The 144,179-nt window shown below is 39.0% G+C and overlaps 1 protein-coding gene across 8 annotated transcripts; it reads left to right on the top strand.

Moving 5' to 3' along the window:
* Positions 38,041 to 134,069, top strand: SMAD2 (SMAD family member 2). Of its 8 annotated transcripts, none has more exons than XM_021092635.1 (12): positions 38,067 to 38,387; positions 38,713 to 38,796; positions 65,154 to 65,442; positions 97,565 to 97,654; positions 98,698 to 98,891; positions 99,703 to 99,837; positions 101,847 to 101,921; positions 115,488 to 115,541; positions 116,787 to 116,999; positions 120,177 to 120,314; positions 120,510 to 120,654; positions 125,308 to 134,069. In XM_021092635.1, exons 3-12 carry the CDS (start codon positions 65,207 to 65,209, stop codon positions 125,429 to 125,431), a joined length of 1,404 nt encoding a protein of 467 aa, XP_020948294.1. In that variant the 5' UTR covers positions 38,067 to 38,387; positions 38,713 to 38,796; positions 65,154 to 65,206; the 3' UTR covers positions 125,432 to 134,069.

Below are 144,179 nucleotides of genomic sequence, written 5' to 3'. Positions count from 1 at the left end.
AAAAAAGACCAAAAAAAAAAAATATATATATATATATTTAGACCTATTGGCAGAATCATTCCTGGCAGCATCATTTGTTGCTTCACAAAACTGAAAGCAACTCAAACATCTATTCAATGGGATCAATGGAACAAAGTTAATGTACATTTATTAATTCAACAAAATGTTGCTCGTCTGCCATCTGATGAAGCTTGCATTCTTGGAGGAAGAACTACACAGCAAATAAGTAAACAGTCATACAAGGTTTGGGATAAATGCTTTGAAGGAAATAAACATGATGATGTTTATTAGCAAAATATGGTCCATGGACTAAATCTGTCCTACCTGGTTTTTTTGTATGCTTCTTTAGATGTTTGGGGGTAAAAAAAACAAAAGATGAATATTATTTCATGATGTGAAATTTATATGAAATTCAAATTTTCATTTGTCCATAAAGAAAGTCTTACTGGGAGTTCCTGTCGTGGCTCAGTGGTTAACGAACCCGACTGGTGACCATGGGGTTGCAGGTTCAATCCCTGGCCTCACTCAGTGGGTTAAGGATATGGCGTTGCTGTGAGCTGTGGTGTGGGTCCCAGACATGGCTCAGATCCCATGTTGCTGTGGCTGTGGTGTAGGCCGGCAGCTGCATCTCCAATTGGACACCTTGCCTGGGAACCTCCATATGTTGTGGGTGTGGCTCTAAAAAAAAAAAAAGAAAGAAAGAAAGAAAATCTTACTGGAACAACTTTAGAATGTTAATAGAATAGAATGAAGTCCTAGAATCTATTAAGTCTTGTCTTAATAGAGTAGCCATAACTGTTTGCATATTGTCTATGGCTGCTTTTTCCCAGCAGTGGCAGAGTTGAGTCATTTCTGTAAAGTTTGTCCCACCAAACCTACAATATTTACTATCTAGTCCTTTGCTGGAAAAGTTTTCTAGTCTTTGTTTTATTTATTTATTTATTTATTTATTTATTTATTTATTGGACCATGCCTGCAGCATGTGGAAGTTCCCAGGCCCAGGATCAAACCTTTGCCACAGCGGTGACAACACCAAGTCCTTAACCACTCGGCCATATGGAACTCCTTGCTAGCTCTTATTTTAGAAGAAAGTAATGGCGGACCCAAGAGAAATGAAAAACATATTCATACAAAGACTTGTACATGGGTTCTCATAACAGCATTATTCATAAGAGCCCCAAAGTTGAAATACCTTAAATACTCAACAACAAATGAAGGGATAAACATAGTGTGAGAGTTGCCTACCCAGGATCCACCTGATTTTATTTATGGACTTAACCCTAAGCAGCCCTGTGTCTGCCTCCAAAATACATTCCCAGCTCCCTCACAGCTAGAAATAAACACGTGACCATTTCTAGTACTAAGTGGAAGAGTGTTGGAGATTTCTGGGAAGGTCCCCCCACCGTCTAGATGACAGCCTTTCTGGTGGCTTCCTTCTTCTTATTCTGCTTGGACAGAGGACAGGAGGCAAGAGATCCAACAGCCATTGTGCAATTGTGGCTAACAAAGAAAATGAAAGCTACATGCTAACAGCTTGAGAGCAGGAAGAAGTTGCTTGGGAGATTGGGTATATTGTAGGGCCCCTGCATCAGTCCTGGACTGTTTACCTCTGCACTTGTTGTGATATAAGAAAAACAATCCTTATTTTCTTAGGATAGTCAGGTTACTTTTTTTTTTTTTTTTTTAATTTTTGTCATGCCCAAGGCATGAAGAAGTTCCAGGGTGAGGGATCAAACCCATGCCACAGCAGTGACCCAAGCCTGTACTGTGACAATGCTGGATCCTCAACCCACTGTGCATGAGAGAACTCTAAGTCAGGTTACTCTTATGTGAGGCAAATCGTCATTCTTAGCTGATACAGAGGGTTAGAAAACCAAGGAGAGAAAAGGAAAAGTCAGCTAAGAGGAGAAGCAGCAACATATAACATCTCAGAGGCCAAGGGAATAGAGTTTGCACCAGAGGGTCATTTGGAGATGGGGCCAGAAGGCAGAGAGGGCCTTCTAAGGACCAGTTCAGCAGAGCAGAGCCGTGAGACGGTGAAGCTACGGGCAGCTTTACAGGGTGGAGAAGAGGTCCATGGAGCTGAGAAAACAGAAGTCAACCCATTCATCAGGTTGTTGGCATGAATGTTGAAAGGTACTGGGATGATGGTGGGTTGGAGAGAAAGAATGAGAATCATGTGCCAAAGAGTCACCTAGGAGCTGAGGCAGGGCCCCATAGACGAGGAGAAGTGTTACCTTTAAAGGGAGGAATGGCCAGCTCCCAATAGGGTCTCACCACCGGTCTTGTCCTGGTGGTGTTATAGCAACTCAGTTTGTTCCCATTTATCCACAATGGGTCAGTTGCTCAGGAACAGACACCACTCTCGTGATTAACAAAGTTGGACCTAGAAAGCCATGTGCTACTGACTTAGTGGGAAATATGCCTTTTCTTGGATCAGCACTCAGAACTATGTCTGTGCTTCTTCGCCCTTTTTACCTGGTATCTAGGTAACCGAGGAATCAAATCCATAGTCAGAAGAGCCCAGCACCAGAATGAAAGCACTTCTGCTTAGATTAGTGTGCTTTTTTCCAGAGTAGGTGCAGAAGAATTCCCTTCTACCTCCCTTGGTCTGGCTGTGTGCACACCCCTCAGTTTGGGTCCCCAACTCTTTCTTCAGTCCCACAGAGCCCCCTCAAGCTGCCTAGGCTACAGCCTTCCTCATGCTGTGATCTGAGTCTAAGGATAATCACGGGTCACCCAGGCAGGTCTGATGTAAATGGGCCTTTTGTCTTCTCAGTAATTGTTTAGCTATAAATATAAAGAAATATATTATTTACTTTATATAATATTTATATATTTACAATGATATTTTAATTACATTATATATAAGTATGTTTATAAATAAATATAGAGCTAGGTGGAAGATTTCTAGAGTTGGTTATTCTCATCTGTCATGCATAGGTAATTATCATTTTCTTTTCTTTTCCTTTTTTTTCCCCCCTTTATTTTTCAGGGCCACACCTGCGGCATATGGAAGTTCCCAGGCTAGGGGTCAGATCGGAGCTATAGCAATGCTGGATCTGAGCCACGTCTATGACCTACCCCTCAGCTCACAGCAATACCAGATCCTTAACCCACTGAGCCAAGCCAGGGATCAAACCCGAGTCCTCATGGATACTAGTCAGGTTCTTTACTATTGAGCCACAATGGGAACTCCCTTAGTTAGTATCATTTTCACTTTCAGGGAATAATTGCTTTCCAGGCTTGTTCCCAAAAATCAGGGGATGTATTAGTGATACCCCTGTGAAACAAAGACAAACAGGGATAATCATCACTTTAGTTCTTCCCAAGTTAATATCATAAATTCATATTCTTCACAGAACAGCACAACTCCTAATGGTGGCTACACTTCTTCATAAACTTCCAAGAACCAGAGGGAACCCATGGATTGAGTATTGGCCACCCATGCTTGTGCCTGCTTCCTTCTGTGTAGTGGTCTTCTCTGAAGATCAGGTAAGCATTTGGCTGGTGGCTGATGCATATACTTTTTGACTTAGAAAATATGGCTACTTGGAGCTCCCCTTGTGACTCAGTGGATTAAGAACCCAACATAGTGTCTGAAGATGAGGGTTTGATCCCTGGCCTTATTTAGTGGGTTAAGGATCCAGAGTTGCTGTGAATTGTGGTGTAAGTTGTAGTCGAGGCTTGGATCCTGAGTTGCTGTGACTGTGGTGAAGGCCAGCAGCAGCCCTAAAAAGCAAAAAATCTATATATAAAAGAAAGAGAGAGAGGAAGAACGGAAGGAAGGCAGGAGGGAAGGAGGAAGGAAGGAAAGAAAGAAGATATGGCTACTAAACCTATGAGATAACACTCGTTTGGGGTATTTTCAAGAAAAGTAAGGAAATATTTGGAGAAGTTGAACAAGGTCACAAGCAATATCCTTTTGTCCTTAGGCAGGAAAAAATCTGTGATTGGCCAGGTCTCTGCTTTGTAGTCCTGCCTTGGTCCGAGTGCCTTACTTTCAGACAAATGGCAGCTGAAGAAGGGGTTGGGGACGTGACACATGGGTGGTCCTGGAGCAGTGGAAGACCCCAGAGAAGGGCAGTCTGAAGATAAGGCTTGAGGTGCCATGGCAGCAGCCGTGAGATTCCTGAAAAGACCACTAGGAAGTCAAGTTTTACCTTGATGTAAGAAAAGGTACTCTGGACATGGAAAGTCTTATTGGGGAGATGCTTGTGGAGCTCACCTCAAACAGAAGTTATGTGACACTGCCAGGAAGAATGGAAGGAATTCTTTCATTGGCAAAATATCAGACTAAGGACTTTTGAGGTCCCTTCCAACACTGAGGCACTGGATTCTATGGCTGGATACTATGGCAGTTGTATGCGGAGAGTAACCAACCATTACATATATGTGTGTTTATGTACATCCTGACCATTCATTGTTAAAATCGTCCCAATTGTAATCTTGAATAGAAAGAAAAGTTTTGGTTGAATGTAAACAAACACAAAATATCATAGCTTTGGGGGAAGATCTTTAAGCACCAGGTATATTTGGCATTGAAAATTCATGCATGGCTACTTGGTTTCCTATTGGAAAAATAGTCAAGAAAGATTAAGAGAAAACGAAGAAAGCAAGAGGCAACAGTGTAAGTATCATACCTCCATCCATTGTTTAAATCTCTCCCTCACACACACATACACACACTCATATATTCATGGAATAACTCTCTGAAGATACCCAAAATCCACCAACACTGTGTCTGGGCGGTTGTTACTTCTGTGCATTGTGCTTGTATTAGCTATCAAAATAATAAAAATGATAATGATGATGAAAATAATTATAGCAATAATAATAAACCTTAGCTGCTTTGAGAAACCCGTTAGTGGCAGATGCAGTGGGCTCTGGCAAGGGCAGCCTTGGGGTGTGAATGACTCATATATCAGTACAATTCATCATGGTACAACATTGAACATCAACTATACTTTAATAAAAAATAAAATAGGAGTTCCCGTCATGGCTCAGTGGAAATGAATCCAACTAGGAACCATGAGGTTGCGGGTTCAATCCCTGGCCTTTCTCAGTGGGTTGAGGATCTGGCATTGCTTTGAGCTGTGGTGTAGGTCACAGACGTGGCTCAGATCTGGCATTGCTGTGGCTGTGGCACAGGCCAGCAGCAGCAGCTCCAATTAGACCCCTAGCTTGGGAACCTCCATATGCCACAAGTGCAGCCCTAAAAGGACAAAAGACAGAAAAAAAGAAAGAAAGAAATTGAAAAATAAAATAAAATAAATAGGGAGTTCCTGTCGTGGCTCAGGGGTAACGACTAGTATTCACAAAGATGTGGGTTCAATCCCTGGCCCTGCTTACTGGGTTAAATATCTGGCATCGCCATGAGCTGTGGTGTAGTTCACAGACGTGGCCCGGATCCTGTGTTGCTGTGGCTTTGGGTGTAGGCTGGCAGCTACAGCTCTGATTTGACCCCTAGCCTGGGAACTTCCATATGCAGTGGGTGTGGCCCTAAAATAAAATAAAATACACAATCCATCCCTGCCCAAGTTTAGAAATCAGCCCAGGTGAGTTCTAGATAAAACCAGATTTGTTTGAATTTAAGCTTCCCTCACATGGATCGTAAAAATGAAAAGGGTTTCATGATTGTTGACAGGTCAACAAATGGTGTGACCTTGGGTTGTGACCATTTTCCTCTCATTCTCCTACTCCTGGGTGAGTAGTCATGACTGCTGGGTGGGATCCTCATTCGGCCACCAGCCAACGATGTGACCTTGGGCAAGGCATGCTGTTCCTCTGGGCCTCCTGGAGAAGTAACAAGCTCACAAATTCATTACCTAAATCATTCTGTCTGAAGCCAGGCGTGTGTGTGGAAAAACCACTGCAGAGCAATAAAAACCGAAGGCTGGTCTTGGGAAATCAGAGAGCATATCAAGGAAACCACAGCAGAGTTGGTCTAAGCCTCGAGAGAATTACCATATCCTGTTTTCTGTGAGCCTTGCAGCCTCTTTAATGGGTCCAATGAATCACCAGATCTGTGTCCCGGTTCCTCCAGACACAGCTCACTGCACAGATGGTGCTGGGAGCCAAGCGAACCTCGCTAGGTGGTAAATCTCTGCTCCAGTGCTAATCCCAGTAAGCATATGCTTAATTAGGCAGGGGTGTGCTGGACTTCCACATGCAAATGATTAAAATCTGTACAGGATATGGCTTGTTTTCATCTTAAAATTGAAAAAAAAATAACTTAAGATACACATATGTGTAAGGTGTGACAGAAGAAGGCCAATTTTGTTAACCTTTGCATTTCTTTTGGATACAGTCACCCTTGGTATCCCTGGGGGGATTGGCTCCAGGACCCCAGCAGATACCCAAATCTGCAACTGTTCAAGTTCCTTATATACAAAGTGTAGGACAGTCAGCCTTGCGAGTCTGTGGTTCTGCACCACTGGATTCAACCTACCGCAGGACGAAACGCACAGATACTGAGTATCTACTGTACTTAATTTTAGAGAAACTAATTTAAACTAAGACACCAGCCTGTGTTTTCTTCTGCTTAATTCTCTTAATTCTGTTAGAGTTCTCTTCATGTTTAAAATTAAAACATATCTTTAAAAATGTTTATTGAGGAGTTCCCATTGTGGCTCAGTGGAAACGAATCTGACTAGCATCCGTGAGGACACAGGTTCGATCCCTGGCCTTGCTCAGTGGGTTAAGGATCCAGCACTGTCATGAGCTGTGGTGTAGGTCACAGACATAGCTTGGATCCTGCGTTGCTATGGCTGTGGTGAAAGCCAGTGGCTACAGCTCTGATTCAACCCCTAGCCTGGTAATTTCCATATCCCCGGATGGGGCCCTAAAAAGACAAAAGAAAAAAGAAAAAAAAAAGGAAGAAAGATTATTGAGTATAATTCCCTATGCTGTACAGTAGGTCTTATACTCAATATCTTATAATAGTCTATAATGGAAAAGAATCTGAAAAAGAATATATATATATACATACATATATACATCTACACATATGTGTGACTGAATCACTTTGCTGTACACTTGAAATTAACACTTTGTAAACTGTATTTCAGTTTTAAAAGGGGGGGAGAAATGTTTATTTATTTATTTACATCAAAGATAATGCATGCTTTTATTTATTTATTTATGCTTTTTAGGACCGCACCCATGGCATATGGAGGTTCCCAGACTCAGGGTCAAATAGGAGCTACAGCTGAAGGCCTACACCACAGCTCACGGCAACACCAGATCCTTAACCCACTGAGCACAGCCAGGAATTAAACCCACATCCTCATGGATACCAGTCGGATTCATTTCTGCTGAGCCACAAGGGGAGCTCCCATGTAATGCATGCTTTTACAGAAAAAAAATCAGAAGATACAAAAGTATATAATAGAATAAAATAAAACCTGAGAGAGAAATAAAATGGTGCCATGGGGTGGGAGTTTACCCAAATAGCACTTCTCCGTGTTAAGAAGTTGTAGTTTCATTGTGCTTTGAAAATGCTCTGATACTCCTGGTGGAGCAGCTCACCCCTGGATGGTGGGAGTCCTAAGATTTACCAGGGAACACTATTCCCGAGTCCTCACGTTAAACATGTCTTTTCAATTTGCAAATTCAGATTTTTCACAAACCAGTTCCCCATAAGGCAGCAGCTGCTCAGGTATTGGAGTGATCTGCTACCTGAACCTGGTGCTGCTGGAGGACACCTGCCCTTACCTGGCCTCTGGGATATTTGCTCACATCCTTTGCTGGGGTCTTTGAATTTGCTTCTGCTATCCCTTGACCGTGTCAGCATTACTGCATTCCCAGGGCACGTGGCTACATGGATTCTCTGCTTTCTGCAGGCTGGCCGTGGAGAACCAGGAGCATCTGGTTTGTTTAACTGCCCCTCTTCTGCTCATCCTGCCTCAGCCTCTCTCTGCGTTTGAAGCATCCACAGGTAGGGTTTTTCCTAGGTGGCATCTGGGCAAGTGAACTGCTAGCCCCAGTGTCTTTGGGTTTCCCCATACTGATTTGGATGGTTTTAAGCGAAGAGGAAAAAAATCAGTCTTTCTCACATGTTCTTCCCACCTGACCAGGAAAGGTCTGTCTTTGTACTCCCTGCTGTCTCTGTGTTATAATCCTCTTTGTCCCTAAGTCAGCCCATCTCATAGTTTAGCCATCATGGGCAAATATGGAAGTTTCTTCTATGGTGGAAGGAACCGCATACTCTGAGCCCTACTGGATTGGTCCCTAATCTGGTTAAACAGGAGCTATAGGAATTTAGGAATCCTGTTTCTCTTGACAAAGTCTGTTTCTCAAGAATTTTCCCATGCCCTACAAGCCTATTTTAGATATCAAAAGCAAATTATTAACTCTTCCCTTTTCTTACAGTAAGAACTCTACCAGCTCCTCATGCCCAGTATCCTCCCAACTCCTCTCTGTCCCCTTAATCCAACACAGATGGATTTCATTGGCTGGTGGAAGTCAAATGCATAGAACCACAAAGCAAAAAACAAAAACACCCCACATTAGATACTTACAAATATTATTCTAGTTACAAAATTTTAATATGCAATTTTTTTGGTGACAGGTAAGAATAAATATTTAAAAAAATATACCTCATGTTTATATAAATTTAAAATATTTTCTACGAGTTCCCCTATGGTGCAGCAAGTTAAGGATCCTGTTTGTCACTGCAATGGATTGGGTTGCTGCTGTGGCTCAGGTTTGATCCCTGGCCCAGGGAATTTCACATAAATTGGAAAAAATAAAATGGCCAATAAATAAAATAAAATAAAATAAAATAAAATATGTTCTTATTGCTTTATAATAGCTCTATATATAATAAATGTACTCATTCTTTGCTTTATTTAATGCATAACTTTTCTATAAAATGTTATTTAGTCTTATGTTTTACGTAGGCAGATATATCATCCTTGCATTTATATTTCTTTTTTTTTTTTTTTTTTGTCTTTTTGCTATTTCTTTGGGCTGCTCCCGCAGCATATGGAGGTTCCCAGGCTAGGGGTCTAATCGGAGCTGTAGCCGCTGGCCTACGCCAGAGCCACAGCAACGCGGAATCTGAGCCACGTCTGCAACCTACACCACAGCTCACAGCAACGCCGGATCCTTAACCCACTGAGCAAGGGCAGGGACCGAACCCGCAACCTCATGGTTCCTAGTCGGATTCGTTAACCACTGCGCCATGACGGGAACTCCACATTTATATTTCTTTCATAATTTTATGCTTAGAAAGTTTGTCCCAAGACATTTTATTTCATTCATATTTTTAATTGCTGAAATTTGTATGATTTTATTTTTTTTCACTGTTATATCTTATTTTAGGATATAGCAGAAGATGAAGATCTAACTTGATTACCTGAGTTGTTAATTTTTCCAGAATCATTTGGTGAATATTCCAGAAACATAAATATTTATATTGCTGTATATGGTGCAGATGCATTAGTTTATGATTTTTGGTCACTTAACTTCTTTTAAAAGGGAAGCATATACAACCTCTTATATCCAAATGAGTGGTTCCTCTTCTGAGTAATCTCTTTAGAAGCTTACATAACTATTTTAAGGATGCTTCCATTACTGGAACGTTCTTTGCTGATTTCCTTTCGAAATTTTTTGGAAGCACCTTTTGAGCCACATAGAAAATCAGTTTTAAAACTTCATAGCACTTTTTTTAAACTTAAAATTGCACACTGTGGCTTGATTACCAACTTTATTTGCCAGATAACATGGCTCCAAATAACTCCTTCCTATTTCCAAAGAGACAATACACCTTGAAAGCAGGTTGAAGATGGGGAAAGGGATGGGCCTCAGCTCTTCTGTGTGTGTCTTAAAATTAGCTTTATGATTTTATAGTTGCATTTGATCAGATGCATGAATGCATATACACAAAATTCAGTCTTTCTGTTCTGCATATTGGCTATAACTATAAATTAAAGGCCAATCTGACAGGATAAGCATAACAAAGAGTCATGTGTACTTGGGGAAAAGATGGCCTTTTAAAGATACTGGCCTCTAAACAAACTCAGTGGTCCTCCTCTCTTCCACCAGGAAGAGTTCACTGGACCCTAATCCTCCTAGATTTGAATTCACCAATGAGGATTGCAAGTGATTCTTGGAACAGGATGAGTTCTATCCATCAGGATAAAGCCCATGGGGCCATGTAATTTTTTTCTAGGGCCCCTCCTCATGTCTAACACCACCACTGACTAAAGAAAAGAAACGCCAAAATTGATATCCCTCTGGATTTTATACATTTCCCAATTTTCTAATTGCTACAGCTACTGCCAGCAAAACACACTGAAAGAATGCCCCATGAGGAGAGGTCTCAGAACACACCACAGGATAGGATTGCAAATTTCAGTGATTACAAACAATTAAAGTGGGCAGCCAACATGTAATTTTCTTTTTAGGCATGGACATAGAATGAGAAACTACTTACTGGGTTGGAATAGATAGAAACAGAGCCGTTTCCCTTTGTGTAAAAATCATACTTGATCAAGTCGAGGTTAGAGCTAATGTGCCCTCCTGCATTAGCTTTGAAAATTGAGGGATGTGGAAATTAGTGAAATTAAATTCACAGCTGCATTAGTCACAAGTAACAAAAAAAAAAAATTCTATTTGGTCTGGCATAAGCAAAAAAGAGGAATGTTTTGGTTGTGGAAAAATAGAAGAAGTTGAACATCCAAACAATGAGAGAGACTGGGATGCAGTGGAACTTCCAGGAACAATTGGAATCATAGCCTCAAAATGACTAGAACCACCTCTCTCTGTTCTGCATTTGGCTTCTTTCCACCAGCTGACTTCATTCTGTCTCCCTGCAGACCAGCCTTCTCCATGTGTCAGACTGGATGTCTGTCCTTGGCTTCTGAATGTTATCATCTCTGCTACTGGAGAGACACTGCCTATCATTGTTTCTAGTTTGAAGTTCAAAGATCCTGCTGGAAGAAGTCACTTCACAAACTCAGGAGCACCATTCACACCATAAACATTGTAGATTTCAACAATTTCCTCACAGATGACCACAAAGTGTCCCGAGGAAGCAACGTCTTTTCTGATTTCCACAAAGGTGCCCTGCGGGGCTGGTGGTGGCTGGAAGAGTTCAACTGGCACAGATTAGGTCAGATACCCCTCACCCCTGGACCAATCAACTACGGCCATAGGACTGAGGTCATCTAAGAACATGGCAGCTGCTGAAGGATCCTTATAAGTGGAAGAGGAGCAGTTTGTAGAGAAGGGAGGTACAAGTTCCTCAAGAAAGGCAGGTGCTGGGCAGGCAAAATATGAATTGTCCACTATAGCACTGGAGCAGTTTTGTGAGACTGTTGTTCATTTTCTCTCTCCTTTGAAAAATTCTTGCTTCTTTTCTTCTTTACTAAATGTAAACTCTGATAGGGCAATGACTGAGGCTCCATATATTGCCAGAGCCAGGCAAATACTATCGTTAAAAGAATTCATTCAATTGATTTATTAGATGGTTAGATTGAGTATGGAACTTCTTCACTGACTTGATTACCTATTTTCTTAGAATCATGTAAAATTCTAACTAGATGGCTACCTTAAGATGGGTACGTAAACTCTCTATATCTCTGTCCATTCTTCCAGAAAAAAATAGGGAAAATTCTATGTGCCCAGATCTATTTCAGGAAGGTGTTATAAAGCCAAAAGAGCAAAATTAATAATATGAAAAGTATTGGTCACGTAGGAAATACAATAATCTGTGATAGAAATTTGAGATTTATCTTCAGGCGTTGTTTGGTAACATGATTTCCCTTGTCAGAAAATGGCAAGTTCTTCTTATTGATTTTACAATCCCAGTAAGATCTCTAATTACAGGTTTTTATATTTCTAACAGTTGGCTCTTAGAAAAGAACTGTAATGTGGCCATTGTTGTGGGAGAATTAAAAACAATGACTGCTTAAATTTGATAATCCTATGTCACCTCAAAAATGCTAGGAATTCCCGTCGCAGCTCAGTGGTTAATGAATCCAACTAGGAACCATGAAGTTGCAGGTTCAATCCCTGGCTTCCCTCAGTGGGTTAAGGATCCAGCGTTGCCTCGAGCTGTGGTGTAGGTTGCAGATGCAGCTCGGATCCCAAGTTGCTATGGCTCTGGCATAGGCCGGCAGCTACAGCTCCAATTAGACCCCTAGCTTGGGAACCTCCATATGCCACTGGCGCAGCCCTAGAAAAGACAAAAAAATTTAAAAAATAAAATAATTTTAAAAAATGCTAGCTTAAGAGGTGAGAAATACTTTTCTAGTACCAACTCATATTGTTCTTGTTGTCATTCTGGACTTGGGTACATTGAGGTACATTTTCTAACCAAATTCTCCAGTCTTTTCTTCAATTTCATTTATCTTAACTCTGCATCATTTTTCACTTTTTTAATCTTATTAATATTATTAATGGCAATAATTATTTACTGAATTTACTGAATCCTAGAGGTAATATTAGTAGGTACTTACTGAGTATTTTTGATATGATAAAAGTATGCTCTATGTAGGAATTCCTATTGTGGCTCAGTGAGTTTAGAACCCAGTGTAGGAGTTCCCATAGTGGCTCAGTGGGTTAAGGATCAGGCATTGCCAAGAGCTGTAGTGTAGGTCACAGAGGCAGCTTGAATCCCTCATTGCTTCGGCTTTTGTGTAGGCCAGCGGCTGCAGCTCCGATTCAGCCCCTAGCCTGGGAACCTCCATATGCCGCAGGTGTGGCCCTAAAAAGAAAAAAAAACAAAAAACAAAAAAACAAAACGCAGTGTAGTCTCTGTGAAGATGAGGGTTCAATCCCTGTCCTTGCTCAATGTGTTAGGGATCCGGCATTGCTGCATGCTGCAGTATAGGTCACAGTTGTGGCTCGGATCTGGTGTTGCCATGGCTGTGGTGTAGGCTGGCAGTTGCATCTCCATTTCAACCCCTAGACTGGGAGCCTCCATATGCCACATGTGGGGCTGTAAAAAAAAAAAAAAAAGAAAAACTATGCTATGTGTATTATATATGTATTGTGCCAATTATTTCTCCCAACAACACCTCTTGATAAGTACTATCATCTTGGTTTAAGAGAGTAGGAAAAAAAGCACATAGATAGAAAATTGCGGAGCTGGGTGTGTCTGATACCAAAGCATGCCTAAGTAATGAAGCAATAAGCCTGGCAAATTGTTACTGGATATCATTATCTTGCAACTTTAAAGTCAGATTCTATGTCTCTGTTGTTGTAATTTTTACAACTATCATCATGCTTGTACATAACAGGTGCTAAATATGTGCCAGGCACTTTGCCCTCTACTAAATTCCTGTCCTACAATGGGCTCTTCTTGGACCCTGACCCTGAATTCAGAATTTGCAAGGCCCAGGCACGCTGGTTGAGGATGCCCCTGTGTCCCAAAGAAAATCTGTGAGTTTTTGCTCTAATTTTCTCCCAAAGAGCCTGTTAACCAACCTCCCAATGAGCAGAGTTTTCTGAACAATCTATTAGATCATATTTTTTACTATTGTTATTCAGTTTTCTATATCCTTTCTAAATTTTTGTATGCTTCATTTAGCAATTTCTAAAAGAGAGAGGTTATTGTTCTATGTTGTGACCATAGATTTGTCAGTTTTTCCTTGTAATAGTATCAGTTTTTACTTTGTGTATTTAAAGGCTGTGTGGTTAGGTGAACATAAGTTCCCGAATATTATATATTCTCTTTAGGTTGTTGCTTTATTATGTGGTATACCCTTTATCCCTATGTGGACTTTATGCTGTAAATTTTTATTTTATTTTGTTTGATATCATTACTACTGTCCTCATTTTTTTTTGGATAGTATTTGCATGGTATATTTTTTTCACCCACCCTTTTACTAACTTTTCTATATAGTTTTATTTGGGTGTGTCTTATAACCAACATATAGATGAATTTTTAAATCCAATCTGATAATCTTGTCTTTTACTTTGTGAATTAAATCCTTTTCTATGTGTTAAAATTGTTAATATATTTGTTTCTACTACCTTAATTTGTGTTTTCCATTTGTCATATTTGACTTTGCTGCTTTGTCTCCATTCCAGACTTCTGTACATAGATGAAATTTTCTGTATTCCTATTTTTTTTTTTTTTTTTTTGTCTTTTTGCCTGTTCTAAGGCTGCTCCCACGGCATATGGAGGTTCCCAGGCTAGGGGTCGAATCGGAGCTGTAGCTGCCATCCTACGCCAGAGCCACAGCAATGTGGGATCCGAGCCGCGTCTGCGACCTACAGCACAGCTCACGGCAACGCCGGATCCTTAACCCACTGAGCAAAGGTAGGGATTGAACCCGCAACCTCATGGTTCCTAGTCAGATTCGTTAACCACTGCACCACTAGGGGAACTCCTGTATTCCTATTTTTAAATCACCTTTTTGAGAAGCTATAGAAACTATTTTTATTCTTTAAAGAGGTCACTCCAAATGTTTAGTTTGTATATATTTAACAATATATTCAATATTTCTATCCTTCTTTAAAAATGATAACATGAACACACTTTATTGTATGCTGTTCTTCAATCTTCTGACGGTTTAGAATATTAATTTACTTTCTCTTTGTAAACATGTATCATGTTATTTTTATTTTTGTTACAGTCAATATTAATTATATTTATGGAAATATATATTCTCATTCTGTGCTTGTACAGGCATAGTTCATTTTATTGTACTTTGCAGATATTGCATTTTCTACAAATTAAAGATCTATGGCAACCCTGTATAGAGTAATTCTATTGGCACCATTTTTCCAACAGCATTTTCTCATTTCGCGTCTGTGTCACATTTTGGTAATTCTCACAATATTTCAAACATTATTACATTTGAGTACTACTACCACTCAGATGATGTGGCTCGGATGATAGCAATAATTTTTTTAGCAATAAAGAATGTTTAAATTAAGGTATGTATATGTTATTTTTAAATATAACATTTATAATATAATAAATATAATGTAATATTATGTTATTAAAGTATTTACATACATTTTAATAAAATATAATTTATTTAATAAAACATTTATTAAAATATCATTTATTATGTATTAAAATATTATGTAAATATACAAGTATATGAAATATATTTATTAAAATATTTATATTTTAAATGTATTTAAAATATATTGCAAATATGATATATAAAATATAATATTTCAAAAATATAATGCTATTGCACACATAATAGATTATATTATACTATAAACATAACTCATACACACTGGAAAAACCAAAAAATGTATGTGACTCATTTAATTGTGATCTTTCCTTTATTGCAGTGATTTAAAACTGAACCCATAACATCTCCAAAATATGCCTGTATTCCATGCCTTGGCTTCTCTTTCTTCAATTTTTTTCTTTCTTATTTCTTTTTCTTCTTCATTTCTTCTCTATATTAAAAAGTTTAAATATTGTCTTTCAGTGAGGATTTATGGATAGTAAACGCTCCCAGATGATGTGTGTGTCTATATTTTGCTGCATCTTGAATGGTATTTTAGCTAGTTATAAAATTCTAACTCACTAAATATAGTTTCTTGCATTTTGAGGACATTATTCCATTGTCTGTTGGCCTGTATTGTTGCCAATAAGAAGCCTGCTATTAGTGTAATTGTCATTTATTTTTAGGTGGTCTACCTCTATCTCTAACAATTCTTAAAATTTTTTCATTTATTTTGATATTCTACAGTTTTACAGTAAAGTATCTGAGGATTTAATTTTATTTTTCTTACTTGGTATTCCATACTTTTAAATCAAGAACATGTACCCTACCTTAATTCTGGTAAATATTCAGCTAACACTTCTTCAATTATTTCTTCTCCTCCATTCCCTCTATTCTTCTCTTAAAGAATTTTACTAGATGTATTGTGTAGTTTCAAATTATTCTACACGTTTCTTAACTATTCTTAAAACTTTTCATGTGTTCTGTGCTGTGTTCCAAGAGAACCGTGTCATACTCTCATTAAACTCACTAATTTACAAAGTAATCTTAGTTTGTAAACTCATTTTGGAGTTTGGATACTTTGGAGTAAAGTGGATGCTTCAGAATTTGCTACCTCTGCTAGAAGCTTTAACTCTATCATTTTGTGATAGATAGAGGAAGGGATATCCTCCAGAATAAATACTAGGGTGTGTATTTCCACTTTATTCCATACATAATATAAGGAATTTTTACATGACACATATAAAATAGTAACATTTAAATAAAGTTTAAGGAAAATATACATGAGAATATAAGACTAAGATTAGGAAGAAAATATAAAATTCACATATGCAGATTATAAGGCCCTACATGTCCAAGCTCCCAGGATAGTCAAAGTAAATAGACACAGTTGATTACTCAGTTCTCTTTTGCAATGGAAAAAAAAAACCTTTGCCAATTCTTTGAGAGAGGTAAAGTTTTTTATGGCAACAAATTGTAAAATAGATTTCTCCTTTGTGCATCATCTCCTGTGTTAGTTGAGCTAGATGACACGGTCAATGACATTACTCCAACCTAAGTTAGCAAGACTGATTCTTAGAGAGTCTCCCAGTGAAACCCCAAGGCATGTTGCTTGCCCAGCTAGCAAATGACAGAGTTCAGACAAACCCAGGTGCAAATCTTAGCCAGATGTCCTTCAAATCTCACCATAGTTCCTCCTCTCTGGGTCCTTTCTGAAAAATCTCCGTGTATGAACCTTGAGTTAGAACCTCCTGGCCAGCAAGGCAAGAGACACATTACCTTATATTTTATTCTTGTTATTCTTGTTGCAAATGATAGAAACTCTACTCAAACCAGCTTGAGCAAAACAAAATGAAAGTTTTCACAAAAGTTTTATGGAAACTAAACAATAATTGTAAAGGGGTCAGGGTAGATCTGGTTGGAGAGACAACTGACTCTTGGGACTCAGACTGCCAGGATTGTCTCTCCAAGTCTCTCTGCTTCTGTCTTTGTGTTGCTCTAACTCCTTCTTTCTCTCTATTGGACAATATGGGTAGCTATAGGCAGCTGCAACCTTCCAGCCCCACAACCAAAAGGAAAGAGAAAACTTCCTCAATGGATTGCATTGTAACAATTCTTGGGAAGGACTGACCCAGTGTGGTTTGGATCATGCTCATCTGTGTACCTCTACTAACATTTATTAAGCACTTGCTATGAGCCAGGCCCTATACTTACATCTTGGGGTAAATTATATTATTTACTCTTCGGAATAACTATGGGAGAGGCAGAAGGCAAATAAAGAAATAATCATTCTTGGAGTTCCTGATGTGGGTCAGTGGGTTAAGAACCTCACTAGTTATCCAGGAGGATGCAGGTTTGATCCCTGGCCTCATGCAGTGGGTTAAGGATCTGGCGTTGCCATGTGCTGTGGTGTAGGTCACAGATGTGGCTTGGATCTGGTGTTGCTGTGGCTGTGGCGTGGGCGGCTATGGCTCTGATTTGACCCCTAGCCTGGTAATTTCCATATGCCACAGGTCTGGCCCTACAAAAAGACAAAAAAAAAAAAAATCATTCTTGTATATGTGATTTTACCTAGTCTTTGACTTCTCAGTTCCTTGATTCTTCACCTGCAGTGAACTTACCCTCCACCCCACCAGGTCATATCCTCATGGTCGTACCTTAAACTCTGTCTTCACCAATAACTTCATAATCTCAACTTCAAGTATCTTTCTCTTTAATCACTATGTGTGGTACCCTGACTCCAACATTCTTTGACCTCATAGGGTCCTCAGATCCATTGATCTTATCCCCTGTCACTGTCTATCAACACTTCCTTTCCCCCATCCCCACCATCATTACCTGGCTTTCAAAACATTATTCTGGTTTGGTTTCCTCAGAAGTTGGCCTTGAGTTAAGGATTCAAGTGCAAGTAGTATATTTGGGAAGTGATCCCAAGAAGCATAGGTAGAGGTATAGGAAAATCAGACATAGAGGGGAAAGAATTGAATAAAGAAAATTAAAAAAAATTTTTTAATTAATCTTTTTTAGGGCTGCACCCACATTATATGGAGGTTCCCAGGCTAGGTGTCAAATCAAAGCTGTAGCCGCTGGCCTACAGCACAGCCACAGCAATGCCAGACTGTAGGTCTGCAACTTACACCACAGCTCACAGCAACGCTGGATCCTTAGCCCACCGAACAAGGCCAAGGATTGAACTAGAGTCCTCATGGATACTAGTTGGGTTCATTAACCCATGAGCTGCGACAGGAACTCCAATAAAGGGCATTTTTTAAAGCAAGTATGCAAAGCACTCATTGGGTTATTTCCCCCACTCCACCCCACCCAGGGGCAAGGGAACTTGGGCATCCCATCCATTATTGGCTGAAGATTTCTTTTGGGGGCACTGACTTCCCAGCACTTCTGGCCTGCCTGGAACACAGGCCAACAAGTAGCTCTCAGATGGAGAGTTGCAGGTGCCTGGTATAAAATCCAGTAACATCCACTGTTGTGGGGACCATTGGTGGGGCACTAAGGACTGTTACAATCACACTTTTGGATGTGCCCCTGACCAACCTCTAACTAAACAGAGTGGCTAAACTTGGTTTGGAGAATAGCATAGAAGTGAGCCAAGGGGGCTCACGTTAAAATGTCTGCCGACATCAAATGAATCCTTAGTTTCCTCCCCTCACCTCCCAAACGTCAATTTTAAACTTTTTCATCTCTTGTCAAACCAGCAAACCTCCCTTTTATCATCTCATTTTATTCTTTTTGCTCCTTGTTTTCAAAAAGAAAATAAATGTTATCAGGAGTTCCTGTGGTGGCTCAGTGGGTTAAGAACCCGGCTACCATCCATGAGGATGCAGGTTCAATGCCTGACCTCGCTCAGTGGATTAAGGATCTGGCAATGCCAGGAGCTGCAGCATAGTTCACAGATGCAGATCGGATCTGGTGTTGCTGTGGTTGTAGCATAAGTCTGCAGTGGCAGCTCCTATTGGGCCCCTAGCCCAGGAACTTCCATATGCTGCAGTTGTGGCACTAAAAATAATAAATAAATAAATAAATAAATAAATAAATATTATCAGAAGAAAGTGTCCACATTTCCAACCCCTGCATCTAAACACCTTCTGTCTATTCATATGCTTTGCCTTTTCTTCTGTTATGATAGACGAGTATTTCTCAATTTTTTTCATTACCACTCTTACAGAAACTTTTTTGATATATTTTCCCTAACTGTGCCCCCCATGAAATACTAATGCCACAGATACCATATATATCTATGTATGTACTGTACGTATTTCTGAGCTTTATAAATAAAAAGAGTAAGAAGGAGTTCCCTTCGTGGCTCAGGGGTTAACGAATCCGACTAGGAACCATGAGGTTTCGGCTTCGATCCCTGGCCTCGCTCAGTGGGTTAAGGATCCGGCGTTGCCATGAGCTGTGGTGTAGGTAGCAGACGAAGCTCGGATCCCACGTTGCTATGGCTCTGCCGTAGGCCAGTGGCTACAGCTCCGATTAGACCCCTAACCTTGGAACCTCCATGTGCCGCAGGTGTGGCCCTAAAAAAAAGAACAACAACAACAAAAGAAAGTAAGAACCAACATTTGTCCCCATTGACAATGTATGCATCAGTGGACCATCTGTGATGCCATCTTAGGCTAACCCCTCCACTGTGTACCAGGTCCCATCCACCAACTCATGGACATCATTTCCACCACTACCCTCTCTGGCCTCACTACCATCAGCCCCCTTTTCTACTAGATCATTTGCTTCAGTCCATAAAAATCTTATATGTTCAATTGCATTAAAATCCTCCCTTAAACCTGCATCTCCTTTCGCTAGTCTGTCCCATTTTTCTGTTACTCTCTACAAAATGATTCAAAAGACATGTCTTTACTGTTCTTACTTTCTCTCCCCCATTCTGTTTTTTAAATTAAAAAGGCTTAATTGATGTATAATTGATTTACAACATCATGTTAGTTTCAGACATACAGCACAGTATTTAAATCACACACGCACACATTCTTTTTCAGAATCTTTTCCCTTATAGGTTTTTACAAAATATTGAGTGCTATACAGTAGGTCCTTGTTGGCTATCTGTTTTATAGATAGTAGTATGTATATGTTAATCCCAATCTCCTAACATATCTCTCTCCCCACCCCTCTTTTGCATATAGTAACCATAAGTTTATTTCCTATGCCCATGAGTCTCTTTCTGTTTTGGAATAAATTCATGTGTGCGTGTGTGTGTGTGCGCTCGCGCACGCTTGCGCGCATATTCCACATATAGATGATATTATGTAATATTTGTCTTTTTCTGTCTGGCTTACTGCACTTAGCAAAGTAATCTCTAGGTCCATGCATGTTGCTGCAAATGGCACTACTTCATTTTTTTTTATGGCTGAGTAGTGTTCCATTATCCATTCTTCTGTCAATGGACATTTATGTTGCTTCTATGTCTTGGCTACTGTAAAAAGGGCTGCTATGAATACTGGGGTGCAGATATCTTGCATTTTTTTGCTTTTTAAATTTTACTGAAGAATAGTTGATTTACAATATTGTGTTAATTTCTGCTATACAGAAAGTGATTCAGTTATATATATATACACGTATCTATTCCCACATAGGTTATCACTGAAAACTGAGTAGAGTTCCTTGTGCTATACAGCAGGTCCTAGTTGACCATCCATTCCATATACAATAGTGTGCATGTGTCAGTCTCAGTTTCCCAATCCATCCTCTCCCACCTTCCTCCTTTGGTAACCATAAGTGCATGTATCTTTTCAAATTATGGTTTTCTTTGGATACATGCCCAGGAGTGGAATTATAGGATCATATGGTAGCTCTATATTTAGTTTCTTAAGGAACCTCCATACTGTTCTCCATAGCGGCTGCACCAATTTACATTCCCACCAACAGTGTAGGAGGACTCCCCCATTCTGTCTTTAACCCATGCTTTTTTTCCCTTTTTCTTTCTTTTTTTTTTTTTTTTTTTTTTTTTTTGCCTTTTGGGAAGTTCCCAGGCTAGAGGTCGAATTGCAGAGCTGCAGCCGCCGGCCTATACCACAGCCACAGCAATGCCAGATCCAAGCTGAATCCATGAGCTGCACTGCAGCTCACAGCAACCAAATACTTAACCCACTGAGTGAGGCCACGGATCGAACCTGTGTCCTCATGGATACTAGTCTAGTTTGCTACCACTGAGCCATGACGGGAACTTCCTGTCCTGTACCTTAAACGTGATTCTACTATGCTCCTTTCTCATCAAGAGATGGGGCCTACACCCCCTCTCCTTGAGTCTGGGCTCTGTGCCACCTTGACCAGTAGCAATCTTGACCAGTGGTGGAAGTGACATTGTGCCAGTTGCCAAGCCCAGGCCTTAAGACACGGGCAGCCTCCACTTTGTCTCAGGACACTCACCTTGAGAACCTTGAGCTGCTACTTAGGCTGCTGAGGCCTCTGGGCTGTGAGGAATCTGGGTTGCATGAATAGACCATGGGTAGGTGTGCTGGCCAAAAGCCAGCATCACCCATCAGACATGAGAGTTACAATGCATCCAGATGATGCCAGCATGAGCGGGCAGCATGAGAGGGTCAGCCCGCCCTCTAAACTTCAGGTTTCCCGGCTGAGACCCCAGACGTCATAGACTAGAGAATAGTCATCCCCACTGTGTTCTGTCCCAATTCCTGACACACAGAATCTGTGGTTGTTTTATGCTGTTGCATTTTGAGGTGGCTGGTCACACAACAAAGATAAATGGGATCATTCTTCATTGTAGTAACTCCTCAATTCCTTTGCTCATCTCTCAATTTTTATTTATTTATTTATTTATTTTTGTCTTTTGTCTTTTTAGGGCCGCACCTGCAGCATATGGAGGTTCCCAGGCTAGAGGTCTAATCGGAGCTACAGCTGCCGGCCTTCGCCAGAGCCACAGCCACGTGGGATCCGAGCCGTGTCTGCGACCTACACCACAGCTCACGGCAACACTGGATCCTTAACCCACTAAGTGAGGCCAGGGATCGAACCTGAAACCTCATGGTTCCTAGTCGGATTCGTTTCCACTGTGCCACGAAGGGAACTCCTCAATTTTTTATTTTCATGTGGCAAAAACGCAACCCCTTATTCCACACCTGCAGCCTCAGAGCTGAATATGCCAGATTTCTCATTTTACTGGGATTAAGAGGCACAATCCCTAAAAATGGCGCCTACCTACCCCCACCTTTCCCCACACTCTCCCTTGTTCTCTCCACCCCTCCTCGCTGTGCCTTCACTGGCCTGCCTGGTGTGTTCTTGCCTCAGGGCCCTTGCACTCACTCTCCCCACTGCCTGAGAGCCTCCTTCCCAGAGCTCTGCAGAGCTGGCTCTTTTACTGATGCAAGTCTCAGCTCCTATGTTATCTTCTCAGAATGGATTTTTTTAACCAACCTACCGAAAACTGCAAACAGCCCTCCAGCCCTACTCCAGTATGTCCTATTTTCTTTTTCTTTCTTTCTTTCTTTCTTTCTTTCTTTCTTTCTTTCTTTCTTTCTTTCTTTCTTTCTTTCTTTCTTTCTTTCTCTTTCTCTCTTTCTTCCTTTCTCTCTTCCTTTCTCTCTCCCTTCCTTCCTTCTTTCTTTCATTCTTCCTTCATTGTTTCCTTGCTTCCTTTCTTTTTGTTCTCATTCTTGGCCACTCCTTGGCATAAGGAGTTCCCAGGTGAGAGATCAGATCTGAGCCACAGTTGTGACCTAGGGCACAGCTGCAGATCCTTTAATCCACTGTGCTGGGCTGGGGATTGAATCTACATCCTGCCACTGTAGAGATGGTACCGATCCCATTGTGCCACAGTGGGATCTCCTGTTTTTTATATCCAGTTTTCCTTCTCTGCTTTCTCTCTCTCCTCCAAACCTAGCTCCCCTGATATTTACTATCCATTTTTCTTTTTTTCTATCCCCTCCTCCCATGTTACAATGCAAGCCCTGAGGAGATAGAAATGTTTGCTTCATTTAATGCTATTGGCAATTTTCTGGAATAGTGCCTGACACAGAGTACATGCTTAATAGATATTTTAGAACCAGACACCCTCCATTCTAGGGATGTGCTTCTCCATTCTGGGCAAGGCCCTGCCCAAACACTGTAGCAGAAATCCCCCTGCATCATTAAGCCTGGTTGTCTCACAGTCTTTGGTGACTCCTTCTTGGGGACACGTCCATATCTAGTCCCTCTGAGATGCAGCTTCCTGGCCACATTGGCCTCTGCCTTTTCTGGAGCCGCTGAGCTACATTGCTTCTCTACCCAGGCAAAAGCACTCAGCTCCCAGTTGCAACTCTTGTCCTCCCTCTGCTCCCTGCCCCCACTCCCTGAGTTCCCTGCACCCCAGGCTACAGCCCCATCCCAAGCGTCCAAGCAGGCTTAGGCAGGGTGTGTGCAGGGGGACTCAGGCCTGGGCAGCAGCATGCCTGCCCCATGCTCTCCCACCCTACCCCCCACCCCCAGGCCCAGTGGTACAACAAAGACCCTGCGGAAATACACCCGCATTCCCTGGTGGCTGCCCATGTCCAAACCCCAGGTTCTGGAAGCTCTTTTTATCGCCTTCCCCGGAACAAAGAGCAGATATGCAAACAGGACCCATGAAGGTCAGTTAGGAGAGAACCCAGCCTCATCTGTGCTCAGCTGAACTAAGAGGCTGCCCATGTGTCTGCACTTGGTATGTGTTTCCTGGAGTTTGCCTCAATTGGAAACGTCCACAGTAGCTTATTGATCTTAGGCAAGGTGTTTAACCTCTATGGGGACTTTGTTGTTTATAAGAAAAATTCCTTGTTTCTGGGGTTATTTGGAAATTAAGTGAGATAAGGTAGGCTTTAGGAGCCTTACACAATGATAGGATGAGCAATAACGGTTTGCTCTCTTCCTTTCCTTTGTTCTCAGGTGAAGTAGAATCTCAGTGAGAGAAGAAGCCCCTCATACCATCTTTATGTCCTTCATGTTCCCCATAGCTCAAAGGATAGTGCTTTGCCTGAAATGTTTAGTAGATGTGTTTATTATACTCCCAGGGTTCCACCCTGAATTGTACCAGAGTATACAAAGGTTTCCAAAGCAAGAATATTTCAAAGACTCTTAGTTGAAGGCCCCTTGGTCTAGGGCTCTTTAAACAATTATATTAATTACAATTGTGCTAAGGAGAGAGATTAGTGCTGAGACTCTTTGAATTATTTTGTCGTGCCTATTCTTCTAAATAAGTAATTCATTAAATATATATAATAGATAAAATAGCTCTGTGGGTTTTTTCCTTTCTTCAGGTCTTACTTGATTTACCATTTAATGCCTGGAAGTGAGGAACCAAGAATCAGGAAACAGTTTATAGCCTCAGAGATGAGAGTAATAATTTCTAATAGATAGGAGGGTCTAAATCCATATTTATTCAATGAAAAAATAATTTAAAATATTACTAGGATTGCAAGTGGTGCCAAATTTGAATATTTTGATTAAAAAGAAATGTATTTGCTTCCACTAAGAGGACTGAACAGTAACAAACCATGAGTTCCCTTTCATAGTGTACATTTTTCAACAAGTTCTTCTGCTTGTTTGTTTTAGAGGGTCAAACACTCAGTGACTGTTTCATTCTGCTGAACTTTGAACCCTTCCCCTTCAAGCCGTGATCATTTCTTTTTTTCTTTTTCTTTTCTTTTTTTTTTTTTTTTGTCTTTTTGCCATTTCTTGGGTGGCTCCCGCGGCATATGGGAGGTTCCCAGACTAGGGGTTGAATCAGAGCTGTAGCTGCCAGCCTACACCAGAGCCACAGCAACGCTGGATCCAAGCCGCGTCTGCAACCTACACCACAGCTCACGGCAATGCCGGATCAAGTTAACCCACTGAGAAAGGGCAGGGATCGAACCTGAAACCTCATCGTTCCTAGTCGGATTCGTTAACCACTGCGCCACCACGGGAACTCCCTGTGATCATTTCTTTACTTGTCATTCTTGTGCAGTTTCATCTCTTTCCCCATCGCCTGGTGCGCACTCTCTCTCTTTTCCTCCCTCCCTCCCACCCAGATATATACCTCTCACATCCAGGCCTCCACACATCAGCCTTCCTTTGTTTCTGCTCTTTGCCTGGCTAACTCCTGGGAGCATCATTTCAGCTATAGTTGCTTCTTCTTCTGGGAAGCCCACCCGGACCACACCTGGAGAATGGCCTCCTCTAACAGAATAAAGGCCTGGGTCCTGTTCCTTCCCTTCCCAGCTCAGTGCACAGTTTCTAATGCAGGGCACATTCTCTAGGAACACATAGCTCTGCTGAATGAATGGAAGGCCTGGCTCCTTGGCACCTTCGAACAGAAGTCACAAAATGTCATTGGAAAGATGATTGTTTCATGAGTTCAGTGAAATATTTTATATATTGGCAGCCAACTCCCATAGCAGCAAGGCTGTACATGTGCCAAGCTTTCAATATCCATGAATAATCCTTTATAAAAAGTCTGGCAGAATCTTGTAGACGGAGGGGCAGCATACTTAGAGCTGATCAGAAGGCAAGAGGAAATTTGAGAATGAAGTTATGATCTAGAAAGTAGTAGAAAAATTTATATAAGAAAGTTCACAGCAGCATTATTCATTACAGCCAAAATTTTGGAAACAAATCAAATGTGCATCAACTAATGAATGGACAAAGTGTGGCATACTCATACAATGGAATATTATTTGGCCATGAAAAGGAATGGAGTTCTGAGGGATGCTACCACACAGATGAACCTTGGAAACATTAGGCTCAGGGAAAGAAGTCAGTCACAAAGGGTCATATACTGTATGATTTAATTTACATGAGATATACACAATAGGCAAATCTATAAAGGCAAAAAACTAGATTAGTGGGCTAGGGCTGGAGTAAGGGAAGGGAGGAGGGGGAGTAAATGGCATGAGGTTTCTTTTGGGGGATAATGAAATGTTCTACCCTTAGATTGTGATGATCACTGCATAACTCTATGGATATACCCCAAACCATTGAATTGTACGGTTTCAATCAGCAAATTGCATGGTACATGATTATCTCCCAATAAAACTGTTTTTGAAAAATAGTAGAGAACACTTGTTGCAAAGTTATACCTCAGTGAACTGTGAAAAAATAATTTTTTAAATAACCTTTACTTGTAAGAGTTCTACTTGGTGCTTCTTGGTAGGTAAAAAACCAAACCTCTAAAATCTGGGCCTTTTGCATAGCCCAGGAAGTCCCACTCACTGCTGACCTGCCAAGAGTTGAGGAGTTACAATGCCAAGACACTAAAACTGCCGGCCAGGCTGCTACAGTGTGATGAATGGAAGGGAGAAAGCTGTAAATGAGGTGAGCAGATAGACTCAAAGGACACAGCAAAATTACGTTTATAGCCCAAAATGTAAACACGTACCTGGAAACTGACAGCTCGTAAAAGCATGACTATTTTTGTGTAGACCTCTCCTGGTTGGCTGTCTGATTTGGGGAGATTTCATTTCAGGCACCAACTGGACTGGAAGCAGTGCTGATCTGGACTTAGGACACTGGCATTCTGGTCCTGGCTCTGTCCTTTATTCACTGTTCAATAGTTATTATAAGCCTCCTACATGCCAGGCGCCGCATCTAGACCTATAGACTCAAATTTCCTACTTCAAGGATCTCATTTTCCAGAGAAAGGTGATTTTTTAAAAGTATAAGTACTGTTCCAGAGAGGAGGGGACCTATTTCCTCTTGAGGAATACAGAAAGAAGAGGGAGGAGTTTCTGTTGTTGGCTCAGTGGGTTAAGAACACCCACTAGAAGTTCCCGTTGTGGTGCAGTGGTTAATGAATCTGACTAGGAACCATGAGGTTGCGGGTTTCATCCCTGGCCTTGCTCAATGGATTAAGGATCCAGTGTTGCCTTGAGTTGTGGTGTAGGTTGCAGATGGCTCGGATCCTGAGTTGCTGTGGCTGTGGTGTAGGCCGGCGGCAACAGCTCTGATTAGACCCCGAGCCTGGGAACCTTCATATGCTGCGGGTGCGGCCCTAGAAAAGACAAAAAGAAAAAAAAAGAAAACTGTTTATCAACTAATCTCAGGGAGTTCCCGTCTGTGGCTCAGCAGTAACGAGCTGACCAATATCCATGAGGATGCAGGTTCAATCCCTGGCCTCTCTCAGTGTGTTAAGGATCTAGCATTGCTGTGAGCTATGGTGTAGGCTGCAGACCTGGCTTGGATCTGGCATTGCTGTGGCTGGCAGCTGTAGCTCGGATTAAACCTCTCGCCTGGGAACTTCCATATGCCGAGGGTGCAGCCCTGAAAATACAAAAAGAAAAAAAAAAAAGAACTCCCACTAGTATCCATAGGATGCAGGATAGATCCCTGGCCTTGCTCAGTAGGTTAAAAGATCTGGAGTTGCCAAGAGCTGAGGTCAAAGACGCAGCTTGGATCCAGTGTTGCTGTGGCTGTAGTGAAGGTTGGCGGCTGCAGCTATGATTCAAACCCTAGCCTGGGAACTTCCATATACCATAAGCGCAGCCCAAAAAAATTAAAAAAAAAAAAAAGACAAGAAAGAAGAGGGGTGAGGAAGAGGCCTACAGTTAGTTGAAGCTGTGTTATTTCCTGCTTTTTTGCTGCCCCACAAGTATGTCAGCTCCTTAAGGAAAGAGAGCCTTTCCTATGTTATTAGTTAAAAAAACAAACAAACAGCTTTATTGAAACATAGCTCACATACCACAAAATTCACTCATTTAATATATACGATTCAATAGTTTTTAGTATATTCACAGGTTTGTACAATCGATACCACAATCTACTTTTAGAACATTTTTGGAGTTCCCTGGTGGCCTAGCAGCTATGGATTCAGCATTGTAACTGTGGCTTGGGTTACTGCTGTGGCTCAGGTTATGTCCTTGGACTGGGAATTTCCGCAGGCTGTAGGCATGGCCATAATAATAATAATAATTAACTTTTTTTTTTTAACTCCAGCAAGAAACTCTGTACCCACTAGCATTTTCTCCCTATCCCACCCCCCTCGGCTCTCAGACCTAGCCAACCACTAATCTACTCTCTGTCCATACAGATTTGCCTATGCTGTTTCATATAAATGGAATCATACAGTATGTGACCTGTTGTGACTGATTTCTTTCCCTTAGCATTATGTTTTCAAGATCCATCTATGTAGCAGCATGCCTCAAAACTCCATTCCTTTTCATGGCTGAATAGTATTTCATCAAATGGGTATGCCACACTTTGTCCATTCATCAGTTAATGGGCATTTGATTCATTTTTTGGCTCTTATGAATAATACCATCATGAACATTCATGTATAAGTTCTTGAGTGGGCATATGTTGCCACTTCTCTTGTGTGGACACATCTAGAGGTAGAATTGCTAGGTCATGTGGTTATTCTATTTAATCTTCTGAGGAATGGACAGGCTGGTTTCCATGTGGTTATTCTATTTAATCTTCTGAGGAACGGGCAGGCTGGTTTCCAAAATCCACCATTTTACATTCCTCCCATCATTTTTTCTACATCCTTGCCAACACTTGTTGTTTTCTGCCTTTTGACCATACATTCCAGTGGGTGTAGGAATTTTTGTGTATGCCTCAAAGAGAACCCGGCATAGGCAGATGTTGATTTATTGGTTGAGTGAATCTGAGAACATAGTGGACATATGTCATTTGGGATTCCCCCAGATCTAACCCCCTTCCCTTTTGGGGGGCAATCTAATGGTTACTGGAGAGATGAAGATCCCAAAAAATCTCAGCTCCTTAACTTTCTCAGACCTGCTTGCAACTAAAGCAAGGAATATGTGTCGAGGTTGGGAAACCTAAAGGATTTGCCATAGGCTTCAAAGCGGGTGCTCTGGAAATGCAAAGTAGGCTTGATGGAGAATACATTCTGGTGGCAAGAGCAGGCACAGCAGTGACATCTGGTTTCCAGGAGCAAGAGTGCTGGTAATGCCAGTGCTGAGTGGATGCAGGGCCAATGAACTAGAAGTGTAAGCTGAGGTATCCTGTTTTGAATGGTGGTGGTCACCTCCTTCACTCTGTTGTGCTGTGATATTGGTTGGATCCTAGCTGCTGCCCAGACTTCTTTGCGCTTGCTCATTCTCTGAGCCTATTTCTGCAGACTTCTCAACAATTTTGTCAGCTACCCATTATCCTTTCACGAATTCCCTTTCTCCTTAAGTCAGCCATGTCAGTTTCTTCTGCTGCTTGCAACTATGAAACCTGACTGTTACAATGAATACTGGATGGGTGAGCAGGAGGGGTTGATCAATGGATGAATTGGGCTTCATGGAAACAGTGTTTTGAAGTATGAGTAGAAGTTTGTCAGGCCCAAATGCATTCCAGGAAAATCAAAAAAGCACAGCATGGGCACTGAGGAATGGGAGAGCATGGCGTACTGGGGAAAACACCAGGAACTCAATCTGGGTGGGGTATAATGGCAAGGTGGGGAGTGGTGGGGTATAAAGCTAAAAAGACTAGCCTAGGACAGATCAGATCATGAAGGATCTTTTAGGTTGTGATCCTAGCTGCTGCCCAGACTAAAGAGTTTTTTTTTTTTTTTTTTGCTTTTGCTTTTGCTTTTTAGGGCTTGCACCCATGGCATATGGAAGTTCCCAGGCTAGGGGTCCGATCAGAGTTGTAGTGGCCGGCCTATGCCACAGCCACAGCCACAGCTATGCTGTGGGATCCAAGCTGCATCTGTGACCTATACCACAGTTCACGGCAACGCTGGATCCTTAACCCACTGAGCTCGGCCAGGGATTGAATCCACATCCTCATGGATACTAGTCGGGTTCGTTTTCACCAAGCCATGACAGGAACTCCAAGAGTCTTGATCCTATCCTTTAAAAAAAAAAGTACCAATTTAATACAGATAGTGACATTACCAGATTTGCATTTAGAAAATACGCCATAAAAAAAGGAAAATTCTGGGAGTTCCTGTTGTGGCACAGTGGTTAACAAATCCCACTAGGAACCATGAGGTTTCAGGTTCGATCCCTGGCCTTGCTCAAAGTATTAGGATCTGGCGTTGCCGTGAGCTGTGGTGTAGGTTGCAGACATAGCTCGGATCCCGCGTTGCTGTGGCTCTGGCGTAGGCCAGCGGTAACAGCTCCAATTCGACCCCTAGCCTGGGAACCTCCATATGCCACGAGAGCAGCCCAAGAAATGGCAAAAAGATTAAAAAAAAAAAAAAAAGAAAGAAAGAAAGAAAGAAAGAAAGAAAAATTCTGGCAGCAGGAAGGAGAATGAGTTGGAGAGCAAGACTAGAGATGGGAAGACCAGTTAATGAGCTATAGCAATAATTCCAAAGAAAGATTTTTTTTTTTAGACTTTACAGTCATCCAGATTTATTTAAAATATATGTCAGGAATGATACGTATAGTTATATTAAAAAACATATTAAGGAGTTCTTTTGTGGCACAGCAGGCTAAGGATCCCGTGTTGTTACTGCAGCGGCTTGGGTCTCTGCTGTGGCACAGCTCTGATCCCTGGCCTGGGAATTTTCACATGCCTTGGGCGCAGCCAAAAAAACCCCAAACACAATAAAGAAAAGAAATCCACCACTGATTCATGATCACAATTCCTTACACAGTAAACTCACCACTATGTGTGTGAGAGCAGATCCTCACGTGTGTGACTGCATACATTCCTTAAGACCCGTACCCAAGTTAGAGAAAACTTTTGTATGGACTCAAATTATTCATGCAGAGGCTGTATGTAGAAAAGTATTAAAAATGTTTTAAAAACCTGGGCCTGGGAGTTCTTTTGTGACACAGCAGGTTAAGCGCCGGGCGTTGTCACTGCCATGGCTTGGGTCACTACTGTGGCACAGGTTCAAACGCTGACCCAGGAACTTCCTCATGCTGCAGCCACACAAACAAACAAAAAACAGAAACTAAAACCTGGGCCTTACAACAAATCTGAATACGCTGTCTGGAATGACTAAGAATGTATAGCACCAAATGAGATGAGAACATACAAGCATACACAAAACTTATACAGAAGTTCATTACCACCATGAGGATTGGTAAATGAGATCCAAATAACTACTTCCATGATGGCAAACAGCCCCATGACAGAGAACCCAAGAAAGACTCACAAATTATTTCCCTGTGTCTTTGTTCCTCTTTGTCTCTTTAATGTAAACATTATGGTCATTATCAATGTTGTGAGCTTATGAAGAAATGTTTCCCATATCAGTTTTTCCTTATGAGTCCGCTTATGAATGCATTTGTTTGTTATTAAAGCACCCTGGGTTGGTATCTGGAACACTGAACACAATATTTTAGAAACAAAGTTTTAATCTAAACTGTGCTGATGTCCAGAAATGACCAGTCAGAAGAGGGCCACAAATAAAACTGTTGGGTGAAAACGCATACATCCTGCAGTGTAATAAATACAAAAGTCATGATTTTAAAAAGCAATACCGAAGGTTTGATCAAGTCAAAGGGAAATCCAAAGACCAGAACCCAGATCACTAAGCATAAAAGAAGAGAACCCAACGCTTGGGTGTCTTCGGTTTACTAAGCCGTGAGAGAAAGCACGGTTGTACGTACAAGTTGAAAACATCCTGGAAAATCTGAAAACTTCTTGATGGAAGCATTGGGCATAATTGTTAATCTACAATCTCTTGTGGGTAGGAAAGTACATTTTCACATATTTAGAATCTCATATTGTGTTTAATAACTGGGCCTGAGAGCTTAATATATGTACTTGAAAGATGTCGAATATCTGAATTCAGGCAGTGAGCTTGGACAACAGGCAGTAGGTCTGAGATATACTAAGGAGGTAGAGGAATTTTTGTCCTCATTTTGAAATAATAGGAATTAAGAAGGAAATTACAGATGACTCCAGGGTCTTGGCTTAAATAAGTCAGAGAGAGTGATGCTATTTGTGCACGCATACATTCCTTCAACAAATATTGAATTAGCACTTATTGAGGGAGGTGCTAGTATAATGCAGTGAATAAAACAGACCTACCTTTGCTGCAGTCACAATTACTCTGTATTACGCCCCTTTTACTTGTCTTCTCAGATTTCCTGGGCCTCTTGTTCTGTCTGGGCTGCTGTCATTAGTGACTTAGTTAAGTCCCCTGTGGTTTGATGGCCTAAGACAGACCAGCTACATACCAACGGTTTCTTCCCACCACTTTTGGACTCCAGGGCAGGGGCCTGGCTTTCTAAGTGGCTATCAAAGAATGTGGATAACACAACAGGGAAGTACAGGAAAGCTAGCTCCCTGTGGGAGAGGCTTTGACAAACAGGAGACAGGAGTCATAAAGGTAAAAATTCCTTTCTTCCTCGGATTGTTCCAAGGCATCATTCCTCCATATTGTCTGTCTAGCCAAGTGGTTGCCTCTGTCAAGAGACTGGCTGTAGCCTGAGCCTTGTCCTGAACCAGCGTTTAGCACAGAAATGCATCTCTGTTCATTGCTCTCCGTTCTTCCTTGCCTTGGCCTGGTCCCTGCCCTGGGAGAGTATCTCCTAAAGAAAGCCTCAGAATCCTTGCACCAGGCTCTGTTTTCTAGGGAACTGGGCTAAAACACACCCGGAGAGGAAAACAGAAGATGATAAATTCAGTTTTCACATGCTTTGAGTAAAAATGATCCATCTGTTCAAAAATTTGCATTGGGTACCTCCAGGTATGCTGGGGATTAGGGATACTATGGTGAACAAAATAGACATGCTTGAGTCGGGGTACTCTGGGGAAAAAAACAGACATGCTCCCTGCTCTTATAGAGCTTACATTCAGTAGGCAGAAGTGAGAAATGATAAATCAGTATGGAAATAAGAGAGCAAGATAATTCCAGATGATGACAAGAATTCTGAAGAAAAAAATTGTTTTTCTTTTTACCGCCACACCTGAAGCATATGGAAGTTCCTGGGATAGGGGTCGAACTGGAGCTACAGCTGGGGCCTATAGGCCACAGCCACAGCCACAGCCACATGGGATCTGAGCCACAGCTTGCGGCAACACTGGATCCTTAACCCATTGAGCTCGGCCAGGGATCAAATCCACATCCTCACAGACGCTATGTCCAATACTTAACCTGCTCAGCCACCATGGGAACTCCCTGAAGAAAAAATTTTGAAAGGTGATATGATTGGTGCGTGTGTGTGTATTTAGGATGGTAGTTCTAATTTAGACCGTGTGGTCAAGGGAACAGAGAATAGGTAGAAACATCTTCTCCAGGAGGAGTAGGTTTTCCATAGGAAATGGCTAGCAGAATAGATTTGGAGTCAGATATATTTGTTTTTGTTTTGTTTTGTTTGTTTTGTCTTTTTGCCATTTCTTGGGTGGCTCCTGTGGCATATGGAGGTTCCCAGGCTAGGGGTTGAGTCAGAGCTGTAGCCACTGGCCTACGCCAGAGCCATAGCAACGCGGGATCCGAGCCTCGTCTTCAACCTGCACCACAGCTCACAGCAACACCGGATCGTTAACCCACTGAGCAAGGGCAGGGACTGAACCCGCAAGCTCATGGTTCCTAGTCGGATTCGTTAACCACTGCGCCACGACGGGAACTCCTGGAGTCAGATATATTTGTTTAAGTGTTGGGGTTTGGCTGTGGAGAGGAAACTTGCCCCTATTTTCACTGTGAAATAGTTGGTCAGGACATATGCAGAGAAGGTAAGAGGGAGACTGAAGAGAGTAGCAAAGGCACGGGCGAGGGGATAGCCTAGGGACAGGTCAAAGAGTCAGTGCACAGTGTCAGAGCAGGACAAGTAGACATCATGTGAACCCCTGGCACCTAGGACTTTGGAAAAGCCTGCGCCTTGTTTCCCTTAGCTGCAAAATAAGAGCATTGACCAGGCTTCATTATTGTATGAAGGTGAGGAGAAAGTGATAGGAAATTTCTATGGAGCTATGTAATTTACCCGTTGAAATCCACCAGGGAAGTCTTTAGGACCCAAAAGCAATGGACTCTCCCATCATTAACTACATTTTGGCCACTCATCACCTAACACAATTGTCAAACTCTTTCAGCAAAATGTCTTTTTCATCGCTGAGGACTGTTTACAGTAAGGACAAACAATTGGGGCTCATTAATTCAATCATTAGGACACTGATTATGCATCTATTGTCTACTCTAGTCAGTTATGTTAAATAAGCTCTTCAGTCTTCATCACAGCAATTATGCTAATCTGCTTGAAATTTTCTAAGAGTATTATACCTTCATGCACTTATCCTGCCTAGCAGCAGCCTGGCTCAGTCAATATTGTCACACACAGACAGTTATAATCAGGGCATAAGGCCCTATTGTTGACATATGACTACCAAATTATCCCTCTAACAATAGAACTTTAAATAATTTGCCCATTGTTCTTCCAGGGTTTAGATATAGCCCCTGTTTAGTTTTTTCCAAAGTATGTAGATCTCAGATAACATTCAAATGCCTCTTTGGGAATGCTCATTGTACTGGAATTATAATTTTCCAAGTTACAGTTGAACAATCCTGGGATGAGTTATCCAATGATTCTATATGCTTTTAAATGTACAGATAAGAAATATAATATTGTCAGATGCCTGGAGAATGATGAAAAGTATAACTTGTTTTCTCCAAATGTTTTTCTATCAACCAGAGCCAACTTCTCTGCCAATCTCATTCTCTTCAAATCTGAAAAAAAAAAAAAAAACCAAAAAACCTTACTTGCATGTTTTGTTTTCTTGAGTGACTCTGGCCATGGAATGAGAATGTTCCATGAACAACAACTGCTTTTATGATAGGCACATAACAGATACCTGATAAATACTTGCTGAAATTGTTTTTTTCTTGTATATGCTTTATTCTTGTCTTTAGCATTTCCCATTAAATATTAAATGTTTTCATTTTTACTAAAAATTAGCATGTGAATGAAGACTGTGTGTGTTTGTAGAGGCAGGTGCACACAACTTCAACATAAGTTCATTTTAAACATGAAATTTCACTGTGATGAGATAAAAATCCAGCTGGTGTTGGGTTTCTTCATTATCATTTACAACAAAAGTAACCCTACACATTCATTCTTTATCATTTTTACTTAGGTTATCTCATTTAATCAGTGTCTTTTCAGTTGCTGGATTTTTAAGATCCAGTAATGCTCACTGCAACTTAGTTCCACGAGGATGAGTAAATATAGAGATCAGATGTTGACAAGATACTCAATAGCTGTACTGAGGGCAACTACAAGGATGGGGCCAAGCTGTGTAGAATGCCTGCAGACCTTTGCCACACATACAGCCTTCTTGTACTACACAAATGTATTTCACATTTCTTCAATTATGGTATTTTTTAATCTTCGGCTACGGGGAAACAACTGGGAACAAGATGCTTGCTGTCCTTGTCCTTCAGGAATTTACAATCTAAATGGCGAGACAAAACACATACAAGAGAAGTTAAAAAAACTGTTGAAGACTAAACTAGCAGATCAAGACATTAATCCAAGCAAAGTCATGGTATGTAAATCATTATGACCATGAGAGAAAAGTCATAGGTGAGTGATATCCTTTGGGCTAGAGTAACCAGGAAGGACTTTACAGATTGGGCAAAGAGAAGATAGCCTATGCATTACAGCTTTTGAAAAATCCATACATGGAGATTTTATACACACACACACACATATGTACATACATAAACACACATATATATATTTTTAAAACTCAAACTATAGATTAATGATAAAATTTAAGTTTTCCATTCATGACTTCAAGGTTCTTTTTCTAGAAGCAAGCATCATTACTATTTTTCTTATGTCTTTCCATACATTTTACTACTTTTAAAAGGATTATGCATTGATTTTGATTTGATTTTTTAGTATCATGCATATAAAGGGTTAAACTTGGTGTCCATCCATTCTCAACATAATTTATACAACTGGAACCTACTGAAGGTCTTGAGGTAACCTAGTGGATTTCCAAGTTGATTGTTGCCACGGCAATCCCTGCTCCATCTGCCTTCAGTTTCTGTCTTGACCCACTTTGGCTGAGATGCATTTCTAGCTGAGGGGACAGTAGGCATGCTCCTTTTCTAAGCCTTTTGGGGACTGCATTGGTAGCCAGATTGCTCCTCTTCCCCTTTTCTCAATCCTACAAATCCTGGAAGCCTTCCTAAACTGAAGAATTAGGGACCCAAAGTGTGAAACTTTGGAGATGGTCGAACTGAGACTTCAAGCATGTTATCAACTGGTGTCCCTCAAAGTACTTAACTCTCATACTGGGAGCAGATGCTTCTGGAATTCAGCCAGATCTGCTTCTGTTTCTACTTCTATTCATCTGCATTGGATGCTCAAATGCACACCCTGGTTACATAGGAGAGCATACTTAGTGACCCAGGGTAGCTTTTTATAGGCCATTTTATATAAAAACTATTGGCTTGTGTTAGCAGGAAAAAGGACCAAAAACCGTAAACAGGCTTCCTACTTCTAAATCGAACAGCCTTTGCCCTAGAACATCCTCCCCAGTGGCTCTGGGAAGTGAAAAGAGGAGTCTTAGGAGGAGGAACAGCTCCACCAATTGGCTTCAGAAGTCTCCTTCACAAGCTATTTTTTAAAAAAGGGTGAGTAGAGATGCCAGTAAACTGACAACACCCTGAAGGTAAACTTTTGAAGGTAGAATTTCTGCTGAGTGGGTCCATCTTAGCATATGTGCTTACAGGCCACGGAAGGGAAGAAAGGATAATGAATATTGGTTTTCTTTTAACTTCAAAGCCTTATGCTATTCACTTTCACATTTGTTATTTAATCACCACGCAGCTATATTTAAGTAGCTATCATTGTAGGTTGAGTCTCACATGCCAAAGGTTACAAATTTGGAGCACAGCTGCATTCAGAACTAAAATTTGCCTACAATTTGGTTCATTGTCTTCATTACAAACTTTTGAAAAGTACTTCTATATTTGAAGTGTGAGATGGTGGAAATTAGGACATTTTTAAGGATATGTGGAAAAACAGCAAGACTCAGAGGATGACCAAATAGCTCCCCAGGTCCAACTGAAGGTACCCTCCTCAGGGCAGCCTTTACCGCTGAAAAGAAAATATATTTCAAGAATTCTTACTGTTTGAAATGGGTCATTTAATACTATCTGTTTATTGATTTGTATTGCTAGTGCCACTTTATCTCAGTTAAATCGAAGGAATAAGAGAATGAGAATGAGTGCAAAACAGGGAACCAAGAAAACCGTGTTGTAATCTTTTCCCTGACACCAACTACCAGAGTGAGACTTGTTTCAACTTTAGATCTACGGTGCTCCCTGTCTCACATACTAGGTACTTACTATATGGTTGATGTGATTAGCTGGCTTTAATATTTCAGCATAGGCTTGAGTATCCATAAGATAAAAGCGACAAAGTTACCCGAACGTGGTTAAAACTCCACCAGCTTTGGGCAGCCAGCAGCTTAGAGGCTCGTGGTAGGGACGTGCGAGGCTGGGCCTAAAAACAGTGCCTGAACAGGGCAGACATGAAGGAAGATAACTTGGCAATTGAGGGGCATCGCTCCAGGCACTTGCTTTCTAGATTTCACAAGGACCATTAAGAGCATGCATTAGTAGCACCATTTTAAACGAAGACAGAACCAAGGTTGAGATAAAAGAGAAATACCTGGCATTCCCTTCCCTGGTCGGATGGCCCAGGAAAGATCTCGGCCCTGGGCTTATTTACATCTCGGACCCCGCCCCCGTTACCACGAGGGCCCCGCCCACTCGTTCGCGTACGGACACGCCCAGTGTGGGTCCGGTACCCGGGCTTCTGCAGAACCATCTCGTTCCGCAGGCTAGTCCCGTCCTCTGGGCGCCCCCCTAGGGATGAGCATGTATCCACACCTGGGTTGACTACGGTGGGTTGGCCAGGCGTTGGCCCCCGGACAGGCCCCACCCAATGGCGCTGGCCGGGGAGCTGGGCCGAGGCAATGACGGACGAGTGGGCGCCAGCGCAGCGCAGCAGGTTATGAGCCTTCCCTTCTCCTCCCCAGAGCCTCTCGGGGAAGCGCGCCGGGGACGAAGCCAACCGAAACAGCGAGCGTCCCACCCCGCCTCGTCCGCCGCCGCCCGGCAGCCCGCCCGGCCGCGCCTCGCCTCACGCTCTACGGGGGAGGCGGGACCAATCAGCGAGCGACGTCTCCCTTCCGATTCGAGGCCCCCGACGCGCGGCTCACACCCCGATCACCCCGCGCGCTGATTGGCTGCGTGCACCGCCGGTCCGGCCGGGAGGGCGGGGCGCCCAAGGGGAAAGGAGGTGGGGAGGTAGTGGCCCGCGACTCTCCAAGCCCTGCTCGCGCCCTGGCCCTTCCCGGGCGCTCGGCCTCCTTCTTTCCCTCCTCCGCTCGCCTAGTCTTCCGTGCGCGCCGAGCGCTGCGCTCGGCCGGCGTGCCTCGCGTCCTAACGGGCGGCCAGGGGCGCCAATCAGCGGGCGGCAGGGTGCCAGCCCTGGGGCTGTGCCGGCGAATCGGCGGGGCTCGCGGCCGGGGGTGGGAGGCGGGTCTACCGCGCGGCCGCGGCGGCGGAGGAGCAGCTCCCAGCCAGCAGCCAGCGAGCACCGAGCGAGCCGCCCGGAGGTGGGTGCGCCGCGCCGCAGGGGCCGGCGGTGGAGGGCGCAGGGCGGAAGCGGAGGTGGGCTGGCGGGCGCGGCGGGGGAGGGCTCGGCTGTCCGGGCCGCCCGGGTGGGGGCGAGGCGGGCGCGCGCCCGAGGGGAGGAGGGGCGGTGGCGGGACGCGCGTCCCCACCCCCTCCTTCCAGCGGGCGGTGGCCGGGCCCGCGCCCCCTCCCCGCGCGCCGGGGCTGCAGGCCGGGCTCCGGCTGGGGGGCGGGGCGGGAGGCCGGGCGGCCGCGAGAGTGTTTTCAGTTCCGCCTCCAATCGCCCATTCCCCTTTCCCCTCCCAGACCCTCATCCCATTCGGAAGAGGAAGGAACAAAAGGTCCCGGACCCCCGGCTCTGACGGGGCGGGACCCGGAGCCTCGGTCCAGGTAACACCGCGGCGCCCGGCAGGCCCTCGGGGCTGGGGTGCGTCGGTGTGGGGCTCGGGTCGGAGAGCCTGGCCGCGTCACATGGCTTCGGGGGCCAGGGGCTGGGGTGTGGCGAAGTCAGGGCCGTGGGGCGCTGGGCCCTCGGGGTGCGGAGCGTGGGGCGGGGCAGCCGGAGGGACCGGGTCGGCGCCCGGAGCTGCCCTCCCGCCCACCCGCGCGCGCGGCCTGGGGCGGGGGCTGGCTGTGGCCGGTCTCCTCTGCCGCGAGCACGCTCGGTAGTTTGTGGTTCTGATTTTCAAACCCCGGAGGGACAGCGCTCTGGTTTCGGGAGTTGTTGGGAGGCCGAGTTAGGAGCGTGCGATACTTTGCTTCCACTTTTTTTTTGTAGGTGGGGGTGCTGTAACCTTTGTGAACCATTCTGATCTCGGGGTTGAGAGTCGCTTGTGTATATTCACGCAAACCCGCACACGGCTGATACTCTGTCCAGATCCTTCTGTACTTTAGTGAAAGTTGCTCTGTGAGCGGCGCCTATTAGTTTTTATCACACGCCTTTAGAGAGCACGCTAATTGATTGCACGTATTTCAAACTTGGTTTTCAAATCTGTAACTTTAATTGTTTTGTTCTCTCTGGGGGGAGGCGTACTACCCTTGGGTGGGTACTTTGGTCTTTTACTTACTTAACCCTTTTGTGGTTATGGTGTTCTTTTGATCCTAAACAAAAGGAAAATACTTAGGTTGGTTTTGTTATTCCTTCCTCTTGACCCCTGAAAAGCTAAATATACCGGTTTGTTGTCAACTAAACTTTAGTTTAAAAAAAAAATTCCAGGCAAAACAGATTTGAATGTAGTATTTTCCATGTAAGTCATTTCTTCTTTATTACAGTTTGAAGTATCTTAAATTTTGGTGTTATAAAACTTTTTAAAAGAAAAACAACGTGTAATTGTAAATAAATAAGTGATCATGCAAACTTACTTGGAGTAATTTCATCTTTTCAAAAATGGTTCCTGGAATTTGAATTAATTTCTAGAATTCTGAATGATTTTATACTTTAGTTCCTTTTCATGTTCTCTCTTCTGATTTCATACGAGTTGAACCTTCACCGCTGATATGAGGCTAATAAGATAATACATTTTCTATTATCCGAAACTTCATTAGCTATTGTTCTAGCATGGGCCCTCTTTAAAAAAAAAGTCTTTCTTAACTTGATGTGTAAAGGCAAATGTTAAATTTGAGAAGTTTTGATATGAATAAATAAGTGACATAAGTATACCCAGAGATGGGAGAAATAATGTAAAATGAATTTCATAAATGTTTCATAGTTTGAGGATTTTTTTCATTTGCCTTAAAAAAAAAACCATACAGGATATTGATAGAATATTCCCTCACCAAAAGATCATTTAGCGTACATTTGTATTAAAATCAGAAAAGTAGCACTGCTTTTTATTTTTAAAGGTCCTTAGTATTTTTGCCATAAAATTTGTTGTGGTAGTAAATCAGAATAGTTCACAAGTCTGTGGGCATTTCTAGCTAAGGTGATTGGGCACTTATACTCTTAATGTTAAAATTGAGTTGAAAGTAGTTCATTGGCCTGTTTTAATTAATGTAATGTGATTGGAAACATCCATTTCTGAGCTTCTTTTAGCAAGACATTGCTGTTAGAACTTGGTTTTTATACTTTGTAGCTATGCCTTTTAAAGTGACTTCACATTGTAGGTGTTCAACAAGTTTTCAAAGTTCTAGCATACTTGGACCTAGTCCTAAGTGGTCAAATCTCTACACAATCTGTAAGGTTCATGAAATAATAGTGTTGTAAGAAACTGTGCAGAGTAATTTCCTGTTGTTTGTGGCTTGTCAGGCTTGGTATGTGTTTTAACTCTTAAGTAGGAATTTGGGGATAGTTTTGTATATTTCAGCAGAAATTCTTTTTAGTAGGAACAAAGGTTATTTCTACTTCTAGATAGCAAAAGATTCCCTTTTCATTTTCATATTGTAAATATTACAAACATGTTGCTAAAATTCTATTACTTGTTAGGGCAAAATACATGAGTGAAAAACAGCTTAGCTGCATAACCTGCTGATCAAAGACGTATTGAATTTTTACATGTTGCAAGTATTTTCAGCTTTGGCTTTTATAGAGGTCTGAAAGCACTCCTTATTCTTGTTTGGTTTTGATTCTGTTGGTTTTGTACTTAGGACTTCTAAGGCCTCATTTTTGTAGCAGCTTTTTTATACAGGTGTTTTTGTAATGCATATAAAAGCTGTATTTAGTACAGTCTGGCAGATGGAAGCTTATTCATATTCTTGGGACAAGAGTCATTTTTAGAGGATGGAGAGGGGCATGTCTTTTGATGGGACTAGAGGAGCCATTTTTAAGCTCGTAGTCTCTGAGAGGAAAGATGTTTTCCCCTAAATATTGCAAAGGTATGTCAGAAGATGAGAAATAGAAAGATTTCAAAACCAGTTCAGGAGAGGTTATGCATTTATTCAACAAATAGCTTTTATTTATGGAACAAGTAACATTTATTCATTTATTCAACGGTAAAATAGCTTTTTGCTGTGGGTCAGAGTCGGGCGCTGGACTAGGCAATAAAGTATCTAACAGGGAACAAGTATACCCCTGTTCCTTAATGGGATTAGAAAAGCGGAAAGTCTTCATATCTTCCTGCCCTGTCCTCCAGTGTTTATAGAGGAAGAAAATCATGTTAATGTGCGATTAAAGGAGATTGTAGTACATTGCTGAGCCAGTTCCCGAAGTATGCTTGCATTCCTACTTTTGAACATAGAGGACAGCGCTAGGGAAGATGTCAAACTGAAATTGACACTGGGAAGAGTGTATTTGGGGGGGGGCGACTTTTACCATTTTTGCACAGTCTCTACAAATTGAAGATACGACCAATGTCTAATGTGGCCTTTAGTTTGATTATCCATAGCCTTTTAGTTATAGAAACTGGTTAGAAAGCAAACCTGAATCAGTCAGGTTCCAATAAAAGAGTCAGAATAAAGTATAAAAACAGCTCTCCCAGCTAGCTCAGTCTGTAGAGCATGAGACTCTTAAAAATAATTAGCTAAACCAAGAAAATGTATTGGGCCGCAGTAGTTTTGGAGTCAGAGAGACATAGGCTTACAGTGGGTTTTTCAGTTACGGAATTGGGCACATTATTTAACTCCTGAGCCCTGGTTTTCTGACTGAAAATGGAGGTGATAAAACCCACCTCTTAAGGTTGTTACAAAAATTAAATGATTGTGATGAAGGTACATGAAACAGTGCCTCAGGCAGAAGGATCTTCTCAGATAATCTCTTTTGTTCTCCTCTGGTAGTTGCTTTCAGGTTTTGTTTTGTTGTTTTGTTTTTTTAATCCAGATGGTTTTGCTACACTCTCCTTGACCTATGATAAAATGCATTTGAGAAACAGATACTAAGCCGAAAGGCCTAGGGTAACCAAATTGCCCAAGTCCATATACACTGCAGCTCTAGTCATTGGATAGCCTTTGGGACTTTTAATTAGACCCTGTTGGCATTTATTTCAAATGTTTCTAACAAGCAAAGTTATCTGGCTTCTAAACCCACAGTAGATTAGAAACAAGTAGATTGTTGGTAATGTGGGAGGTTCGGGGGAGTCTAGTGGGGGTAGGGTGGGATAGGAGGATGGGGAACTGTTAGCCTACTGTCTATTGTAAGAAAAAACAGATAACAGCCTGGTGAGGATAATGGAGATAATCTCAAGACACAAAAACAAATACTCAGAGCCTAACCAGCATGTCTGGGACCATTCAGTGCAGGACCAGACCTGAAAGCATAGTAATGAATGTTCATCAATTAGTTTAAATCATATTTGGGGAAAGAGCACAGTAATCTACATAATATCCTTTACATTGTCTTTCAGAATGATTAACGAATGTTCCTAAAGAGGTAGAACGTGGTTCTAAGTTCCTGAAAGATCCACAGTACCTACTCTCACCAAGGTGTTTTTTGTTTGTTTTGCCATTCAGAGGGCTGTGATTCTAGACTGAAAAGCCTATCATGCTGGGCCAGTAGTAAAGAAAGGTGATCTAAATGGTGTAGCACTCCCTGCCACACCTTTTCTTCAGAGTAAGTCATTGTTTTGTCAGTTTGCAGGGGTGTCACGTAAAACTTCACGTGTGGTAGGGATTTGTAGAACTGAACAAGTGCGGGCAGTTGCTAGGCTGTCTTTTGAGGGCTTTGTGCCTCTTATATGTGACTTTCATCCAGTATTAGCCGTGATAGTTTTTTTTGGGGGGGTCCTCCTTTCTATCTCAAGGTTACTTTCTACCATCTACCCCATCACATACTAATTAATTGATCACCTTGTAATTTATAGCCTTAGCTATTTAAAAATTTTTTTAAAAATAGGATGTGTTCTAAAACCAGCAGTACAAAAGTAGTGCAGCCTTTTCTTGTTTAAAAAATGCACAGTTTGGGCTTACTGCTTATCTCTGATTAATTTTGATCATTTCTCCAAATTGATGTAATTGTGATGTGGGCAGTTAGGACATATTTCAATGCTAATTATAGGTTGACATCTCAAGGATAGCCCTGAGCTTCAGTTTCAGTAATTTCATGTGGGGAGAATGTAATTTTTCAAGCCAGATGAGTTTAGACACTGCCTCTGGTTTGGCTAGTTAGCCAAAAGTATTAGGTTAGTTCTGGCTTGAATGTACGTGTAAGATAATTGTAGGTTACATACTTGCCTTACCATCTAGAGTGTATGGATTCCTCTTAGGTATAAGTGAGCCACACTTGATAGGACAGCTGCCTGGTACTGTAAATCTGTCTTCAGTTTTGTACTTTTAAAACAACAGAAATCCTCAAGTGATTCATTCTCATTAAAATCGATGTGTTTATTTTGAGTGTCATGATTCTTCCAGGTGATTCTGTAATTTTTCAAAATCTTGGAATTACTTTGGCCTCAAGACTAGAACAATGGAAAGTGAGTGTAGATTTTAGTTTTGATCTGTTAGTACACAGGTCCAGTTTGCCTCTGAAAACTTGTATTTCCTTAAATATAGTGCCCTACCACAACCTCCCTTCTCTTTCTGAGGGAGGGCATAGTTTCAGATTTAATGCATTCAGCTAGTAATGCCACTGGGTTCATCAGATTCATTACCTTGAGTCTTTCAATTCAAAAACTCGATCTGAGGAAGTAGCATAGTAAATCTGTGATTTTATAATTTGCCTGTTTCAGATAAAGTATATTTGCATATCCTCCTTCAGCTTTCTCCAAAAAATTCTATAAAGAGAAAATGATTAAGGACTTGTAAATATTAAGGAATTGCTGCCTTCATCACATCCTTCATTACAGAATGTAGGGTGGTGAGTCTGATTTTCAAAGGTCACAGAGTAAACTCCTGATAAATGGTGCAGCGGAAGCTGGGCCCATGGGCTTTCTCCCTGGGTTTGAATGAACTATGGGAGCTTTTTTGTTGATTAGAGAGGCTGTGTCTGTGGCAGTGAATGCAAATTTTCCATGTTTAGACCAACCTTTTACTTTATAGACAGATGGTTAAGCTGTAGTTCATGTAAGCTGGCCAATTAAACTTTTCTTTATAAACTGTTTTGAAGTCTCAGGAGGGTTCGTTCCTCTTTGGCCTGAAGTTTGTGCATCAGCCATTTATCCTCTAAGCCAGTTTTCAAACCTGATGCACACACACATACCTACGCATATTTCAGCACCCAGGAAGAAGGTTGTTAACAACAGCAGCAACATTATGCAGACTCTCAAAACATAAGGAAAGTGGCAGTCGCCGAAGCCCTGCCTACTCAGTTTTCCTCTCTTTTACCCCCAGGAAACCTTTGAAGCTCTTTTGAGGAATAATAGATCATAGAGAAGAATCTTTGCTTTATACCCACACTGTTCAAAATAGTAGCACCAGCCACATGTGGCTCTTGAGCACTTGAAATGTGGTTGACTGTGACTGGGGAAGTGAATGTTGAGTTTAATTTTAATCACTTTTAATTTAACAAAGTTCTTTTGGGCAACACTACTGTAGACTTTGCTTTAATTGCGCTTTCACACCCTGAGGACTGTCTTTAGTTGATAGGAGTAAGTTACTGCTTTAGCCGAATGTCAGTACAGACTCTGGGAATTTGAAGAGAAATCACAGTACTGGTTATTTGTGCTAATTTGAGGCTAGGCTTATGGAGTCTTTTAATAGTTGGACGCTTTTTTACAATCTGGGGATGATAAACTATGAAAATTTATGTTTACAAGCTGAATATAGACCTATGGATTCCACACCACTTATTAAAGGTGAAAGGAATGTAACTCAAGTAAAGAGACTCTCTTTGCACAGCAGTCTCCATATAATGTGCACTTTCACTGAACTAATGACCTGCTTTTAGGGTTAAATTCAAGCTCTAACATTAGGTTTTAACAGTCTGTAAAATTGAACACATGAATGAATGTTTTCTGTTTGCTTTTGTTTAAAAGGCACATTACCCATCACTCTCCATGGGGCCAACTTAGGTTTCTATTTGGCAGTGTCTTTCCTTACTAGTGTACAACTTTGGGAAAAAAGCAAAGTTACAGTGAGAATTCAGTTTTTTTTTTTTAAACTGGTTTTTATGTGTTTTGTTTGTTTTTAACTTTTTAATTAATTAATTTTTATTTTTATTTATTTATTTATTTAATTTTTTTTTGCTTTTTTAGGGCTGCACCCAAGGCACATGGAAGTTCCCAGACTAGGGGGTCGAATCAGAGCTACAGCTGCCGGCCTGCACCACAGCTCACGACAACGCCGGATTCCCGACCCACTGATTGAGAGCAGGGGTTGCACCTGCATCTTCATGGCTACTAGTTGGGTTGTTTCTGCTGTGCCACAATGGGAACTCCCTTTTGTTTGTTTTTTAAATGGTTTCTGTTGTCCTGGTTTCTTTGCCTAAAACAGTTGTAAAAAATCCAGGTCATTAGTTACCTTGCCTTTTTTTCCCCTGCCTTGTGTGATAACATGTTTGAATGTGGAGTCCCAAAAATCTAATGGTGATTTTCACTAGGTGTTCTTTATGGGGCAGCATCATCACATTTCAGGTATTTTATGTTGAATTTTCTCTTGAAATAAGTATTTATATAGGTATTTGGGGAATATTTTGTATTTACAATTTGAAGATATTTGAAATCTACATTTATTTTTTATTTTTTTAGGGCTGCACCTGCGGTATATGGAAGTTGCCAGGCTAGGGGTTGAATCAGAAGTACAGCTGCTGGCCTATGCCATGGCCACAGCCACACAGGATCTGAGCTTCGTTGTCTGTGTCCTACACCACAGCTCACAGTAATGTTGGATCCTTAGCCCAGTGAGCGAGGCCAGGGATCAAGCCTGCCTCATGGATCCTAGTTGGGTTCATTTCCACTGAGCCCACAAGGGGATCTCCTGCTTTCTTTTTTTTTTTTTTGTCTTTTTGCTATTTCTTGGGCCGCTCCTGTGGCATATGGAGGTTCCCAGGCTAGGGGTCCAATCGGAGCTGTAGCCACCGGCCTACACCAGAGCCACAGCAACTCGGGATCCGAGCCGCGTCTGCAACCTACACCACAGCTCATGGCAATGCCGGATCGTTAACCCACTGAGCAAGGGCAGGGACCGAACCCGCAACCTCCTGGTTCCTAGTCGGATTCGTTAACCACTGCGCCACGACGGGAACTCCCTGCTTTCTATATTTAATGACTTCCTTTGTTCTAGACATGAACTTTATGCAGTGTCTTTGGCCACTCTTTTTCATGTTCCCCCTCTTGCTGCCCTTTCAGAAGTTGTCACTGAATTCTCAACTGCCAAGTTTAGCAGTCTTTTCTCAATTTTCATACTGCTTTTTTCAGTGTTTGCCATCACTGACTATACTCTTCATCTAGATTTCTTAAAATCACACAGAGACACAGATGAGGCCCATTCTTCCTGCTACAAATGATGGATAAAATGTAAGACTTTTTACATATAGCGTATCTAGAGAGGGTGACAGGAGAAGGAGAGATAGGGAGAGAAAAGTCCCCAGATACCAGAAACTTAGAAAATCAGTTTGTGTCAAGGAAAAGCTGGCCTTGAGGAATTTATTAGATAAAGAATTCGGTAACTATGGATGGGTTGTAATGCCATTTGGGGAAAGGAGATAAAATTCTGGGAACGTTATGCCAAATGTGTGTGTGTGTGTGTTTGTGTGTGTGTGTGTGTGTGTGTGTACACCCATCTCTGCGGAAAAACAAGGCTCAAGCTTCTCTTGAAGGAACTAGAAGAACACTAGTCTTTTTAGATGAACTTAAATAGCACATAAAGGCCAAGCAGGGTAAATAAAAGCAGGCACTAGCTAGATGTAGATTGGAGTTTTTAAATAGGCAATGCATTATTGCATTCCAATTCAAAATTTGAAATTCAGAGATACAAAAAGATGGTGAAAAGTCTCTTTGCCGGCCCGTCCGTTGCTGCCCAGTTGCCTTTCAAAAGACAAGTAGCATTACTAGGTTTTCCTGTATTGTTCCAGAGATTTTATGCATGTATGGGCAACTTTGTGCGTGTATTACCTTTTAGTACAAATGGTCCTGTATTTGCTTAATAATGCGTTTTGTAGATTGTTCCATGTCAGTATATAAATGAGTACCTTTTTATTTTTGGTTGCACAGTATTGTTTTGTATAGGTGTCTGTATTTTCTCTCTTGGTGGACATTTAAATTATTTCTAGTCTTGTATTAAAAACAGTGCTGCAGCAAGTAACTTTGTTTATGTATCATTATACACATACAGAGGATAGGTTTCTAGAAGTGGGCCAGAGGATATCTACATTTGTGCATTTATTTTAGGGAATGTGTTTTATTCATTTTTTGAATAGGTAATAAGTACACATGGTGCAAAATTCAAAAGGAACGAAGTAGTAAATGATGAAAAGTAACTCTCCCTCAGATCTCTTATGTTTTTCTACCCAGTTCCACTTTCCAGAAATGTAAGCACTGTTACTATTTTTTGTGTATTTTTCTAGGGAGGTTGTGTTCCATAGCCACTAGCCTCACGTAGCTCTTGAACCCTTGAAATATAGCTAGTCCAGGAGTTCCCATTGTGGCACAGGGGTTAACGAATCTGACGAGAAACCATGAGGTTGTGGGTTTGGTCCCTGGCCTTGCTCAGTGGGTTAAGGATCCAGCGTTGCAGTGAGCTGTGGTGCAGGTCACAGACGCGGCTCCAGTCCCTCGTTCCTGTGGCCCTGGCGTAGGCTGGTGGCTACAGCTCTGATTGGACCCCTAGCCTGGGAATCTCCATATGCCAAGGGAGCGGCCCTAGAAAGGCAAAAAAGACAAAAAATAAATTAATTAATAAATAAATTAAAAAAAATGTAGCTAGTCCAAATTGAGATGGGCTGCAAGTATAAAGTACACACTAGAGCTATAACACTTAGTTTAAAAAAATAGAGTAAAATATCTCCATTTTTAATGCTGTGATTACACATTGAAGTGATATTTTAGATATAGTGGGGTAAATTAATAAAATTATTAAATTATTGAACACTTAAACTGTTTTTACTTTGTTGATGTAGCCTATAGAGAATTTACAGTTACACATGTGGTTTGCATCCTATTTCTGTTGGAAAGCACTGGCCTACAGGAATTCCATACATGTATAAACATGCCTGAATATATGAGAATTTATCTTATCAGGCAGGTTTTTTCCTTTGCGTTATAATCTGTAGGATCAGAAATCTCAACATTAGTTAAAAGGTACCATGTGGCTCTTCACTGTCATACTCACTCATTTTACCCTGAACCTTGTGGGTTTCATCAGTGCAAGTCAGCTTCCATTTGCAAAACATGTTTCCTTTGCAAATCTTGCTGCTCTTGCTTCAGGGTTTTCTTGTTTCTCTGGGTATGGTTATGATTTTGACAATGTTTTCTTTCTCTGTATGGCCTCAAACTTCCTGAAGTTGCATTTTTCATTTTTTTTTCCCCCGCATTTTTCCTCAGATAATCTAAGTAATCCTTGATTAAGACAGCAGGGATCTAAAAAGCTTATTGGAAACTAAAGCATGGAGTTCCCTTCATGGCTCAGTGGTTAAGGAACCTGACTAGGAACCTGACTAGTATCCATAAGGACTTGGGTTTGATCCCTGACCTTGCTCAGTGGGTTAAGCATCTGGCGTTGCTGTGAGCTGTGATGTAGGTGGAAGACATGGCTCAGATCCCACGTTGCTGTGGCTGTGGTGTAGGCTGGCAGCTATAGCTCTGATCCGACCTCTAGCCTGGGAACTCCATGTGCTGCGGGTGCCACCCTGAAAAAACAAAAGCCAGAAAAAAGAAAAAGAAAGAAACTAAGTATGTGGATGAGGCTTGTCTCCTTTCAATTTCACTGTAGAGTGATTTGAGTGGGCTATTTGTTGGTAAACTTTCAATATTAGTATCTGTGTGTTTTTTCTCCTGGGTTAGTTGGGTACCCCAGAAAGGAGTCTTGATCTGACTAAATGGGTAAAGATCTGGCTGCTAGTATTTTGGAAGCCTGAACTCATTGGAGGAAGCATTTGGGGAGTGTCTGTTTTTAGCATGTTCATGTTCATTTATTCCTTCTCTTCTCATAATGGTACCCTGGCCATCTCATAGTCCAGGTAGACTGTGTGACTCTGCCAAGAGTAAACATTCAGCCTTCTGTAGGAGAGGAGCAGTTAGCCAGTAACTTAGAGTGGGGAGCTGATCTGAGTATCTCGTTGCTTCTCACATCTCTCACACCCAAGTCCTTCCTATTTTATCTCCTTCCTTCTGACTGGTGAGGTCTGCAGAATTGTGCTGTGTAAATCAGGAGGTTTCTCCATAGGGAGCCTAGAGTTAGTAGTAGTCTTTGATCTGTTCACTGTTCTTATTCATCTATTTTCCAGTTGTCAAAATTTTGCTTGTTTTCTCCTTACTCTTCTCCTTGTCCTCATGAGGTTGTCTTTGCTTTTTTTCATTTTAGGTTCTTTATTGTGTGTTGGGGGAGTGTTGTTTTGGGGTTTTTGTTGTTGTTGTTGTTTTTGTGTTCACCTGCAACACATTAATTAAAATTTTCCATTAAAATTTTTTTCTTAAGGATAGCCCTCCAAAAGAATTGGAATGGAATGTATAACTTCAAACAAATCAGTGTGGATGATGGGGTGGAAATGAAGAATATTTGATCATCCCAGTAGACGGCAGGGAAAGGAGAAAAAAGAAACAAAGAAATTGCATAGGAGTTAGAAAACACAAAATAAGATATTAGAAAATAAGCTTAAATATCTCCATAAACCCAATACATAATTTCAGATTAAACTTGCTGGTTAAAGGAGAATGAAGTCTTTAAAAACAAAACAAAGCAGCTAACTGAATGCTTTTCATTAGTAGATACATCTGAAACTATGATGGCATAGTTTTAAAGTAAAGGAATACAAAAAGATATTCTAGGCATAATTTATGTCTTAGTCCATTTGAGCTGCTGTAACAGAAATCCATAGACGGGTGCCTTATAAACAATAGAAATTTATTTCTCACAATTCTGGAGGCTGGGAATTTCATGTCAGCAGGTGCCAGCAGATTTGGTGTCTGGTAGAGGCTCATTTCCTACTTCACAGTCTTTTTGCTGGAATCTCATATGGCAGAAGAGGGCACGGGAATTCCCTGGGGTCTCTTTTATAAGGGCATTATTCCCATTCAGGAGGGCTCCATTCTTGTGACCATATATCACTTTGCAGAGGCCCCACCTCCAAATACCATCACATTGGAAATTAGGTTTTAACATCTGAATTTGAGTGCAGGGCAGGGAGGGACAGTCTATAGCAATCTATATGGTAATAATGTTGTTGGAATTACAAGGATGAATCAACAAATGTATAATACTGTAGAAGATTTTAATATACCTCAGTAATTTTTTAAGAAAAGATAATGTAAGATTATACAGGATTGGAAATGTACAGTTAGCAAGCACACAGCAATTACAGAAGATGTATTTTTGTGTACCCATGGAATTTTACAAAATTGGTTATGTACTAGACCTCAAAGCAAGTGTTGACAAATTCCTAAGAATTTGTGCCTTAACAAATCATGTCCTTGGACCCTAGTGCAATTAAGTTAGAAACATAACAGGAGGCTAACAGCAGCAGCTCCCAAATCCATAATTGTATGTGAAGAACATTTCCAAATTTATGGGATAAAGAACAGCTCATAAAAATTAGAAAATGTCTGGAATAGGATGATAAAAGTACTACTTATCAAAACTGTGACACAACAAAAATTCATTTGCCAGTCTGGGGCACTTAGATCTTTAAATGTTTATTAAAGAATTAAGAATGTTTATTTAGTAAAAAGCTAAAAATGAGTTAACTATACATATAATGAGTTAGAAAAAGGAAGGAAATAAAATTGAGAAATGTTAATGGGGGGAAAGGAGAGATAATTGAAACAACTAAACCTAGGGTGCTGAATTGAAGACTAAGTTTGCCAAGATTGATAGAGGAGAAGAAGAAGAAGGTATTAGAAATGAAAAAGAGATAGAACTCTGGATAAATTGAGACTTTAAAACTAAGAATATTGTCAATAGCTTTTTGCCTTTAGATCGGAAAGCAGAATGGAAACTTAAAGTAAAATAAGTTACCAAAATTGGTTTAAGAATAATAAACTTGATTAGATTTTAATTTTATAATTTACATTCATAGTTAGAAATTACCTACACCAAAATGAAATTAAATAAAAATCCAAAAACAAAAAAAACCCAAACCCAAAGTGAAAAATCCCAGATGGGCAAAGTTTTACATGAAGACCCAGTAATACCTAAACGTTACAGAACATGTCATAGAAAATAAGAAAAATAACAGAAAAAATCATTTTGTGAGGCTGCCGTAATCTGATTACCAGCCCCCCCTTCCCGAGGGACAAATGGAGTATCAGAGGGAAACAGGCCTCATCTCACTAATGATCATGTCAGTACAATTTTAGGTAAAATGTTAGTGTTTGCTTAGAACAAAAAAACACTGTGACTAATTAGGGTTTGTCTCAGGAATGTAGAAATGATTAGACATTAGAAAACCCATAAATGAGATTCATCACATTGACACATCAAAAGAAAAACCCTATGATAATCTAAATGAGTAACGGAAAAAAGGCATATGATAAAATGCAGTACTTGACAAAAATTCTTCGAAAACTAGGAATATAAGAGAACTTGCTTAATTGGATTAAAGGGTGTTGATTAAAAGAAAAGACACAGAAGTGTACGTATGGCATGGTTGCAGTTATGAATTTCTAGAACAGGTAAAATTGCTTTGATAGAAGTTAGGGCTGTGAAGGGTAGATTGACTCAAGCGATACAAGGTAACTTTCTGAGATGATGGAAATGTTCTATATCCTGACTGGGATGGTGATTACCATGGAGGTGTGTGTTTATCAGGACTCACTGAATTATGTATTTAACATCTGAGCATTTTCTGTGTGAGCTATACCTCAGTAAAGTTGCCTTTAAAATGTCAATACATTTGACCCTTGAACAACAGTTCACAGTTTGGACTGTGCTGGTCTACTTATCTGTGGATTTTTGTTTTCAATAAATACATACTCCACCTTCTATGGTTGGTTGAATCTTCACATGCAGGCCATCTGTGATATGAAGAGCCACCTGTAAAATTATATGTGAATTTTCAGCTGCTTCGGGTGGGGGTTGCTCAGCATCTCTAACCACCTCATTGTTCAAGGATCACCTGTATATAAAAAGCAATTCATTGGAGTTCCCCTTATGGCTCATCGGTAACAAACCTGACTAGTATCCATGAGGACATGGGTTCGATTCTTGGCCCTGCTCAGTGGGTTAAGGATCCCACACTGCTGTGGACTGCGGTGTAGGTTGCAGACACAACTTGGGTTCCCCGTTGCTGTGGCGTAGCCAGCAGTTGCGACTCCAGTTCAACTCCTAGCCTGGGAACTTCCATATGCCATGGGTGCTGCCCTAAAAAGTCAATAAATAAATAAGTCAATTAAGTAAATAAAGTAAAATGCCTCAAACTCATCAATCTCCTTAAAAAAAAAAATGCATTACCATATGCCAGCAACAACCAAAATCTACATTAAAAAAAAGGCCACCCTTTAAAATGGCAACATACACAAACTAAAAAATACCCAGGAAAAAATTAAAATGTGTGAGACTTTAGTGGAGAAAATTATAAGACCCATATAATCAAGTTATAAGAAGATAACTTGTGTTTAGGAATAGAAGACACAGTATCATAAGTGTCAATTTTACTCCACTTATTTATAAATTCAATGTCATTCCAGTTAAAATCCCAGGAAGTGAAAGAGAAGTCACTTTATCAGATACTAAGACATTTTCTGTAGCTTTAGTGGTTAGGATATGATGGTATTTGTCTCAGAGACAGACTAATGGAAAGAAAAAAAAAAAAAAACCTCCTAGAAACACAAAGTGGCATTTGTAATCACTGGGGAAAAGATTCAGTATAGGGTGCTGGTGTACTTGATTACTTCTGTTAGGGAGGGGAAGATACCTGCTTCACACTGCACACAAATAAATTACAGGTGTGAAAAGCAAAACTTTACACTTTGATTTTTAAAAGATGACAACATATGGAAGGATCTTTAAGAAGATACAAATGTATACATTTGATTTAAAATCAGGATAAATTTGAGCGCATTCAAGTGAAATCCTTAAGCATAAAAAAGGCCATCAGGGAGTTCCCATTGTGGCTCACTCAGTGGTTAATGAATCCAACTAGGAACCATGAGGTTGCAGGTTCGATCCCTGGCCTTGCTCACTGGGTTAAGGATTGGGCATTGCCGTGAGCTGTGGTGTAGGTTGCTGACTCAGCTCCAGTCCTGCGTTGTTGTGGCTCTGGCTTAGGCCAGTGGCTACAGCTCCGATTAGACCCCTAGCTTGGGAACCTCCATGTGCCACCGTAGCGGCCCTCACAAGGCAAAAAGACAAAAAAAAAAAAAAAAAAAAAAGGCAAAAGAAAAAGATGGTAAATGTGAACAAATGGTTCAAAGGAACAGAATCCTGAGAAGTCAATAAACATGAAAATATTCTCAAACTCCTTTAGTAGTTGGGGAGGTGCTAAACATTGGCAGCCCTCTGTGTTGTACCCATCCTGCCTCGAGTTTGAGGGACCAAATGATGTGTTGGTGATACTGAGTACACTAGGAACTCATTTTCCTGGTGGGAATGACAGTTGGTATAACCATTTAGGTGGTATTTGGAAAAGTTATATATGTGCCTATCCTACCATGCAGCATTTCTACTCCTTGGTATATGTCCTAAGCAGTGGCTTTCATATATTTTTTTACAAACCCATAGTAGGAAATATATTTTACATGAGACAACAGACTGAATTAAAATTTTTGAAATAATTGAGTGTTTTCTATTTTCTACCGTATTGTTTGATTTTCTTCCATTTTCTTTTTCCTATTCTTTTGAAAAGATAATTCTCAGGATCAACTAAGTGAATTTTGTGTTCACTAATGGTTCATAACCGTCAATTTAGAGAAATAACAGAGGGTAACTGTTTTAATTGTGTGTGTGTGTGTGTGTGTGTGTGAGGTTGCATGTAAAATGTATTTCTCATGGTGCAGTTTCTTTTTTGATCAAGAAGTCCAAAAGTTTCTGCCCTCGAAGAACTCATACACGTACGAGAAGATATATGCCAGACTACTCATGCAAAGTTGGGCCTAGTCATCAAAAGGAGAATAGACAGTGAACTGTGATAATGAATGCACTGGAGTTGAGGACTCTGTAGGTATCAGCATGGATAGTTACAGGAGTGAGTCAAAAGGGAAGTGACATGAACAGTGTTAAAGTTTCACATAGATTTATAAAAGGGGCAGACTTTTCTGTGTGGATGCAATAGGTATCAAAACTGTTAAATCACCATTGGGGAAAGTCAAGATAGTGATTTTCTGAGAACCTAGGTGGAGGAGAGTGTTCTTAAGGGACTTTTGCTGTATCCATTAATCTTGTCTTATTTCTTATATCTGATCAAACACTGCTAAGTGCTTAAGGTTGACAGTGCTGGAGGGGAGGCCCAGACGTTTCAGTGTATTTTTGTATATGACTGAAATAGTTAACTTTAAAATAAACGCCCCATTCACAATAAAACCGAAGATACCTTGAGGAATAAGTAAATGTAATGAGGTGTGTAAAACCTTTGTGCAGAAAATGAGACAACTTATTGATAGGTATCAGTCTAAAATAAATGGAAATACCATTTTCATAAATAGGAATGAGATCCTATTATTGGTTCTCCACAAATCAATGTTCATTGCACATCCAAATGCAAAGGGCTGCAGGGTTTTGGTGGAATTTGACAAGCTCACATTAAAATAATGTAAATTTGGAAAAGGAAAGAGAGCTCATCCTACAGATAACCAAATTTTGCTTGAAAGTGGTCGCAGTGGCGTAGGTATGAATAAACACATGAGTGAACAGAATATAAAGGCCACAATCAGACATTTATATATAGGAATTTGACATGTGACAGGAGTAGCATTTTGCATTATTAAAGAAAAAATAAACCAATAAATCATGCTAGTGAAATGGGCTATCCTTTCAGGAGATGTTTAGATCGCTCTCACCCCTTAAAAACAAATTCTCGATAAATTAGAAACCTAAATGGGAGAAGCAAAACTGAAATATTGACAAGAATATTGCATGGGGGAGGGACAGTGCCTTTATAACATCAGGGTATCTCTTCATGTCTCATGTTCCTCATTTGTAGATAATAATACCCACAGCACTAGATTCTTGTGAGAATTACCTGACTCTTAGACTAATGTGTCACTGAGTAAAAGCACTGAGTAAAAGCAGTCTAAGGATTTGGAGACTTTTATACATAATCAGTGATAAAGGTTTTATCAGAATAAAAACAGTAAGCAAAGAACACAATTGAGACTCTGCAAAGAAATGGAGTTTTATTGATGACCATAGTTTAATAAGATGAACCATAGTTTAAGAAGACATATAGAGAATGCTGTTTGCAGAACTATCATACAGGTATTAGTAACATAAAGGCGTTATTTGCTAGTTCAGTATAATCAGACCTCTTAACTGAAACTTTCCAGTGAGTAATCTTGGAATCCCAGTTTTACTAAGGCATCACTTGATAAGCTTTCTCATTTAGCTGTAAAGATAGCCTTCCTTTTCTTTTGAAACCTGCGTTTTGTAAGTATCACCTGTTTCTGGAATTAGGCACAGAGTTAGTATCTGAACTTATTTTTCAATTCTTGCAAATATTTGGAAAAAAATTCTAACTTCAGTGCAGAGCTTGCTGCTACACTCTTTAAGGAAATCTGTATAGTATGTAAATGACTCACATTTCAAAGATAACTTGATCATAAACCGAATTTACTTATTTTCTCATTCCACTTTGTCTTCAACTTGGAATACGCGGAAATCAGTACCTTGTAAAAAACCTAAATTCAGTCTGTTTACATTTCAAAATTATTGCCTAAATATGACACCTTAGCTTTTTTTAAATGCTCAGCTAATTAAAATGTATTAGCATTACTGAAAAATATTGCATAATTGAAAAGTTTACCAGAGATAATTAGCCAGGAGTCAGCCAGCCGTGGTTAGTAAGACATGACAAGTTAAGGCTGGTAACTTTAAGTGATCGTGTGTTCCAGTGTGGCCAAAACTGCTCTTTGAAGACATGGGACACTGAAATCACGTGGCAGTGGTCATGAGGTCATTCAGTTGACTCAGGATAGGCTTAAACTTTTCATATTTTCATTTCCTTAAGAAAAATAAAAGTTTTATGGAAAACTTTCAGATCCCCAAGATTATCATCTTAACTCACAGGAAACATTTCTCCTAACAGAAGTGTATCAGAGAACCCATTTATTCAGATTCTTCCTAATACTGGGAATCTCTTTCATTTTTGTTGATTATATAAAAATTTAATTTTTGTCAACTTTCCTAGGCTGAATTCTCATGGATGGATTAATTGAACTAAAGGTATAGTTCACTTCTAGATAGAGTCTTGTTATATTTCCTTGTTCTATCAGTTTTTCATAAGGAACTAGTTTCTCATATAACTCAGGGGGAGTTTTGTTCTAAGGATAAAAGTTGGTGTGGGGCTGAAACAGTGCCTAGAGAGAGTCCTAGGAATCCAAGCCCGGAGACCTGCTCAGTTGGACGTGGCGCCTCTTATTGGTGCCCTGACTACCCTCTCTCCTGGGCCACATTTCTTTTTTCCGCCGTCATGTGATAGACATGATTACCTGCAGTAAGCCATGTATTATCACTGACCCTCTAACCTCAGCCTTTGGATTTGCTTCTCTTTCTGTGTTCCGAGTAGTGGTTAGTGCACCATTCCACACTGCTCTCTGTTATACTGGTTAGCAGCCGTTATCTTGAAGTCCTCCTTTTCCCTGAGCTGTCCACATCCAACTAGCCAATAACATGTGAATTGTTTTCTGAAATCACTGAAGTGATAATACTCCTATCATTAGCACTAACTTCTGTCTTCAGTGTTTTATAACTGGACAGGCCTCACTCTTCTACCACATTGCTTCTTTGTACTCTGTGATGCCATAGCTACATTTTTTAAGTAACTCCTAACATTTTCTGTCTCTAGAAAACCTGCTGAACTTTTGGTTTTGGTGTTTCTCTCTTTTTTAAAAAGACTTCTGCTGTGGTGTCCCTCTTGTGGCTAAGACTGTTGCATGGCATCGAGGTTTATGTAGCTGGCTCCATTAGAGCATCCTTTGTGACAGTAGGAATTCAGCAGAGGTCAGAGGTGGCTAAGTACATATTTTGTCGCCTGGTGGTTCCAAATGTCTGCTTTGGTGAATATATATATGTGTGCGTTGAAGTTTTGTTTGTTTGCTTTATTTTATCAACTTGTAGTTTTATGTACTACAGGTCTTTTGTTTAATCACGGTATTTAGTATATTGTAATGTAAACATTTTTACATATACTTATTTGTGTGTATTATTATAGTTTCCCACTATAGACTTGAGTTAAACGGTGCTACCTACTGTCAGGTTCTTACGTTCTTTACTTACCTTACAGTTCTCTACCTAGGCACACTTCACTTTCTCACCATTTCTAAAGAAAGTCATAATCCTGCTTTTTGGCTCCTTTGAAATATTTACCATCTAAACCACAGTTGGGCTCTTGGGTGCCAGGGCAGTATTGTTAAGTAGAATTCCAGAGATGTCCCTATAAAAGGGTCCCCCTGGCCAAATAAATGTGTGAAAAGTGGTATATATATTCTATTGCCTCTTGTGAGAGATCCTTCGGACCGTCTCCTGAATTGAGGTTTGGGACTTTAGTTAATTGTTTTTCCCTTTTGAGTGGTAATGAATATGATTATTAATTAGGTTGTGGCCATTATTTTCTAGCAAACTGTAGCAAAGCTCAAGTATCTTCGGTTAGAAGACCGTTTGGTGGCCTTCTTTGAGAATTATACTTACTGGATGTTTTGTTTTGGTTTTTTTGTTTGTTTTTTTAAATAAATATATACCTCTGTTACAGCAACCTTGCCACCACTGCCCCCAAATAAGTTTGTGATTGGATGTCATTTGGGCTCTCAAGATTTGTTCCCTAACACAAACCTAGATGTGCTTGCAGACGCTTACCTCCAAGTTGTGGGCATACATCTATGGGCCATCTCTTGCCTTCTGAAATTTTTAGAATGCATTGGCATATTGAACTTTTGGTAAGGCCTTAAATAAGAAATCCATTTAACTTTCCCTAGGAACTTCTTAATTTATTTGTCCAAAAACTTTAATTTTTTTGAATTATAATTTGCATGCGTTTAATGCCCAAATACTAAATACTCAGTTCTGCAAGTTTTGATAATTGTGTACTCACATGTAATTACTTCTCAAAATAAGATAGAAAACGGTTTTATCACTCCAAAAGGGTATTTGTGCCTCTGACACCAAGCATTTCTCTGTTTCCCTTTCCTGAGACAGTTATTTTGACTTCTGCCACTTATTAGTTTCCCCAGTTGCTAGAAGTCATAAGTGGAATCAGTATATATTTTGCGTGTCTTTTTCCAGGCATATTTTTGAGATTTATCAATGTTGTGAAGTGTTTATATAGCTTCACTCTTTTTTGTTTCTGAACAGTATTCCATTGTATGAATATAATAACATGGTTGCTTGTTTAATTTTTTTCAGTTTTCTTGCTGTTAGGGCTGTTTCCAGTTTGGGGCTGTTGTGAGTGTGACTACTGTGAACATTCTTATACAAGTCTCTTTCTGTGAACATAAGTTTTCATTTTTCTTGAATATATATGTAGAAGTGGAATTGTTGTGAGCAGATGTATGTTTAACTTTTTAGGAACTTGCCAGTTTTCCAAAGACACTGCTGTTTTATACCTGCATCAGTAATGTAAGTGTTCCAGTTATTACATGTGGTAGGCTGAATAAAGGTCCCCAAAGACATCTAGGTCCTAATTCCCAGAACCAGCCACTATTACTTTACATAGCAAAAGGGACTTTCCAGGTGTGGCTAAGGATCTTGGGATGGGGAGATTATTGTGGAATATCCGGGCAAGCCCTGAATGTAATCACAAGTGTCCTTGTAAGAGCGGGAGTAGGAGATTTGACTGCAGGAGAAGGCAGTATGACAATGGAAGCAGAGATTGGAGTGATGTGCTCTGAAGATGGAGGAATGGGGCATAAGCTAAGGAATACAGGAGGCCACTAAAAGCTGAAGAAGGCAAGGAAACAAATTCTCCCCTTAGACTTTCCAGAGGAACAAGTCATGTAGTCATATACTTTGACTTTAATTTTATTGAAGCTTATTTTAGCAAATCTGTGTTGTTTTAAGGCATTAAGTTTGTGATAATTTGTTATAGCAGCAATAGCAAACTAATATATTCTATATCCTCACCAACATTTGGTGGTGTCAGAACATCTTTAAATGATGTGAAATGTGGTTTTAATTGTGTTTTCATGACTCTTAATGTACTTATTCGCCATTCCTGTATCCTCTTTCATGAGATATCTGTAAGTTGTCCTTCGCCTCTTTTAAAAAAAAAAACTGAGGAGTTCCCGTCCTGGCGCAGTGGTTAACAAATCCGACTAGGAACCTTGAGGTTGCGGGTTTGGTCCCTGCCCTTGCTCAGTGGGCTAAGGATCCGGCGTTGCCGTGAGCTGTGGTGTAGGTTGCAGACGCGGCTCAGATCCAGCGTTGCTGTGGCTCTGGCTAGGCCGGTGGCTGCAGCTCCGATTGGACCCCTAGCCTGGGAACCTCCATATGCCGCGGGAGCGGCCCAAGAAATGGCAAAAAGACCAAAAAAAAAAAAAAGAAAAAAAAAAGTTCTTTTTTTTTTGACTTGCAGCTCTTTATGTATTCTATATAGTAGTCTTTTGTCATATAGACATAGTAAATACTTTTTCTCTAGTTTGTGACTTTTACCTACTCATTTTTTTAATGATGTCCTTTGATAAGCGGGCATTTTAAATTTTGATGAGGTTTGCATTAATTATATTTCTTTTGTGATTAGTGTTTTTTTATGTCTTAAGGACATAAAAGTATTTGTGTTTTCCTCTGAGTTTCAGATTTTGCTTTACCACTGAGGATGATAGAAGATAGTGATTGAGGCATACTGTATTCCGTATTGTTGAAAAGTTGTTGAAGAAATGTGGAAACTAGATTGACTTGGTGCCCTGGTAGAAAATGAGTTGACTGTATATGTATGTGTCTATTTCTGGACTCTTCTATTTCACCATCTCTTTTCCTTACGTCCACTCTAAACTCTGGATTACTAAGGCTTTTTAAGTAAGTCTTGAAATAAGGTGGTGTAATCCTCCAAAATCCTTTTTCGTCTTTCAAGATTGGCTTGTTTATTCTCTATCTTTTTTGTTTCCATAGGGATTTTAGCATCAGCATATCAGTTTCTTTAAAAAAAAAATCTTCTGGGATTTCAACAGGGATATATTTTTATACCAAACTGGGAAGAATGGACATTTAAATAATTTGAGTCTTCCAGTCTACAAACACAATCTCTCTTCACTTCAGTCTTTCATTTACCTTAGCAATGTTTTTGTAATTCTTTGTGTAGAGGTCTTGAGTGTCTTCCTTGAGATTGTCTTGTAGGGTGGTTTTTGTTGTTTTTGTTGTAATTATAACTAGTATTTCTTCATATTTCAGTTGTTCTTTACTTGTATGTAGAGGTATGATTAGTTTGTGTATGTTGAACTTCTATCATGAAACTTTACTAAATTCACTTAACTAATTTTACTAGTGTTTTTTGTAGTTTCCAAGCATATCACCACAAAATATACTTCTTTCTTTTTCAAGTTTTATGCCTTTTATTTCTCTTGCCTTATTGTTCTGGTTGGACCATCCATTGCATTATTGAATAGAAGTGGTAACAGTGGACATCCTTGTCTTATCCCCACTCAAAAGGAAAGGGATTTATTGTTTCATCATTAGATAAGTTGCTAACTTTAAGTTTTTCAAAGATGTCCTTTTTCAGAATGAAGAACTTCTTCCCCTTTTCTTTTTCTGGTTTGCTGAGTTTTTCGTCGTGGATAGATATTAAAGTAACATTGCCAATTTTTTTCCCCTGCATCAATTAAGAGAATCATAGTGTTTTTTCCTGTATACTGTAAATGAGGTGCTTGATTTTTTAAAAAATGTTAAGCAAGTTTTGCTCCTTGGGATAAGCCCCACTTAGTGATAGGTATTACCTTTTCTGTATATATCACTGGGTGTGATTTGCTAATATTTTGATAAGGATTTCTCCTAGTAGTAGCAGACCGTTGCTTTGTTTTAGTGCATAACCTTAGGCTAAAGACAGTTTCTTGGCCGGTTGTCAGAAGTGCTCTGCCTTCCTCTAGTAGACTGTGGTCATTGTTACATAGTAAAAGGCGTGTGTATATGTGGGAGGTGGGCAAGTAGGTTCTACTCCCCTGATCCTCCCAAATATTACATAGCTTTTGTTCCACTCTTCCTTTGAGGCAGGGCATCTTTCCTTGGGCTCTGGGTGTGGGAGGCTTTCCTGCATTTCCCCTCCTGGTTGAAGGTTTTTACTTTGTAAGAGATGCCACTTAAAGGGGAGGAGCTTTTTTCATCTCTTGCCCCATGCCATTCTTTTTCAAGAGAACTCAGTTGAGGTCCTTGGAGAAGAGCTTGTGTGTGAGTGCAAATTTCCCTCTTGTCTGAGTTTTCCAGGGATTCTTAATTATCATCCTGGCTGACACTCAGTTTTGTCTTTACTTTTATCTTTAATATTCAGCAGATTGGCTGTTACATCCATGGGTTGATATCTGCCATCATTTTTGAAATGTTCTTGGCCATCATCTCTTCTTAATGCTTTTTCTGCCCCGTTCTCTTTTTCATCCCTTTCTGGGACTCCAGTTAAATTCCACTTAAACCCCAATTGATGTTGGATGTTTGTCAACTCTTGGATGTTCTGGCATTTTTTTCCACATACTTTTTTTCTTTTTTTTCCTCTTTGTGTTTCAGTCTGGCCACTTTAATTTGGTCTGTTTTCAGGTTCACTGCTCATTTCTGTTTATTATTAAATCCATCTGAAGAAATCTTTAATTACTGATACTGTTTTTCATTTCTAACATTTCCTTGTGATCTTTTTTTATAGTTTCAATGTATGTGATGAAATTCTCCATTTCATTATTCATGTTGTCCGTCTGTTCCATCGGTTTTCATCATAGTTATTTTGAAGTCTGTGTCTTGGAGTTCCTGTCGTGGCGCAGTGGAAACGAACCCGACTAGGAACCATGAGGTTGCAGGTTTGATCCCTGGCCTCACTCAGTGGATTAAGGATCGGGCATTGCCATGAGCTGTGGTGTAGGTTGCAGATGCAGCTGGGATCTGATGTTGCTGTGGCTGTGGTGTAGGCTGGCATCTACAGCTCTGATTTGACCCCTGGCCTGGGAACTTCCATGTGCCATGGGTGAGGCCCTTAGACCAAAAAAAAAGAAAAAAGTCTGTCTGATAATCCCAAAATATAGACCCTCTTTGATGTGATTATATTAGTACTTCATCTTTGACTGTGGTTTGCTACTCTCTCTGTCTTGTAATTTTTGACTGGATGCTGAACATTTTTGTAAAACCAGAAAATGGACCATCATTTCTCCTGGGGCTGTGTCAGTAAGATGTGTGTGTAGTTAAGCTGGTTCTAGGCTTCTTTGCAACTTCAGTTGGATTAATTCAAGTGTTTTGAGAGTGGGATTAAGATTCCTTCTTCAAGCTTTGTTGTTTTAGTGTGATTTCAGTTACTTCCTTATGCTTTATCTCTGAGCCATCAGCTCTTTGAACTGTGGGTGGTTTCTCAGCTTTACAGCCCAGCTGCTGGTCCCTTGGCATTCTGGAGCCTCCTCCTCCCCCATCCTCCTGCTCTTTTCTTTCTTTTTTGCCACACCCACGGCATAAAAAAGGTCCTGGGTTTGAGATGAACCCAAGCCACAGCAGTGACAACACTGGGTCCTTAACCCACTGAGCCACCAGGGAACTCTACTCTGGAGTTCCTTTTGCTCTCTAGTCCTGCCCCGGGATTTTGTGCCTATGAGATAGATACCTTCCAGAGTTTCTCTCAGCAGTCCTTTCCTACCCCAGCCTTGGTAGTCAATTTCCAGAGTGTCTGCTCTAAGGTTTTGTCTCAGCTCTTCTGCACCACCTCAGCCCTTGGCAGCTGCATGTCTATAGTCTCTTGGATTGATTTCTTTTACCTCCCCTCACTCCCTTCCCTGGTCAGAGGACAGATTCCTTGCGTTTGAGGAAGACCCCAAGCTTCTTAGGGTATCTCCCATCTTTTCAGCCCTGTCCATCAACCTTTGGAATATTTTGGCCAGCACTTGGTGAGGGCCTGTGGGGTTGAGTAGTTGAGGTCATAGCCTTGCTCTGGGGAACCCTTTGAATTCTAATATATCATGTCAGCCTACATGTTGCTATTAAATGTCTTAAAAGTTTAGGCTGATTTCTCCTTACCCTCATCATGGTGGGATCATTCCTTCTTGGTTGCTCCACTAGGAAAGAGACCATCTGTGGGCCCCTCTCCTATCAAAATTCAACACTTTCTGGAATTTAGTTACATTTAGCTTATTACTTTGCATCTTTAACTTTTAGACGGGTTCAGAAAAACCATGATTTTATAGTTTATCTGTCTTGTTTTGTTTGTTAGGGTGAAAGTGATGGTCTCTTGTGATTTGCTACATCCTGTTTAGAAGTGGAACTCCTTCATGGAATACTTTCTGATATATAGTCTGGCAAATACCTGATAAAATTTATCTGACCTCACTCAGTTTGATTTTCTACAGTATTTCTCAGAGCTGCATTTCTAAATCTTTTCCATTCTTCTCAAATCTAAACTCTCTAGTTCTGCCCTCAGTGGTAAATGTTCTTATCTCTTACTTTGAGATTAAAGCTGTTGACATTAAATTTTAATTGAGGGACTTGGTAGAGAGAGTAGGAAGAATTTATGGTAGGTGCTTAGAAAACTAGGCAGATGAAAAACTGACATAATTAGCTCTGGAGAAAAAGAAAGAGATGTACAAAAAAGGAAACAGGATTATATAGTAGTTTACTACTAATCTCTTCAGGTATAAAACTACAGTTGGAAGATAATTATTTTCAGGGCTGGAGGAAAAGCAAGTGATTGTGGTGTAAATCTTCATTTTCAATAGGTATATTTAACTTGATACTTCAAGGGGGACCATTGCTTAGGTATAAATAGCAAGAGTAAAGGTTCAAAGATTTTAAAGAGTTGTACCTTGGTGTGGGGAGAAGAGCTTTATTTGACTTTATCCACTATGTGGGTTGTTACTTAGATAGAGAAAAAAATATTTTTAAAATGAAGCTTAATTAAAAGTCTTCTCAAAGTGAACCACATCTCTTCCTCACAGTCTCTCGTTACCTTTACTTCTGGTTGTTTACTTCACACTTGATGCCTTTCTCCTTTCCCCTTGTTATGACCTTAGACTTTACTTTATGATAGTTATGAAAGTTTAAAACTTCGGGGAGATTGGCCCTGTAAATTAAAAAAATGTATTTTTGTTAAGTGTCTTGAGAATAGACTGAAATTCTAAAAACATAAGGAAAACTTTGTTTTAGTGAAAATATTTTATTGCTACTATTAAAAGGTAAAAATATAGTAGTATGGGTAGTGATTAATGGTCCAGTGTTGATAAAGATAAAAAAATTTTCTGTCTTGCAAAATTGTTCTCTTGGCCCACTTATCATTGTCTTGTTTTTAGAAGGATTTGTTTCCACAGTTCATTTAAATTCGTGAAGACTTGTCATGGGTGAAAAAGATAACTTCTGAAAGTCTGTTCTGAAAGTAATAATTTGAATTTCTTATCTCATTTTGTAATTTGCTTTTGCTCCTGTGTTGAAAGCAGTAGTTGATGGTAAAGTTAGCCTCTCAACTGTCCTTTCCATATCTTTTCTAGGTTAGATTAAGGAGGATATTTTCTTAGTGTGGACCGCTGCCTTTGGTAAGAACATGTCGTCCATCTTGCCATTCACTCCGCCAGTTGTGAAGAGACTGCTGGGATGGAAGAAGTCAGCTGGTGGATCTGGAGGAGCAGGTGGAGGAGAGCAGAATGGACAGGAAGAGAAGTGGTGTGAGAAAGCAGTTAAAAGTTTGGTGAAGAAGCTAAAGAAAACAGGACGATTAGATGAGCTTGAGAAAGCCATCACCACTCAAAATTGTAATACTAAATGTGTTACCATACCAAGGTAAGTGTGGTTAGGTCAGAAACTTGATGGCCATCCTGTTGAAAATTGCTTAAAGGAATCTGCAGGAAAGTTACTGAAATTTTGTTACATGCAATTCACCTGTCAATAGTGATTATTAAAATATGAAATCTATTTCTAACCTGTCATATTAATTTTGTTGGACACGATAAGACTTGTTTATTTTATAAATCCTTTTCTTGAACAGCGAGAAAGTTTAATCAAGCAAAATAAAATACTTAGATTTTACTAAGGTTTATCTTCACTGTCTTCATTTGCCTTCATTGCCTAAATGCTTCATTGTATGTTATCCTAATTTTTGTGATTGAGTGACATTTGAATAAAGATTCAAAGATTTTTGTATCACTAGTGCAGTAGTGACTGACAGTTTCCTGCTCCTCTGGTCAAAACTTCAGTAAGGAGTTAACAGAGGCTGCTAACATTGTGACGAGTTATGGCTTTTGTTTGAGTTGCAGCATTATTTCTAAGAAAGAACAGTATATGAGGCAGCTTCTTAGGTGCCATAGTCAGATCCTGTCTTGAAGACCTGCCTCGTATAAGAGAAGGACCTGTTACCTAAGAGGTTGAAGTTTTATTAGTATAAATTTAATCATTTACAGATCATTACCACTGTCAGAAATTCTGGTTTTTCAAATAGCATAACGAGTAGTTTTTAAGTGTTGTAGTGTACACTACTGTAGTTGTGCACATTGCAGGGTTATGGGGAGTGTGAGTTTATAGCATTTTCTAAAATGATTGTTTGCAGTGCCATACACATAGGCTAGCATATGGCACATGAAACCATTCTACTTGACATGTTTCTAATGAGTTTTGGGAAATAACTCTGGATGCTTGTGATAATAGCTCCCAGTGACACCAGCCTTTCTTTCTTGCAGATACTAACTAGAATGTTTCCTGCCTTGTTTTGTTTGGTAATAAAACAAAATTACCGATTACTTTCCATTTCTTTTACCTTGTTTCATGTATTTCTTTTTTTTTTTTAACTTTTATTTTTATTTTTTTGCTTTTTAGGGCCACACCCATGGCATATAGAGGTTCCCAGGCTAGGGATCGAATTGAAGCTGTAGCCACTGGCCTGTGTCACAGCCACAGCAACGCCGGATCTGAGCCGCATCTGCAACCTACACCACAGCTCACAGCAATGCTGGATCCTTAACCCACTGAGCGAGGTCAGGGATCAAAACTATATCCTCATGGATGCTAGTCAGATTCGTTTCCACTGAGCCACAATGGGAACTCCTTGTTTCAGGTATTTCTTAAGTAAGGGTCACTTTTCTTGGTTTATTCTTTTGTTTTAGAAATGCTTATGGATGCCTTCCGTGTGAAAGGCACTGGTTTTAGGCATATGGGACACAGCATGGATGAAATGCGGAGTTCCTGCCCTCCTGAGGGACAGATACACACTGTAAACAAGTGGACAAATTAATGTAATTTGAGATGGTAATGAGGACAAAAGACAGTGACTGAAGGATTAAAAAGCTGCTTTGGATTGGATTGTGACACTTAAGCTAAACTTGGAGAAGTAGCAGGTAGCTGAAGGAAGTCTTCTAGGCAGAGGAAGGGGCAAGCATACAGACGCCAGGGTGGGACATAGCTTGTCGTATTGGAGACTTAATGGATCGAAGTAGAGATGCAGTAACACCAAATGAGCACAAGGCTTGGGAGGAGTCAGATTAGATGGGGCATCAGGAGGCGGTTTGGATTTTAGTCCCAGTACAATAGGAAGCAAATGAAGATTTTTAAAGTGGATTTTTAAATTTAAGTAAATTTTAGAAGAAATTTTTATCTTTATATCTTAGATCACTCTGGCTGCTGGAGACAAGAGGGTGTGGATAGTGGAGTGTGTGGGCATGTGTGTTATAGACTGGTGTGGTATAGTGGTGTGGACGCAGAGGAATGAGGCGACTGTTAAAGTAATCCAGAATGGAGATGCCAGAGGCTAGGCTGGGCTGGCGAGGTGGTGGTAACTCGGGAAGTGGATGAATCTGGTTGGAAGCTGAACTGACAGGATTTGCTAATGAATTGGCTAGGAATAAGTCAGGCCATATTTGTTGATTTTTCATTGTATAGTGTCTGATGTTTCAGTTCAGTAAACATTTAGAAACATAAAAGTCTTTGCTCTTGAGTTGCTTACTTTCTAGAAAGGAAGATAAACTTTAAAAAAGAAGAAAGATAATTTCATAACATCCAGGGGTTGTTCTGAAAGATGTATGCTTAGGGACCTATGTCCAAAGAGGGGGAGCCTTCCCTACTCCATGCTGTGTGGAAAGTTTCCTGCTGGAGAAAGATTGATGCCTGGGTTGAGTGGATGTCAAGGAGGACTTTTCAGGAGAAGCTGAATCCCTCCAGAGAGGCTCTGTGGTATTGAGGGTGGCAGTTGGCCAGAACTGGTGAAGGGTGTCCTGGGAGTTGGAGGTGGCATATGGCAGGAGCGAGAGGCTGTGTGGGTGTGAGGAGCCCCCACATCCTGCACTTAGGGGTTCACCCTGAACCCCAGCGTGGTTGGGTGAGAGTGGAGTCCTCGGTGTTAGGTAAAGAAGACTCCTGAGTTGGGTTAGTTTACATACAGCATCTGACTGCAGTGAGGAAATGGTTGTGAGCCTGTCAAGAGTAGAGGCAGGGAGACTGGTTAGTATGTGGTCTCCCTCCTCAAAGGGTGTCATGTGATTCCTGGGGGACATGGAGCCGTGTTTTTGCACAGCTTCATCTAAGACTCCAGCTGCCAGTGCAGTGAGGTCATTGAAGGAACAGGGCTGAGGGTATAACCATGCAGTCCTGTCTTTTAAGAAGATGCAGTAGGCAGCCACCTCATGACGTGGATATTTGTGGATGTGGATATTTAAACTGTGGAAGTCACCTTAGTCAAAATTCTTTTCCTTATTTTTCCATTATTCATTTTACAGTCTATTTTTTAGAGGTTTTTTTTTAAATATTCTAATGCTTTTTCATCATTTAAAATTTATTTTCCTACACTTTTTCATTCTTTAAAGATTTTTTTTCCTGCACTTTTACCTGAGTAATGAAAGTGAATTGGTTATCAACCATTATCTTCTTCATTCTTCAAAGTTCCTTGAAGCTTAGAAACTTGTTTGTCTCATGTGGTGGTCTTTTTTATATTGCAAGAAATAAAGATTTGTTCATTTAGGTTGTTGTCTCTAAAAAAATTTAAGTTTCTTACACTGTAGTTTGGAGCCATATATATATGTTTGCTTTTAATAGTAGAACAGTTATATCAGATTATTAGTCATTCCTTAACTATTAAATGTCCTTAAACATTCAGTCATCTCTTAAGCATGGGGGATGGTTGGGGAAAGGGTCCATTAGTGGAGGAATACAAACTACAGCTTAAGCAAAATTATTTAAGATATAATACAAACTGGATTTACTATAAGCTTATTAACTTAAAATTGCAAGTAAGTTGTTAATAAAATACCTTATGGTTTTACAAACCTAAAAACACCAAAAAATTCAGTTGATGAACGTAAAATGTAAATTACTTAATTTTTAAAATGGCAAATATTTTCTGTTAAAATAGCTGTTTCATTGACTTTTAACAGAATTTTCTTCTTTCCACTTGCTATTTTCTAATGTTAGAGTGGGGCTAAATTGAGGATAGAAACATAGCCCTGGAGTTCCCGTCATGGCTCAGTAGAAATTAATCTGATTAGCATCCATGAGGACTTGGGTTCAATCCCTGGCATTGCTCAGTGGGTTAAGGATCCGGCAATGCGGTGAGTTGTGGTTTAGGCCAGTGGCTACAGCTCCAACTTGATCCGTAACCTGGGAACCTCCAAAAAGAAAGAAAGAAACAAATAAACAAACATAGTCCTGACTTTGTCCCTCCCATCCCCCTCCTGTAATTACTCTCCCATCATAGCTTTGTCTCTGCGGGTATAGAAGCTATGGCTATACATATATGTCACTGCTTCTTTCCTACTGTAGTGCATGGTGATGTAAAGTGATTCATGGGTAGAACTTAACCTTTTAAGCTACAGTGAACTGAATAGTATAAAGTTTCATGAAGCTTTTCCATCTCAAGACGTATTTGAGACAAGGAATGGAGGACAACTGAGTCATAAAATCACAATGGCAGTTGATACTTAGGTAATGAATCAGTCAGAAGAAAAAATGGCTTTCAATGCATGATCTGATTTAAATTGCAGTGGGGATGGAGAGTTTGTAAAATTAAAAACAAGTGGCTGGGAGGTCTAAAATGGCAATTTGATAATATCCTTTATACATAAATGGGTAGGAACACAGAATTTGTTTTCATAAACGTAAATAATAAGGGCTTTTCTAAGGTACATTTTTGATCTTTCATCTAAGGAAACAATCAGAAATACAGTCAGAGATTTGTGCTGTTCATTTCAGTACTGTTTATAATAGCAAAGAACTATAAAAACCCTATCCCAACCCAGTTTCCTTAGCTTTAATAATAAAGGAAACTTAACCCAACTCATTTTATACCAGAATTGAACATAAATAGTAAAAGTTTATACCAGTCTTAACTCATACAAATAGGTGCAAAAATTATAAATATCAGAAACCAGAATTACGGAAACAAAACCACAAAATCATGACTAGGTAAGGTTTATTGTGGGAAAGCAAGTGTGATTCAACTACAGGAGATCCATTAATGTGATGTATTCCATATTCATATTTAAGAACAGTCTGATCGTCTAGATGGATCTTGAAAGAGGTTTCTATAAAATTCAGTATTCATGTTAACAAATTTAAAAAGTATGTTGTACTTTTATAGTCAGTATAATTAAATGTTTAAGTAGGACTTTTGGGCAATACTAAGACTACTGTTGTCTTTACTTTTTTTGCTAGGGGCGGGGGATGCCCATGGCATGTGGCAGTTCTCAGGCAAGGGATTGAAACCACGCCGTAGCAGCAGCTCAAGCCGCTGCAGTGACTGCACGGGATCCTTAACCTGGTGTGCCACAAAAGGACTCTATCTTTATTTCTTTTATTACCCTTTAAGTCAGTGTTTCTGTTAAAGGGCGATTATATTTTCATTTTCTTGACATTCTTACATGGATTTATATCTATTTTTCCTTCAAAAAGAGTATTATTCCAGAGTTCCCGTTGTGGCTCAGTGGTTAATGAATCCTACCAGGAACCATGAGGTTGTGGGTTTGATCCCTGGCCTTGCTCATTGGGTTAGGGATCTGGCGTTGCCCTGAGCTGTGGTGTAGGTCACAGATGCGGCTCACATCTGGCATTGCTGTGGCTATGGTGTAGGCCAGCGGCTACGGCTCCGATTAGACCCCTAGCCTGGAAACCTCCATATGCTGCAGGTGCGGCCCCAGAAAAAGACCAAAAAAAAAAAAGAAAAAAAAAAAGTGTTGTTCCTTAAAAAACATAAAGTAGTATGTGTACATAATTCCAAATTTAAAGACAGATTGGACAGCGGAAAAATGCTTCCCTCCCATTCCTTTTGTCACCGTCTCCTCACTTTATTGTGTTACTAGTACTAGTATCTTATGTGTCCTTCCAGGATGATGTGTTTCTTTTTAATGTTTCATCTGGATTTTGTTTTTCATATTCTGCATTTTTAAACATTACTATAATTGAAGTAAACTTTATGCATATTGTCAACTTTTAATTTTATATTCCTTTCCCTTTACTTCTCTGGATAATCCAGGAAGAATTAAAGAGAAGTCTTTTAAAACCCAACCTATGGTATCCTTCAGTTCTTAAACTAGTGCTTTTTAGTTATTTCAGAATAATTCTCTCTCCCTCATACATAAATATATATAGGCTGTGCGTATGTGTGTGTGTGAGAGAGAGATATGTATGGAGTAGTGTTTTGATGGAAGGAACTCTGAAGACCAATGACTTGTTTTTGAGTCAGCTTCTTTAGTATTGATCAGTGTGGATCCTGAGACATATGACTATATATACATATTTTAACTATTTCTTTATCTGTGAAAGGGGAAGGTACTTGGTACTTTCCCAGTACTATTTTGGGGTCCTTTGAAATAATGTAAGTTTGGTTGGTAAGCTATAAAGCACTATGAACATGATTTATTTGAAATGATCACAGATATTCCATGTCTTCATTTTTGTTCTAAGAGAACTCACATTAAATCATAGGCAGGGAGTTCTCTTTTGGCACAGCAGTTTAAGGAATCTGCATAGTCACTGCAGCGGCGTGGACATGCCCAAATAAATAAAGCAATACGTAAATGTATTGTAAATAAATTGTAGGCATTAAATTGTATTGATTATTTTTGCTTAGTCAGCATTTTTCCAGACAGCTATCATAATTTAGTATAGCATTTATTTATGAAAGTAGATTAGTTAAAACAATGAAACATTTTTAAAGTGCAAACTAAACCTTTGAGATTATCAGCATCCAGCTTGTCATTTTCTTTCCTATATTCTGTGTATCAGTTGTGAATGCACTTCTGATGAAACTTTACTAGGGTCCTGTGAAATAGTTTGAAAGATGCTTTGCTAGACCCTTAACCTTTATCTGCTACCTACATTTAGAGTTAGATTTTTATCATCTGCCTTGTCAAGGGACTCATCCATCTGCCCGAGGATCTAGATTCCTTTATAAAATTACTGAATTATAACCAGATTAATTAATCTCTGTAATTTTTTAAAATTAATTTATTTATTTTTAGGCATTTACTGGCCATTTATATATTTTTTTGGAGTGTCTATTCAAATAGTTTGCCCGTTTTTAGATACAGTTGTCTTTTGGTATGTTTTTTTCATATTTCTTTACATATTCTGGATATGAGTCTTATGAGAAAGATGATTTGCATATATTTCTCCTATTTTGTGGGTTGTCTTTTTGTTTTCTTTTTTGTCTTTTTGCCTTTTCTAGGGCTGCTCCCATGGCATATGGAGGTTCCCAGGCTAGGGGTCCAATCAGAGCTGCAGCCGCTGGCCTACACCACAGGCACAGCAACACGGGATCTGAGCCGAGTCTGCAGCCTACACCACAGCTCACCGCAATACCAGATTCTTAACCCACTGAGCAAGGCCAGGGATCAGACCCGCAACCTCATGGTTCCTAGTCGGATTTGTTAACCACTGAGCCACGACAGGAACTCCTAATCTCTGTAATTTTAAATTTAACACCTGATGCAATAAGCATCATTGCCACTTTTCATGTCCCATTCATGTCCCATTCATGCTGTGTATTGGTAGTCTTATTTGGAACAATTCTAGCTTGCCTAGACCATTCCTCTGTGACTAACCACATCCTGAGAAGATTATAATTACTGGGGACAACATTTAATTATATCACTCCTTCTCCTGCCTGTCTTGTCATAGAGTATTTGCAGGTCTGTGTGGTCTCCACTGGTGATACAAGTAAATGTACCACTGCCACCTAAGGGACATGAAGTTGACAGTACCACACATGGATTATGGAGATGCAGAGTAGTAGTGAAGTACCAATTTAGGATATTCTGCAGTCTTGCTTTAAATTTTATCTGGTATTTGGGCTAGAATGATCAGATCCCACATGTCTCTTATACTTTGTTCTTTCCTCTGTCAGTTTGGATATTTTCTTACCTAACTTTGAGTTTAGCGCTCCTTTTTTTTTTTTTTTTTTTTTTTAGGGCCACACCTGTGGCATATGGAAGTTCCTAGGCTAGGGGTCAAATCAGAGCTGCAGCTGCCGGCCTATGCCGCAGGCACAGCAACACAAGATCCTAGCCCTGTCTATAGTCTACACTACAGCTCATGGCAACACCACATCCTTTAACCCTCTGAGCAGTGCCAGGGATGAAATCCTCATGGATACTCACTGGGTTTATTATTGCTGAGCTACAGTGGGAATTCCTTCTGTTCCTGTATTGTTATGTTAAGTCTGCTATTAAACATATTCAGTAAATTCTTAATTTCAAATATTGTATTTTTCTTGTTAAAAAAATTAGAGTTGATTTACAAACTCATGCCAATCCAGTTTCTTCTGTATAGTGATGTAGCCATACATATAAATATTTTCATTTTTGGTATGTTCCTTTGATATTATAGATTCTGAACCTCTTGAAATTCTTCACCTGGTTTTTTTTTTTTTTCCTGTTTTCTTTAATTATAATAGTTATTTTGTAGTCCCTGTGATTTCTAACATCTGGATCATCTTTTGGCCTGCTTCTGTTATTGTCTGTCCCTTCTTTTGCTTTTCTTCACATTTTCCTGCCTCTTCGTATGCTGTGTAATTTTGATTGTATGCCCCATATGGCATACAAGAGAATTAAAGATGCTAACAAATGATGCTTTCCCTGCAGAGTAATTGACCTTCCTTAGGGATAGAGAGGCTGATCACCTTAATCTTCTGGGGGGATTGGGGGGGAGGCTTGGTTGTCATTTTAGTTTGACTGAGTTTACCATCGGCACATACTTTTTCTACAAATAAGATTCTACTGGAATTTTGACTGAAAGCATGGCAGACCTCTGTCATCTACTCCCTCAAAAAATGCTGTGAGAGATTGACTTCTCTTCTTCCACAGTTTGAGATTGGCCCTTTAGCCTCCTGAGGCTTGCATTTTTAAAACTAAGCAGACATCTTTAAGGGAGGAGAATCTGATTGTCAAAAGTTAGTCTTCATTAGTTTCTTTGCCCAGACCCAGCCTGATGCTCAGCCTCTGCCTAGAATCTGCAGGTGGCCCCAGGGCAGGAAATGGCAGACAGTTGTCATTTCACTAGAAAATGTTCTTTCTTCTCACAGTTTTTATTCATTTGGATCTCATTACTTTAATAGCTCTCCATTGTCTTTGAATAAGTATTATTTTGTTATCCACCCCCAGTTTTTGCAGTATTAGCCTGTGCTGTGACCTCCGTATCTTAACTTGGAAGTGAAATTGTAACAATATGTTAAAGTAGAAGCTCTTCTGATATTTATTTAAAGACCCCAAAGCTGAGAACAACTGATTGCAGGTAGCCTACCCTCGGAATCAAGGTGCTATACCATTCATGAAAGACTTGCAGAAAGGATTCCCTAAGGCAGATGTTGCTACCATTAACCCATCACTCACCTCTGAGCTGTATAAATAAAATATAATAGTTCGAGAGAGACACCCCATTGGAGAACTTGGGAGAAAGTAGGATATGCTGTGGCATTTCCTGTTTACTTCATCCAAATCGAGGGTCTTCAGTGGGAACTTCTCAGTTTGATGTGAAGTTTGGGAGACAGACTGGTACCTGACTGACACCTGTAAAGGGGTAAAAAAGTGAGAGAGCAGCTCAAGCTGCTTCTGTATCTGTAGAAGGAAGGACGGGCACTGTGGGAATGGCCTGCATTGAAAATGCAGGAATTTTGCCATGAGCCAGATGAACTTCACTGAGGTAGTTGAGGTTGATTTGTTTTAAAAAGACCAAGGGCTCCACTTGGAGAGTTGGTGGCCCAGGCTGACCAGCCAGAGAAGTTCCTGCTACAGGAACTAACTCCAGAGAGTAAGGAGGCAGCATTTGGGCTTCTGACATTCACCAAGTCACCCTACCACCTCATTACTGTCACATTAGATTTCAGCCAAATCATCCCTATAAGGTTGTTCCCTTTTCCTCTAAGACCCCCCTCTTCTTGCTGTTCCAGAACCTCCAGGACCCTTAAAAATAGCAGCTGGAGAGTCCTAGAAGAGGTGGAGTTATTAGCAGAATTGAATGAGAGAATAAAGTTTTGATTTATTTAGATCAGAGTAAATTTTTAGTTTCTGCAAAGAGATGTATTGTTAATATATATTTGGGTGTGACTAGAATAGCCACAGGATGTTTTTGAGATTTTTTATGCAGAAAGGAGGAGCTTTGTGTGAAAGTAATGATATTGGAGCCCTCAGCAAATCCAGCTTTTTGGGGGTTTGTTTGCTTATTGCTTTTTAGGGCCACACCATTGGCATATGGAAGTTCCCAGGCTAGGGGTCCAATTGAAGCTGTAGCTGACAGCGTACACCACAGCCACAGCAACACAGGATCCGAGCCACGTCTGTGACAGCCACAACTCACAGCAATGCCGGATCTTTAACCCACTGAGCGAGGCCAGGGATTGAACCTTTGTCCTCATGTATCCTAGTCAGGTTTGTTACTGCTGAGCGGAGACAGGAACTCCCAAATCCAGCTTTTTGAATAAGCTGTCTATATGCTCTGAAAACTTGGGAATCCAGCTTCAGTGGGTGGGGGATGGGTAGAGTATATGAGAAGAATAGTTATTTTACATACATTTACATTAAGTATGTAGCATTTTAACAGAAGTTTTTTTTTTTTTTTCTAAACAGAAAATATCTGACCATATGCCTGTTAAATTATCCAATGATTCCTTATTTCCAAAGGGACTGTTTTATTATAACTAAGAGTTTTCTTTTTATTACCATCACATTTTTTCCCTAGAACTGTTAGATTAATCTCTGTTGTCAAAATCCAACATTACTTAACTTCGCTTTTGGGTTGTTACAGGAAGTACTGTGAAATGGTTGTCTTGAGACTCTTACTAAACTGTGATCATGAAGAATGCTTAAATTAGAACTGAAATATAGAAGATTTTTTATTAACTAACTCCCTCATCCCTGACTTTGTTCTTTTATGAACTTTGCTTGTCTTTATGGCTTTATATACACATAAGAGAATATAATTTTTCCCTGGCTTGCTAGGCCAGTTGGGGAGAGGAGGTTAAGGGAGTTCAGAGTCAGATACTCAAAAATTTATAATGAAAAACAATTTAAGTAACTTAAAAGAATTCCTCCCTCATACTTCTCATGTCATGGCTTATATAATTTGCATTAACAGTATAAAACAGTAGTCAATATACCTTACCTAAACATTTTAACCTCCACATGTAAAAACACATTGTTTGCTTCAAAGTGCTATACAAATGCAAGTTAATTTTTATTTTGTAGGGTGCTAATGTTAAAATTGTCAAATTAAAAAAATTTTCTTTACAACCAAATACAAGATTATAAAAATGTATAACTTAAAAAGTTGAATTTTTACAGAACTCTGTTCCATAGTGCAATCCTTGTTTTATGTTTTATGCATTTAATTTAAGAAATTGGAATGATTGTGTACTTATATTTTCTATTAGGATTTCTGTTGTTATTTAGGGTACTGTTTTTTTTTATTTGTTAGAAACATTCAATATATATTAAAATTAATATAAGGCAGTCCATCAGCTGTATTATTTTTTGAATTACTCAGTGAATTTTATTGCATTTATATTTGGACAACCATCATCACAACCCAGTCTTATAGCATTTCCATCCCAAACCCCCAGCACATCCCCTTACCCCCCAACCTGTCTCCTTTGGAAACCATAAGTTTTTTAGAGTCTGTGAGTCAGTGTCTGTTCTGCAAAGAAGTTCATTGTGTCCTTTTTTTCAGATTCCAGATGTAAGTAATAGCATATGATGTTGGTGTCTCTCTCTCTGACTGACTTCACTTAGCATGATAATTTCTAGGTCCATCCATGTTGCTGCAAATGCTGTTACTGCTTTCTCTTTAATGGCTGAGTAATACTCTGTTGCGTATATGTACAACATCTTCTTTATTCACTCCTCTGTCGGTGGATATTTAGGTTGTTTCCATGTCTTGGCTATTGTATATAGTGCTGCAGTGAGCATTGGAGTACATGTATCTTTTCCAGTCATGGTTTTCTTTCATCAACAATTATATTATTAAAATAAATGTCCATGAGCCTATTTTAGTGTTAGCTTTTTTTTTTTAAGTAAAAAGTTTGTTTTTTGGAGGGACTCAAAATACTTTGAGCAACTATTTTTAGAATTTATATTTAGAATTTTTCAGTGATAGGGACTATTTTATTCATGTTGAAGATTTTTTTATATATATTTTCCAGTGGCGGTAGAAACTTCTAGTAAGATCTCAGAGTAGTAGTTTTCAGCATAACATTTAAAGGGAAATGTGAAAATTTTTTTTCAGTTGTTAACCTGGTCCTTTCTTCTGCTTCTAAGAAGAGCCATTCTGGAGTTCCTGTCATGGTGCAGTGGAAACGAATCCAATAGGAACCATGAGGTTGCAGGTTCAATCCCTGGCCTCAGTGGGTTAAGGATCTTGCATTGCGGTGATCTGTGGCGTGGGTCGTAGGTCGCAGACTCGGCTCGGATCTGGCGTGGCTGTGGTGTAGGCTGGGGGCAACAGCTCCGATTAGACCCCTAGCCTGGGAACCTCCATATGCCACGGGTGCAGCCCTGAAAAAAAGGACAAAAAAGAAGAGCTATTCCAAACCAAAGAAGAATAAGAGTATCAGTTTCACCTTACAGGACTCTGACTATGGAAATTCTGTTGTCTCCCCCATCTTAATTTGGGAGTGTCTCTGCTCTAGTAATTTCTTTATCCAAAGAACCTTTTTTTTTTTTTCCCTGAGAAAATTAACTCTTATAGTGAAATCTCTCATTTTTATAATTAAGTGCATTTCTATAAATATTTGGGATACCATACCTAAGCTATGGTTTTAATTTTGTCTTGCTCTGTCTTTATTTTCAGTAACTACTAACTGTATGACCTTAGACATGTTGCTTTATCTCAGTGCTTCCATTATCTCCTTTGTCAAATAGGTTAACAATGCCTGATTTGCAGGCTGTTGGAGGATTAAGTGATTTTGATAGATGTAAGGGCTTTGTGCTATGCCTAATAAATAGTAAGTGCTTAATCAGTATGAACTATATGTGGAATGGATTCATACCACCACCACCACCCCCAAATTTGATTTTGATGTGAGACTGATATAGCCAAACGTGTATTGAAAGGGCATTAAAAAGATTATTGCTCTTATAGTGAGGCTTTCTGGGGAAGGCAGGGCAGGCTCCCAGGCTGGTCCAGAAATTATTTGAGAAACCAGTGTGATAGGAGATGTAGGGCTGGGGTGACAGTTCCTGTGCTCCTGTGTGTGCCCATGCTTGCCTGGTTTTAAAATTCCCACCCGCCCCAAGGGAGGGAACATCTGGGCTCTCTTATTGCTCAGATTTGAGACAGAGGGGACAAGGACATCGTGGAACTTGAAACTATCAGCAGTCATGTCAAAAGTGAAGTCGGATTCCTCATTATACTCAAAAAAGATAAATGAAAAGTAAACCACACCTAGGTGCATCATAGTCAAACACAAGAAGAGAAAATCTTGAAAGCAACCAGTGAAAAATGACATGTTACATACTGGGGGACAATGATAGGAAGGACAGGTGACCTTTTGCAGAAGCAAGAGGGCCAAAAGATTGTAAAATGACATCTCTGAGAAGCCATAATCATAAATGTGTATCTGCTTAGTAAAAAGAACAAAGAAAAAAAAAAGCTTTAAAATACATGAGTAAAAATTGGTAGAATTAATGGGTCAGAATCACAAATTTGCAGGTATAGTTGGAGATTTCAGTTAGACTAACAAGAAGTGAGTAAAGACAGAGAAGATCTGAATTATACTATTAACCGACTACTTGAATATATGGGTCTAAAATCACTATAATACAGTCTTTTCAAATGCTCATGGTGACCTCACCAGGAAAGAGTATATGCAGGACACAAGTCTCAATAAATTTAAAAAAATTGAAGTCAATAGAGTATGTTCTCTGCCAGCAATAGAATAAAATTAAAAGGCAGAACCAGTAAGATATGTTTTAAAAAATGACTTATCATAATTTGACCCATGAGTTATTCAGAAGAAAACCATGAGAGAAATTAGAATATATTTCATACTAAATGATAATCAGCTTACACCACATAAAATAAGTGGTATGCAGCTAAAACAGTGCTTACAGGTAAATTTATAGCTTTAAATAATTATACTAGAAAAGAAAAACTAAGCTGTCATCACCTAGGAAACCAAAAAGATGATCGCCTTACTTGGTCAGAAGCATTTGAGAAAAATTCATCATTCATGACAAACACTCTCAGCAAATGAGAAATATAAAGAGATTTCTGTGGTCTGATAAAGGACATTCAAGAAAAACTGATGGTTTAGGAATATATTTACTCATAAAATGTTTTCCTTGAGATCAAAAGTAGAACAAGGATGTCCGTTCTTGTGTCTTCTTCAATTTGTTATTTTAGTAGAGGACCTAGCCAGTAGTGAGGAAGTAAAGTAAGATGAAAGAGGTTTAAGTATCTGAAAGTGTCAAAACACTTGCTTTTTGTAGATGACATGATTATATAAGAAACCTTAAAGTATCTGCAAAAACAGCCATTAAAGAAAATGAGCAAATTTAGCAAGGCTGTGTTTTACAGGATCAGTTGTAGTCTCATAAATATTAGCAGTGAACAAATGAAAGTAATACTAAGAAAATTCTAGTGGTAGCATAAACAAAATTAAAATATTTAGGATTACATTTTTTTTTTAAGACATGAGATCTGTACACTGACGTTTTGGTTAGAATGAGAGAAATCAAACAAATAGGGGGAGCATTCTTCTCATTTGGCCAGATTCGCTTTTATCAGATACACACTCCCTCGGCTAACAATTAGGAACTCTGCACAAAATAAAAAGATAAAAACATATGGCACTGAGAGTAAACAAACAAAATAGACATGTCTTGAAGGGATTTGACCCTGGAAGAAGAAAATGGCATAAGGTGAATTTTCTTTCAGCTTTTATTCACACAGAATGTATGGGGTAGCTAAAATTTCAGTATGAAACCTACCTTTGCTGTCCTGAAGAACCAGAGGTTAGAGTTTAGGACAATCACAGAGAGAGGGAGAATTGTGGCATGGAGAGAGCTACAGAGGGGGAGCACAGATTCTGCTTAAAAACTTTGCTGAAGACACTACTAGGCTGACTAAACTTACATTTGTTAGGGGTGGAGTTAGTGCAGTCTGGCTGAAGGAAAAAACTAATTTGAATTGTTCAAAGAGTTTGCCCTTGGAGTGCAAACAAGTTGCTTGCTGAAACAAAAATATTTCACACTTATTGGAGGAATGTAACAGAATTTAGTATCTCCATCTTGTGATGTTCAGTGTCCAGTATACAGTCTTGAATTTCTAAACATTTGAAGAACAAAGAAAATGAGACCCTTCTCAGAAGGGAACCAATGGAGACCAACTCTGAGACAACCTTCATGTTGGAACCATTATGCAGTAAATTGACAGACATACCGTGTTTGTGAATTGGAACACTCGATAGTATTAAATTAGTTCTCTCCCAGTTTAATCTGAATCAAATCAATCTCCATCAAACCTTAAAATATTTTTGTTTTTCATAGAATATACAAACATATCCTAAAATTCACATGGAAATATATAGGACCTAGAATATCCAAAGCAATCTTGGAAAAGAACAAAGAGGACTTTATCTGACTTCAAGACTTTCTGTGAAGCCATAGTAATCATATATTGTGATTCTGGCATAAAAACAAACAATTAGGTAAATGGGAAAAAAAAGAGACCCCACAAATAGATTCTTACATGGTTATCTGATTTTTGACAAATAGGCTAAAGCAATCCAGTAGGGACAGGAAAGTCTTTTTAACAAATAATACTAGAACTGGGTTATCCATATGTAAGAATGAACCTTGGTGCCCCATGTAACACAATTCAAAAAATTAATTCTGAATGGGTCATAGTTCTCATTTAAAAGCTGGAACTATCAAGCTTGTTGAGAATACATTTATGACTTGGAGGCAGGCAAAGGGCTTTTTTCTTAAAATGAGAGGGAAAGCAGTAAGGAAGTTAAACTTTATAGATATTAAAAAACATTTCGTCAAAAAACATTGAGAAATCAGTAAACAAGTCACGGAGTAAAAAAAAATATTTGCGAAACATTTCTGACAAAAGGATTGATAGTACCCACATTTTATATAAAGAATTTATGTAACTCAATGGTGAGAAGAGGAATAGCCTGGTTTTCAACTTTTTTTTTTTTTTTTTTTTTCTTTTCCCATTTCTAGGACTGCACCCTCGGCACATGGAGGTTCCCAGGCTAGGGGTTGAATTGGGACTGTAGCTGCCGGCCTACCCCAGAGCCACAGCAACGCCAGATCCGAGCTGCTTCTGTGACCAACACCACAGCTCAAGGCAATGCCAGATCCTTAATACACTGAGGGAGAGTGAGCAGAGAGAAAGTGTGTTGTGTTAGTCATCAGGAAAACGCAAATTGTGAAACCACAATGAAATACCACTGCACAACCACCAGGATGACCCACAGTAGTGGGTAAAAAAACAAACCAGTGATTGCCTTTGAGAATGGGGGAGGGGATGGCAGGGATTGGCTGAGAAAGGGGTAGGAGGGACTTCTTGGCAGGATTGAGGGTTACCCATCTGGTAAACCCCCAAACTGGTAACATTCAGATTTGTTTCACACTGTGTGACTTTCACCTCAAAAAAAGAGTGAACAGTGAACTCTAGTTAACAATATACACATACTTAAGTGTCTAGATTTGAAGTATCTGTAGTTTAATTTTGAATGCATCAAAAACCAAGATGAGTTCCCGTCGTGGCCCAGTGGTTAACGAACCCTACTAGCATCCATGAGGATGCGGGTTCGATCCCTGGCCCCTCTCAGTGGGTTAAGGATCTGTCGTTGCTGGGAGCTGTGGTGTAGGTTGCAGACACCACTCGCATCCCTGTGTTGCTGTGGCTGTGGTGTAGGCTGGAGGCTACAGCTCCCATTGGACCCCTAGCCTGGGAGCCTCCATATGCTGCGGGTGCGGCTCTAGAAAGACCAGAAAAAGAAAACAAGATGAATTTTTTGGACAAGGACGGCAGGACTCAGAGCCTTCATTGTAGTTTTCCAGAGGAGGAATGACAGTGTTAGGTAGATAATGCTGAATTAAGTTTAACATGAGGTAGTAACAGTCTCTGGGCTGTAGGTTCCTAGCTGTCCAATACCTAACCCTTGGGCAGTTTAGGGCAGGAAGAATATTGGCTTAGTGTGTGTTTGATTAAATACAGGTGTGGTTCAGAGGTGGGTTCTCATGGGAATCGCTTGTCATTGGAGGGTGGGGGGAAACAGTCTCTCCAGGATCAAGTCCTCAAATGCCAGAATATCAAGGATACTGAAAATGAGAAAAATACAGTTAATACATGTTCCTATAAAAGTTTGAAACTCTACCATCATTCTGCAGAAGTATACCGTGAAAAATTTAGGCTTTTTGGGAGTTTCCATCTTGGCACAGCAGAAACGAATCTGACTAGGAACCATGAGGTTGCATGTTCAATCCCTGGCCTCGCTCAGTGGGTTAAGGATCCGGCATTGCTGTGAGCTGTGGTATAGGTCACAGAGGGGGCTCAGATCTGTTGTAGGCCAGCAGCAACAGCTCTGATTGGACCCCTAGCCTGGGAACCTCCATATGCCTCGGGTGTGGCCCTAAAAAGACCAAAAAAAATAAATAAAATAAATGAATAAATTTAGGCTTTTAAGCCAGCCAGAAGTGGATATAAATCCCAGCTGTATCCCAATAGCTTTGTGACCTTTTGGGTTATTTAACTGCTCGCATTTATTTCTTTATTCGAAAATAATGATCCATGTTAATTCACTTTATAGGGTTGTTATGAGTAGAAATCAGGTAGTACATAGAAAGCACTTTGAGTAGTGCCAGATACATGGCAAATATTTAGAATGAGTGTTGGCTTTTTTTTTCTTTCTTAAGTTTCTGTAGCCAATGAAAATTTCTTAATTATTCACTTGTGTCCTTTGCTAATGTTAAGGACTAGATTTTTCCTAAAGCGCCTTTCTTGATGATGGAGGGAAGGTAAAAAACTATGCATTTTCTTGTTTTCCATTCCTTGTCCCTTAGCTGAATAGAGGTGATGAAGTGAACTGTACAGGCAGATGTAGTATGTATAATTAGACTTGACTTTTATATTACAGTGATCAGTTCTTCATTCCCGAGCTAACATAAACTTTCAGTGTTGCTAGTCATATATAAAATGGAGGAACTAATCTATTGTAAGTAGAAATAATTATGGCTGGGTGGTTATAAATTACTCCATAGAAGTCCATATTTCATGAGTGTATCAGAATCGAGCTGGAGCCTCAGGTGAAATTTCTTTTATTGATGCCATGCTGCTAAATTTATTAACCCCTTAATTTTACCTGGTGTCTAGCATTGCTTATATGGGTTTCTCCGTTGTCAGGCTAGATTCTTATTCCCTTTAATTTGATACTCTGTAGGCAATAAAGTTACAAAAAATAAATTACTAAAATACAGTGGTGTATTACTTTTGACACTGGTGGTTTAACTGCTGCAGTAAATTCTGCAGCTACTGTAGGGACAGTACAACTTACTTAAATAGTTTATATGGTTCTATGGTATAAGCCTTCAAAGTTGTGTTATTTCCTTGAGCTTATTTCTTCTATCTCCTGATAACAATATGCAAATAAATATATGTCCTTAACTCAAAAAATATATTAATCAACATGATGTCTGTTTGAACCAAAGTGCAAGATATTATTGTAGTTGTATGTACAAAATACCTATGCATATATATAGTTGGCAAATCATACACTAGATTTGAAATTTTAACTTCAGTTCTTTTTAAGGTTTATTCTTAGATGAAGAAAAGCGTTAATTGATTTTGCTGATACTTAATTGTAAAAGCGATAAGTAGGGCATTGTATAAGGATATCTTCCAGGTTTACTACCAAGTCATCTGATGATCATTAGCCCAGTGATCAGCTAATATATTCCATAGAGACTTTTTTGGCAGTTTAGTGTCCTGATGATTTTAATAGGTGTTCCAGCCTCTCTTCCCCAGATTTTAAAAGTTCAGTCCATGTAAGCAGGAAAGTTTCGCAGTTGACATTCTGCCTTTAAGAAATTGTTCTCTACACAAAGGACTGCAGGACTTTGCATGAGATCCTAACATGGATATGCTTGCTCACCTGTGTATTGACGCAGGGTTAGCATTGTAGAGGACTTAGGATTTGCTACATCTTATTTCATCATCTATTTGTAATAGTCTATGTTAATTGTATTTGTTAAACAGCATTAAATTTTCATCAGACAGAATTCATCTGAGACCAATTTTTTAACCAATTAGCATGTTTTTTTTAGTACTTAGGAGGTTTTAGACTGTGAAGTCAGTTAAATTCAGGAAATGTTGAGCTAATGTGTTTAGGATAGTGCTAACACTGTAGCTAACTTTATAATTAATGATAAGATATATATTTTCTTTGGGATATATTGACTTCACCTAGCAAGTATTTTTATAAGTTTAATGTTTTCAGGCTCATCCTTCTCTTCCTTCCTTCTTGTCAACAGCATGATGTTGTGCAGGTTGATACTTTTCATGTTGGAGTAATGCGTAGACATTTCTTGTGGACTTCCCCTTAATGATGTTTAAATGCATAGAAACTTAATGTAGTGTAACTAATGCTCATCAAAAGGCTAATTTATCCTGAGTTCTATAACCAAGAAAATTCTAACATCATGTTAATGAATTATGCCATTTTTGTTAATACTGATTTTCCATTCCCATTGTGATTGTGGTGCTGAATGACAAGGGTTCTTCTGATGTCAGCTACTACCATGTATCCTATGTTGCTAAATTTTTTACCTCTTTTATCTAAGACTGATATAAAATGGAATTTATTTAGCACATCCTGATATCTTTTGGCTTTTTGAGTGTGATCTCATTATTTGCATGTTAAGTCAGTCTCTCTACTTACAACAGAAGTGACTGTCAAACCCAGATTCAAACCCAGAGACTGAGATGATGAAGCAGACCAAGGCTAGTGCTTATCAGATCATCTAGGATATGTATTTAGAAGATTTATATCAACTTATTATTTACTCAGAATAAGAATGTAGCTTTAAAAATTATTGTAGGAATCACATAGCCCCTTGACAGTACTATATTTGAGGTGCCAGAGATCCCCAGGTGTTAGGCAATAAAAATGCTGATGTAGGTGGTGTGAAAAAAAGCTCAGAAAGCTCTTGGTAGAGCTTTGGTAGGGTGGAAAGTGTTGTTGGACAACAGTGGGCTAGAACTCTGACCTTGCTACTTAGAAGTATGACCTTGATGAGATTGTTTTACTATCCCTCTGAGGCTTGGTTTCCTCAAATTTAAAATGAGATGATAATACATAGCTTGCAGGGGATTATAATAAGGTCCATAATACATTTAAAGTCTTACATGGTACCTGACATGTAGTAGCTAACTTATGAAGGCAGTTGTTACCACATATTTCATTGGTTCTGAGATGCACATTTTTTCATCATATAAATAAACTTGGAAGCTTTTCCTTTTAAGTTTAACACAAGATAATGTTGCATTTTAGATTTATCAAAATAGGGAACGTGCAAAAGCCTTATAAAGTAGTTGTTATAATCAGTGCCATTTCTCTTAACGTTTTTCCTGTGTTTGTTTAATATCTTTTAAAACTGTCCATTCTTGAACTTATATTTTGCTATTCCTTGTTAACAAACTAAAAACCTGAGAGATCCATTTCCCCACTCTTATTTAAAGTATTATGATTTAGTGTGACTAGGAATATTGTGATCCAGTTTTTATGCTATAATACTACTAATTTAGTCACCAGCTATCTGGCTTGCTCAGTGTAGGTATACAGAGGCCTTTGGGAGTTAAAGGTCTTACAGGGAATTATTTTCCCCCATAAATAAAAACTGTGATTAGAAAGAATCAGTCTTTAAAGAAGAGGGGGTGATTAAAACTGCCTGACTTAAATCCCCTACACTTAAAAATTGACCTGATTTGCTAGGTATTCCTAAAGAATTGGTAGTTAAGTCACAAGGCGGCTAGGAGGGGGTTGTTGACATTAATACATGCAGAAGAAAATGGATGCCAAAGGCCCATGTTAGAAAGAACATTTTGCTGGAAGAGAATAAACAGGGCTCAGACCAGCGTTTTATTATCTTCTATAGTAATTCCCAAAGTAAGCTGAAATGATGCAGAATAGGAAATAACAGTCTGTACTTCTTATTCTTAGTTATCTAAGGTTAGAAGCATATTTTTCAATAGAAATGTCAAGATGACTTGTTTAATTCTGTGCAAGTCTTTTCTTTTGTTTGATTTATTTGATTTTGGTAAAAGGCAGTACATCCACATAATTTGAAAGTCCATATCTGTATATATTTTATATGTATACATATACACACATAAAAACAGAACAAATACTGAAAAAGTCGCCCTTCCCTCCCTCTTGCCCTTCAAGTAACTGCCGTTTGGGGTGTGTTTTTCCTGTATGTATACACAAATACTTAAAGATATATTTTTACTTGTCCTTTTTTTTACGCAGGGTAGCTTCCTAAAATATTGTACATGTCTTTTTCACTAGTATTAAATCTTGGAGGGCTTTCCATATCAGTTCACAGGGAGCTTTTTCATATATTAAATTACCATATGATGGTTTTTTTTGTTGATACTTTCCATTTTGATTATTGTTTCACTGAAGGTTTTTTTGGTTGGCTGGTTGGTTGGTTGGGGTTTTTTTGGCCACACCCGTGGTGTATGGAAGTTCCTGGGCCAGGGATCAAATCTGAGCCACAGCTGTGACCTATACCACAAGCTGCAGCAATGCTAGATCTTTAACCCACTGTGCTGAGCTGGGGATTGAACCCTCGCCGTTGCAGAGACAGCACCAGATTCTTAGCCTGCTGTACTAGCGGGAACTCCTGTTTGTTTTCCTAGGTAAAATTTTCAAATCATAAGTGCTCAATAGGATTAGATTTGACAAATGCATATACAGTGCATGAAGATATAGAGCATTTCAGTTGCCCGGAAAGTTCTTTTTTCCTCTTTCTCTCTCTAGATACAACCATTGTTGGAATTTTTTTCACTTTAAATTTGTTTTGCCACTTCTAGAATTTTATGTAAATGGAATCATTCAGTATCTAGTCTTTCAAGTTCAGCCTCTCTCATCCAGCTAAATGTTTCTGAGATTCATCCATGTTGTGTGTGTCGCTAATTCTTTTTCCAGAATGTTTTGCTTTTACCTTTTTCATTTCCATATACGTATTAGCTCAGCTTGTCCACTGCTATAAAAATAGCTTGTTGAAATCATAATTGCAATGGAATTGAAAAAATAGACCAGATATTATAGGGAATTAGGGAAAATAGACATCTTAATATTGAGCCATTTAATCTTGAATATAGTGTATTCCTTTATATACCTATGTTTATTATCTTTCAGCAAGAGTTTTAGTTGTTAGTACACAGATGTTACACATCTTGTATTAAACTTTTTGTCTGAGTGTTTTATGTTTTGACACTACAGTAAATGAAATTAAAATTTATAATTTTCAAGTAGTTTATTCCTCTAATAGCAATACAGTGGGTTCTCATAAGTTGCCATCAAATCCTACAACTCTGCTAAATTCATTAATGAGTTCTAGAATTTGCTTCACAGATTTTCTATGTAAACAATGTCATTGTTTGGAAAAAGTTTTTTTATTCCAGCTTTATTTAGATTATTGACATATAACAAATGTAAATTTAAGGTATACAATGTGATGACTTGATAATATATATATTGCAGAATGATCACTATAATAAAGGTATTTAACACTTCTATTTCACATAATTACCTTCTTGTGTGTGATGAGTTTTAAGATCTGCTTTCTTAACTTTCAGACATACAATACAGTACAGGCATACTTCAGAGATACTGTGGGTTCTGCTTTAGACCTCACAATAAAATACATATCTTAAGTGAAACACTCTAATTTTTTGGTTTTCCAGTCTATATAAAAGTTATTTTTATGCTATGCTGTAGTCTGTGTGCAATACCAGTATGTCTAAGGAAAACACAATGTACATTCCTGAATTTAAAAATATTTCATTGCCCAAAAATGCTACCACCTTAGCCTTCAATGAGTGATAGTTTTTTGTTGATAGAGGGTCTTGCCTCAATGTTGATGGCTTCTGACTGATCAGAGTGATGGTTGCTGAAGGTCAAGGTGGCTGTGGTAATTTCTTAAAGTAAGACAACAGTGTAGTTTGCCACATCAATTGTCTCTTCCTTCCAAGAATTATTTTTCTGTAGTGTGCTGTGTTGTTTGATAGCATTATGCTCACTGCTTTATCAGCTAAGCTTATGGAATATCCTAAAACTTTTGTTGTCATTTCAACAGCCTTCCTAGTGTCTTTACCAGGAGTAGATTCCATCTCAGGAAACCACTTTCTTTGCTCATCTATAAAAACAACTCATTTCTGAAAGTCTTATTGTGAGATGGCTGCTATTCAGTCACAACATCAGGCTCTACCTCTAAGTCTAGTTCTCTTGCTATTTCCACCACATATGCAGTTATTTCCTCCGCTGGAATCTTGAACCTCTCAGAGTCATCCATGAGGGTTAGAGTCAACTTATTCCAAACTTCTACTAATGTTGATACTTCTCTTCTTGCGAATCGTGAGTGTTGTTATGGCATCTCGAATGGTGAATCCTTTACAGAGGATTTTCAGTTACTTTGTCCAGATCATCAGAGGATTCACTGTGGCAGCTATAGCCTTACAAAATGTATTTCCTAAATATCAAGATTTGAAAAGTCAAAATTACTTCTTGACCCACAGGCTGCCGAATGGCTATGTTAGCAGGCATGGACAAAATACAGTCTGATTTCACATCTCCATCATTGCTCTTGGGTGACCAGGTGCCTTGTCAATAAGCAGTAAAAATTTGAAAGGAATCTTTTTTTTTTTTTCCCCTGAGCAGTGGACTTAAAATATTCAGTAAACCATTTGTAAACAAATGTGCTGTCATCCAGGCTTTGTTATTCCATTTATAGAGCAGAGTCAAAATTTCATAATTCTTAAGGAGTTTAAGATTTTTCAGAATGGTAAATGAGCATTGGCTTCAACTTAAAAGCACCAGTTGCATTAGGCCCTAACAAGAGTCTGCCTATCCTTTAAAGCTTTGAAGCCAGGCGTTGACTTCTCTCAAGATGTGCAAATCCTCGACGGCATCTTTTCCCATACAGAAGTGTTTCATCTACAATGAAAGTATTGTTTCGCTGTTTATCTTAGCTAGTTCTTCGATAGCTTGGTGCCACTTGTACATCAGCACTTGCTGCTTCACCTTCACTTTGTATTTTGATGTTACAGAGATGGCCTCTTTCCTTAAACCTCTTGAACCAACCTGTGCTAGCCTCAGACTTTTCTAATGCAATTTCCTCACCTCTTTCTGCCTTCACAGAGTTGAAGAGAGGACCTTGCCCTGCATTAGGTTTTGGCTTAAGGGAGTGTTGTGGCTGGTTTGATCTTCTAAAACTTTATTTTTATTAGCAGTGTTTTTGCTTTTTATCATTTTTGTGTTCACCGGAGTAGCGCTTAGAGTTTCCTTCAAGAACTTTTCCTTTGCATTCACAATCTGGCTAACTGGGGCAAGAGGCCTGGCTTTCGGACTGTCTGGGATTTCGACATCACTGCATCACTAAGCTTCATTGTTTCTAACTTGATTTAACATGAGAGAGGTGCAGTTCTCACTGGAACACTTAGAGGCCATTATAGGTTTATTAATTAGCTTAATTTCAATCCTGTTTTTCTCTCAAGGGAAAGGGAGGTGGGATGAGTGGGGAGGGCAGAGTTGGCCGGTAGGTGGACTAGTCAGAACACACACAACATTTATTAAGTTCCCCATCTTACATGAGTGTGATTCATGGTACCCCCAAACAATTACAATGGTAACATCAAAGATCACAGATCACCAGAAAGTATAATAACAATGAAAAAGGTTTGAAATATGTGAGAATTACCAAAATGTGACATAGAAATGTAAAGTGAGCAAATTCTTTTGAAAACATGGAGCTGATAGAGTTGTTCAACTCAACATTGCCACATATCTTCAGTTTGTACAACAAACCAAAAAACCCCAAAAAACAAACGCATGATACCTGTAAAGTGCAATAAAGCTGAGCACAATAAAATGAGGAATGCCTGTATTGTTAATTATAGTCATCCTGTTGTACATTAGATTCCCAGAACTTTTAGCTCATCTTTTGACTACCATGTCTCCATTTTCCACATGCCATTCAACTCTATTTCTTTGAGAAAGAAATTTTAGGGAGTTCCCGTTGTGGCGAAGCGGACACAAATCCTAGTATCCACGAGGATGCAGGTTCAATCCCTGACCTCGCTCAGTGGGTTGGGAATCCAGCATTGATTGCCATGAGCTGTGGCTGTAGGTTGCAGAAGTGCCTCCGATCCCCAGTTGCTATGGCTGTGGCGTAAGCCAACAGCTTTAGCTCCTGTTGGACCCCTAGCATGGGAACCTCCATATGCTGTGGGTGTGGCCCTCAAAAGCCCAAAAAAAAGGGCAATTTTATTTCTTCCCTTTCTAATATTCTTTCTTCACTTTTTTGTGCCACTGGCTGCAATGTTAATTAGAACTATCATTTTTGAGTAAAATTTAATCATTAATTTGAAATATTTCTTTTTAATATAAACATTTAAGTAATAAATTTCCCCTTAGCACCCATTCTAATTTTTTATATTGTGGATTCTGTATCATATAAAGTGTTTTTAATTTATCTTGTGATTTTTCCTTTGACTCATAGGTGTGTGTTAATTTCAGAATATTTGGGACTTTTCCAAATATCTTTCAGTCATTGATTTTTTTTAATTTTAATTTTTTATTAAAGTATAGTTGATTTACAATGTTGTGCCAGCAGTCATTGATTTTTAATTTAATTCTCTATGGTAAGTTTTAAAGGTAAGAGGCCCTGGCATGTGGTCTCTGTCATTTTCTTTTTAACCAAAGATGTCATGATGTGTAACTTAGTAAACTCAGTTTAGGTCTCTGTAGATTATTCATTCATTCAGCATGAATGCAAATCATTTCCCTAAAATAGCTCATTGATCCATGGTCATTGCCTGTTGACCCCAGATGATTATCGATCAGTTACTCTTGGATCACAGATGTTAAATAGAAGTGCCTCAGGCTAAAGGGAAGGCAAAGGAGATAGTACTCTTGTCTCTTATTTATTTATTTATTTATTTTTTTCTTTTTAGGGTCACACCTGTGGCATTTGGAGGTTCCCAGGCTAGGGCTCCAATTGGAGCTGTAGCCCCTGGCCTACCCCACCGCCACAGCAACGCCAGGTCCAAGCCACGCCTGCAACCTACACCACAGCTCTCGGCAACACTGGATCCTTAACCTTAACCCACTGAGCGAGGCCAGGGATTGAACCCTCAACCTCATGGTTTCTAGTCGGGCTCCTTGACCGTTGAGCCATGATGGGAACTCCTCTTGTCTCTTATTCTATGCTTCTGTTTAATGCCAACAGTAAGCATGAATCTTTCTCCTTTTATCTGTTAAGTTTATTCATTTGACAGATTTTTTTTTTTTTTTTTGAGTCACTATTACTGTGCTAGATCCTATCTTGTCCCTTGGTTTTGTTCAAAAACCATTGACTACAACATAGCATCCATGGATGACTTCTCGTTATATACATCTTTAGCTTTGCAATAATGTGGTTTTTAACACTTGCCGTTGCCATATAAATAACATATACAGATTTTTAAGAGTTAGAATTTTTTTCTTTAGTTGTTCATCTTTTTTTTTTTTTTTTTTCTTCCCCCTTGATGAAATTGCAGTCTTTATTTGAGATACTGGGGCTTTATAGAAGGTCCATCCTCCAGACAAGTCTTGTGCTGCTGAGAGTTGCTTGGAGATTTAAAAATGCATGTTGACTCTAGGAATGAAAATAGATGTGATTAGGGTGAGAAAAAGGAAAAGAACAAACAAGAGAAAAGAATGGTTAAGGGCACAATAATTTTCAAAAGGACAGCAGCAGGCTAGCGTGAAAGCTGGGATTTTGATTCTCATTAGAAAGTCAGTGAGGTCCAGAGGAAGCTCTTTTCTGACCTTTCTCTTAAGGTTGATGTGACATTTTCAGTTTCCTCAGCTCCACCAGAATGGGCCCTGTAGATGACTCTAGCGTGTTCTAGTGCCCCTTGGGTCCTTTCAGAGAGCTTGAACTAATTAACATGTTTAAGTAAAAATATTCCCTCTAAAATTTCTGAGCATTTGGGCCTTCAAAATGTTTTTTCTTGACAGAGGAGTAAAAATTATCAAGTAAAATGTAAGCATTGCCCTTCTCCACTCCTTCGCACCCTCAGCCTTTGCTCTACATTCAGCAGTTTATTTAGTCCTCTTGTAACAAGTTTCTCATGAGTCTTTGTAGATAGAGTGGTGAAGAAAAGAGAGGAGGCCTGGGCATGTCTGGAGACAGATCCTAAACAAAGAAACACACATTCCTTCAGGAAAGGTATCTGGCTAGTATCCATGAGCACACAGGTTCGATCCCTGGCTTTGCTCAGTGGGTTAAGGATCTGGCATTGCTGTGCCTATGGTGTAGGCCAACAGCTACAGCTCCGATTCAACCCCTAGCCTGGCTGGGAACCTCCATATGCCGTGGGTGCGGCCCTAAAATAAATAAATAAATAAAGCAGATCTGGCTGCTGGATGGAGAATGGTTGATAGAGTGAGAGACTAGTTAGGAGGTTACTGGAAAAGCCCCAAGGAGAGATGGTGGTGTCTGTGATTAAGGTAACCAACCTGGTCATCTCCTTTTTGAAGAAATTAAGAGAAGAAAAAGGTATTATTGCCTTTTATGTTTACTTACGTACCTATACTTTCTCGTTCTCTTCATTTTTCCTGTGATTTGGGCTTTCCATCTGTTGTCATTTCTCTTTATCCTGAAGAACTTTTTCTTTACCATTTCATGGTTCAAAGTCTGCTAGAAATCTCTCCATTATTGTTTATCTGAACATGTTTTTGTTTTGGCTTCTTTTATGAAGGATATTTTTGTTGATTATAGATTTTAGGTCGAGGTTTTTTTTTTCTGCCCTGGCAGCTCTTTAAAGCTGTTTTTCCTTTTTTTTTTTTTTTTTGCCATTTCTTGGGCCGCTCCCACAGCATATGGAGGTTCCCAGGCTAGGGGTCGAATTGGAGCCACAGCCACCAGCCTACACCAGAGCCACAGCAACTCGGGATCCTCATGGTTCCTAGTCGGATTCGTTAACCACTGCGCCACGACGGGAACTCCTGTTTTTCCATTTTCTTCTGGCTTCTGTTGTTTCTGATGAGAGGTTGTTATTTGGTGTCTTTATGCCTCCACATGTATAAATTGTTCTGGTTTAGCCGCTGTCAAAATTAAACAAAGCTGGACATCAGTTGAAGGTGGTAAAAACAGATTTTATTCCAAAACCAATACAGTAAGGGAAAGATTAGAACTCATATTTCCAGCAGTGGCTGGGAGAATGTGGAATTAGCAAGGTGGTAAGAGTGGGGTCTTGAACACTCAGGGATGTGGAAATTTACCCAAAAAGTGGGTAGGAGACTTGGTCAGTGCCAAGGTGATTAAGCCCGGGTCTGCTAAAGGGCATTTTCTGGAAGTTAAGCTTCTGCTTTTCCTCAGAGGGCAGACTGGGAGACAGAAGCCCTCTTTTTCCTGATGATTGGTTCCATTTCAAAGGAATGGTTTTCAGGTCCTCCAGAAAGACACTCGAGTTGTAGAAGTCACATATACATCTCAAAGAGACCAAGGAAGTATTTACCACTGTAAGCTTTTTAAATATGTGCTCTAAGAAAAGGAGGTCAGAGTCTATGGACCAGTGTTGGCTGGAGCAAATGGTCAATTCTTAATAGGCTGACTTGAGCTTTTCCAGATAGGACCTCAAAAGGGTCTGGGTTACTGCAGGGACCTCAGGTTGCTAGAAGCTGTGCTAGTGTTTGGTCAAGTCTTTTACTGTAGGGGTTTGGGTGGAGTCCTTTTGTGCCTAGAGTTTTTGTAGTTCTCACTAGATTTTCTTTTCATCTTTTGTTTTTAGCTGTTTGACAATGATACGCCCAACTGTTTTTTTTGGTTTGGGGTTTTTTGTTTTGTTTTGTTTAAGACTGCTTCGTATTCACTGAGTTTCTTGGAAGTTTTAGTTGTTCACTGAAGTTGAAAATGTTTCAGTCATCATTGTATTTTTTCCTTGTCCCTCCTTACACGAGTCCGTCTTTCAGGGACTGCACGTGTTAGTGAGACTGTTTATTTTATTATTCAGTCTTTTATTTCAGTTCTGATTAGATAATTTCTATTGATCCATCTTCAAATTCACCACTTGTCTTCTCCAACCATCAGGTTACTTTTTAATTCCTGATCTTGTGATTTTCAGTTCGTTTGATTTGTTTTATAGCTTCCAGTACTCAGATGAGAGTCTCATCTGTTCATTAAGTCTCTGAACTGATCCATGGTAGTTACTTTAAAATTCTTATCTGTTAGTTTACCTGGCGGGTCTATTTCTACTGGCTGTTTTTAATTTTGACTACAGGGTAACATTTTCTTATTTCTCCACATGTTTAGCATTTTGTGATTTTTTTTTTAATACTGAATATTTAGGACAAAACATGATAGAGACTAAATTCTGTTCCTTCTCTGAAGAGTGTTGATTTTTGTTCTAACAGATAGTTTTGAGTGACCTCAAAGTCCAAACTGCCTTTAAGGAAAGCAGCAGCTGAAATCTCAGCTTAGTTCTCTCAGACTTTCAAGTGCTGAGTTTTAGCAGACTGCCGCAGTCTCCACATAGTTTAGGAGGTCCAGTCACACTAATCACACTCCTGTTTTGATTATTTTTCCCCCTTGTGAAATTTCCCTCTTCTTTTTTCAGCCTTTTAATCCCATCTCTGATTCTACAGGTCATTACAGCTGCTGTTTGGCTACTTAAGGTCTGGTTGCCACAGGCTTACACTGTGGGGTCCTTTGACTATAGAGCCACATAAATACAGCCCTCACCCAGTGCATTTCTCCCCTTACAAAGGGTGACTTCCCTCCTGTTTTTATCTCTTTTTGATCTCTCTGCACTGTGACCAAACAGTTGATTTCATTATATTTTCACATAGTTTATTTTATTATATTTTGTTCAGAGGCTGTCATTTTTATTAAAAGGAAGGTTTGCCTGATTGAGACTGCTCTACAGGCAGAACTCTGTTTTGTTTCTGTATTCTTTGGTTAATTGCATACTCTTCCCATTGCTGAGAATTTTAAAATTTGTTTCAGGATCTGGTGGGGCCAGTCTCTCCCTTATCAGTGTTTTCCTGGTCACTCTTGTTTATTTTGGTGTATTATATTTCAGGTAATTTGTCTGGGTCTTAATTTTTTTTTTTACTTTTTATTGAGAGTACATGAAGTGTATAAATTTGGTGGAACTGATATCCCTATGATATCTTCCTGTCTAGGAAGATATATGTTTTTCTCTTTGCTCATTTTACTTTTGTGTTCTTTTGTAATAATTTAAAATGTTTCTTTGTGTAGTTTTGACACTTATAGAATGACATTCTGGATGATTTGTATATTTTGTTATAAATTGATTCTTTAACTTTTTTTCTTATAAACAAGGAAAAACTTGACTCTCTAGAAGCAAATTTGATGTTTTTAAATAAATCTTCCAATTTGTGTGAGAAATTATGATGATTAGTAGAACTGAGGCTTAAATATACTCTGATGGCAACTGGAAAGTGGCTGAATTAGAGTTGGGATCTCAGTCTCTCTGCCTCTTGATTGAATGTTTTTAACAACCACTATTTGTTCTCGGATTTGTTTCAAGGCTTTAATAAAGCACAACTTAAACTCATCTTGCCCTCTTACATTCTGGTTCTCCTGTCAGTCCCAGAGTTACTGGAGTGAAATGTTCATTTTAGTCTCATAAAAACAGAATAGCCTCCTTTTCTATGCCTTCGTCCATCATTTTCCTTAAGTTAAGATGTATACTGTTCCTTCTGAGGTTTAAATTCAGATTCATGAGACTCTAGTATTTAATTGATTTTATTGTGTTTTAAACTACATGGTGCTATATGTTTCCAGTAGATAGTTGATCAATATCTTAAATAAAAGAACCGTTTATGGCATGGTTTTTTAGTCAGTAAACCTTTTTGGGGGAAAGGAGAAGCTCTGAATTATCTTCCAGTTTGGCTTTTTCTGACTTTTGTAGCCTGAGAAATGGAAGTTAGACTTCTGAAGCCTGAAGACCAAGAGAATCTGTTAAATATCTCAAAAAACTGCTCTGACGTGTCTGAAAGTTTTTAAAAACCATCCAGTCTTATACTTACTGTCGCCCCCAAGGCATGAGGTGTTTGTGCAGCCCAGTGGCTGTGCAGGAGAGCCTCCACCCCCACCCCTCCAGCGCTGTAGCCCGCAGCCCAGGTTTCCCAGCCTCAGGAAGAGGGCACTTTTCACATCGCCCTTTGAAATGCTGATTGAGGTAGCTCTTTAGCAGAGTATACGTCTGGAATTTAACCAGTTGTTTGACTTCTGAGTTTAACCGACTGATTCTTTTGAAACGTTTCTTCCTCTTCCTTTACATTTTGCTGATCTTTGTAATATGTAAGAAGTGGAATTGAGTTTTAGAAATCATCTTTTCTCTGTAATTTCAAAAGTACAACTTGTGACCAGTCAGAAGTTCCATTCCAATTGTTTTTTAAGCTCCTCTTCTCCCGCAGAGAAGTTACTTTGAAATGAAATGGTGGCAGGGTAACTAGGCAGATTTATCTCTGGACAGCCCATGTTTTGGAAGGAAATGTGGAAGAGAAAATTTGGTCTTTCTGGTCTATGTCTTCCAGGTGTATTAAGGAAAAAAACTAGATACAGCAACTTTGTCGTAGTGATACTATCTTTTAAGAATTTTATGCTTTCACATATCTTTCATATAACTTTTAAGGTAGTATACTTCAAAAGCCATTTCCTTGTTCTCTGTAGTAATAAGAGAGCGATAATAATTTTCAGTAAAACTGAATATATATGTATTTCAAACAAGTACCCTGAAGGTCTTAACCGTGGATATATGTCTTTTAACTGAAATTTTACCTATTTTAAGAATACCAGTTGACCTCTGTTTTTAGATAAGTTTTTTTGTTTTTAAATCTGGATTATAAAATGAAGCACTGTTAATAAGGCTAATGGCATATGATCTTTTGTTGCGAGTAGAGGAAATTGGAGTGTAGGTATGATTTCATAAAGCTAGAGAGCATTGGTGTTCACATTTTAAAAACATAATCATAACTTATCTAGAGTCACATGTTCCATTTTATTGGCTTCCTTCATATAGAAAATATAGAAACCAGCACTAAATGCCTGTGGAAAAGTGAAGCAATGTATATTTTCTGGGTGAAGGAAGTATTCTGTACATTTTCCATGTTTTACATCATGGTAATTTGAATAACCATGCTTCCATGTTCACATCAATTTTTTGTTTTTCAATTTATGCACAGCACTTGCTCTGAAATTTGGGGACTGAGTACACCAAATACGATAGATCAGTGGGATACAACAGGCCTTTACAGCTTCTCTGAACAAACCAGGTGAATATTCTGCCCTCTCTCGAATCCTAGAGATCTTGTGGGAGGGAGGGTGTTTTGGAAGAGCTATAGTGGGTTGCTTAGTATAATTTTGCCTAGGATGTTTCCTTAATGTAAAATAAGGCATGGCATTTAAAACAACTGCTTGCCAGTATGAAAAAGATATTAAATGTTTCAGCTGATGTTTTGATCAATGAAATTCTAGTTTTGAATCTTCTTTAAATTATTGCATCCCCTGAAGAACAGGAACTTTGATAACTCTATTTCTCATTTTAGTGCGAGGTTAGATTATAATCTGTTGGCCTAAGTTTTAAGTAGATACATAACCAGTTTTTGCTAAATTTCCTGCTATCATCTAAATCTCATCTTTATACTAATAAGTACATAGTTACTTACTGAACTCTCTGTATCACAGTTAACACTAGGCTAACTTGTTTTTATGTTATCTTTTTTTTTTAAATCACCTTATTCTCTTTTTTGAGCATATTTGTATTTGTCCATTTCATCTCATCATATTCATCACCATCTGCATTTATGTGTGAGCTAGAGAAATACCTCAGTACTCAAAACAGTCACAATTGGGTATGAGTTACATTAGTTTAAGTAAGTTACTTTTACATCATTGTTGGTATTTATCATTCTTCACACTAGTTCCCTTTTTTGATAATTCAGTCACCTACAGAATGAATGCCCTTAAAAGCCTCCCTCAAAAAGAGTTTGATTCAATAAAGACTGAAGTTGACAAAAAAGTTTTTCAAGCATAGCTATGATTCTCTTTTTAAAAGTCACTTTTCCTCAAGCGGTTACCCGTTCATTGGCATTTGAGTCATTTATGAAGCATATTTATCAGAAACATCCGCTAGTGCTGCTGCTTGCTTTTTTGTCAGATCCATTAGATAGTACATTTTTCTTCCTGTACTCACTAAAACTAACTAAATGTCTGTCATTTCTATCTTGATGCTCTTATCATATGAATTTATCCCAATTGAATGTATTTATTTTTTTTTAAAGTTCCCACCTCTCTTTTTCCCTTTGCTTTCCAACAGGTCCCTTGATGGTCGTCTTCAGGTATCTCATCGAAAAGGACTGCCACACGTAATCTATTGTCGATTATGGCGCTGGCCTGATCTTCACAGTCATCATGAACTCAAAGCAATTGAAAACTGCGAATATGCTTTTAATCTTAAAAAGGATGAAGTATGTGTAAACCCTTACCACTACCAGAGAGTTGAGACACCAGGTAGGAAAATTCAATTTTTTTCCCCCCTTTTTAGAATGAAATGCTTGAACTTAAGTGTATTAGGTACTCTTATACCTATTGAACCAGATAAAATCTTGGTGTAAACTCTAAACCACTTGTCTTAAAATCAGTATATTTTTTGGTGGTAATTAAATATACTTTAAAAAAATTTTTTAGGTACATTAAGGAAAAATATATCTTAGAGGGAAAGATAGCTTCGTTTCTTGGAATAGCATACTATTTCATATCAAAGTGCCTATCTAGGAAATTCTGATTCCACAGATATAGTGTGCTTACAACTGAATGATAGGTCTCATTATCTGTCTGCTGCATTAACTGTTCAGTCATTTTTCTTTGTTTTCTTTTTGATGTACTTCAGTGATGTCATTTGTATTTAGCAGTTTCGTTAAACTTATAGCAAGACTTTCAGTCTGTTTAGCTGTATACTTGAAACTTTCTAAAAGAATACAGCTATAGTTAAAAAAAAAAAAAAAAAAAAAACCCAAATCTGATTTTGCAAATCTTTCTGCAACCTTTCCAGTGAGGATTTATGAACTTCTATGGTAATGTAATATTACCAGGATCACTTGGTCCCCAAAAGTACAAGATAAATTGGGACTTGGAAATTTAGATTATGGACTGCATGGTAAGTTAAAATCATAATCAGGTTTGTCAATTTCTCAATAACCAAGTAATACCACATAGGTGGATCCTAAACTTTAAGAATTTATCAGGCTACTTTCTTCTTTTTTTGTGAAAACTTGTAAAAAAGTTTCCTCTGCCGTTAACTTGGAACTTTTTACTCTTTTAGTTTTGCCTCCAGTATTAGTGCCACGGCATACTGAGATCTTAACAGAACTACCACCTCTGGATGATTATACCCACTCCATTCCAGAAAACACTAATTTCCCAGCGGGAATTGAGCCACAGAGTAATTATATCCCAGGTATTTTGGCCCTTTGAGTCTCCTAAAATTTGGGATACATACCAATTGTGTGCATAAACATTCATGTATTAGCATACTAATAGTTTTATGACTGGGCTTTTAAAAAAATGCTCTGGATTTTGAATAGAAAAATTACACCTGTCTGCTTTTCTGGACAGCGGGGCTTATCCTGCTCCAGCAGACAGCAAAACCTTGGAATTTACTTTTTATTCCACTGCAAAAGAAATTTTAACATTTTTTCCCAAAACTCTAGTAGCTTTATTATTTATTATTTTATAGATAAATAGTAATAGAGAAAAATGAAAAAGGATAAAATATAATTTCAGTATTTCTTCGTATTTAGACCTTTAAGTCATGGGTGGTTAAACCGGCAAAGCTTATCTCTCTTTAATTTTATTTGCTTTAACCTTTAAAATAGCACATAATGGTTTGTATTCTTATTTTTGTATCTTCATTGTTTTGAGTATATGACGGAATTTATTTTATTTTGTGAATTTCATTATTAAATTTTGGGGGGCACTGACACTTAAATGAAAAGTTTGGTACTTAAAATTTATAGTTGGCTTACTGAAGAAAGATTGTTAAGAGTTAATGAAGGGGACCTTTAATCCATCTCTTTTTTATCCTCCTTTTGATAATTACAAAATTCTTAGTACATGTCAGCATTAATGTAAAACATTGCTTAAAACTATAACAGTGTTAAATGTTAAACTTTTTCCTTCTTGAAATTATAATTGCTAGTATAAATATTTTTATTTTACATGGAACTTATTTAGATACTCAGATGCCTCCCAAATATAAACATTTTGTTCATAAATCATAATGACATGTTAGAATCCTATTTTTTTTTTAGAGTTCCCGACATGGCGCAGCAGAAACGAATCCAACTAGGAACCATGAGGTTGTAGGTTCGATCCCTGGCCTCGCTCAGTGGGTTAAGGATCCAGGGGTGCTGTGAGCTGTGGTGTAGGTCAAAGACACGGCTCAGATCTGGCATTGCTGTGCCTGTGGCGTAGGCTGGCAGCAACAGCTCCGATTCAACCCCTAGCCGGGGAACTCCGTATGCTGAGGTGCGACCCTAAAAAAAAAAAAAAAAGAGTAGAATCCTGTTTTTTTTTTTTTTTTTCAGGAAATAGTTTACCTTAGTTTTGTGTAGTAGCCTATATTTGAATTTCCCTCAGGATTTACTGGTTAGAAATCCCTGGAGCAATATACTTTTTAGGTAGAATTCAAGTTAGACCAGTCCTAAGCTATATTACTGTATTTTGCCCTAAAGAACCTAGTGTAAGATGTAAGCCTGTATTACTTTGTAATCTGAAATCTTGTTTGGGTGTTTTGTGTGTCCTTTAATCATCTCTAAGTACCCATCTATGATGGCTATTGGTTTAAAAAAGAAAAATGTGGGTACTAATTTCTTTGAAGCATACTGATTCAGATCCGAGGCATTTTTGAAGTTATATTTTTGGCTCTTGCCCCAGAAAATACACATAGGAGAATGAGCCAGATATGTAAATAATAGCTAACAAAATATTCTCCAGAGAGCTCAATTGTATTACCAGTAGGTTTTAAGACTTCTCTTCACCTGTAAGGGTTGGGAAGAACCTGAATCATAAGCCCTCAGTATCCAATATTGCTTTTTTTTTCTTTCTTTCTTTTTTTTTTTTTTTTTTTTCTTTTTAGGGCTGCATCCGAGGCATTTTTTTTTTTTAGGTTCCCAGGCTAGGTGTCAAATTGGAGCTGCAGCTGCTGGCCACCTCTGCGACCTACACCACAGCTCATCACAGCAACTGAGTGAGGCCAGGGATCAAACCTGCAACCTCATGGTTCCTAGTTGGATTCGTTTCCACTGCGCCATGATGGGAATGCATCCAAGTATTACTTTTTATAGTAATGTTATAAAACATTCATGTTTGTTACTTGGAGTGATTTGTTGGTCATCTTTGGTAGCTGGGAGAAAAGATGATGAGATTAGATGGCAGCTATACTTGATTTGTTCTAAACTTTTGTAGAAACGCCACCTCCTGGATATATCAGTGAAGATGGAGAAACGAGTGATCAACAGTTGAACCAAAGTATGGACACAGGTAAGAAATAGTTTTCAAAATTTCTCTGTAGTTAGATAATACATTTTTGCCTTGTTTAAAACTCACTAGAGTTACTCATAACCTTTACATTTAAAGAAGTTGGACACATATCCAAAAAAAATCTTTTATCTTGGTTTAATCATATTCGGACCATCAAAGGGAGGACTTGTTCTCAGTGAAAGATTAACATATGCTCCTCTGCAGAAGAATTGTTAGAATTTTCTCTCATTAGAGTAAATGAAGAACACTCAGATACTTTTGTAAGTATTCTGTGCTTCTGTTTAAAGTTTTAGTTACTCTGAATAAATATCTTTGTGATGACTCTTTTAGCCCAATAACAAATTTTCAGAGGAATTTAGAGCTAAGAGATGGGATCAGCTTTTCAGTGCTCTTTTAACTTAATAGTGAGTTCTGAATTATTGTAGCTCATTTACACCAAATACCTTGTACACTATGCCTGATCTAATTCAATTAATTTCTAACATTTAGCTACCAGTTTCCAATACAACGAAGAGAAAATTTTAACATGTAATAAATATCACACACACCAAAGCTTTAAAACAGTTATGTAATAAAATGTATATAACTCATCAGAACTAATAGGTTACCAGTGAAATAGCTACGATGTCAGTGTAATTGTCTGTTTTGATCTATTCCACCCTGCTTATAGCTTAGGGATTGGTCACCTTAATATCCCAACCTGTCAGAGTATAGCATCAGCTTTTTTACATTTTATAGTAAAGCATTCTGCACTTATGATAATATTAGTTATTTTTTAAATGGTGGGGACTAAGATGGTTGGCCTTTTTTTTTTTTTTCTTCCTTCTTTTAAATGGCTGTACCTGTGACATATGGAATTTCCCCGACTAGAGACTGAATTGGAGCTGCAGCCAAGGCCCCCACCACAGCCATGGTAACACCAGATCTGAGCCGCATCTGTGACTTACACTGCAGCTTAAAGCAACACCAGATCCCTAACCCACTGAGCTAGGCCAGGGATTGAACCCGCATCCTCACAGAGACTATGCCATGTTCTTAATCTGCTGAGCCACAACAGGAACTCCTGGCTTTTAGAATAATTTTGTTGTTTAAATTCTTCCATTATTTAAACTCCTAGGTAAAGAAGCTTCTGCTATAGCTAATCACATTTTTTTAAAATAGGAGATATCCAGAGTTCTCTGCTGGTTCAGCAGGATAGGGATCCAGCATTGTCACTGCTGTGGCTCAGGTTACTGCCATGGCTTGGGTTTAACATCTGGCCCAAGAACTTCCAGCCATTGATGTGGAAAAAAAAAAAAAAAAAAAGAAAGAAAGAAAGAAAGAAGACCCAAGAATGAGAAATAACCAAGGAAAGTTGGACGTTCCTCTTGTGCCTCAGTGGGTTAAGAACCCAGCTAGTATCCATGAGGATGAGGGTTTGATCCCTGGCCTCACTCAGTGGGTTAAGGATCCAGCATTGGTGTAAGCTGTGGTGTAGGTTGCAGATGCAGCTTTGATCTGGTATTATTGTGGCTGTGGTGTAAGTGAGCAGCTGCAGCTCTGATTTGACTCCCTAGCCTGGGAACTTCCATATGTCGCACATGTGGCCCTAAAAAGAAAAAACAGAAGGAAACAAAATTTAAAAAAAGAGAAATAACCAAGAAAAGATAATGATCATTGGAAATAACATGTTGTACATCCTAATGCAGAAGGCCAAAAGGATTCCTAAGTGCACAAATGCCTGTTCAATAATATATCTGAAACAAGGGAGGAGAATAAGATGAATATAATTACTGTTATGGTAATGGTATGGTATGATTATGGTAATAGGTCAAAATACAAAAGGGGAGAATAAGCTGAATCAGCTAAAATGAATGCAATGTTTTGGGGCCAGCTTTGAATGTAACCTAATATTTCTAATTCTGTTTCATTGGGGGGAATGTTACTTTTTCAAAACGATGCATTTAAAATTATCGAGGTAGTTCCCGTTGTGGCTAAGTGGTTAACGAATTTGACTACGAACCATGAGGTTGTGGTTCAATCCCTGGCCTCTCTCAGTGGGTTAAGGATTTGGTATTGCCGTGAGCTTTGGTGTAGGTTGCAGACACGCATCAGATCTGGTGTTGCTGTGGCTCTGGTGTAGGCTGGCAGCTACAGCTCTGATTTGACCCCTAGCCTGGGAACCTCCATATGCCACAGGTACGGCCCTAGAAAAGACAAAAAGACCAAAATAAAATAAAATTATTGACTGTTGGGAGTTCCCTTTGTGGCTCAGTGGGTTACAAACTTGACTAATATCCATGAGGATGCTGATTTGATCCCTGGCCTTGCTCATTGGGTTAAGGATTTGGTGTTGCTGTGACTGTGGTCTAGGCCTGCAGCTGCAGCTCCGATTTGACCCCTAGCCTGGAAACTTCCATATGCCACATGTGACAGTAAAAAGCAAAAATGAAAAATTATAATGATAAAATTATTGACTATAATGACATTGACAGTGTGAATATTTGATTCATGAGATGCTAAAAGTCAGTTTACATACCAGTCTTCTACCTGCTATCTATTGTTTTCTCAGTTTCATGGCAAGAATTTTCTGACTGATGCAAGGTCCCGATTTAGAACAAAATTGACCTCTCTTTTAAACTCTAGTCCATACTCTTCTGTGAGGGAAGGACATAATTAAATTAATTGTTCAAGGCCTGCTGGGGTAGAAGGAGTTAATATATTTGTTTAAAAGTTTACCAGAGGGCAAATAAAGCAGAAGAAAGAACTCTTTGAACTAGCACTGTTATTTTTTGCTTTGCTTTGCTTTTTTATTTCATTTTAATTTTTTTGCCCAAGTCTGCAGCATATAGAAGGTTCCAGGCCAGGGATCAAACCTCAGCCCCAGCAGTGATAAAGCTGAATCCTTAACCTGCTGAGCCACCAGGGAACTCGAAGCCTTCATTCTTTAAAGTTTGTGGACCTTAGTGATCAGGCTAGACATCTCAAGAAATCTAAGTTTAATTATTTTTCTTGTTGCAAGCCAGTCATTTGGTGTACACTTCGACAAGGTTCACATATCCCACTTAGGTAAGGACAGCTTCTCTAACCAAATAAATGCATGGTTGGACTCTGAGCTAATCTACCTTAGTTTGAATTCTCCCTCTATCATATGTGAGCCAGATGACCTAGGCACCTTATTTGTAAATTAGGGAAAATTAGCTTATTGAACTCATAGGATTAAGTTAGTTTTTGTAAAACAGTTAAATGTTCCTAATACATCGTATATACCATATGAGTATATTTAAAGAAAATATGAAAGGATGAAATAACCATTAAGAAAAAGGAAGAAAGTTGATTGCATGAAGAATGGAAGTAAATAAATGGAGGGATTGGGATCCAGAAGCAGAAAGCAATTCGTCTTCATGATTGAGATCTTCTCAATGAAATAGGAAAGTAAAGTTATTTGTCAAGAATGAAGGGGCAGTTTTGGAATTCCCATCGTGGCTCAGTGGTTAACGAATCCGACTAAGAACCATGAGGTTTCAGGTTCGGTCCCTGGCCTTGCTCAGTGGGTTAACGATCTGGCGTTGCCATGAGCTGTGGTGTAGATTGCAGACGCGGCTCAGATCCTGCGTTGCTGTGGCTGTGGTGTAGGCCAGCAGCTACAGCTCTGATTGGACCCCTAGCCTGGGAACCTCCATATGCCATGGGTGCGGCCCTAGAAAAGGCAAAAAGACAAAAAAAAAAAAAAAAAAAGGAAGCAAAAAGAATGAAGGGGCAGTTTTGAGAACTTTAGGGTAGTCATCTTAATTGGCTATGCCATCTCTGTCGTTTTATAGTTTTTAGCATAGATATAAAGCTGTCCTTAGATATGCTTTTCACTATTTTAACCTTTTCAGTACTGTTAAAAAGTTATATTTTCCAATTTTGTTTTTAATTGTTCCTAAGATATAGAATAAAGTATGATTTATGTATTTGATCTTTTTTCCTGAACTTTGCTAAAAATCGCTTTTTGTAACTAGTATTCTGTAGATTCTTAATTTGTATATATACGATCTTGTCATCTCTTAAATAAAGATAGTTTTACGTCTTGTTTTCTCATCTTTATGCTTTCCTCTTTTTCTGTCCTGGCTAAGACTTACAGTAAACTGTTCAATAGAAATAATAAGAATGGACTTTTTTTTCATGGCTGCCCTCTTGGCATATGGAAGTTCCCAGGCCAGAGATTAAATCTAAGACAGATCCTCTGACTCACTGTGCTGAGCCGGGGATTAAACCTGTGCCTCTGCAATGACCATGCTTCAGTCAGATTCTTAACCCACTGCCCCACAGTAGGAGCTCCAAGAATGGACATTTTTAAAAAGCATTGTTTTTGATCATAAGGGGAATACATTTTAATAATTCCCCCAGTAAGAAAGGTGTTAATTATGGATTTTTAATAGATTTTCTTTATTAGATTGAGGATGTTTCTTTCTGTTCTTGGGGTCCTGAGTGTTTGTAATGAATAGCTATGGAATTTCCGTCCATACGTTTTCAGTATCTATTGAGAGGATTATACAGTTCTACTCCTTTTTTGAGAAGAATTCCACTAAATGATTTTTCTTATGACAAACCAACTTTGACCTTATTTGGTTATGATAAATTACACTTTTAAAATACTTAGGGATTTAATTTGCTAATGTTGTTTAAAGGATTTTCACATCTATGTTTGTGAGAGGTTTTGGTCTTTAGCTTTTTTGTAATGTTTTCCTGTGGTTTCAATAGCATAGGAAGAGTAGACTCAAAATATATTGGAAGGGGTTTTCTACTATTTTCTGAAAGGCTTTGCATAGGATTGGTATTAATTCTTCCTTAAATACTTGATAGTTTCTACCAGAGAAATCATCTCTTATAGGAAAGGGTTTTTTAAATTGAGAGTTATTTCAATTGTCGATTTTTTTGTGTTGGCTTAGCAACTCATATCTTACAAGATATCTGTTGATTTCATCTGAGTAGATTTTATTGCCATAAAGTTATTTTTAATATTCTAATATTTCTAATATCCCCTCGATGTCTGCAAGATCTGTAGTAATGTCACATGAGTTACTTATAATATTGATAATTTGACTTTTCTGTCTTTTATTCTTGGTAAGTCTTACATGGGCTTTATCAGTTAATATTTTCAAAGAACCAGGTTTTGGCTATTTATTCATTTATTTATTTATTTTGCTGTACCCACGGCATGCAGAAATTCCAGGGCCAAGGGTAGAACCCATGCTATGGCAGCAACCTGAGCCACAGTGGTGACAATGCCAAACTCTTAACCCAGTTTAACAAGGAACTGCCTGGTTTGTTAAATTTTTCATTGTGTTTATCTTTTTACTACTTTTTTTTATTCTTTATTATTTTCATCTGCTTATTTTTCATTGAATTTTCTCTCTTTAGATCTTGTAGTTTACATTTTTAGATCATTGATTCTTTTCTAATGTAAGCCTTTAAAACTAAATCTCCCTCTCGGCTCTATTTTAGCTCATGCCACAAATGTTTCATTATTATTTAGTTGTTATTATCATTTAAGTATTTTCTAATTCCTCTTCTGATCTCTTCTTTGATCCATGATTGTTTAGAAGTTTCATCTGTTAGAAGTGTGGGGGTGGTTTCTAGATAGTTTATTATTTCTTACTTAATTCCATTAGGATACAAAATATACTATGTAAGATTTGAGTCTTTTGAAATCTACTAAAAATTATTTTATGCCACAGCATGGCTTATTTATCTTGATGAGAGTTTCATTTATAGTTGAAAAGAGTGCTGTGCAGTTGTAGTGTTACTCTTAAGTATCATTTAGGTCAGGGGAGGGGGTTGATGATTCTTTAAATCCTCTTAATCCTGTCTAATTTGTTTTTATCTGTTAATGCCAGTCACAGAGAGGAGTATTAAAGTCTCTTAACTGTGACTTTGGATTGTTGGTTTCTTCTTATCTGTCCTGTCAGTTTCTCTCTCTCTTTGTTTTTTGGGGGGTTTTTTTGTCTTTTTTTTTAACAGCCACACCTGCAGCATATGGAGGTTCCCAGGCTAGGGGTCAAATTGAAGCTGCAGCTGCCTGCCTACACCACAGCTCATGGCAGTGCTGGATCTTTAACCCACTGAGTGAGGTCAGGGATCAAACCTGCATTCTCATGGATACTAGTCAGGTTTGTTACCACTGCGCCACAGTGGGAACATAAGTTCCTGCCCTGTCAGTTTCTGCTTCATGTGTTTTGAATCTTTGAATGTTATTAAGTAGTATACATTTAGAATTGTTTGTCCTTCTGATGAAGTGACCCCTGTTATAAAACTTGTCTTGTGTAAAACATCACTGTATTTTCTTATTTCAGAGGTGGCATGGCAGAGTTTTCATTTATCCTTTTACTTTTGATCTATTTGCATCTTTATATTTAAAATGTACCTCTTTTGGATAGCTTTTTATGTCTTATCTAACAATCTTTGTCTTTTAATTGGAATATTTGGTCTTGGTCCTTTTTAATTTAATTTAATTTTATTTTATTTTTGCTTTTTAGGGTCACAACTGCAGCATATGGAAGTTCGCAGACTAGGGATCAAATTGGAGCTTCTGCCACAGTAATGCCAGATCCGTCCCACTGAGCAAGGCCATGGAGGGAACTAGTATCCTCACGGATACTAGTTGGGTTCATAACCTGCTGAACCATAACCTGGTCCTGTTATATTTGATGTAATTATTGGTATCATTGGGTATGGGTTACCATTTTGCTATTTCTTTTCTGCCTGTACCATCTGGCTTTTGTTCCTTTTTTCCTGGTTTCCTACCTTTTATATTAATCAAGTATGTTAATATTTGAATCTAGTCTCTTGAATTTGTCACAGTATCATTTGTATTATTTTCTCATTGAGTATTCTGCTGATTACAATGTATACCCCAAATGCATTTGATATATAACACTTAATATCAAATCACCTCAGGTTTGAGGGAGGGGCAGTTCTCTACCTCAGTAGGTCTTTCAGATATGAGTATTATGGTGAGACTGTAGGATCTCTCACTGCTTTCCAGCATTGCCTGAAACTTCTGTGCCACCACGTACTCAACTAAAGACACGAGGGTTGGGAGTTCCTGTCGTGGCTCAGCAGTTAACGAATCCGACTAGGAACCGTGAGGGTGCAGGTTCGATCCCTGGCCTTGCTCAGTGGGTTAAGGATCCGGCGTTGCCGTGAGCTGTGGTGTAGATTGCAGACGCAGCTCGGATCCCGCATTGCTGTGGCTCTGGCATAGGCTGGCAGCTACATCTCCAATTGGACCCCTAGCCTGGGAACCTCCATATGCTGCGGGAGCGGCCCAAGAAATGGCAAAAAGACATGAGGGTTAGAATTGGCTAATGAAGAAGGCTGTATCTGTGGGCTTCTCCAATTCCAGCTGCCTTCCAGCTCCTTTGACAAGTACAGTCCTATGTGTGTCTGTGTTCTGACTTGTCAGACGCTCCCAGCGATGAAAGTGGTTACCACTCTGCTTAGGTGGGAGGAACTCATCCCTCTCTGTAAACTACTTCATTTAGTCTTAAATAGATCTACAGCTTTTGGCCAACTTTTTGTTTTCTCTTTTTGTTGTTTCTGATATTTTCTTATTTTAGGAGCAAGGGTATTTCCAATAGTCTTCTACATTCTGACTCTAAGGGAAACCCTGTATAAGTTATTATTAAAGCAGAAGAGCAACTGTATTCTCGTTATGACTACAATTCATGCTCACAGGACATTGGAAATATGTAGAACATAATAAACATGAGGAATGTATTTTTTAAGATGGAGTTGACATATTATGTATATCTTTAAAATTTTTCCTCTTAATGTCATAGTTTTTACCATTCTATATCAAATAAAAGTTAAACAGTATTTTACAGATTAAAATTATGATGTAATATTTTGAATTATGCAACAAGTGGTTGTTCACTGTAAAAAATTAAAAAGCAAGTAAAACAAGGGGCTTTAACATTGTATGTAATTCATAAAAAAATATTGCAGTGAATTTCAGAAAAAGATATCTAGAAAGTGACAGAGGAATTTACACCTAGGATCTCAGATTCTAGAAATTCTGTTCTTTACTACACTAGACTTCCTCTAGCTGGTTTCACATAACATGGGGAGAAATGCCTACTTTTACAACATAATGCTGAGATAGGACTTGGTTGGATGATTAGGTAGGGGTGTGCTTAAAGAAATAATCCAGCATGATTCTCAGTTTTTTGAAAGGTTTATGAATGTGATTGGTCTGTATTTGGTAAATTAGATTGTTTGTAAAGCATATGCTTTAAGTCTCTGTAATATGAGTGCAAAGAAGGTAAAATGATTTTAAGGCCTTTAACTTCCTGTCCTTCCATATATGCCTTTTGAAATTATAAATCTATTTTATTTTTCACTTGAATGGTAATAATTTATGGTTAGTTAATACACTGAAACTTAAAAATCTATATTTTTGCCATTAATTTTGCTCAAGAAATTCAAACTAATTTTAATATTCCTCAAAACATTATAAAATAAATATTAAACATATAACTCATACCAAAACAAATTCCATTTGGAGAAAACACTTAAAAAATGAGACCCTTTCATTTCCAGGACATGACATTGAAGAATTTTCTAAAGAATCTGAGCAAGAACCATGGAGGATATAAAACAATAGAAGAAAAGATTGATAAACTCGAGTAAATAAAAATTTAAATGTTACCACTACACACCTTTTAGAATGACCAGAATCCAAACACTGGCAACAACAAATTCTGGCATGGATGTAGAGGGAACAAGGACTCTTCTCATTTATTGCTGATGGGACTAGAAATGAATGGGACAGCCACTTTGGAAGATAGATTGACAGCTTCTTACAAAACGTAACATACTCTCAGTATACGATCTAGCAGTCATGATCGTTAGTATTCACCTAAAAGAGTTGAAAACTTTCTGAACACACAGAAACTTGCACATATGGCTGTTTATAGTGGCTTTACTCATAATTGCCAAAATTCACTGCCTTGAGCTATGGTGTAGGTCGCAGATGCAGCTTAGATCCTGCATTGCTGTGGCTGTGGCAGAGGCCGGCAGCTGTAAGCTTGGATTTGACCCCAGCCTAGGAACCTCCATATGGTGCAGATGCAGCCTGCAAATGCAATAAATAAATAAATAAATAATAAAGTAATTAAAATAATTATTTATAATTAATAAATAAATAAAGCAAAATAAGTAAATGAATAAACATAATTGTCAAAATTTGGAAGCAGCCACGATGTCCTTCAGAATGAAGGAAAGAATAACGAAACTGGTACATCCAGACAAATATTATTCAGTGCTGAAATGAAGTCTGCTCAATAAAGGCATGAAAATAAATGAAACAGTAACATATTACAAGTGAAAGAAGCCAATCTGTAAAGGCTACATACTGTATGATTACAACCATAAGATCTTCTGGAAAAGGCACAAACTATAGAGACAGTTGGAAAGATCAGTGGTTGCTAGGGATTAGGGGGATAGAGGGATGAAGAGGTAAGCATGGAGGATTTTTACGGTAGTGTGACTGTTTGGTATGATACTACAGTGGCTAATATACGTCATTATACATTTCTCAAAACTCAGAACCAAGAGTTCCTGTTGTGGCTCAGTGGATAACGAATCCGACTAGGAACCATGAGGTTGCAGGTTTGATCCCTGGCCTTGCTCAGTGGGTTAAGGACCCGGCGTTGCCGTGAGCTGTGGTGTAGGTCGCAGACACAGCTCAGATCCCGTGTTGCTGTGGCTCTGGCGTAGGCCGGTGGCTACAGCTCCAATTGGACCCCTAGCCTGGGAACCTCCATATTGCTGCGGGAGCGGCCCTAGAAAAGACAAAAAGACCAAAAAAAAAAGGGAAAAAAACAAAACTCAGAACCTGCAACACCAAGAATGAACTCTAATGTAAATTATGGGCATTGAGTGATAATGATGTCTGTGTAGGTTCCTCAGTTGCAAAAACTATACATTGTGGTATGTGATGCTGCTGGCAGGGAAGATTGTATACGTACGTGTACGTGCATATACGGGAACTCATACTTCATGATCAATTTTGGTCTGGATGTAAAAGTGCTCTAAAAAAGTGTTATTTAAAAAATTTTAAAAAAAATTTCACCTTGAAAGATAAGCCGAAACAAACCAGAAAACTTGGGGAAATGTTTGTAAATGTACAAGCCTAATAACCAATTTCTAAATTTAAAACCTATAAATTGAGAAAAAAAGATAGCACTTAATAGAAATGGACATAAAGAACATGAATGCACTTTTTTTGTCTTTTTGCGTTTTCTTGAGCCGCTCCCGCAGCTTATGGAGGTTCCCAGGCTAGGGGTCCAATTGGAGCTGTAGCCGCCGGCCTACGCCAGAGCCACAGCAACACGGGATCTGAGCTGTGTCTGCGACCTACACCACAGCTCACGGCAGCACCAGACCCTTAACCCACTGGGCAAGGCCAGGGATCGAACCCACAACCCCATGGTTCCTAGTCGGATTGGTTAAGCACTGCACCATGACGGGAACTCCATGAATGCACTATTTATAATAAAAATTAATATAAGTAATTAGAGTCACCCTATTTAAACCTATCAAATTGTTATATGTCAAAAGGTTATGACACTGTGAAGAAACACTAGCTCATAAATTGTTGGTGGGACTAAGCATTTGGGGAGGGTACTTTGATACTTATAAAAATTTAATCTCACATTCCTTTTAATCTAACATATTCTTGTTGAAAAGAATGTATCCTACAAATACATACAGACTTGTATGCGAAGATACAGGCACAAGAATTTTTCTAGATGTTTTAGCTGCAAGTAATAGAAACTAGCTTTAAATGGTGAGATTATTTAATACCTCTCATAATTGGAAGTCCCAGACTTCAGTAGCAGCATGTATATATGAATAACCAATAGGATTATCATCATTTATCCTGGCTCTGTTTTTTAAAAATTCCTAAAGACTTCTGTTAACTAATAATTTTTAGCTCAATTTAAACTTCTAAAAATTTCACATATGATTATAATGAACTTTCTGTAATCTACAATTCTAACTCTTGTCACATTTGACAGAACTCCTGTAGTCTAAATTAATGAGCTATGACTCTACTCATCACTTCTAATAAGTATTTAGTAGAGAGAGTAAACAGTTAAAAGGTATGAAAAATTGGGCAGTTTCCTCCATTTCTAATAGTGGCTTTGTTTATTTTATCTCAGCTTCAGGAAGTAACAGTGAGTTTTAGTTCATTGTTCTAAATATATTTTGACCTTTCTTAGTTGTACCTGTTGTGGCTTGCCAACAGATTTTTCAAACTGAGGAACAGAAAAGAACATAAGGACTCCATCATGAAAGGCTGTTCTGTATTCTTAAAAATAATTATCACCTGTTCTCTATTTTTTCTTTTTTTTTTTTTTTTTTTTGTCTTTTTGTCTTTTCTAGGGCTGCTCCCACAGCATATGGAAGTTCCCAGGCTAGGAGTCTAATCAGAGCCGTAGCTACCGGCTACGCCAGAGCCGTAGCCAGAGCCACAGCAATGCGGGATCCAAGCCGAGTCTGCAACCTACACCACAGCTCATGGCAACGCCGGGTCCTTAACCCACTGAGCAAGGCCAGGGATCAAACCTGCAACCTCATGGTTCCTAGTCGGATTCGTTAACCACTGCACCACAACAGGAACTCCAGTTCTCTATTCTTGATTCATTTACTTATCTGGGGTTGCCATTTCACCTGTGTTGCCTGGTATTTGATGTTACAGTTTTCATAGCATGGAGAGGGGAGAGGTACCCTAGGGGCATCTGGCCTTGTTCTACATCTTTGCCATTGCTATGCATTTAAAGCTTGGGAGCTGTAGAACATGCATTTTTAGATGACCTTCTCAGAATATGTAGAGAATAATGATGAACAAGCAAAATTTATCCTATAATTATGCTTATTTAACAGTTTACAACAAATATGTTTTAAAGTGTAGTTGCATGGAATTGAGTGAAGTAATCTCTCAGTCATTCTTTTTTTCTTGTGTCTGTGGTACCTTCTTTTTCTTATTTTATGTGAGTATGCCCCCTCCCTGCCTTATTTTTTTTTATTGTATTTAGCCATTTTACCTAAAACTGAAAGAAATGAATCATTTTCTAAGAAAATATAATTTACTGAAACTGACTCCAGACCATAGAGCTGTCTTGACAGTCAACTTTCATAGAAGAAATAGAGAAATGTCTTAGAGTAAGCCCTGGAAAATTAACTGCAAACAATTTCACACAGGAATTCTACCAGACTATTAAAGAATGTTATTCCAATGCTATGTAACAGCATAGAAAAGATGTAAAGCTTCTGGCTTGTCTTTATGAGGCAGCATAACATTTGCACTTGCAACATAAAATCTGCAGACCATTATTGCTTGCAGATGTTGATGCAAAATTCCTAAATAAGGAATTTTATCTCGCTAATCCTCAAAGCTAGCATCATACTTAATGGGCAAAGAATAGAAGTATTCCCTTCAAGTTAAGAGTAAAATAGGAATTTCCAGTCACCATTGTTTTATCAAAATGTGACATACCCCAAAATGACTGTTAAACTAAATTACGTAAAAGTTTTTTTAATACTGCTTAATCAAAATTGGGATGAAAAGTCATAAGCCAGATGACCACATATTTGCATCCCATCCGTGAAAGGACTGTTAATCCCTGCAACATAAGAAGCCTTCTGTAAATCAGTGAGAAAAGTAATCAGTTTCACGATAGAAAATTGAGCAAAAGAAAACAGACTATTCACAGGAAGGAAATAAAATGTAAACAAACATAGAGCTGCTCAGTGTCATTTATAAGAGAAATATAAGTTAAAACTAAATTTGTTAAGATGTTGCCCTCATTTATCAGCAATAACACATAAGCATTCCCTCACTGTTTATGTTGTTACTGGGAATGTAAACTGATACCACCTCTATAGATAACTGTTTTGGTAAAATCTATCAAAATTAGAGACGGATAGCCCTTTGATCTGGCAGTTTCTCTTTTTAAAATCTGTCCTTCAGATACATTTGAGAGTAAGCAGAATGCCAAGATTAGTCATTGGAATCTTGGTTCTTAAAGCAAAAGATTGAAAATAACCTGAATACCCCTCAATATGGGATCACAGTGTGTTATAGTGTATTGCAGCTAATAGATGAACAGATGGATGGATGGATAGATAGATAATAAAAAGGAAATGTATGAACATCTCTGAGAGAATAGGTAGTGTAAAAGCAAAGTTCAGAACTGTGTTACCATGTGTATATAAAAAGCAGGAGGCACAGAACACAATTTATTTGCTTGTATGGTTTGTAAATGTTTCTGGAAAGGTACACAAAGAACCGGCGACAACTGATGCCTTTGGGAGAGGGTACCTAGAAGCCAGGCCTCTTGTATCTTTTATGTATTGAAGTTTCCAAAACTAAACTTTCATAAAGCAATTGTATATTTTGAATTCTTGGCATATAAATTGTCTGTGTATTATTTGTGATAATTAATTAAGACCAGATAGAATCAATTTATTATTATTTGGTTCAAAGTTCTGGAAAAATTTACTCAGCTACTTTAAATTGAATCCTTGTTTCAGGATCGCCAGCAGAACTATCGCCTACTACTCTTTCCCCTGTTAATCATAGTTTGGGTAAGTTGCAAATACTTTTCCCCTACAGTTTTTATACAGTATCATTTATTTAATTAAGCATCCTTTCTAGTGATTATTTTCCGTATATAAAGAAAGAGATCCCAGTGAATAAGCAAGTGATTGCTCAAAGTAATGCTTTTTAAAAATTGATACTGATAATGTGCTTCAGTATTACTAAAACTTTTCTTCTGGCACATATGAATGTAAGAAATTAATAATCTTTATTCATGGCAATCAAATTCATTATTCATGGAAAATTTTATTCTATATGGCTAGATTTTTATGGGTGTGTTTATTTTCTGATTTATTTTGTAATAGCAACTATTAATATGATATGTGTGTATAAATATGTATATATATGCATATATCACCATCACAGATATATGCATGTGGTATGGGAGCTATATAGATATATATACATATATATATGCAGTAGCTAATGTGTGTGTGTGGATGCCTTCTGTAGTTATTCTTGGCCTTTACCTTGTTGTTTTACAGTTTCTCTTGAGTTTCTACACATTCAGAATTTGTTCTGCAAAATTGTCTTTTTTCCATGTATTCGCAATGATGCATTTTAATCAAAATTATAGAACTTAAATATATGTACTCCTCATTTTCTCATGAAATATGTAAATACTCTTGATTTGTATTCTGATTCCACTTGCATACACTATGTTTTATTATTACTTTCTGATTCCACTTGCATACGCTATGTTTTATTACTTTCCGTTTCTTGTGTGTGTGAGTCACCTATTTTTATAACTAGGGTATCTCAGTGAGACTCTCATGTTAAAATAGACACGTGTCAAAAATATGTCCTATTTTGTATCCTATTTTTTCTTGTGGCTTTTGACTCATTAATCCTTGCTTCAGCTTCGTTGTACTTTATCCTTCCCCAAATTAACTTTATAATGCAAATTGACTTATTTTACCTATGATGCAACTGGAGGAAAACTACTTGTAGAACAAATAATCCACCATAAAGTCTAAAAAAGATGTTTGAAGATTTGGGCGACTTAACGAAATGGAGGAAATTAGAGACATTGAAAATCTGGTATGATCTTTGGAATGTGGAAGAGTAGCAATGTTCGTGCTGCGGATGTTAAACCTGTCTCCTGGGCTGTCGCCAGGGTAGCTGGCATAGAACATGTAAAGATGATGATACGCAGTCTATTCTTGGCTTGACTTGGCTTGAATGGTTCCCACAGCGTTTCTTGCTTTGACGGGTTTGTTTTTCCCCTTCAGATTTGCAGCCAGTTACTTACTCAGAACCTGCATTTTGGTGTTCAATAGCATATTATGAATTAAACCAGAGGGTTGGGGAGACCTTCCACGCATCACAGCCCTCGCTCACCGTAGATGGCTTCACAGATCCGTCCAATTCAGAGAGGTTCTGCCTAGGTTTACTCTCCAACGTCAACAGAAATGCTACAGTAGAAATGACAAGAAGACATATAGGTATGTTTTTTTTCCCCTTGTGTGAAATACCAATACCCTGTACTCATAATGTGAGCATTATGTGGTTTACCACATCAAGATTATCAAGATTGTGTATAGAAAAGCCTGCCTTCTCTGTCAGCTAAAGTTTAGTCACGTCTAAGTGCACAGCTTCACAGCTTTTAATAGATCCTGGTGATCCTTCCATCTGCAGACTTTTATCTTGGGCTTCTCCTTATTTGGTACCCTCGATACTAGAGGTCCTTCAATAAAGACATATTGACTTTGCCGAGCCTCTATCAGTCATAAAATTGTCATGTTCGGATTTTAGTATTGTGATTTCAACAAATCATGACTTTTTTTCAGTTTATTTACATCTCTTAGTTTTTCCCCCTTCAATGAGTTCATATAGTAAATCAAATCTACATACTATTAATCTGAAGCAAGATACTGAAACAAGAACTACCATTTAATATAGTTCAAAAATAATTCAGAGGATCTCAAAATGTGGTCGTCCCAGGCACCCTTGCAGCAAGTTTGTGAGGTGAAAACTATTTTTATAATGATATAAAGACGTTCTTTGCCGTTTTTACTCTTGTTTCCTTCGTGACTGTAATCCAGAGTCTACAAGGCTTAAAGTCGAGCAAAAAAATTAAATGTAGAGTCTGCTGAGAATTCTGCTCTCTTCAGCCAGACATTAAGGAGATTTGCAAAAATCTAAAACATTGCTACTCTTCCCACTACTTCTTCTCTTGCTTTGGAAAATAGTTAATTTTTCATAAACTTGTTTATATTAATATATACTGAATTTATTACTTTTATTTTCAGATGAATTAATAAATTTTTTTAAATCTCAGTTTTAACATGTAATATGGAGTTTCCATAGATGTAATCCACATAAACAATTCTTTGGGGTCTTTGGTATTTTTTTTGACATTGAGGTAAAAGCAGTTTGAGTGCTACTAAAATAACTGAACTAGTTCTCATCACCTTAAACTAACTTCTTTTAATAATAATTTACTTCTGATTTCATTTAGTTAACCATCACCTCCTGAGTTACAATGCTGATAAAGAGTTAGTGCGGGAGTTCCTGTCCTGGCACAGCTGAAATGAATCCAACTCGGAGCCATGAGGTTGTGGGTTAAGGATCCGGCATTGTGGTGTAGGTCGCAGACGTGGCTTGGATCCCGTGTTGCTGTCGCTGTGGCGTAGGCTGACAGCTATAGCTCCGATTCAGCCCCTAGCCTGGGAACCTCCATATGCTGCAAGTGCAGCCCTAAAAAGGAAAAAAAGATTTAGTGTGATATTGCACAGTGCTCGTGACTTCAGAGGACAGTTAGTTGGCTCTGTGTGGAATTTCCCAAATCTTGGCTAAGGTATAAATTTCATATAATCTTATTAAGGTACTCAGGTGTCTTGCAGATGAGGAAGGCCCCTAAATACCCACTGTATTATAACTAAAATAATTCTGATTTTTCTGTGTTTTGATTAGGGTTCCACATACAAATTTAATAGAGGGTTTACCCTCTCTTAATTATACTTCTCTACAAAATTTTAGATGCTGCAATGATTAGATGGTCTTTTTTACTTTTGATTTCTAGTTTATTGGATGATTTTGATCAGAGGATATGGCCTGAAAAATCTCTACTTTTTGGACTTAATGTTTTCCTGATGGTCAAGTGCACACTTTAAAAAAAAAAAAAAAGTATTCTGTAGTCATTAAGAGAAGAGGGCACCAGGTTCTGTATATATGCATTAAATTTAGCTTGTTGATTGTTTTATTAATTTCCTTTTGCTGCATAACATATTACCACACACTTACCAGCCTACAAACCGCAGAAATTTATTATTTCACAGTTTCTGTGGGTTAGGAGTCTCCTCAGGGTCTCACAAGAGGAAATCAAGGTGTGAGATGGGCTGTGTTCTCATCTGGAGCTTGAAGTCCTATTCCAAGCTCACAGGTGATTACTGCAGAGTTCACTTCCTTGAAGTTGTAGCACTGAGATTCCCATTTCATGTAGATTGTCAGCTAGAGGCTGCTCCCAGCAACTAGAGGCCACCTGCATTCCTTTCCACATGGCCCCCTCCACCTTCAAGTTCAGCAGTGAAATGTTGGATCCTTCTCACTCTCTTTGAATCACTTTCACCAGGGCCAGCCCAGTCTCTTTTAAGGACTGTTACCTGATTAAGTCAGGCCCACCAAAGATAGTTTCTTGGAGTCAGTTGATTTGAGACCTTAGAATTGCTTTTCACAGTGTTTTTTTTTCTTTTTTTTTTTAAATCCTATGTCCCTAGTATTTGTATATATTTGATTTGTCAAATTCTGAAAGAAGTATATTGAAATGTTCCCATAGGAGTTCCCATCGTGGCGCAGTGGTTAACGAATCCGACTAGGAACCATGAGGTTGCAGGTTCGGTCCCTGCCCTTGCTCAGTGGGTTAACGATCCAGCGTTGCCGTGAGCTGTGGTGTAGGTTACAGACGCGGCTTGGATCCCGAGTTGCTGTGGCTCTGGCGTAGGCCAGCGGCTACAGCTCCGATTCGACCCCTAGCCTGGGAACCTCCATATGCCGCGGGAGTGGCCCAAATAGCAAAAAGACAAAAAAAAAAAAAAATGTTCCCATAAAATTTTTTTTCTAACCTAATTCTGCTTGTATGGAGATCTGGTTGCTACCATAGTATATATAGTTTTAAAAAGAGGCAAATGACTCTAACCTCTTGATAATTTTTATTACCTTTTTTTCTTAACCTTAGTGAGATCTTTAAGGAAATACTGTTTGTTATAATGAAGGCATATTTGTTGAGACATTAGTTACTTCCTTCAAAGTAATTCATTTTCTTTAACTTATTTAAAAAATAATAAACTACAGATGTGGTAAATTCATTTGAGTAATAAAAAAAGAATATATTTCCAAATCCAATAAAAATAAAAAATAATAATTTCTATGAAAGTATTTACTATCCATGCACTTTTCTATATTAAGTACTTTTGATCAGCATGTATTAGTTTTACAAATCAATAAAATCATTATTTAAAAAAATACTTGAAAAAGTATACAGTGGTATGTTTCAAAGTTAGATTTCAGAAAAGCATACCAATGGAATAGGTCATCAAAATATATCATTTTAGAAGACTCTCCCAAAGTCATGGTGAAATATTAAATATTGTAAAGTTAATGACGTATGTATTTTGTTTTAGGAAGAGGAGTGCGCTTATATTACATAGGCGGTGAAGTTTTTGCTGAGTGCCTAAGTGACAGTGCAATCTTTGTGCAGAGCCCCAACTGTAACCAGAGGTACGGCTGGCACCCTGCAACAGTGTGTAAAATCCCACCAGGTACGGATACAACAATGTAAATAAATCTATCCTATCAATTTGCCAAGTGTTTCTAGCTTCTGTTAATTTAGGAGTCGGGCAGTGATTTGAATGCTCATATTCTAATATCTGTGGCTCTTTTAAAATTATTTTCTTAGAGTAATATCCCTTTATACAATTTTTTTTAATTTATTTTTTTACTTTTTTCAACCATAGGCTGTAATCTGAAGATCTTCAATAACCAGGAATTTGCTGCTCTTCTGGCTCAGTCCGTTAATCAGGGTTTTGAAGCCGTGTATCAGCTAACTAGAATGTGCACCATAAGAATGAGTTTTGTGAAAGGCTGGGGAGCAGAATACCGGTAGGAAATACATCTTCAGTTCTTAATCTCCACAGTGTAATTCTTTTTTCTTCCCTTCTTTGTATCTTCTTAAGTTCAGGTGTATTTTTTTTTTTTTTTCCCATGGAGGTTTATGTAATCAGCAGCTCTTTGTATATAAAATAACAAAAGAAAGTTGGAGGCTTCTCAGTTTCAAAACTACGGCAAATTCCTGTGCTGTCGTTATAGAACATAGAATTAAAACGTGTGCAGACGGGCACTGTAACAGAATGCAGAGTGTTAAATACCACAAAGGGCGTATTTGAAGGATTCTGTCAGTTCATGGAAGGAGGGATGTGTTTCTGAGGCTGCGGGAGATGCAGTCGGCATGGGATCTGGGTTTTAAGCGATGCCCAGGGTTTCAGTAGTCACAGGTTTGAGGGGGTGGCAAATGATGATCTTAGCAATACAGTTCGGATTGACTGGAGCATAGAAAGTAAAGAAAGATAACACTGGCTGGATAAGTTGAAATGACTTCAATATAATGTTAAAAGGCGGAACATTATTCAATAATGTTCAATGTTCAGTAAAGTTAGGTACCAGGCACCATGCTGTGGTGTTTTTTTTTTTTTTTTTTTTTCTTTTCTAGGGCCGCACCTGTGGCATATGAAGGTTCCCAGGCTAGGGGTCTAATCGGAGCTGTAGCCGCCAGCCACAGCTCATGGCAATGCCAGATCCTTAACCCACTGAGCGAGGCTAGGGATGGAACCTACAACCTTGTGGTTCCTAGTCGGATTCGTTAACTGCTGAGCCACGACAGAACTCCCATGCTGTGTTGTAAATGCAGTGTCTCAGGGCTTTCAGCAAGGCTAGGAATTTCTGTTGTTTTTATACTTTTTATATAAGGTTGTAATCTTTGTAGGTTAAAAAAATTGTCCAAACTAATATTTATTTGGAAATAGCCTTAGAAGAGATTTGAAAATTTGCCCAAGGGCACATTCTGAGTGGTAGAGAGGAAACTTGAGGAAAGCTCTCCTTGACTCTAAAGATGGTAGTAGCAGTTACACAATTGAGATTTACGAAAGCTAATCTGTCCTCAGGGGATAAGATAGAATAGGTTATTGCTAAATAAAACAATTGATTGGACTCCACCTCAAAGAAGGGAAGACTTCATCAGCGTATTAAATGAAACTGTAAGCAAAATACTTAGTCTCTCTCCAATTCACATTACTGACTCTGAACATCTGCTTAAGATATTTACATAGTATAGTAATAGTACTTCTGTTTCATCAGCAGTTTGGGACCTTCTTTAGAATTTATTTCATTTCATTTAGACTTGATTCCCTGTATGACTTTCAAAGTGGTAAAATTTGAGATATACTGTTTTGCATACTTCATAAACTCTATTGTGTGTTACATATTTATATCCTAGAATGAAGACTTGTCACTATTTTGTCCCAGTTATGTTAGTAGAAGAATTCTTTTTTTTTTTTTTTTTACTTTGTCATAGTTCTCTTTTGTTTTAATCATTTCCCTTTTGAGGTGCAATAACTTTAAAGAATGGTGAATTTTTCTTCTGCTGGATTGAGTTGATATTAAAATTAGATTCAGCTAGAGACTAAACAACATGCTACTAAACAACCAGTGGATCACTGAAGAAATCAAAGAGGAAATTAAAAAATACCTAGAAGCAAATGACAACAAAGATACGACACTCCAAAACCAATGGGATGTAGCAAAATTAGATTCAGCTAGTATTATCTGATACCAGTTTATTAGGTCAGACTCTTTTTTTCCTTTAAAAGATTAGAATGTTGCAGAATGGTAGAGATTGGGTAGAATTAACTATGAACTGAAGAGATCAGGGAGAATTCCTTATCTATCTGTGGGTTTCTTTTTTTTTTTTTTTTTTCTTTTTTTTTTTTGTCTTTTTGCCTTTTCTAGGTCCACTCCCACGGCAGATGGAGGTTCCCAGGCTAGGAGTCTAACCTGAGCTGTAGCCACCAGCCTACACCACAGCTCATGGCAACACCAGATCCTTAACCCACTGAGCAAGGCCAGGGATTGAACCCACAACATCATGACTCCTAGTTGGATTCCTTAACCACTGCGCCACGACAGGAACTCCATGCGGGTCTCCTCTTAAGACCAATTTTTTTGTTTTGTTTTGTTTGTTTTTTCCCTGTCTTTTTTTTTTTTTTTTTTTTTTTTGTCTTTTTGCCTTTTCTGGGGCCGCCCCAGCGGCATGCAGAGATTCCCAGGCTAGGTGTGCAATCAGAGCTGTAGCCTCGAGCCTACACCAGAGCCATAGCAATGTGGGATCCAAGCCGCATCTGCATCCTACACCACAGCTCATGGCAGTGCTGGATCCTTAAGCCACTGAGCAAGGCCAGGGATCGAACCTGCAACCTCCTGGTTCCTAGTCAGATTCATTTCCACTGGGCCATGACGGGAACTCTAAGACCAGTTTTGATTAGGGATACTGCCCTTTGTTTACTGCGGACCGTGCTGTTCTTAATCCAGAGATAATTTTAAATCTATAGTTAAGAGGAGCAGTAATATACAGTGTGTTTTCATGGATGATGGAGTTAGTTTACATCGACTTTGGATAATAAAGTAGTTTCCTTTAACATGTACAGATCAAAATAACTCAGATACCCATATATCTGTGAACTGTGGAAACTTTTATCCTTAATGACACTGGAGTTGAGGAGATAGAGCTAAAGGTTGGATTTCCAAAACTTTTTCAGTTTCTTTAGTGCCAGCTTGATTGCCCGAATAAAAATCAGAAAGTGTAGTAAGTAGGAAATACAGATGTATGAATTCATAATTAATTGAGAACTGTGTCTCATTAAGTGAACTAGTATTGAAGCATGTAAACAGGTAGGGGACAGATAATGTGTGTCTCAGACTCTGAGCCGAGGGTTTGCATGCACAGAGTTTATTTGGGAAATGGAGGGCTCACTGGTAAGGAAGGAGGAAGTAGGGAGGGAGGTGGGGGAGGGAAGGCAGCCAGTACCATTCTTAAGCCATCAGCTGTGGTGGGTGGGTCACTAGAGCTACTCCCTTAGGAAAACTTTGGAAAACTGTAAAGAATACACAAAATTATCCCACCCAGAGGGAAAGGAAACTGAGCATGTAAATGCCAAGTCATGTGTCAATGATTGAGGGCTGTTTGGGGGATGTTAATTTCCTGGCCCTTCTGATCTGCTGAGTATGTTGGACTTAGCAGGGAAGTTCTCAGGCACAGAAATACAGATACCTAGAATTGGAAGTTGGCTAGAGAGCACAGAAAATCTAAAGGCTGTAGTGTGGGGCACTGACACCATCTGCTACAGAAAACCACATCCTGGTTTTAAATTATAGTGAGCATGCATCCCTTGAAGGTGGAGAGTTGATAATGGCCTCTTGTCATGTTTGAAGGGCTGTCACCTTGAAGAAGCAAGCCGACTTACTGACTTACTGTCTGTAATAAATAAGACAGAACTAAAATCAGTATGTGGAAATGACAGGATGTCATTGAACAATTTGTGATTCCCAGAGGATAGCTCATTTTATTGAAGTACTAGATAGAGGTGTTTCTTGTTAAAAGCCTGCATGATATGGCTAAAAGGGGTGTTGTCAGGGAAAATTGAACTTCAACTCTTAACATTCTGTGATACACTTGGGTCAGAGTTCTGGTTTGTTTTGAAATACTTTAAATTTAAACCCTGCTTTTTTTTTTTTTTTTTTTTTTTTTTTTTTTTTTTTTTTGCTTTTTAGGGCTGCACCCAAGGCACATGGAGGTTCCCAGGCTAGGGGTCTAATTGGAGCTATAGCTGCCAACCTACGCCACAGCCACACCAGATCCAAGCCACATCTGCAACCTGCGCCACATTTCACGGCAACACCGGATCCTTAACCCACTGAGAGAGGCCAGGGATTGAACCCACAACCTCATGGTTCCTAGTCAGATTTGTTTCCGCTGTGCCATGATGGGAACTCCTCCATTTAGTATTTTAATTTTTTATAATTAAAATTTTTTTTTTATTTTTTTGCTTTTTAGAGCTGGAGTTGTGGCTGCACTCACGGCATATGGAGGTTCCCAGACTAAGGGTTGAATAGAAGCTTCCGCATGCCTGCCTACACCACAGCTCATGGCAACGCCAGATCCTTAACCCACTGAGCAAGGCCAGGGATTGAGCCCGCAACCTCATGGTTCCTGGTCAGATTCATTTCTGCTGGATCACAGCAGAAACTCCCTAAAACCCTGCTCCATTTAGACTCAAATATTTGTTGAGTATCTTCTATCCTGTGGATGATTAATAAAGTAGAGTGACTTTTTATATTCCAGTTTGTTTGGGGCAGAGCTGGTTTATGTTTCTTGCCCTGACAATGATTATGGTAACTACATTCTCACTTTAAAGTGTGCCATTTTGGATGGTAAATAATAAGGTTACCCTACTAATCTTAATTTGAGGGGAATAGAATGTTTTTATACATCTGTTTAAAAGAAAAAAAAAAAAAAAGCCATCCATAAGTACTTTGTTAGACTTTGAGGATAAAAGTTATCAAAATAATAGGTATCCAAACTTCATACTTGTTCAAAAGAAATGTAGATTTTAGTGTATGTAGCCTTTGGATTTATCTAAATTCTTACATAGCCATGTTATTCTTTTAATTTTATGATGATTTTCTTGCATTCTTTTAAAACAGAAGGCAGACAGTAACAAGCACTCCTTGCTGGATTGAACTTCATCTGAATGGACCTCTACAGTGGTTGGACAAAGTATTAACTCAGATGGGATCCCCTTCAGTGCGTTGCTCAAGCATGTCATAAAAGCCTCGTCACCAATCAAGTCCCATCAAAAGACTTAATGTACCAACTCTTCTGTCATAGTATTTGTGTGTGGTCCCCGTGGACTGTTTATGTTTACTGTCCAAAACTTCAAGAGAGAAAACAGCACTTGAGGTCTCATCAATTAAAGCACCTTGTGGAATCGGTTTCCTATGTTCAGATATTAGGTGGGAAAATTAGTGTCTAGAAATACCCTCCCATAAAGGAGGAAGAGAAGATTTTAAAGACTTACTGATGTCTTGTTGGGCATAAAACTGGGTGTCCCGAAGGTTTATTAATAACAGTAGTAGTTATGTGTACAGGTAATGTATCAAGATCCAGTATCACAGTATTGTGCTGTTTATACATTTTTAGTTTGCATAAATTAGGTGTGTGTGCTGCTTCTTGATTTAGGCAAGCCTTTATAAAGTTACAGTACCTAATCTGTTATTCCCACTTCTTCGTTATTTTTGTGTGTCTTTTTTAATATATAATATATATCAAGATTTTCAAATTATCATTTAGAAGCAGATTTCCCTTGTAGAAAAACTAATTTTTCTGCCTTTTACCAAAAATAAACTCATGGGGGAAGAAAAGTGGATTAATTTTTGAAATCCTTGACCTTAATGTGTTCAGTGGGTCTTAAGTATTCATTCTTTTTGTGTTTGTTCACTTACTGCTAAATCTCATTATAAGCAAACCTTATGGAAAATCTCTCCACCCCTGTTCTCCATTTCCACTTTTGTCCTGATACCAGAACAGCGTAGCATGATATCCATCATATCCATCGCCAGGAATGGTTGCACTGATACTGCCAGCACCAGTTGGTTCTGGGGTACAGTCAGAATTCATATGAAGTCTGTCCCTCTGTCTTACCAAGTTCCAATTTCAGCAGATAATAGTAGACTTGTGCAACCTAGCAGTCTTTACACCTCATAAAATATGCACAGGTGGCAGTATAGTTATTTTCAGGGATATGCTACAATTATTTCAATAGGTTCATCCTTTTTAAAAAATCAGTCTATTGATACAAACACTCTTTTTAAAAAGATATTTTAAAATATTTCACTAGCAGACCTAGAGCTCTTTGAGTTGACTTTCATTTGATTTAGTTACCAGATTGTATTATGAAGTGAACCTTTTGTAGATGCAATCGCTTCTGCAAAATACCTAGAAAAGTAATGCAGAGGTATGATCAGCTGATAAGGGCCATCTGTTTTTAAGGTATGTTGTATTAAATTTATAAAATCTGTTATTCTACATAGTAATGAATTCCAAATTTTAAAAGTTGAGGGGAAAACAGTTTAGCAAGTTTTTTAGCTTATAGTTACCTGCATTTTGAGCTGTTCTTAACGAATCCTGAATATGTGGTGACTTTTAGAACCAACCATACTTTATGCTCTGCAATGACAGGAAATGTCAAAAGCTCTGCTGATAGTCCCTTCTGCAGCAAATAACCCTTATTTCTATTATCAACTCATTGCAGTTTAAGCATTTCTTGTTTGCATCTCAGTAGAAATGGAAAATAACCACTCCTGGTCCCCTTTTAGTAAGTTCTCATATTTTTGAAGACAGATTATCTTTGGTATTTGTTTTTCGAAACCATATTCACCTGTCTCTACAGGTGTTATTTTCAATACTCTCACCATTTGGTTGTTTTCTACTAGATAGTCCCCATTTTCAGATATTTGTGTATGCATGTACATGTTCCTGTAAACTTGCAGTAGTCTTTTTTATTATTATTATTCATTTAACAAATATTTATTGTTCAGCTGTTATGTGTGCCAGGAACTTTCTTCGCCTTTGAGTAAAGGTGAACAAGACAGATATGGTCCTTGCCTTTGCTGAGATATAACAGTTTATTAGCTTATTTGTCTATGAAGGAGATAAACAGGGTACTGTGATAGAACATAGCAGAGGGGAGGCTTCTGTAAGGTAGTGATGCTCAAGCTAACACTTGATGGGAGAAAGGAGCCAGCCATGTAGAGAGCAAGGGAAAATAGGCATTCTTGGCAAAGAAAATGGCGTCAAATGCAAAGGCTCATTTTAGAGGAAACTCATTATGTATTAGGTATTAAACCTCTACACATCCAAACTTGAGGATCAGATTGGTTCTACAGTTTATAGTAGTTGAAGGTGGCCTTATTTTGTGATAGACTGCTCCATGTATCATTCTTACTAATATTTCCTCTTGCTCAAGCCCTTACTGTAAAACGTTTATACTGGGTCAGTACCATTCAACTCAACAACCCTTTCTTTAATTCTGCCTTGGGCAGATTTTAACCACTGTAGTGATTAGCTGCTTGCTTCCAGACATCCTGTTGCCCGCTAATCACTACTTGTACAGCCCAGACTGTGGATAGAGAAGATGTCCCAAGAGTTCACCACCATCAGACCTGTTGGAAGTAACCAGTGAAGGCTCTGCCCTTTGGAAGTGTTTACTTCTTTGAGAACTTGTGGTGTCAGGGAACAGTTCTGGGGCAAAGTAAAACTTCGAAAGTGGTTAAAAAAAAAAAAGTCCTGGCACTTATTCTTGCATTGATATGTTACATGGAACAGTGCCATCTGTAACATTTCAATAGTGAATCACATCTCTACAGTTATGCTGGGATTCTTCTGTACAATGTGAAACTGGGACTCAGCTCTTTGGAAACACCTGTTCTATTGAGCAGTTAGGCTTAAGCAGTTGACTTCATGGTGGTGGTGGTGGTGGTTACCTTTGTATGAGTATGTCCAGTGGTCTTATTTGCTTTCTAATGAGATGCTGTTTTGCATTATATTTTCTCCACTGTGCCCTAAATTATTCTGGTTTTTTTTTTGTTTGTTTTTTTTTCCTCCCCTTTATAGGGTTTGTTTTCATTCTTCTAGGTAATAAGAACTTCTCTCCGTAGAATTTTATCTTTAAATTAGCCACATCATTTAGAATTTCTTCTACACAATGCTGGTGATTTCCTCTACACAGTGCTGGTAATTTCCTCATTTTAACAACATGAGAACTGAATGACCACGCTGCCCACCCCATTTCTAAGGCAAATGGTGGTTTTCACAGTGGTTGATACACACCTTAGTGCTGGTTTGGGGAACTGGAGGCTGGTGACATTCCCACTAACTTTGGCCTAACCAGTGGCAGCTACATTTTTATTCTGTATCGGAGTTCCATATCTATTTCTTCCTTCCTTCCTTGCTTCCTTCCTTTCTTTCTTTAAGTTTTATTGCTTAAAATTTTTTTTGACTTTTCTAATTATTCATTATGATACACATTCATTCAATAAACATTTATTGATGCCTGTTCTTTATGTAGCCAATGTGACAGATTTTGAGTAATAAAAAGATCCCTGGGATTTGGTACTGACCCTCAAGCTGTCTTATTCTTGGCAGGGGGGGAGGATAGTTTCTCTCTCAGGACCTGTCACTTTGCCATATGGAAATCTGCCTAATTTTTCTTGAAAGCTAAATATTCTTATTCTGTACTCTCACCCTTATTATTCTGTATTCTGAGTATATATTTGCAGATTGTTAATATCTAGGTCTTTTTGTAACCTTAAACCATACCTGATTTTGCTTGATTCATCTGTCTTTTACGCATTGCCAGATTTTCTTCTTTGTTAAAATTATTTTAGTTTCCCTTTATTTGTGCCTTTATTGTCAATTTCATCAAGACTAAGATTATGAAAGTGAAAAACAATCAGTCTAGTCTCTTGCTAGTTGAAATCAAATAAAAAAGTGTGTGTGTGTGTATATATACACACACACACAGTTGGTTTCTCTACCTCTTTCCAAAACTGTCCAGATGTACCTTTAACAGCTTTCTTTTCTTTTTTCTTTTTTTTTTTTTTTTAAGTAACTAAATATTTTGAACATTTGTTCAATCATCAGCACCCTCCTGGTCTGGATAGTGATGGAATATGATGTCACACAAGACAATCTTGACTGGACTTAAAATCTGTCTCTATGTACGGTCTTTGCTTTCATAGCTAAACATACCAGTTCCACACATTGCTCCCGCCTCCACCATTCCACGAGTATCTTTTTAGATAACTAGCTAGTCTGTGTGCCCAAGCAGCCCATGGTGTTTTCTCTTACTTTGATGCAGCCCATTGATGTTTAGACACAACAAATCATGGCCCCCCTTTTTTTCCTTCATGAGCTTTAGTTTACTAAACCCTTGATATTCCTCAATTGAGCTTTCTTCTTCCTTGTTTTAACAGTGTGTATTCCCTAGTGGTTTTGCTAGTTGCCCTCTTCTTCACCAACCATGTTTTCTCTCCATACATCAGAATGTTTCTCTTCTTTGAATTGTACTAAAGGCCAGAAAGGACAGTGCTGTTCACACCCAGGGTCCTGGTTTCTTCATCATGAAAGTTGACTTTCAGACTGGTCAATCACTGAAATCCTGCAATTTGGCTCAGAAATTCTATCCAGGTAAATGCTTTAGTGATGATCAAATAGCACAAATCACCAGATTCTGTTTTAAATTTATGTTTAGGGAGTTCCCATCGTGGCTCAGTGGTTAACGAATCCGACTAGGAACCATGAGGTTGCGGGTTCGATCCCTAGCCTCACTCAGTGGGTTAAGGATCCCGCATTGCCGTGAGCTGTGGTGTAGGGTGTAGGTCGCAGGCATGGCTCGGATCTGGCATGGCTGTGGCTGACGGCTATAGCTCCAATTAGACCCCTAGCCTGGGAACCTCCATATGCCACTATGTTTAGGTTATGACCTTTTCCAGCAGTTGCAACCAGTGATAACCGCATAATACTATCATGTTTCCACCTTGGAGCATATTGGGTTGTTAGATTTATTTAGTACAATCGAGAGTAATAACCATAGTGTGTGGTGTCTTGAGATTGTTAGGATCCTATTGGGTTCCTTTTATATTTTCAAGTTTTCATGAATATTTTGTCTGTTCACACTATCTTTTGTGTGAGGGTATTGAGGGACAAATTATTTCTTGGAGTGGAATTCCTGCATTTGGAGCCCCAACCAGGAAATGAAATATATTAGATATAGATAGCCTCACGGTAGCTTTTATGAAAAGAACTTGTCTACTGTGTTCACGTAATTTCTCAAGTAGGAACTGTTTTATCTTGGGTATAGCTGACTTTATATGTAGCATAACTGCCTTAAATCTTTTTAGTAGGAAATAATATAATGTGTATGTATGGATTTATATATACACAAACACAGGAAAAGAAGCTTAACAGAAGGGGTTGTTTATCTGCATACATTTGAACGGTGTTCAATGATTCTGTTGTTCAGATCTCAGTGAAAATTTTTTAATTTGCTTGCAGACATTTTCCTCTCATGGACAGACCATCAAAGTAAATTTTTTATTCTGCTGGAGTCCTAACTTGGTGGTTCAGTTAGTAAGCCATTTTTCAGCAGCGTGACAATTGAGGGTCATAACTGAAATTCATTAGCATCCTCCCCCACCCCCAAAAAAAGCTCGATACTGACTTACAGTTACTTTTCTTTTTTTTTTTTTAAATGATGTTAGCTCGTGTGCCCTGCCCTACACTTGTCCACCTGGCATAAGATTTCTGTTTAGGATACCCTGAGAAGTACTGCTACGAGGTCAAATTTTCTGTATTTAAGGGTAGCCTGAAGATAACTTTCTTAGCCATGCTTAGCAGAAATGGATTTTCCAAAGTTCTGTGGGCCATTTCTGATTCTCAGAGGATCTGACCAGAGTGTATCAGCCTAACTAAGTTAACTTCAGTGTTAGTTGGTTTGCTGCCATGAAATGCCTAATAGACCCAAAAGTTCAACATTACCGCTAAGGATGGGAGTAGGGCTCATTAACTTCACACAAAGGACTTTTAGATTTTTCTCCAACAAAATTTTCCAAAAATGATATTCTTCTACCCTCTTGAAAAAAAAGCAAAAACAAAAACAAAAACTTTGTCTTCCTGTTTGCTCTTTTGGGTGGGGTGGGTAGGGGTTTACTTATTCTTTCTAATTAACGATGATAATTTATTGAACCATGAAATCCATAATAGACTGATTTGAGGACAAAAGTAAAGTGTTAGAATTGTAAAAATACTTAACTGTTACATATTTTTCATTTCACACTCTTTCTCCCTGTGGCTTTAACACTTTTGACTATTTTGCAGCTTCATTCACTAGATAACTTGACATATTTGTTTCTGTATTAAGTCCTGCTCTTTACACTGCTGTAGCATGAAGTTGGTTCTCGGCATTTGTCTTTAGAAGTCTTACTAAAGTCTTTTCTTCCAAAGAGATTTCCTTCTCACCAAGTTCCTAAGAAAATACCCATTTGTCTCTTTTTTCACATTCTTGAATTGTTCAAACAGAAAAAAAAAAAAAGTTGGTGAAAAAGATTAGGGTCCTTTTCTAATGAATGTATGCATTTGCTTTAAGAATATAGTCATTTGTTAATTTTATGTAATCTATACACAGATTAATTTAAATAAGGAGAAATAATTATCACATACATAGCAAGTAGGTAACTTGCATGGATTTTACATTTTTTAAAAATGCCCTATTTTTTGGCAAAACATAGAACCCAAAATGGTCATTTCTTAGACCAACTCTATCTCAGGCTTCATTTTTCTCTTTTTTGACCCTGGCCATAAAGGCATAAATGTTTATATCTTTTTCTTAGTGATAGTGAAACTGTGACACTAACCATTTCTATACAAGACAGCAAAACAAAAACTAGAAAGATTAGGATGAAAGCAGTCGTGCAGTTGTTGAGCTAGATCACAGCATTGTAGGCAAAATAAAAATATTCATATCTGAGGGAGTTTTTTTTTTTTTTCCTTGCCGTCTTTTCCCAAGGCCAGACCTTCTGGTAGAGCACAGTTAAAAGTAACATAATTCTGGGCCTTTGTAGTCTGAGGGAAATATCTCCAGTTGGCAGTCTTCTTTTTAATATGTGAAGCAAGAATGTGGGAAATAGTTGGCAAGGAATATTTTCACCTAAAAAAACAAAAAATATGAAAAGATTTAGAACTGGATTATTCATTTAGCTCTGAAAATCTCAAAAAGATACAGTAAAATATACTATATTACTGGGCAGAACCAGAAGAACCTTGTAGAGGATTTGTCTGAAAATGGGTTTCAAGGATGAACTTTTCTACACAGCTCAGTGATTTGCTTAAGTCCTACCAACTATTATTAAAATTGACACTGTTAAATATTAAGATATTTTTTGATTTCTAGGAACTAGCTATTAGCAGGTGTCCTAAAAATATTTTTGAGCTGATTCCCTCAATAAGTAACCCTACTGTCTTGAAAATTCTTAGCCTTTTTCTAGTGATAGAAAGTGAGGAGTAGGTAGTGTTCTTAGGGTGCCCAGCTGCTCTTGTGTGCCTGGGGCCACACTATCACCTGGGTGCAGGGCTTTTCCCAGAAAAACCCCAGGTGCACCAGGAGGAGCTGACAGCCCTAGGTGTTCCTGTGATTTACCTTAAATGTCGTAGTACTTGCAGCTAAATTCAGCTGCCCTCTGACCATCATCATTTCTGATACTTGTCTTCCAATTACTTATTACCATGGATGGAATGTGAGATTTTTAACAAACAGTAGCGAATGGCATCAAGGTTGTAGTGAAACCAACACTTAGTAACCAGGAAAGATAACTGGTGGTTTACTGAAACAGAAAAGGCAACTAGGTAGCAAAGTTCTTCTGAACCTGTGTGCGTAAGTACAAATCATGTCTTTATGGGGTTGGATTTAATCAGAAATGTCAGTGTTCACAGTGAAAGAAAACTGAGTAGCGTTGTGGATTCCTTCTCTCTTGAGGGAGAATATGGCCTTTGATGCTCTCTTCTCTGCTACATTCCCTAGACTATCCTGCTCAAGAAGCCAGAATGTGGTACTAGTGTGTTCTCAGTGAGTGTCATGTTAAGATTACTAAATGCATCAGCCAGTGGCAGGAATTGGGTGTCGGGATCCAGACTGAGCAGTGCCCTCAGCTGATAGCCTCTTGCCGCTCAGGTGCTTACCAGCTCTGACACCGACCACGGGAGGTGAGATTTTTCTAAGACAGCATTAATTTTGTAATGCAATATGATGGATGCAGAGTCTGATACTGTTTCCCTGTGGTGGTCCTCAGAGACTGCATCCTCTGTGCACTGTGATGTAGATGGTAGCTGTGTTCTTTGTAAGCTTTAATCTTATGATTGTCAAAATATGATGTGGTTCCAATTTTTTAAAATTAAACGATGAGCTGAGGCTTTATTTCAGCTGGTTTTCAAGTTAAAATTGTGAAATACTGATTTCCTTCTCTCCACCCACACCAAATATTTTAGTCTATTTAAAGTACAAAAAAAAAAAAAATAGTTAAGAAAACATGGCTTAAATGTCCTGTGATTTCTGGTCAAATTTTATATATATTTGTGTGTGTCTGTATGTGCTTTCACTTTTTACCTTGTTTGCTCTCTACCTGTGTTAACAGTACTTTTCACCATTGAAAGGTGAACATTTTTCCTAGCATTAAAAAAAAAGCCATTTGAGTTGTTTACCGTGTTATTACGGGAGTAATTTTTAGTTGTTTTCATTGATTTTTATTTCAACTGATCTCTTCTTAGAGGGGATTATATTTTGCTGACCACACCTTAAATCGTACTGAAACCAAAAAAAAAGTGTGTATTTCATATAATGGAATTATGATATTCAGAGTGCATCTTTTTAATTTTTTTTAAGTTTGATGTTATAGAAAAAGTTTATCCCACTGCCCTGGCAGACAGATCTGCACTGCTTAATATACGCATACAGCACACACTTCACGGTGCTAGTAAGCATTTTACTTTATTTCAGAGTTTGCCCATGCCAAATTAATGGTCCAGTCACATGGTCTATGCTGTCAACAACAGGCTAGAAGGTAAAATTCACATTTACTCTTCCAATGTACTCTTAGCAAAAAACCAAATATTATTTTTTAAAACGATATGTAATACATGTTATCATCATGAAATAACCGAAAAACAAACTTTTTAGATCAACCACACTTTCTTTGTGCCTTGCAAGAGCTCAGTTCCTAGGATGAGTCAGTACTCTGGCCAGCAGACTACTTTCCTCAAACCACTTAAAACACACATGCTTTAGGATGAAACAGAAGGGACCTCAAAGGCTAAAAAAACACTACCCTCCTTGAATAGTCCTTCATCAACAATTTTGTATTGGTGGTTCTATCCCTGGCCTCACTCAGTGGGTTAAGGATCCGGGGCTGCCGTGAGCTGTGGTGTAGTTTGCAGATGCGGCTCGGATCCTGCATTGCTGTGGCCTGGGCTGGCAGCTGTAGCTCTGATTTTACCCCTAGCCTGGGAACTTCCATATGCTGCAGATGCATCCCTAAAAAGTTTATGTACATATATATACATGTATATGTATATATATGTAGAAAATCTACTTAAACAAATTACTGTAATTACTACAACATACAGCTTTCTAAACCATCTAAACAGAGCTTTCCAACACTGAATTACAACATCACATCAGTTGACAGATGACTAGAAGAATATTCCTGCTAGTTAGCCTGCTGTTAATGACCCTGGTCATCTGCACTGGGAGATTTTTATATTAATAACCCCAGTGTCCATAACCACATTTTCAGGGGCCGAAGAGTAGGAGAGACGTGTTGTTTGTTTGGGCTTTCTCCCCACTTGGCAAATCCTTTTTTCCCATTGCTTCAGAATAAATTGAAAACCCTAGTGTGGAAAGCATGCCTATTAATATCAAACAAATGTACTCCAGTGCATTTGTTCTCAGTACCAGGTGTGCGCAAGAACTAGGGTGAAGTCTGTGTTCATCTCCTGCTCAAGAATAAATTTGCACCATGCAATTATCTAGCTTCCTTTTTAACAGAATCATTCTTTTCATCACAATAATACAAGATGAGTCCAACCTAAACATTAAGTTTGCAGATGATTTCAGCTGCAATGAATAAATGTGGGAGTACTTATAGGACTGGTAACTGAAGCTAGTTTGTACACAGAAAGACTTAAAATAATGACACTCTTAAAACCATCCACATTCACTGAAGGCAAGAACACTGAATCACATGTATGGGCCAGTTCTGTAATGGGCCAGCAACACACTGGTGTTGTTAGGAAGCTATGAAAGAACAGGATGTGTTACTGTGCTCCAGTCCAAGCAACTTGACTTTATTGTTCATTATAGAATAAATGGAGTTTGAGATAGGGATTTGCCTTAGGTTTTACAACTTTCAATTGCTGTGTTGGCTGCCTCTGCACCTACTTTAATGCTATGTGGCAATAAGTTTGCTTTAAAAGTTTAAAAAGTAGTTTAGGAAAGACTCAATCACAAGAAGTTGCTTCTAGACAATGCGATGCAGGACAAGTTGGGGACCGTTCAAAATGAGATCTTGGAATAGAATTCTTGTTTGCGGATCTGAACGTTCATGAAAGCTACAACCACAGGCTAGGTAGGTGTTAATAGTAGAACTGAGACTGGACAAGAGATAAAAGCCAAAGATAACTCTTCACCTTGGGTTTCGAAGTCTGCATAGAAATTGGACTACTGAGCCAGCTGGCTGGGGCGAAGGATGTGAGAGTACCAGCCATAACCCCAGCCCAGGATGGCCTGCTTCTTTGGGGGTGGGGGAGTTTACACATATACATATAGGTGTGTGTGTGTATTAAGTGAAATTTAACTTTTTGCTCACAACTAGAGATTATTAATCTAGAGAACCCTCTGAAATTTTATGCAAAATCTTTTTTTTTTTTTTTGTCTTTTTAGGGCTGCACTGAGGCATATGGAGGTTCCCAGGCTAAGGGGTTGAATTGGAGCTGTACCCTACACCACAGCCACTGCAATGCCAGATCTGAGCTGCATCTGTGACCTACATCACAGCTCATGGCAATGCCAGATCCCCAACCTGCTGAGCGAAGCCAGGGATCAAATCTGCGTCCTCATGGATGCTAGTCAGATTCATTTCCACTAAGCCACGATGGAAACTCTGTTTTATTTTTGTTTTTATTTTTTATTTTTTTTGCAGAATCTTTTATACATGTAGATTTCCATGGTGAGAAGTAGCAATCATCAGAGGCCTTAACCACTGCCCATCTTGAACTTCAGCTAGAATTAACTGATTTTTTTTTTTTTTTTTTAGGCCTACATCCACAGCATATGGAGGTTTCCGGGCTAGGGGTCAAATTGGAGCAGTAGGTGTGGGCCTATGCCACAGCTACACTACAGCTCACAGCAACACCGGATCCTTAACCCAGTGGGTGAGGCCAGGGATCAAACCCAAAACCTCATGGTTCCTAGTCAGACTCATTTCCATTGCGCCACGATGGGAACTCCCCTGTGATTTTAATATGTGATTTTTAAGGTTTTTTTCCATGAGAGATATCTCTAAGCTATATTGACTTGTTATTGATAGTATTTGATCATGCTTTTAAATATAAATGCCATGTAAATAAGATTTTAATATAACTGATGACCCATTTTTTTAAGTGGTTGTTTGCAGTTTTTAAGTATGGGCTGCAGTGGGAAAAATGAAGATTCATACAGCCCTAGCTTAACATCTGAAATAAAATATTCTAGGTTGCCTTTTTATATTGGAAATATTTTTATATTGGGAAAAAAAACAGATTAGTGTCTTCGTTTTACCCAAGAACCACAAGCTACTTCATGCCAACTTTTAAATCAAGATCCTGAATAATAGCATGTTGTATCACCACATTTTAAAAACGTACTTAGTCAATCACAAACACATTTTCTAAGGAATTGAATTTTATAGAGATAATTGAATGCTTTCATCTGTAACAGAATTAGTGGCCTGCAAACCACTGTGGTTTCTTGCTTTCCTCTGAAGTTGTTAAAGGGGGAATTTTCTGCTCCAAGTTACATGCATAAAGGAAGTATGATGCAAAGGAAAGTTCAGTTTTTAAATTCTTTAGCAACAGCTACAGACATATAGTCATCCTCTGAAAGTTTAACTACTTTTTAACTAAACAATTGTTTTCCTCTTTTTTACCATTCCAAGTATCCAGGTGCTTAAATTTAACATAAGTATAAAATCAAATATGTTAGTAAAATGAAGCTAGATTTGGTAAATTGAATTTGGAGTAAAATTTCTAGCAATGTCTATACAACCTCTCAAATTATATGGTGTAACTTTCATTTCCCAAAATGTCACTTAATTCTGTGTTCTTCCCCCTATTTCCCAGCCTATTCTTATAACCTCCTGCAATTAAAGTAACCCTTAGAAAACTGCCTTCTCTTAGAATATTTAATCGATTTGTTTCTGTTTTTTAAGAACCAAAATCACAAAAGGAGGAGATGTTTGAGAGTCTGACTTGTTATTACATTCTTCTGATCACCTTTAAAATGGGTGCATATTTTGTGTATCCTCTCTTTACTCATTTATTTTTTTTCATGGGTGTACTTTCATTTTAATCAGTATTGCCACCGAGGAACAACGGATCTTCAAATTTATAATCTACATAATTAGTAATTGGCTGAAGGAAGCTATTGAACATAAAATCCTTTAAGATAAAACAGAAATGGTAGAAGATCTATATAACTTAGTCTATGATTAGCTGGCTGTTTCTCAACTGGTTCCAGCAATGTCTTAAAGGACATTTAAGCAGCAAGAATGCTGAGGGTTGAGATGCTTGAAGACACAGCCCTGTAATGGTAAATGCTTCAGTTATCTTGGATAATGGAATAAAACTCAGTTGCCTTCTTTAAACAAACTTTCTGTCTTTAATGACTTTGGACAGAATAACATCCTGCTAGTTTTAAGCTCTGGTTATCATTTTCAATGTAAGAGAAAATACAGCTGAACTCAGAATCTGAAGTCTTGGGTTTGGGCCCCTGTTCTGCCAATTTATGGTGACTTTAGATAATTTCATCAGTCTGCTTCAAGTTCTTCATTTCCTCAAATTCCCCGAAATGAAGAAGTTACTTTTCAGAGTGGTTATGAGGATTAAATGAGAGCGTTTCTTACAGAGCAGGAGCTCAGTGCTGGATGACTGAATCTGCGGTCATTGGCCTGTCAGATGGCAGCAGCAAAGAAGGTCCTTGCTCCCAAACCTGCCTCTCAGAAAAACTTCAAGAGATATCACACTGAGAGATGTCAAATAAATGAGGGCCTGTGGGGCAATTATCTGTTGCCACAAAAGTAATGCATCACAGCCATAAAAGCCCAGTGGCTGCAGTTTTAAGCATTCATTTTGTTTATGAGGTAGATCATTGATTTAGATGGGGCATCCCTAGGTGGTTCTAGTTTTGCCTGGCTCACAGCAGAGGTGGATTTGACAGGGGCAAGTCAGCCCTTTTCCAAGTCCCATCTTCCCTCACCTTCCCCAGACAATGCTTTCATAAGGTGCCAGAAGACAATGGCAACCAAGGCAAACGACACCAGCCCCTTTCAAGACTTCACACTCCATGCCAACCAGCATGTCCTGCAGAAGCAAGCACAGAGTGAAAAGGCACTGCACAGTGAAACAGCAAAGGAGGAGGTCAATAGGAGGGTGAAACATGGCCCTAACTGCAGTCAGTCCACCATGCCACACATTGTGCTGGTGGTTGTAATTGCTTGCCAGTAAGGAGAGGGAGATTTGGGGAAGCTAAAGAGATCCCAGTTCAAGCGTTTTCACCATAGAGCATGAAGGAGAGGCCTCTTCTAACACACCATGAAGATGGCCAAAACCAAGGCAATGTATTTTCTATCTACTCCTGAGGTTCTGCACTGCAGTCACTCCTGGCTGTTATCCCATAACCGGAATTAGCACCCTCTAAACGCTGAGCCCGACTTGTACAGACTAGTCCACCTCACAAATGAGGTAAAAGGAAGCTTTCAAGTCACAGAAAACTTTTCTCTTAAGGATGAATTTTGCATTTATTAACGCCACTTCCAAAACCTTTCTGGAGGGAGTTCCCTTCGTGGCTCAGGAGTAACAAACCCAACTACTATCCTTGAGGACTTGAGTTCAATCCCTGCCTTTGCTCAGTGGGTTAAGGATCTGGTGTTGCCATGCCTGCTGCAGCTATGACTGGACGCCTAGCCTGGGAACTTACATATGTTGAGGGTGCACCCACTCACCCACATCAAAAAAACAAATGACCAGAACTTCTCTGGGACTTAACACCCAAGGTGTGTGCCTGCTGTAGCTCATGCTGGCCCTTTTCTGGAGAGCTGGAGTGCTTTAGAGAAGCTTCATCAATAATGTGTTAGCAGTGATCTGGCTGACTGATCATGGTATGTTGTAACTGATGCAAATTTTAAAAAAGGAAACATCATGATTATGTGTCTTGATGACAGGTATCAAACATTGTCTGCAGGGTCTGAGTCTCTGCTATTGAGGACGTTGGGAGGTGAGCATTTCTTTGGTGATATTGGCCGAGCTGGGTAGCCCTGAAAAGTGGAGTTCAGCCTTCAACTTTGTGTGCCCAGTGTTTCTTTACGTTTCATTTAGAGAACTGAGTATATTTCTCCCAGTGTTGGAGAATGGCTGGGATTGTCATTGTCGGAAAATGAGACACATGAACTCGGGGAGATCTCGACAAGGCTCTTTATTTCTGCAGAAGGGCATAGGTACTCAAAAAGCGCATGCAAAGAAGAAAAGACCCTCCCTATTTATCCCTAACGCGGGTGATGTACCTGTCCCTTTCCCATTGGTCAGGTCAGGGCACACGTTCTTCTCCATTGGCTAATTTGAAACAAACTGTTACTGGGAGAAGAGGAAAGAGGAAGGGGCCGCAGGAGGGCGTTTCAGCCTAAACTGGGAGCAAAATGGAGAAACCAAGATTTCCTTTGATAGAAAAGACATTATGTTACTTCCCACACCCGGAATATATGTTTAAATGAGGCCCCCTTCCCCTCGTGCCTCTGTAACGGTCACACAACTCCTTTTGATTATGGCATTCATGTAAACACACAAAAACATTTTATGGTCTTACTGGCATCACAGTGGTTAGAACTTTTTTAGTTCAACTTTCTAATATACCCATTATGATTATTTATCTTTTTTGGGCCACACCCAAGGCATGTGGATGTTCCCAGGCTAGGGACTGAATTAGAGCTGCAGCTGACAACCTACACCGCAGCCACAGCAACATCAGATCTGAGCTGTGTCTGCCACGTACACCACGGCTCATGGCAATGCCAAATCCTTAACCCACTGAGCAAGGCCAGGAATGGAATCGGCATCTTTGTGGATACTAGTTGGGTTCATTACTGCTGAGCCACAATGGAAAACCCCCCCATTATTTTTGTAAAATTCAGAAACACCAGTGAAAAATCACCCAGATTGTTAACAACAAGAGAGAAACACTGGTGTAATTTTTTTCCTCTCCTTACTTTGGATGTATATGTATTTTCAACAAGAAATGTTTGAAGCTTCTCCAGCAGCATATTCAGTTAGAGAAAGCTATTACAAATCATAAGAAAAATCTCTAAAATGCATCAAGCCAATCAACAAATTATAATGGACATTTTTTTAACTTGCTTTGAGCAACACAAAGGATTTGGTGTTTGAAAGTAAATATAAAGGTTTTAGATATTCTTTTCATGCATGATTTTTTTATGTGCCTTAAATTGACTATATACTTTGATTAGTGTATTTGGGACAAACACTTCGTTGTTGTGTCTATTGAAAGTGTCCTAAAATAAAAGTGTGCAGTGGAACCAAAGAATGTTATTGATCAGTTAGCTTTGTGTTCAGATATAATGAGCATAGAGAATGTATTGGACACATATAGTATTAAACATACCAAATTAATCAATTAGTAATGTTACACTAAATCATTTGCGATTACTTCTTTGTGCATGTTTTGGTAAATTGTTTAGGCAGTTCTTAGATGAAGTTCTTTTTTTTTTTTTAATGATTTTTATTTTTTCCATCATAGCTGGTTTATAGCATTCTGTCAATTTTCTACTGTACAGCCAGGTGACCCAGTCACACATACACATACATTCTTTTTCTCACATTATCATGCTCCATCATAAGTGACTACATATAGTTTCCAGTAAAGTTCTATTCTTATTTTCCAGCTAAGAAATGTATTATCTAAAAGTATTATGCATTTTACATACAATCCAAAAATGTCATAATACCCTTTGGTATTTTTTTAAGTACACGGTTATGTAAGAACATTTTTTTTTCCATAAAAACCAAACGGAATAATACATAGATATGGTGTAAAAAAATTGAATTTCCTTCCATTCCAATTCACTTCCACAGCCCTCCCCGAAGAAAGCCTTTGGATATTTTTGTCTTTGCTAAATATGGAATGGGAGCTAACATTTGCGAGAGAAGTAGACCTTATCTCCAGGTTCTGAGAGGCCCCAGAGGGAGATATATCTTCACCATCCCTTAGATGACCCCTCTGCTAGCCCCACAGTGACTCCAAAAAGTTCAGGCTCCTCCCCACCAGTTCCTCCTCCTCCCCTTCCCACCCAGTGGCGGAGGAAAACTTGTCTTGTATTAGGACTAAGCCATGGGCTCTGAGCCTAGCTGGTTCTGCACAGCTTCTCTAAAATGCTTCTGATCAGTTATTCCATCTCAGATTTTCTTTTTTTCCTTTTTTTTTTTTTTTTTTTTTTTTTTTTTTTGTCTTTTTGTCTTTTTTTAGGGCCGCGCTCGTGGCATATGGAGGTTCCCAGGCTAGGGGTTGAATTGGAGCTGTAGCCGCCTCCAGTCTACGCCAGAGCCACAGCAACGTAGGATGCCAACCTACACCACCGCTCAGGGCAACGACAGATCCTTAACCCACTGAGCAAGGGCAGGAATTGAATCCACATCCTCATGGATAGGAGTCGGGTTCGTTTCCTCTGCATCACAATGGAAGTTCCTCCATCTCAGATTTTCAATTCTCAGTCGCATCTGGCGCCTTCCTACTGCCTGTGTGTACTTAGTCACTCCTATTTGGAAAGACAACAGGAATATTAAGACAAAATTCCTTGCAACCTGGTGACTACTTTTTATTCTGTTGTTCACAGCCAAGTGTGTTGAGAGCAGTCTGTACCAGCTGTGGATTTGTGGATACAGAATTTTCCGTCCTACCCCCTTCCTCGCTGAAGTTACCACACCAGTGACTTCACTTGTCTTTTCCCCGAGCCTGGGAGGAGTTGGTGGCCAAAGCTAATTCCTATACCAGTGCTTAGATAACTGTTTTCCAAAATGAAGTCACAAAGAGAACTTTTAGTCTTTTTTTTTTTTTGGTCTTTTTGTTGTTTTTAGGGCCGCACCCAAGGCCTATGGAGGTTCCCAGGCTAGGGGTCTAATCAGAGCTTTAGCTGCCAGCCTACACCACAGCCACAGACCCGAGCCTCATCTGCAACATACACCACAGCTCACGGCAACACCAGATTCTTAACCCACTGAGCCAGGCCAGGGATCGAACCCACAAACTCATGGTTCTTAGTTGGATTCATTAACCACTGAGCCAAGATGGGAACTCCAAGGAGAGCTTTTAAAATTCAGCTTCCCTCACCTCCCCTGAGGGATTCCAGTTTAGCACGTCTGGAAGGGAGCCTTGGGAGCCGCATTAGCCCCCTGCTTTAGAGTAAATTCCCTGTGGGCTTTCAGACCTTGCCCCATCCATTCTCTTCCTGTTTCCCACCTCCCACACATGGAAACTCAAATGGTGCAAAGAAAGTTGCACTGTTTTCATTTCATAACATGAATTTAAAATTCCTCGTGAGCCCCATCTGGCTTTATTTAGGAAGGTGTGGGAAGAGGTAGATGACCTTAAACTTGCCAATCAAAGATAACTCATTTCCTTAGTCCAGCAATTTGTCTCAGACTTCACATCGCCTCCTTGAAATAAATGCTTAGCCGTTCTTTTTTGTTTTTTTGTCTGTTTGTTTGTTTTTTGTCTTTGTACTTTTTAGGGCCATACCCGCGGCATATAGAGGTTCCCAGGCCAGGGGTCCAATCAGAGCTGTTGCCACCAGCCTATGCCACAGCCACAGCAATGCCAGATCGGAGCCGCATCTGTGACCTACAGCACAGCTCACAGCAGCGCTGGATCCTTAACCCACTGAGCGATGCCAGGGATTGAACCCAAACCCTCATGACTCTTGGTCGGATTCTTTTTCGCTGTGCCAAGATGGGAATTCCAGTGCCCAGCCTTTCAAAGCATTTCCCTATTTTCTTCCCCGAATTGGCTGGAGCTAATGGGGGACTAGAAGTCACCTGTGGGCGACAGGACATGGTTCTTCTTTGCGTGCGCCTGGGTCCTTGGACAGTCTTGCTTCTGGTGTTCTATCTTGCTGTCTCTGTTCAGTGGCCACTGTCCTTGCGGAATCTGCTGGTAGATGTGAGTGACTCCTTGACTCTTGTTCCCAAGTTGGTGTCCTGCTGCCATTGCCTTTGGTTTCAAGGTCTCCACTTTCAACAATTTTCTTTTTCCAACTTCAGGACTACTTATCTGCTTGACTCTTGGGAAAGAAGGAGCTGGGAACTTTTGCATCTTGTACAAGTTTGGGAAGCCAAAAGAGTATTCTCAAACCAGCTAGTCAGCTCCCTGTACCAATCCTGAGCTAGTGCATCTATGCTATATTGCATATGCCTCTGAGTCACAAGAAAGACTTCTCTGATTGGCTCGCAGTCTTCCCCAGGCTATGCCTAGGAAAGTGGTCCATTTACCCATCATGCAATTCTATCTCACTCTCCATCCTCATCTTGCCCTCTACACACACACACACAAGGTTTGACCCTGAGCAGAAGGAAAGTGAAGTCATAGGTGTTCTTACATTTTTTACAACCTTACATTTTTACAGTTTTTTCTTTCTGAATTCTTTCCTCCCCA

Source organism: Sus scrofa, chromosome 1, assembly GCF_000003025.6.
Source record: "Sus scrofa isolate TJ Tabasco breed Duroc chromosome 1, Sscrofa11.1, whole genome shotgun sequence".
Taxonomy (NCBI): Eukaryota; Metazoa; Chordata; class Mammalia; order Artiodactyla; family Suidae; genus Sus; species Sus scrofa.
This window is presented reverse-complemented; position numbering and strand designations above follow the sequence as displayed.

Bases quoted from the DNA above. Each gene is read 5' to 3' on its own strand.
- SMAD2 (XM_013992841.2), top strand. From the start codon at position 65,207: ATGTCGTCCATCTTGCCATTCACTCCGCCAGTTGTGAAGAGACTGCTG. The intron at 97,655-98,697 runs GTGAATATTCTG...GCTTTCCAACAG, and splicing joins AGCTTCTCTGAACAAACCAG to GTCCCTTGATGGTCGTCTTC. The intron at 120,655-125,307 runs GTAGGAAATACA...CTTTTAAAACAG, and splicing joins GGCTGGGGAGCAGAATACCG to AAGGCAGACAGTAACAAGCA.